General features: G+C 35.5%; 1 protein-coding gene across 7 annotated transcripts; it reads right to left on the reverse strand.

The window, feature by feature from the left end:
• Nucleotides 1-10,912: 10,912 nt before the first annotated feature.
• LOC139116714 (TBC1 domain family member 5-like) lies at nt 10,913-113,943 on the reverse strand. 7 transcript variants are annotated; one of them, XM_070679314.1, is made up of 18 exons: nt 113,776-113,943; nt 88,394-88,455; nt 68,033-68,264; nt 65,914-66,025; nt 65,301-65,409; nt 64,282-64,443; nt 27,565-27,735; nt 25,491-25,579; nt 22,531-22,551; nt 21,167-21,217; nt 20,430-20,684; nt 19,514-19,656; nt 18,430-18,536; nt 17,111-17,366; nt 16,428-16,612; nt 15,693-15,792; nt 14,921-15,000; nt 10,913-13,574 (listed from the first exon to the last, which is right to left on the reverse strand). In XM_070679314.1, exons 2-18 carry the CDS (start codon nt 88,400-88,402, stop codon nt 13,170-13,172), a joined length of 2,487 nt encoding a protein of 828 aa, XP_070535415.1. In that variant the 5' UTR covers nt 88,403-88,455; nt 113,776-113,943; the 3' UTR covers nt 10,913-13,169. The 7 variants fall into 7 exon arrangements, with proteins under 7 accessions (XP_070535415.1, XP_070535416.1, XP_070535417.1 ...); XM_070679315.1 differs by having other exon boundaries at nt 88,216-88,455; nt 113,776-113,941; XM_070679316.1 differs by lacking the exon at nt 113,776-113,943 and adding an exon at nt 113,467-113,729 and having other exon boundaries at nt 88,216-88,455.
• Between the last annotated feature and the right edge of the window lie 7,953 nt (nt 113,944-121,896).

Consider the following 121,896-nt stretch of genomic DNA (forward strand, 5'->3'; position numbering starts at 1 on the left):
ATTTATGTATTCAAATCGCTGGTATGCTCTCAATCGATTTTTTATGCTTAATTGTCTAAAAACCAGATTCTATACAGGTACAAAATGTCATTTTATCACTTAAAACCCTGGATCTGTCGAGATAAAAATAGTTCCGGGCCACTTTCAGTCAAATGATGACCATGTTTCCCAGTATGTTCTCAACGAGTCATCATTGAATCCTATGAAAAACATGGTGTTCCATATGTATGAGGCATAAATGGAACATATCAAAAATATATTTTCAGTGGAAAGGGAGATGGATGTATTTAACATACTCATCTTGTGAGTGACCTTTGAGAATTTCTGTGTGTTGGCAATCAATTTAGTAGGCACAATTCTGAGAATAGGAAGATCTGGTGCCATCGGTAACTCTAAAGAAGAAAACTTGACACAGGGGATTGAAAGTGGACTCAGTATGCATTGTGTATACGCAGATTTCAATTTCAACAAAATCCCTTACAAATTTTCGAATACGTACAATGGAGAAGAATAATATTTTACAGTCATATTAAGCAACATTGTGACTACGTCTGAGGTCGACTTATTAGTCCCCACAGACACCGTCGGGGGGAGGGGTTAATAGGTTTGGTTATGTCCATGTATGCGTGCGTCCGTTTCTGCGTACTCTGTAAGTCCGTTCACACCGATATCTAAGAGATGCTTTGAGTGATTTTATTCAAACTTGACATAAGGATTTCTCCTTATGTCATACATATAAACATAGATTTCTTTTGTGATACGATCCAATATAGCCGCTGTGCGGCCATTTTGTTACGATTATTTTCATGTACAGAGCCATAACTCAGGCACATCTCAACTGAATTTATTGTGAGTTAGTCACATTATATAGGGCTCAGCCCTTGGTGTCGCGCCAGGGGTTTAGATTAGAAATATTTGTATTGATTCATGATTAGAAATGGTAAAGGATAAAATTGAAGTAATTGTTACTTGCAATATATGTTTGAACGACAACTACATGTATGCCCAGTTTACCGTCTGATGAAAACTGTTCACGTACACGATGTCAGACCCTACAGGTATAGATTTTCTGTTCAATGTGTAAAACTATTGGACAAAGATTGGCAATTTTTAACATTATAACTACCTATTGTGTTTATCAAGGGATATATTGTGCCATCATCGTTGCAATAGTAACTGCACTGCCCTGCAACTTCGACTTGCAAGTTGAAAACTAGCGTTCCGTTGAAAACTAGAAATTTTTGCATCTAGTTATTGACATAGAGGGTGCTTTTCTAAAATTCAATCCCAGCATTCTTTGCGCATGCCTTCGTTCATATGCACGACAGTTTTCTCTTTCTTTTTTTCAATTCGTGATATTAACAATATTTTGTATCAGTGACAAGGTGGGTAAGAATACTTACTGCTTAATTACAGAGACATATTTGATTTCTGGAATGTTATAAATACCTGAATACCGAAGTAATAAAGTTAGAATAAAAACTAAAAATAGTAAGATTAAAACTGAAAAAAATAAGTCCAGCTAGGAGTACTGGTTCACCTCCCTGTTTCGTTTCGTTTCGTTTCGCTTCGTTTCATTCTCTGAATAGCATAAGCCTATACACAAAGCCGTGGAGATAGCTGTTTTCACATTATTTGTAAATCTTTAAATTTATTCTCATCTTTAGGTACCAAAACATGATATAAACTGTGAATTATTCATGTACGTTGTTAGTTGGATATATGATTGTGATCCTCAAAGATACTCATGTGTTTTCGTTATTTTTATGTGACATTTTTTTATCAATTCACCGGCATACCAAATAACCATTGAGCTATCCCTGTGATGCGGAAACAGATTACGACGACCCAAGCAGAGCCAAATCATTTCTTGTGCGTACCACATAAAACACAGTTACGTGTGGTTCGATACATAGCGGCTACCGCATGGTATGCATACCTATGCACGTTTATTTCTTTCACGATATGATTCAATATGGCCACGTGGCGGCCATTTGGTTTCAGTTTTTTCATGTTCCGAGCCGAACTCAGGCACGTCTCAACCGATTTTATTAAAAGCAGGTACAAGGATATTTAACTATGTAATAAATATGCATGTCAATTGTTTCACAATCCGATGCAATATGGCTTCTTGCTGGCCATTTTTTATGATTTTTTAATGTACAGAGCCATAACTCAGACATATTTCCATCAATATTATTCAAAGTTGGCACGAGGACATTGGCCGATATCATACATATGCACATTAATTTGTTTCACCACATATAGCAGTATCAGGTCGATTATTGAAATTTCGTAATTAGGCTGATATGTCAAGAAAGACTGCATCGAATTTCATGAAACTTTGTTGAGATGTTAAGCTCACATTGCTTTAACAGTGAATGAAGACGTTTATCAATGTCATGTTAATGAATTTATAATTGCATAGGGGCACACATAATTAATTTAGAATTGGCATATGTAATGAACTTTCCTAATTAGAGTGATATGTCCACAAATGCTGTATCAAATTTGATGAAACTTGGTGCAGATGTTGATTTCATAATGTTGTAAATTGTTATGTAGGTCATTTCCCCCACACTCATCATGACCTGAGTTCAATTAGTCAAGAACATTCTCAAGGTCACTACCCTTAATGACCTCACAACCTTGAATTCAATTAGTCATGTTTGGAATGTTCTGGAAATTTAATTAGTTGTATAAGAGAGATAATTTTAGAACAGTAATTAGCATGTCAATAAAAGTTCTAGATTGTTCTTATATGCCTTTATGTAAGCACATGGGTATAAAAGGGACGTGCACAGCTTCCAGTCAGACTTTTGGGATCGTGTCTCTTGTGTGTTACTAAACTCCAGCAGTAGTCATTCTCAAGACTTTTCAAGACCTTCACTGCCAACGCTGGATTTATACTGTGGACTTTGTGCAACTTCAAGCCTGCAAGCCAAAGGACTGTTCATTCTTTACTGACTGTTACAACTCTGAGACTGGAGCTTTGCCGTCCAAGCTGAGATAAGTAGTCTGTACACTTTAAAGCTTGTATTCTATCCCTAACTTAGCAATTAGTTTTATTTTCGTAATAAATTTTGTTTAAACGGAAACTGCTGAGTTCACCCTTTTGTTTGTTTTCTCTGCACGTAACAAAATACAATTCAATGAAACTAAGTAGTATCATATAAATTAATTGCTAATTTGCATTTACATGATGAATTTTTGTTTTTTAGGGTGAATGTCCAAAGTACTGCATCAAACTTTATGAAATATTGTGCCGTCGATAATCTGTTAGTGTTAATGATAGGTGATGCAAAAAAGTTCAGCAACATCCAGTCGATTAATTACGAATTGGCTCATTTAATGACCTTTTGTAATTAGGATGGCGGCCTACATTAGTTTATTGTATTCACCACCATGGAGCTCATTCTCGGCCATAAGGCCCCATCTTTTAATCACAGAGCTAATTAATGAAGATAACTCTATCCTCTCTGAGGATTTGCATTAAATTAAAGTACCCATTAAGTGGGGACAGTGTCAGCAACGATGACTTGTTTATGAGGATATATTGTCCTGAACCAAGTCTGTGAGGTTGTGAGCTGGACTCTGAGGGGAGATCTGATCTCAAAGCTATAAGACTCGTCTTAGAGCTTGTTTCAGTGCCCCTATGAAATCTGACGTAAGGGCTTTCAGAAACTCTCTAAAGAAATCTTTACCAAGCTACTCGTGTATGATTTATTGTAGGCTTACCTACGATAAGCAGACACTCCCCAAAATTAAACATGTTCTGTACAAGCTGGCAAGGGTAAAAAGGTCAGCAGATAATATATCCACTTGTGTACAGTTAAGTATAATTTTGCTTTGATTGGTCAATTCGCCTTCCCCATACAGTTACAACTTACACATGAACACTATGCAGTAAAATATTTTGTCTCAAATGTACTGAAGACGTTTCCTATATTGCCTACAGATATGTGTGAGTGACCTACCAGTTCAGAGAAGAAAATGTAGTGTAGGTACGCTCAAGTAGAGCCTAGACAAAGCTACTTTGCCAATGTTGAGATTCACTTTGAGTACAGTTTGGTTTGACTGTTGAAGGAGTGTCACAGCTACATGTGTGTCCCTATGCTTGATTCTTTGAAAATAAACAATGCCGTGAGGCAGAAAATTGGAGAGAAACCAGAATGGTGTGCACCTAACAAAATTCTGTAATGCATGAACTTTATCTCCAGAATATGTTTTCTGCTCATCCCCTTTGGCCAATGGCAACCTATCCATGTCATTTGATGACGACCAGTGGAAAAAATTAAGTGAGAGTGATTCAGCTTCATAAGTTACAAACTTTATTTGATAGAATTTCTACTTTTTTCTGCTAAGCTAAAATGTTGAGGTCCACTTATTAGTACAGCATGAAAAGGTGTAAAAGAGATCTCAGTTAACAGTGACAAAGCATAACTGTATGCCTGGTAGTGTCATTCCATTCAAGGTGCAAATATAGGTCAATCTTGAACACCAACGAACAGCAATAAGTAAGTGTATACCAAATGGGCGACTGTACACAAGAAGTTTGAACTGTGATTTATACCTAACCTTCAGAGGGTCAGTGAACCAGTTTGTCTTTGAAGAGTAAGTAATAATCAGAATGCTTCAAAGAGAATGTATTGAATATTGTAGACATGCAATGCATTTCAGTGGTAACAAATTACTTAATTAAGCATGTTACACAACAGAAGGGGATGGTGTACATACCATGTGATTCTAGGACATCTGAGGTTCCACAATTGTGTATTAGCACAATTTATACACAGTTGTATTACACTGATGATATCAAGTAGCACATGTAAGAGTTTAGTATTTTTAAATTGCTGACAGCAAGATCAACACAACCTGAACAATATACACCATTATTGAGAGGATCAATGACACAATGTTAAAAATAGTGTCAATGGCACTGGTCCTCCCATAGGAATGAAATGGCACATCCACTTGGCAAATTCGTTGCAGCACAGAAGTTCTAACTTGACATGTCATGATTGCTGTGATAAGACTTGCCAGGGTGTATAAAATGTGCACCTAGAGGTTATTGTCTATGGTGCAAGTGAGTAAGGGGAGAATCCCTTCACGAGGGATTCCTTACTAAAATTATTTGAAATAGTACCATAAATGTTAAACATTGCTAATTTTGGTAACGATTTACAGAAATTCACCAATTTTATTTACACAACATCTACACAAATTTACCATTTTGATATTACCTAACATGAAATTTCTGATGAAACATTTTGGCAAAATGTCCTCACTACGCCTCAAATTATAGTATTGATAACTTTGTCCTGGTTTCTGACTAAAATTATGCAAAGAACCCCTGGAACAAGAGCAGTATGCTGGGAGAAGTAGATTTCTAGTCTGATCTATTTTCATCTCATCTGTACATTTCTGTATTTATAGACAGAAATACAACCATTCAAAAATGTTGACATACCTTCCAATCAAATATCAAGGTGACACATGCATCAGTTGTTGTGCATTTATACCATACATACATACGTTCTATACAGATATGCAGAGTGACTGTACAGAAAGACATGCATGCTCTTGACATACACATAGACAGACACACTCTGCCACAGGCCTATCAAAATAACATTCAATACATGGGATGGTAGCTGAGAACCTATACAAAAAGACATCAAAGTCATCAGGAGAGAAGAAATTCAGATCCCTGTACCATGGTAGCAAAACAACCTTCCTGATGTTTTTCCCCATCTTTTGGCCAAAACTATGAACAATGTAAGTTACCTCAAGTTCCGAAATTCATGGCTTTCAGTGATTGTGTCTGAAAGGGTAAGGCAATTGACTACTTCTTATTAAATAATCAGATTACACTTTCAAACCGGCAAGACTTTCTCAAGTTATGTGATTGTATTATAATAGCAATTATAACATTTGTCTTCAAAATGTGACAATCTGTCATGTCGAACAGAAATACTGGACAGGCAAAATTTGTAAGGAACGATGGGGATGTTTTTGTAATGACCTGACATCAGTTCTTGATATTCTTTCTGTGTGATTAGATTTCTTACTCTGTCTGTCATGTGAGCGAGTTCAAAGGAATTTCAGTGTCAAAACACATCAGTTGAATTAATACTCGACAAGATAAGATCAGTGTGTTAGCATTCATTTTCACAAATTTAAACCTCCCTGCCTTACACCTAATATTACATTACTCCAGAAACTGTATTTATAGCATGCATTCTGTTTGAACTCAAAAACATTGACATTTTGAAAGCTTTGCAGAAAGTTTGGACCAAAAAATATTAACATTGGAGCAAATTGTTGACCATACATCACGTAACACTTAGAAAAGTCTAAATTTCATGAAGTTTAGAAACTTTCCATTTCCTTTTCAGAGGAAGTCTGCCATTTTTACTGGCTGAGCTATTTATTTCCTCACATATAATGGCAGCAGTTTTTTGCGGATTCAAAACACATATACAAACACATATAAATATTTTATTTTCCATATTTCCTGGAGCTGTACATAGCTTATCTTCTGTTTTTGCAAGTCATTGACATGGGAAAGAGTAGATCATATAAACTATCCCACTGCATGCACAAGAGGTTTTCTATTTCAAATTCTGATGAAGAGGTTTTCTATTCAAATTCTGATGAATATAATGGCAAATAATATTTTTGGTGAAAAAGATATATACAGAATATTTAAGGACTTTTTCTAACCAGATATTCTAATGCTAGGAGGAAGCACTTCAATTGGTGGACACTGCTTGAAGAAGAAGTCAAGAAAATTAATTAACAACATTTCATTTCCCAGCTGTAGTATATCCAGTAAAATCTCTGCTGCAAATAATACTGAAATCACAGCATGGAAATGGCAATTTTAAACTTTTTATTGCTGAAATAAAATGCATATCTCTTTTGAAAACCAATGAGGCAAAGAACACTTGCTTGGAATAATAATTCTAATTTTCAGTACACAGTCACTTTATGGCCTAATTTTGTATTGTTTTAGTCCCATAACAATGGTTTTAACAGTTTGTCTTATTGTACAATAGTAAGAAATCTTGTTTATAGCATCACTCTTATCAGGACGGCCTAAGAGCTCTCCAATGTTGAATTGATATCAGTTTATGAGGCCAGAGAACCTGTCAACCACATGCAAAGATGGCCATGAAGTTATTTAATTTACTTATCTGTAGAACAGTAATGAGAAGAACACTTCAAAATAAGATATTGCACACTGATAATGCTAGGGTTGACAGGTCTAGATTCATCGCAGTTGTTTTGGCAGAACAGCTATTATCAGATAGTCAAGACATGTCTATCCCAAGATCCTGCATCTAACTAATAAATATTACAGTCATGGTATTTGAGAAATCATCATTGAAATGAAATTCTGTCCAGATTGTTGTACTGCTTGATGAATCTAATCAACAACTTCATAATTGAGCTACTGTCAACATGCAGCATGTTTTCTTAACACTTTCCCTGCCAGACAGTATTACGACTATTACTTCCCCATCAGCCAAGTCAGTACAAATCAGTATTGAGCCCAAACGTGACATATTTTCACCCGCTTGGCTTGGTATGTTACCCGATCTTTAGTCAAAAAAATTAAGTTTACAGTATTTATGCTTTCAACTTCCTTCAAATGTACAGTATTATGTTAAAATACACCATATGGAATATGTTGTGTTTCATTAATTTTAACCATCTTGACCTGATTGTGAAATATGGACTTGGCAGGAAAAGGGTTAAAATGAATACATCTGTCACAGTTTTCCATGATAAACTAAACTCTCTACAGAAGGGCAATAAATGGTATAGATTCTGGGGAAACAAGGGCATTTTCAACCACCCATGACCTGTACAATATTTTCAGTTCAAATATACATATTTGTTGATATTTTGTATTCATCACCTTGAGAAGAGAACATTCTTGTCGGCAACAGCTGGAAAGAGACTACCAATAAATAGGTTTATAACTGAAACAAATTTGAATATTGTCTGATGTTTCAGATAATGAAAATGACTGCTAGGAGTTAATATTGCATATTGCAAAACTTCATACGTTGTCACAGCTTCAGTTTTGAGAGAGGGTTATATATTTTGGAAGGACACAAAAGAATAAACAATAAACTTATGAGTGTTTGTGTCAAAATTCCCATTCTGAGCTGTTAAAAAGATTCTTCATGTATGCTGTTCTCTTATGGTCATTTTATTGCTTAAAATGTACGTTGATTTGCCCAAATTTCAGCATGTTGAACCATAGCCACCATGCTTGACTACATTATTTAGGTCACCTCAAACATAACATTTTTCAAACTGTCAGAAACCTAATAAGTACCTTCTTTTACTTACACATAAAGCTTATTTCAATGATAAAGAAATTGTGACTTTCTTCAGAAGTGATGCACTACTCTAAGAAACACTCAACAAAAATTTGTGATACATTTAAATTCAACAATAATAAATTTTTGTCAAAAAATCCATTTGTCTGCAAATATAGGTCTGGTAAATTCTATTGTATCATTCGCCACAAACTGTAAGAATGTAAAGACTTCAGTGAAAGATGTAACTGTTTGTAAAGTTTACTATTGGACAACAGAAAGAATTCTGTTCCTGACAGATATGGTAAAGTCTGTTTGATGCTTGATGATGCCATCTCAGACAGTTTACAAAAAATTTGGAGTGAGATGTTTTGCAAAGACTGCATGGCCCTTCTCTGAAACCCTAAAAGATCCCATCACTCTCCCAATATGCTTTAATAAATGTTATGGAGCTTCCGCTTTTTGGTGCAGCTCTAATCCAAGTGAAAAAAATCAAATGTTTTACAATTTATGTCATCAATATCATCCGTACAAATGGCATATCTACTCCGACTGGATACTGTTACAAATAACAACTAGGAGGTAAGAAGCACTTTCTTCAAGAGAATATTACAATAAAAAATTGCACACGGTACTTTGAAAATTCCTTTACAAAAATTGCAAAAACACAGCTAGAGAATATATTTTGTCAGACTATTCTTGGACAGATTTTGTGAAACGACAATCTCATAAAGCAATAAGGGAGAACTTTTACACCTTTGTGAAAATTATAATATTTTCCCGGAAGAATTAATGTGGCAATGGCTTTTATTTGAGTCTCAAATATTTAGTGGTATGTAAGGGTAGCTCAAACCCCCAACTGGGGCCGCCAACTGGGACTCCCAGTTGGCTTAAAATGCACTCTGGGACCGGTCCCAGTTCACTTCTGGGACCGGTCCCAGAAGCGAACTGGGACCGGTCCCAGTTGGCCTCTAGGACTGGTCCCAGAAGCGAACTGGGACCGGTCCCAGAAGCGTACTAGCTCGACGTAACTGGGACCATTATGATTGCGGGGAAACACACTTGTATCAAATGAACTGTACCATGGAGGTAAGGTACCTCCATGCTGTAATGACGAAACCATGATATTAATGGGAAAGAAGTTCCCCATCCCACTATGTGCCTTTTGTAGCAATTGTATGCACTTGTTTTATTCATATTCTCTGTACTGTTGTGAAAATTATGTACATGTTTTTTGTGTGGGAAAGCTGTAACATCTCCCAGTTTCATTCAAGGACAGTCAGGTCTCATTTCAATTCTGGGACTCGTAGCTCCATAGAGCTATGGCAGACATACAGACTGAAATAGAAAACACTGAGACAGCATATACTACATATAGCTACTAGCTGTCAATGAAGTTTTGAAGCAGTGCATGTTGTTGACTTGTATATTCAAAACCCTTTGTCTTAAAATGTAATGGGACTATTATCACCTCATTGATGTCTATTTTTTCCTCGCATCACAATGAAATGATTCTGCTGTAACAGTACATGCATGCACTAATGGTTGCCCCTCTCCTATTTGTGTCTATCTGTTCAGAAATATAACTAGGTCCAAATTAAGATATCAGTCATATACTGCAAGTGAATTGCAATTCTATTAAAACACAACGGGTTTTCGTTCAATGTTTTGTTTGCTGTTTTTAATGTAATGAAAGCCTTGATGAGTTAATTGCTAGTCTTGCACAGTTATTTTCATCTCCTTTTTCATCTGATTCAGTACACAGTCTCTCTATCAACGTGATCCGTGCAGTAAGATTTCAACACACACCATAGCACAGGACTTACTAGTGCTAAGAATGAGTACATCGCAGTAAGACCAAAGTAATCAAATTCTTTGTTTAGCGCGCCCACTCAAATGTTTCGAAACATGAGCGGGAAGGCAGTACTAAAACACATACAAGAAAATCAAAACACACCTTATATTTTCTTGATTATTTCCATGTAACAACATAAGTGTCTATACAAAAATCATCAGAAACTTCCTTTCATCGTGATCATCTACAAGATGTGAAATTTTGTAAACAGGAAAGCTCAGTAAAATCCTATTCAAACCATTGGCAGTAGAAAAAACCCTAGTATGTGCACACAGACAAAACAAAGAATTAAATTACTTTGGCCTTTAATAGTTGGGATCTATTAAATGTCGCGTATACCTACAATTATGGCAGAGTAAAAAGATGAAAACATTAAAAGATTGTTAGTATGAAGTACCAGTAACTGGGTTTTTTCATAGTGGTCCCAGTTCACAAATTGGATGTGTCCCTGAAGTGTACTGGAACTGATCCTGGAGGCCAACTAGGACCGCGGCCGCGGTCCTAGAGTTAATTTTGAAGCCAACTGGGACTGGTCCTGGAAGCCAACTGGGACCGGTCCCAGAGGCCAACTGGGACCAGTCCCAGTTCGCTTCTGGGACCGGTCCCAGTTCGCTTCTGGGACCGGTCCCAGAAGTGAACTGGGACCGGTCCCAGAGTGCATTTTAAGCCAACTGGGAGTCCCAGTTGGCGGTCCCAGTTGGGGGTTTGAGCTACCCTCAAATATTTATGTATTCCATATTTACCACTGCAAAAAACCCCAAAGTACTTCATAGCTTTCTTCATGCTTTGATACATAGTTTTTCATTTCAAACATTGACTTCTTATCAATATAATTTTATGTTCATTATTATCTATGAGGGGGATTTCTATGAACTGAAGATGACACCATTTGTTACACACTTGATACAATATATGTGGCAAGCACAATAGCCAGTTTTGTAATCTGTGTTTGCAAGTCTAGTTTATTTGGACATTATTTATGTGAAAGTTGATTGCCTAAGCGAACATCTTTATAAAGTTTCAATTTTTAAAAACTTTTCAATGAGTAATTGATCGTGTACACATTTTCAGAGTCACTTTTGAATCATGATCCCCAATCCATAATGCACAAAATATAAATTTTCATTCATACTCAAACTTTACACAACCCAATATTGAAGGTTTTCAAAAAACTGTCAATTTATTTCTATTGACAATTTATTTTTCCATATTTTATAATATGTCCCCTTATTAAAATTTGAAATTCTTCAGTTTTCAACTTAAAGGAAAACAACCTAATCACTGGTGTCCAGAACTGTGTTCTTATTTCTTGTGTACCCATGTTCCCATGTAACAGAATAATCTCAAAGTTTAAAATCAGATCTTTGATTTTTCAAAATTAACTGATATTAATTGATACTCTTTTACAAGTATACACTGACTGAACCTGGCAAATGTAATTATTGACAAAACAATCCAACAGAGAATCCACCGTTTCAACAGATAACGAAGAATACGACTTGTCAAAACCTACAGAGTTGTTTGTAGAAGAATGCAGGCTTGTGGGGTCTCACAAGTCTATGTTTTGAACATTGCCAGAATTTAATTAACAGCATCTAAACAATCACTGGAGATAAATCCACAGAGCGATTGCATTGAAAACATTTACACTTTTCCATTTACAATCTACGCTCCATTGCAAAACACATTCCAATTTACATTTGATTAGAACATACACACATTTTTGTGACTAAATGCAAGGTGTTTTTTCTTTTCTTCATGGTTAACTGTGGAATTACTGTAGTCAGTACCATTGCAGGTTTCCCAATGTCACAAAAATTTAAATTATAAATATCCACGTAAAATCTAAACATGACAAGTGTACCTCCTATAAAAACATCCTGAATCAAATGCCATGTAGGTGACAAATATTAAATTCTTTAAAAAAAATGAAAATTTTGCTCTGCAAAATTATACATTTAGAACCTACACAGAGAAAAAATATAATTGTAAAGTTCATGAAGAAGTGACTCAAATGTGTTCTAACAATGGGAAGAAGTTAAAAGCTAAGACTTTGACCCATACAGGATAATATTTTAAGTTGAAATCATAAAATTAATTTAAAATCTAAGTAAGTTTAAAAACGATTATGCAAATAACCTTTAATTCATTAATAACAATAAGCAGCTATACAGAAGGAATGAAAACACTTTGTTACTGTTATGAACTGAAAAATTGAGGTAAAGTAGTATCTACATTAAATGCAGCCCATAGAGTGCAGTGACCGGAAAATGTAAATGGTACCACTTGTGCCATTTGTAATTACTAAATGTGTGAAACTATTTTCCTCCAATTAAGTAACAAAAGGTTGCTTGTATCACAACATTATCAATTAAATCATGGACAAAATACTGGAGAAAACTTGCATGCTACATACTCAAAATCTCACATGGAAAAACCTCATACTTGTTCGGCACAACTTTCAGTACTCTTGTGTTGTCCAGGTCAACAAAGCACAGTAACACATGACATTTTTGTCCACTTCCTGTCATTTTCATGAAGCAGTGCCTCCATAGCAACACATTCTGCCAAGCAACAATATCAAATCCATCACTTAATCAATAGTCACCTATTGACCTATCAATACATGATCACTAAGAACAATCCAATAAAATTTATCATTCAAAATATACTGTACATTTTAGCTAAACTGTAGCATCCTATCAATTGTTTCATAGTTTAGACTTTCATGCAAGTCCATCATCCTTCTCATTTACACAGTAACATTCTCTAGCAACAGTTCAAAGTACAAGATGAGAACACAAGATTATTCCTGTCACTTGGCTTCATATAACCATGAAATGAAAACATTTTATTTTCAAAAGACAATCACAAATACTGCCACTAAGAGAATTGGAATTGTTTGAATGACCATCCCAGATCATTCAAGAGTTGCATTGTTATGATCTCTGTGCAATCTAAATATCTGATTTCCAAATTCAGTCATCCTGGTTGCTCTCTGCTTCATTATTTCCACTGTAGTCACTATTCAACATTGAATATTCAGACTCATCATTTTCAGATGAAGTATTTGTCCTGTTTTCAGCCTCTGTTTCAGTTTTCCTCTTGTCTCCTTGGCAACCATCAATGGCATCACTTGACAGGCTCATTGTTTCACTCTCCGATTCACGATCAAGAAATATGAAATCTTGTGAGGTAGACCTGTCTATGACCATCTTGTCTTTGTCCTCTTCAGCCAGGGCAGTTTCTGATGACTGATCCGCATGATGAAATGTGTCCAATTCTTCATCTTTCCCATAGTGATCATCATTAATAACAATTTCTTCATCCGTTTCAAGTAAATTCCTTGAAAACCTTAGCTCTCCTTTGAGAATATCTTTGATCTATAACAAGAAAATTGATGTGGAAATCTATTAGGTCAAGCAATAACTGTTAGTGAACTCTAGAGTTCACAGCGATTCAAAATCCTTAATGGTATGATCTTAACACTTTCACCGCGGGAGGGTACATTCTGCACCAACGGCCAGACTGCGGGAGGCGCGTAAATGCGCCAAGAACGTACGCGTTTATATGCATTTGATATACGTTGGCATTTTCTGATCTACATCATGTTTGTTGACTATTTCCTCCAGCCAAGAGTAGCGTACGAGGTAGAGGTCAAACCTAAATGAGCATGCGCGCCTAATTTGTAAACAAATGCCGCCATACTCGGTCATTTCTCTGCCGTAATTTGTATCGTGTGATCAGTTGTTATTTTTCTGTCAGAAGGTATTTAAAAATGGCAACGCGGGCACAGTTTAACACCGACTAAGCCCTTGAGCATGTTTTTCTAGACAGTGATAGTGGAATTGTCACTGATCGTGAAACTGAACTCGACAGAGATAGCGGAAGTCAAATTTCAAATTACAACTCTAATACCTAACTTGAATATGTTCCCGAACCAGTTGAGCAAAGACAGAGATTGCAAGCAAGACAGGAAGGTAGGCCAGCTGAGCATGCTGAGAGAAAAGTGCGACAAAGGGTCGGTGACCGACGTCACAAATGTTAATGGGGTATCCTGTGGATGTTGTACGACATCAATCTATCAATGACAATTACACATCGGACTAGCTACCAGTATATAAGCTTATATATAATATATCTCTCTTTTGAATGTCAGATGATACCTGTTGTTCGAAGATGAACGTGTAATAAATATGCATATTAACCTCATTTATGTGGAATATGTTTTAGAGTATGTGTTCCCCCTACTTAATTTGAGTTAATAAAATGTAAGTAGTAATTTTTAAAGTGTTACGCTGAAAAAAATACATTTATATATTGAAATAACAAAAAATGCAACATTTTTTGAATTTTTTTGTAAAATCCAATATGGCCGCCATTATCACGTGACCTTCTAGATGTGTCACATGACCTTTTGTTCATTTTTATGATGCTCTGTCATATTGCAATACTCACTGAAAAAATTGTCCCGAACACTCGTATAATATACAAAATACAGCACATGCATGTAAATCAATATTTATAAGGCCATACATCCATAGAAAACTACCCACAGGAATGCACGTATAAAAATTAATTATGCAGTGAAAGTGTTAAACACACAAACATACTGCTGATCATTTCATTCTTTCTTGACTTCCCCTGCTCTTGCGATATCAATGATAGCGAAAAATTATGCCTTGCATGCAATTTATCAAGCAAAAATTCATTGATTGTTTCTTTATACCTGTTTGAGTCCAGCAATTCCCAGTAGTATTTCATCTTCATTTTCCAGTTTCTGTTGCATCAACTTCTCCTGGATGTGATCTGGATCAAATGCACAGGTAAAGGTACTTTAGGGAACTGACATTTTTGATTCCACATTTAATTTAATCAGAACAATGTTACTAAGCCAAGCCATAATCTACATCATAGTCATGTTCTATAGTGACAAACTCGATATAACAAACACAAACAACACAGGACATATAAACAACAAACAAGTACTAGTACATGTGGCTTTACACATGGCAGTGACAAACTCGATATAACAAACACAAACAACACAGGACATATAAACAACAAACAAGTACTAGTACATGTGGCTTTAAACATGGCATGAACTCAACAGTCAATTCTGGCATTACCTAATTTGTTAATTGACAGTACTGGTATGTTTGTTCGTTTTCTGCATTTAAAAGTTAAATACCTTTGCTTTGGCACATGTACTTTTTTTTTATTTTTGGAGTACAAAGACGTCCTTTCATAATTGTTCACCTACTGCACATACAGAAACACTCCATTATGTTACCAACCTGATTAACAATATCATAAACTACTACATGTATGTGCAGCAAGGTCTTGGCAAATTCTTTGCCTACAGGTTACCTTACTTCATCAGAGCAAGATTATTTCAAATTGCAGAGAATCACGTGAAAGAGCCTGATGTTTACCCTCTTTACATGAATTATGGAAAGTCTGTGGTGTTGAAGTGATGAAGTATGTTAAACCATACTCACTGATATGGCCACCCATTTTAGAAGCACAGTACTGACACATACTCTGAAGGTCGTTGAGTTGACCTTGTAAAACTGATATCTGTGTTTGAAGTTCTGTTTCCTGTAAGAAAATAAAGTCATTCAACTTTACATGGCATCTGCCTTAGTTGCAATTTCATCATTTAGAAGTAAATATAATGAATTAATGGTACACTTTACAGTATAGTAAGTAAATTCCACATATAGTCTACTGACTGTTGTCTGTATTTAATGTCGCATAATTGTTTCATACAACCAGAATTTATCGTAAACTACTTACATGCCAAACATAAGTGCCTAATGCACAACTGTAAAGTTTAGAAATTTACAGAGTGTTGTGTTGGGTAATAAGGTATGCATTATAAAACCCTATTTTTTATTTGCTTTGCAACACTAAATTGTCATTGGCATCGTATTAATAGCAGCTACAAACAAATTGACCACCTTTTCACATCATGTTATTGAAAGTTTTAGACATGTTTAAATAAATTTGAGTCAATACGTGATTATGCTCACAGGCAAACTTTTCACATAAAATGCAATGTACATCAAGTTAATATTCCTATGTCACTTGTGAAAAGGACTGCAAACACATGCAAACACAAACAACAAATTTATGATTCTTGTATTGGCAAAATACAGTCCCCTGTGACCCAAAAATTGAAAAAATGCTTCACTGTTTTTGATGATTATGATAGACTTAAATGCTAGCTTTACCTCTTTGGTCCTCTTACTTGAACTTCTAGGTCTACTAAATATGCTACTTTTCTTTGGTGTCTCACTCTGTACAGACTGATTAAATGTTTTACTGCCAGAGGGCGACATGTTGTCCATTTGAGTCATAGTTGTCCTCGCTGGTAATGTTTTAGACTTGGACGTCTTCTCATGAACACTTGTGTCACCTGGAGGAGTAAAAAATACAGGATTTATAATCTAAACTAGCGGAAAATCATGCATATCAATAGATTTATGTCCTGGGTCCTTTTTTTATAATTTATACCTTGACAGTAATTAGATCACATAGTTGCATTTCATAAATCTGATATGTTGTGAACCATTGCTTACCACATCTTATTTGAATAGCCTTAAAACCAACCTGAGAATATCAATAGTACAGAAGTATTACTCCTGAAAGCAGTATAAGCTAACAAAAATCTACAATAGACATTCATGAATTCACAGAACAAAAAGTTACAAAAACTTCAATACCTGTATATGGTCACAACTGAATCCTTTCCTTAAAATACTGATTGAATACCAAGGTAATTAATAAAGCCATCTAGGTGAATTACAGATAACTGTCACAATTAAAAATTGATGATAGCATTTACATCACTTTGTCAAGCATTGAAAGAATTCACAGCAGGTAAAACTACTTCAAGCAAGTACCCTACACTTACTTTCATCTGAAATAGATGGTGTACTGGTTGATTTCGGTACTTTGCTTTTCATTTCTGACTTGTTCTTGCCACCATATGTAATCTTTTTTGTAATATTACTGATTCCCTGTGATACCTTACTGGACTTGAATTTATGGACAGGTGACTGTAACTTTGCTAGCTGTTGGTATATCTCCTTGGGTTTCTCGTTAACTTTCACAGGTTCAACTGATGGGTAAGTATAATTGTAGACGGGTGGAGCTTGTTTTTTGTGGTCCTATTGAAAAAGAAATTTGCATGTGAACTATATGTGATGTTGAAACATGTCTATATCCTGTCCAGACTGTACCAGTGTTATGATATGCCTACAAGGTTATACGATTATTACACAAGCTTCATGTATAATACTGCTCAAAAGGTATTTATAGTGCCTATTCAATTTGTACATTGCAACAACAATCATTCAGTAACTTACAAAATCAGTATCGACTTGAATGTCATAACTGAACAGTTAAGTATATGGAAGTGCCCGTCTAGGAAACTTGTACCTACCTTTGGAAAAATATTTAATACCTGGGAAACCCCCTAAAAACATATACTGATTTTGGAAAAGATGACATGTTAGCAACAGAGAATGTGCCTTTAGTCATTGTTCTGCATATATCTTCAGTCTTTTGTTAAACCAGAAACATACATTTGTCTATCACTCATGATCTGTTTATGTTATATAGAAAGTTGGGGTCATTGATCAGTCTGAGACTACTGTACTGTAGTTCTTTGAAAACATTCTACTTCTCTCATGATAGTTACGTAACATTTGTTTTTAATGTAACACAAGTTGATCTAAAATATTTCTCCAACATCTCTGGTGGGAAACACAACATACCAGAGATACAAAGAAACAAAAGTATTTCATTTAAAAGATAGTGGAATCCTAATAACAAACTCACTTTGTCTTCATTTGCCTACTGAAATTGAATTGGCAACTGATAATGAATGGCCCTGAAAATTGTTGTTCCATTCTTACTACTTCAATAAATGAAAATTTTCACAATGAAATATCTAGGTAATCTCAACATACTCAGAGAAACTATGCTTATATCATTATCAGCACATCATACTACTTCAAATCACAGAAATTCATCCTAATAAAACTTACTGAAACATGAAGAAGAAAACTGTCAGATAGACATGGAATGGAGATAGATGGTACAAGTAGAAAGCTGTCATTTTCCAGAACACGTGCATTATATACATAAAATACATGAAGTTAATATTTCTCAAGTATTTGTGAAAAGGACTGCAAACATATGAAAAGACAAACAACAAATAGTACTGACCTTCGGCTTTCTGAGATAAAGTGCTTCATTGAGAAGATAATGTACATCAGTAACTGGTGGATATCGCATTAGTAATTTCATGCAGCCTGGATAATCGCCTAAAAGTACTGAACCAAATAACCGGAAACACATTTTAAGATTGTTCTAATCAAGCAATAAAGCACACCCAGCAATGGTATAGCATGAGATTTTGACCATTAACATATACAAAATGAACTGGTCAATACCGAGTGCTATACCCTCACTGGGTGTGATTTATTGCTATTATACCATAACAGTATATTGAAATTATGGCATGGAAAGTCAAAAAAGGATTTTTGCTCTGACAGAGAGCTTGCGTGTGTTGCAATTGTTCAATATTGTGAACGTAGCATGATTCTTTTCACATCTTGACCAATCAGATTACTGTGTTTGTATCATCAATATACCGGTAGTGGTACGATATAATTTAGCAATAATGCACAGCCAGCAACGGTATACCATAGGACTTTGACCAGTTCACGACACATATGCACAAGCAATAGCAAGTGCATATATGGAGTGAACAGGTCAAAATCGAGTGGTATACTGTCGCTAGGGGTGATTTATTGCTATTATATCATAACAGTATATTGAAATTCTGGCGTGGAACGTCAAGAATGGATTTTTGCCCAAGCTGAGAGCTTGCGTGTATGCCAGCCATGGTATATCGCCAATATACGGTACCACGGTTCTTTTCGCATCTCGATCAATCAGATCGCTGTATTTGTGACATCAATATACTGGACCAGGTATGATATAATATGTAATATGCAAATTGCTCATTTGTTATTAAACCTTTCTTTTGTGCCATATCAAGTACTGTTGGCTCAAGGATCTGTTAGGAAAACGTCTGGAAAATTGCCAAGCCATAGATGATTTGGCTTCTACTGCCCCTATCTCTATCAGTTAAAATGTGGCCATGGTGCTAAGCATTTAGTAAAAGTAACAAATAATTGACGGTTGACTGAAAAGAAAATTTGCTTGTAATACATGATCTTATTCCAATTAGGAAAACACCCAGAATATTATGGAGTCACTGGTAAGTCACTGTAAGATTACTTACATCGATCTCGAATGTAAATTAGCATGGCAACAAATATGTAATCCACCAGGTCAAAGGTTATACTATCGGCAAATATGGCATCCCACAGTACCAGGAGGTCTTGAAGTGGAAACTCACGTCCAAATAACAAACGCACCCATCGGCTAAACAATAGATACAAAGAGAGGTACTTACTGAGAAAGCAATATGGACCCTCAATGATTATGGAACAATTAATTGTTAAAAGATAAGATTATCATAATCATGATGAGCTTTATGTGAAAGTACGTTAGACTTTATTCAGTCATACTTCAGAGTAAAACTATAAGCTTTTAACTGCTTAACGCAATTTTTTTGAGAATTCAGTGTTCAGTATCAATTCATAGGGAAAAAGTTTAAGTTTTCAAATTCTCGGCTGAAGTAATGCCTGTAAGGGTCACCTTGAAAAGGAAACAAATTTTACACTAATCGCCATCAATATCATCTATTACAACTTTAAAGAATGGCAAACTTTATCAGTTATCAGCATGATAATAAGCGCAATAGTGTAAAAAGTTTCTGCATTTCAATTACATGTTGGGGTGAGCATTTCTCATCAGAATTTTTAAACATTTATTTATTCATTTACAAAGCCATTTAACAAAAAGGTACTTAAGTTGAATGCTTGCACTATTTTTGTCAAAGAGAAACACTTGGTCACAATCAGTAACAAAAGACTATTGTAATATTGTTGACTAGAGTTATGGAATTTGAAAATGGATTCACTTTCAATAGTATAATCTGGCAATTCAAGAGGGCCTTTGATATCTGTTTATGAGCTAGTTTGCAATTTCAGTGATATAAACACAAAACTTCATATCTCTATCTAGATATTTATTACAAGTGTTTGAAAACTGATTGTGGTCTACACATCAAAGATTACTTAGATTTTACTTACATTCCATAGATCTGAGGTGCTATTTCTAGTTGGCTTAAATGCAAATGAAGTTCATGGTCATATTTCTGAAGGACGCGTTCTTGAATCTTGGTCAACTTGTTCACAACTGGTGAAGTTGGGTTGAATTCAACAGGCGTAGCAAAGGGTGCCGTGTTCAAAATTTTGGATTTGCCATATCCTTGGTCAAAGAAACCCTCCGATTTCCCAAATCTGTAGAGCGGTTCCATGGTTTCCATCAATTGGGAAAACATTGCACTGAAAGTTGCAAAATAAAAGTAATTTCAAAATGTCAGCTTCCAAATACCAGTATAAACAGCTCTGGAAGGAAACATTCATTTTCTTTCCAAAAATAATAATCAGGGGCTCACACAGTCAAAGTCACTTAAAAATCTAAGTGCCTTCAAGTACTTATTAGAGCAATTTTGAAGGCCTTTTTGAGGTCCAAAGTATCATTTTCCAGGAAAAAATTCATACAAAATATAATTTTGCCTATCATTTTACATATCCATTTACCATATCATAACTGAATATCTCACAATTATCAAAAATTGTGGTTAGCTTATCAATTTCTAGGGCTTTTCAGGTGTGTACAAAACTTGGATAATGATAATAATTATGATGATTTAATTAATATAACATGTAAATCAAATAAAACAAGTACATATCACATAATTTTACATATCAACTCATCAACTTATAATTTGCATAAGCTACCACACTAAGTTCTATTTACTTACTATGCATCATGTTCAATGAAGTCTGGGTTCAAGAGTTCCTTGACAACATCCCTGAAAAACATTAACATGATTTTGAAGAATTACCCAATAGACAGACGATAAAAATAACAATGGACAGTGTGACATGTAAGTCTCCGAAGTGATGACAAATTATACGTTGGAATTTGAGAATGAAGAAAACAAGCCAGTAAGTAAAGTTGTGATACCATAACCATAGTAGCTGAATTTACAAAACAGCTGAAGTTACAAAAACAGATGGTGGGAAAAAGTTGTAAAGAGAATGCTAAAATGTTTCACTGCATTGCATTACATTTAAGACAAACATTAGTTTAGACCCTTAATTGACACGATGGCATTTCAATGTGATTCAATGATATTCTGATGCAATGGAATTACGTCACATTTTTATAGTTGTTTGGTCGAGTTATATCCTCGATTATTACAGAAAAGGTGTGAATCTCAATCAATTCTCTCTATCAACAACATTGTGACTGGTATACAGTAGAATGAACTTGTCTCTTTCATATGAATTGTTCTTTACACCAAAATTGTATTATTTTCAACTATCAACCCATTCAATGAGCAGCAATGCTTTTATGAGTGCATAAGATATTGTGTTATCTAACTTAATAAAAATCTGTCCATAGTAAAACACAATACACAGATGACCACAGGACTTTTTGAAGACTGTAGAGCAGATAGAATTATTTGAATTAAAATGGCAACGTAGAACAATGGCACTGTAAACTTGCAAACAAAAACTTTGCAAAAGTGAAGTGTGACATAATTCCATTGTTTATTTTCATGATGAATAAATTTAAGATTAGCCTGGGTAGGATGTTCATGACAACTTTGTTTCAAACTATGACTTGTGGTAGTTGTTGCTGAGAGGATAAACCAAATAAATGGTGTATTAACTGCAAATTCAATAATTTCGACAGCCCAGTGCAAGAGAGGCGTATTGCCTGTATAGGAGATACATCCCTCTTGCACAGGTCAATCAATTTGTAAATTTTGTCAATAGAAGGGTGAACAATGAGTTGCTGAACTTGCATCACTAAAGGAAAGAGGATGTGAGTTATTGAGTCCAAGCTTATTTGCAAAGGTGACTAGAAAATATCAAAATTGGCATAAAATTGTGACCCTCTTTCCAACTATACATATAAATATAGTGATTGCTTAGAAAATGACATAGAGGAATAGCTAGCATGAAAACAAAAAGTGATAGTTAATGCAACGATTCAAATTCTGTTAGTGTGTCAGTATTAGCAAATAAAACAACTATTATCCAAGCCTTTAAAAATATCCCAACACCGGAAAAATGAAATAAGATAAAAAATACACCGATAAGGAGCTACTCTAACCTCTTTTGTGGACCAATCACACTAGGAATACACATTGTACATTACCACATATGGGGAAACAGAACAAGACAAAATATGTTAAAATCTGCGAGGAGTTGAGCAAAAAAGTTTGAAAAATGGATAAACTGCACTGAATGTATTCTTAAAAAACACATTAGTCATGCAAAAGTTAATTTAAAGAAAGCATGGTGTAGCATGGCATATACAATATGCATAAGCATAATTCCAACAAATTGCAGCCAACATTTTCTGAATGCAATGTTAATTACTGTACATGTATATGCCTGGTAAATATATTATAAAGAACAAATTTCAAGAAATGCATGAAAACTATGATTCGATAAAACCATTCATCTAAATAAACATGCAATTATACCTTACTGGTTAACAACAGAGCTTTGTAAAGAGATAAATTTATGTCATGTCGCACGACATTATCCATGGTCTTTTTTTACTCAAGGCATAACATTCCCTAATCATTCCTTAGTTTAGATATATTTGTAAATTATTTGTTATAAAGTAGCACTAAAACATTCTGTTACACTGCCCAAAATTCAACTCATGATTTTACATTTGCAAAAATAAGTACTTCTTTGGGATGATGTTAAACATGACGAGGTAAATCATTTTCATGCAACGAAAAGAACCATTCATCTATACATCTAAAGTGTTGCAAAGAACAAAAGTGCCATAGTGTTGTGTTTTAGTCAGTAATTCAGACATCAATCTCTGCTGACATTACTATTTAATGACAAGCGACCTAGCGGCTGATATAGCTCCGCTGTGTTTATGTAGAGAATAACTATTTTTGACACATGTTGATGAAGAAGGTGAAAATCTTTGATAGTTCAATGCAGTGGCCAGAGAAAAGTGGCTAAAATAAGCTGCAAAAATACACATTGAAGATTTCATCATACTTTGAATATATCACATTGGATCATCCCTAAGATTAAGAACATGTCAACCAAAGCTATCTGATGAGTAGATTTGTGAGAATAAAATTTTCTGACCAAAAATGGCAACAATTGCCCCCAAAAATAAAAATTGCAGATTTCATCATAATTTTAAAAGATCAAATTTAGTTCATCTATAGAAACCTGTATACCAAATTTCAAAGCTGTTACACCAGTACTTTTTGAGAAACACATTTTTTGACCAAAAATGGGAAAAATTACCCCAAAAATTCAAAATTGCAGATTTCATTATTTCAATAAATATCATTTAGTTCATCTATAGAAACCTGTATACCAAATTTCAAAGCTATCAGATGAGTAGTACGGAAAGACACATTTTTTGACCAAAAATGGCAAAAATTGCCCCAAAATACAAAATTACAGATTTCATCAGAAATTCAATATATATTACTAAGCTCATCTGTAGAAAGCTGTATACCAAATTTCAACGCTATCAGACCAGTACTTTTTGACAAACACATTTTTTGACCAAAAAAGGCAAAAATTGCCCCAAAATTACAAAATTGCAGATTTCATCATAATTTCAATAAATATCATTGAGGTGATCTGTGGGAACCTGTATACCAACTTGCAAAGCTATCAGATGATTAGTTTTGGAAATACACATTTTTTTACCAAAAATGGAAAAATTGCCCCGAAAATACAAAATTGCAGATTTCATCATAATTTCAATAAATATCATTTAGTTCATCTGTAGGAACCTGTATACCAAATTTCAAAGCTATCAGATGAGTAGTTTTGGAAATACACATTTTTTGACCAAAAATGGCAAAAATTGCCCCAAAATACAAAATTACAGATTTCATCAGAAATTCAATATATATTACTTAGTTCATCTATTGAAACCTGTATACCAAATTTCAAAACTATCAGACCAGTACTTTTTGAGAAATACATTTTTGACCAAAATTGCAAAAATTGCCTTAAAATGCAAATTTACATACTTCTGCACAATTTGAACAAATCTGAAATAGATCATCGCTAGGGACATATGTACCAAATATCAAAGCTATCTGACCGGTAGTTTTAAAGAAGAAGATTTTTAAAAGATTTTTTTTACCAAAAATGACAAAAATTGCCTTAAAAATACAAATATGCAAATTTCACCACAATTTGAGCAAATCTGACTCAAGTCACCCTAAGTAAACTGCATATCAAATTTCAAAGCAATTGGACAAGCGGTTTAAGAGAAGAAGATTTTTTTACCAAAAACACCAAAAAATGCCCCAAAATACAAATATGCAAATTTCACCGCGATTTGAACAAACTTAAGTGAGGTCACCCCAAGTGAACTGCATATCAAATTTCAAAGCAATCGGACTTGCAGTTTCAGAGAAGAAGGCAATTGTTGACAGACGACGGACGACGGACGACGACGGACGACGACGACGGACGACGACGGAGAATCAGCCTATTTGATAAGCTCCGCGTCGCTGACAGCGGAGCTAAAAATTGGCACATGCTTGCGTTTCGTAAATATTGATGACATTAAATAATGATCCATAAAACATAAGCATAGATTACTTTGTATATTGCATAAAATTGACTGACTGCACTTGTAATGAGAGAATTTTAACACATTGAAATAAATATTTTGAAAAAAATCTAAAGTACCGATTTTGTCAAGTGAAGTGGTCAAAATTGAGTGGTTTATTGCTATTATGTCATAATATCAAATTGAAATTCTGACGTAAAACATCAAAAAGGGAATTTACTCAAGATGAGAGCTTGTGCCTATTCCAACCGCGCTATATGGCAAATACAGCTTGGTTATTTTCCAATCTCGACCAATCAGATAACTATATTTGTGCCATCAACATACTGGTATTATAAAATAAATGATAGTGAAGCTTTGGAAGCTAAAAACAGTATGAAATTGGTATGTGACCAGTTGATTTCAATACATGTTTTCAGAAATTAGATTACAAATCTCTGCTAAACTGAAATATACCAAAAAAGACACAAGCTGGTTTGTCTGTAACTTACAGTAAAGACTCTATCTCAGTGGCATGTAGGAATGCTTGATGATCACAGTGCAGGACAAAAATCAATGGAGCCAGTAACTCATGCATACCCTGTTATAGTAGAAACAGATAAGGACAAGTAAATAGCTGTTAGCCTTTGCACGCAGAAGCAGTATTTCAAAGGGCATCTCAGTTTCTAGGAAGTGAGAAACCAACAGTGTGCAGTGCGCACTATGTCTGTCAAGTATATGTGTTGTCAGCCGTGTATACAAGGATATCAATCGGTAGTTACCTAAGGATGTTTTCATGTACTATTTGGTATTGCAATGAGGGGTAGCAGTATGGGTATGGCAAGCAGCCAGGGAGGGACTGTGCTTTACCCACATAATACGGTAGCTGATCTGACATGGAGAACTGTGACAGTGGCTTGGCTTGCATCATTGTATCAAATAAATGCTGTATTATGCTACCAAAATAACACATTGTCAATGCTGTATATGATGTAAACTCTTGCAAATATTGTGCTTTAATATTCCATACAAAGGTTAAAACTATAAATTTTCATTAGTTTGGTTTTGGTATGCACACTGCACATTTACTCTTTCATACAGCCAGCAGATGTTTATTTGCCTAACTGCACAAACTTGTCTGTCTAACTGAGCCAGTACATGCATGCAAAGCAATTATTGTTTTGCCTAACTATGCTAGAAAGTGTATAACAATGGCTAACAGTATTATCTTAACACAGTGAAAGAAATGTATCACCACAAAATGAACAATTCCGATTCAACTACAACTTAAGGAAAATACATGCTAAACATCAAAGCAATCAATTGAGTCATTTTGCAAGGCAAATTAATAATATCAATTTGGACTAAAATCCTTAAAAAGCGACTTCAGCATGATTCATTGGAAAAAATGAAAAAAAGTTTTGGAGATATTTGTCCAAGTAACCATCACACAGAGTGTAAGAATTTTACAGAATAGTTTCTTGAGATGTCTCCATCTAAGGCATATGGAAAGCCATAATTGCATTCATCTTTCGGACCTTTGGTGCCCCGGACCAAAACAACATGCACATGTAGTTTACTTGGTCAAAATTCAATGTCATTAAAACATGGTCATGTTTTATTACCAAAGAAATCAACAAACACAGGCTTGTGAATAAATTGAAGCCATTACATATACGATGCCCATGAACCTATCTAAAAAAACAAAAGCAAGGATTGTTATCACATGCACAAGCCAAGTTTGTCGTCTCCGAACAAAAAATACGGGATTTATTCTCTGGTCGTTCTACGTCACGACAACCCGCGTCTATGTCATCAATTTTGGTGCGTCGGACCTTTTTTGTCGATCTTCGGTGTGCTCGTAAATATGTAAACAAACAACATGGCGGCCGATGTTTCTCCAACAATCAAAAGTCATGTGATGAAATCAATATTTTCACAGACTACGACATTACTAATCCGAACAATGTAAACACAAGAGTGTACCGCCTGTATGTTCCGAAGGAATTATGTGAATAATTTGCGGAAACAACGAACTCGAAGCTGGTCGCATATACCGTGGGTTCCGTACGCATTGCAAACAGGGTCAGGCGCGACCTTTACAGTGTTTTGCGCCGTCGAGATTCAGTCGATATTTGTTCCCGAAAAATAGCGTATCTTCGTCTGTGATAAATTTCTAGGACTATGCTATCTTTGAAATAGAGTATAACTTTGCGGAAGGTAGCCTACGTGTAGACCGAGAGCTGTCATTTGCTAACGCACACGACGGACGACTGGAAATGATTGACAACTTGTGCACGGCGTACTGATATTTATTCCTAAAGTAGTTCAAAAGTTTAAACGCGGAATCGTCATGGAAAACTTATTTTATTTTGCAAAAAATAACGAATTCTTGGCTTGTGCATGTGATAAGTATATTATTCCCTAATATTTTTCTTCGTTCAGCTCAGAAAATACTCGTGACGTAATGACCGTGTCACCACTCGTCTTCGACTCGTGGTGACACGGTCATTACATCACTCGTATTTTCCTTCGCTGAACGAAGAAAAATATTAGGGAATAATATCTAGGATTATATTGCCATACCTGTTTATATGAAATGTCTTCATTTATTCTTGCATAGCAAAACAAAATATTAACCATCATGGTTCTGATGTCTTCGGTTTGGAAGAACTCAATTTCTGGGAATGTTCTTCGAACATCTTGAGCAATGAGGGACCTCAGTTCATTGTCTTGAAAAAACCTATTCCAAGGGCTCTGTAGATGTGAAAAGAAACGAGAAGGTTGGTGATATTGAAAGAGTTTGAAGATATTTTCTTGAAACCTCTTCTTGTCATTACAAAGCCTTTGTCCTAAGATCACATAAATAATTGAATGTACATACAATATAGCACATTCAATGTCTAACAGAATCAAAGAAAGAATGATATTTACTGTAGAAGTGAACCAAATTAACGGTAAAATAAAGAACAAGAAGCTTGGGGATTATCCAAAGCCAGAAATTAACTTACAGAAAATTTAATCAAAAAGTAACCTACAATGTCCTAACCTGGAATGTATAACTGGACAAAATCTTGGTTTTCTGCTATGGTTTCTATACCTGACTTCTCTAAAACATGTTGTTTCTTTTCTAATCACAAATACAAATATAGCTGCAAGCAGCGATGACCGGGTTTCGACACAAGTAGCAGCATTAAGAGCAAAAGAAAAATTAGATTGTGCGCATAATTAATGAAGTACAGGATGCAGTGTCATTAGGTCTCCCATCATACCACATATGAAATCTGTAGCACTTGTGGTTATCAAGTTGTGGACATATAGGTATATTTAAGGTCAAAGGTCATCGAGGTCACATGACATTTTGTCAAAAAAATTGTATTGCTAAGTTATCCCTATATACCAAAAATCAGACCTCTAGCTCTATTGGCTGGCTCAGAATTAGATATGCGCATAATTAATAAGATACAGGATGTGGTGACATAAGGTCTCCCATCATACCAAATATGAAGGGTCTAGCACTTGCGGTTACTTAGTTATGCCCATATATGTATATATTTGGTCAAAGGTCATGAAGGTCACATGACATTTTGTCAAAAAAATTGTACTGCTAAGTTATCCCTATATACCAAAAATCAGACCTCTAGCTCTATTGGCTGGCTCAGAATTAGATATGCGCATAATTAATGAGGTACAGGATGTGATGTCATAAGGTCTCCCATCATACCAAATATGAAGGGTGTACCACTTGTGGTTACTGAGTTATGGACATATACGTATATTCAAGGTCAAAGGTCATCGAGGTCACATGACATTTTGTCAAAAAAATTGTAATGCTAAGTTATCCCTATATACCAAAAATCGACCTCTAGCTCTATTTGCTGGCTCAGAATTAGATATGCGCATAATTAATGAGGTCTGGTCACGTGACATATTTGCAATAGATTTCTATCCCATAGTAGTCCCTATGTACCAAAATTGGGATCTCTAGCCCTATTGGTTAGCCTAGAATTAGATATGCGCATAAATAATGAGGTCTGGTCACGTGACATATTTGCACTAGATTTCTATCTCATAGTAGTCCCTGTGTACCAAAATTTGGATCTGTAGCCCTATTGGTTAGCCTAGAATTAGATATGTGCATAATAATGAGGTCTGGTCACGTGACATATTTGCAATAGATTTCTATCCCATAGTAGTCCCTGTCTACCAAAATTCGGATCTCTAGCCCTATTGGTTAGCCTAGAATTAGATATGCGCATAATTAATGAGGTCAAGGTCACGTGACCTGACCCAAAATATTTCGGTGAACATTAACAGCCAATGATCGTCTATGTCGAAAAAGAACCAGACTCCTAGCTCTTTTGGCTAGCCTATAATGGGCATTTGTAAATCTATAGGGAGGTCAAAGGTCACTGAAAAATATGAAAAATAATACTTTAAAAATCTTCTTCTCAAAATCGGCAAGACCTGTGACCTTGATATTTGGCATGAAGGAGCAAGGCTATAAGGTCTAAAAAGTGACTGGAGCAGAATTTTGATTTATCACTTGTTATGCAAATGAGCTCAATTTTAAAGTTTATTTTCAAAATGGCCGAAAGGTCACGTGACCTTTGTTATGGTCATGTGACAAAAAAATTGCTTTTGCTGAGTTGTACCTGTGTACCAAATATAAAGTCTCTAGGTGCAACGGTGTTCGCGTGGTAGTTGCAGAAGCGCGACAGAAGAAGAAAAAGAAGAATAATAATAATAAATATAGCTGCAAGCAGCGATGACCGGGTTTCGACAAAAGTGGCAGCATTAGAGCAAAAGAAAAATTAGATTGTGAAATAATTAATGAAGTACAGGATGTGATGTCATAAGGTCTCCCATCATACCACATATGAAGTCTGTAGCACTTGTGGTTATCAAGTTGTGGACATATAGGTATATGTAAGGTCAAAGGTCATCGAGGTCACATGACATTTTGTCAAAAAAATTTCACTGCTAAGCTATCACTATATACCAAAAATCAGACATCTAGCTCTATTGGCTGGCTGAGCATTAGATATGCGCATAATTAATGAGGTACAGGATGTGGTGTCATAAGGTCTCCCATCATACCACATATGAAAGGTGTAGCAATTGGGGTTACATAGTTATGCCCATATACGTATATATGAGGTCAAAGGTCATCGAGGTCACATGATATTTTGTCAAAAAATTGTATTGCTAAGTTATCCCTATATACCAAAAATCAGACCTCTAGCTCTATTGGCTGGCTCAGAATTAGATATGCGCATAATTAATGAGGTACAGGATGTGATGTCATAAGGTCTCCCATCATACCAAATATGAAGGGTGTAGCACTTGGGGTTACTTAGTTATGAACATATATGTATATTTGAGGTCAAAGGTCATCGAGGTCACATGATATTTTGTCAAAAAATTGTATTGCTAAGTTATCCCTATATACCAAAAATCAAACCTCTAGCTCTATTGGCTGGCTCAGAATTAGATATGCGCATAATTAATGAGGTACAGGATGTGATGTCATAAGGTCTCCCATCATACCAAATATGAAGGGTGTAGCACTTGGGGTTACTTAGTTATGGCCATATATGTATATTTGAGGTCAAAGGTCATCGAGATCACGTGACATTTTGTCAAAAAATTGTATTGCTAAGTTATCCCTATATACCAAAAATCAGACCTCTTGCTTATTGGCTGGCTCAGAATTAGATATGCGCATAATTAATGAGGTACAGGATGTGATGTCATAAGGTCTCCCATCATACCAAATATGAAGGGTGTAGCACTTGTGGTTACTTAGTTATTGCCATATATGTATATTTGAGGTCAAAGGTCATCGGGGTCACATGACATTTTGTCAAAAAAATTGTATTGCTAAGTTATCCCTATATACCAAAAATCAGACCTCTAGCTCTATTGGCTGGCTCAGAATTAGATATGCGCATAATTAATGAGGTACAGGATGTGATGTCATAAGGTCTCCCATCATACCAAATATGAAGGGTGTAGCACTTGGGGTTACTTAGTTATGGCCATATATGTATATTTGAGGTCAAAGGTCATTGGGGTCACATGACATTTTGTCAAAAAAATTGTATTGCTAAGTTATCCCTATATACCAAAAATCAGACCTCCAGCTCTATTAGCTGGCTCAGAATTAGATATGCACATAATAAATGAGTTGGAGCAAGAGGCCAAGGTCAAAGGTCAAGGCAATCCCTAAAATTGTGGAGTGCAGTTTGGTCCCCTACTGGCCATGGTCCAATAGACAATGGCTGTCTTGGACTTAAACATAGGCCAGAATAAGCCATTTCCATAGCTTAGCTGTATAGGTATAGGGGAGGTCAAAGGTCATAGAAAAATCAGAAAAATAATATTTAAAAATCTTCTTCTCAAAATGGCAAGACCTGTGACCTTGACATTTGGCATGAAGGAGCAAGGCTATATGGTCTAAAAAGTGACTGGAGCCGAATTTTGATTTATCACTTGTTATGCAAATGAGCTCATTTTAAAGTTTATTATCAAAATGGCCGAAAGGTCACGTACCTTTTGTTATGGTCATGTGACCAAAAATTTACTTTCGCTTAGTTGTACCTGTGTACCAAATATGAAGTCTCTAGGTGCAACGGTGTTTGCGTGGTAGTTGCAAAAGCGCGACAGAAGAAGAAGAAGAAGAAGAAGAAGAATAATAATAATAAAAAACAGAACGATTACAAGAGGGTTTCGCACCCATGGTGTCGAAACCCTAAATATAGCTGCAAGCAGCAATGACCGGGTTTCGACACAAGTAGCAGCATTAAGAGCAAAAGAAAAATTAGATTGTCGCGTAATTAATGAAGTACAGGATGCAGTGTCATTAGGTCTCCCATCATACCACATATGAAGTCTGTAGCACTTGTGGTTATCAAGTTGTGGACATATAGGTATATTTAAGGTCAAAGGTCATCGAGGTCACATGACATTTTGTCAAAAAATTTTTATTGCTAAGCTATCCCTATATACTAAAAATCAGACCTCTAGCTCTATTGGCTGGCTCAGAATTAGATATGCGCATAATTAATTAGGTACAGGATGTTGTGTCATAAGGTCTCCCATCATACCAAATATGAAGGGTCTAGCACTTGGGTTTACTTAGTTATGCCCATATATGTATATATAAGGTCAAAGGTCATGAAGGTCACATGACATTTTGTCAAAAAAATTGTACTGCTAAGTTATCCCTATATACCAAAAATCAGACCTCTAGCTCTATTGGCTGGCTCAGAATTAGATATGCGCATAATTAATGAGGTACAGGATGTGATGTCATAAGGTCTCCCATCATACCAAATATGAAGGGTGTAGCACTTGGGGTTACTTAGTTATGGCCATATATGTATATTTGAGGTCAAAGGTCATCGGGGTCACATGACATTTTGTCAAAAAAATTGTATTGCTAAGTTATCCCTATATACCAAAAATCAGACCTCCAGCTCTATTAGCTGGCTCAGAATTAGATATGCGCATAATTAATGAGGTACAGGATGTGATGTCATAAGGTCTCCCATCATACCAAATATGAAGGGTGTAGCACTTGGGGTTACTTAGTTATGGCCATATATGTGTATTTGAGGTCAAAGGTCATTGGGGTCACATGACATTTTGTCAAAAAAATTGTATTGCTAAGTTATCCCTATATACCAAAAATCAGACCTCCAGCTCTATTGGCTGGCTCAGAATTAGATATGCACATAATAAATGAGTCGGAGCAAGAGGCAAGGTCAAAGGTCAAGGCAATCCCCAAAATTTTGGAGTGCAGTTTTGTCCCCTACTGGCCATGGTCCAATAGACAATGGCTGTCTTGGACTTAAACATAGGCCAGAATAAGCCATTCCCATAGCTTAGCTGTATAGGTATAGGGAGGTCAAAGGTCATAGAAAAATCAGAAAAATAATATTTAAAAATCTTCTTCTCAAAATTGGCAAGACCTGTGACCTTGACATTTGGCATGAAGGAGCAAGGCTATATGGTCTAAAAAGTGACTGGAGCCGAATTTTGATTTATCACTTGTTATGCAAATGAGCTCAATTTTAAAGTTTATTATCAAAATGGCCGAAAGGTCATGTGACCTTTTGTTATGGTCATGTGACCAAAAATTTACTTTCGCTTAGTTGTACCTGTGTACCAAATATGAAGTCTCTGGGTGCAACGGTGTTTGCGTGGTAGTTGCAAAAGCGCGACAGAAGAAGAAGAAGAAGAAGAAGAATAATAATAATAATAATAATAATAAAAAACAGAACGATTACAAGAGGGTTTCGCACCCATGGTGTCGAAACCCTAATAATAATAATAAAAAACAGAACGATTACAAGAGGGTTTCGCACCAATGGTGTCGAAACCCTAATTAATGAATTTGACTGTGAAAGTTTATATCAGCACATAGTACCTGAATTAACTGTGAAGGAAACAGAGAGGCAAAAAAATTGAACATGAAGACAACTTGAACAGCCTTTTGGAGAAAAAATGATCTCAAAATGGAATGTGACACTAACACAAAGGAAGGAAACAAAAGACAACTTAAAGAATCAAAAGGAGGTTACAGATTCTATGTGAAAGCTGTCATAAGAGTAAATTCCTTCAACGCCATTTGTAACGTGGCCTTAAGAAATAAATGTACCTCAAATGGTGCTTGGACATAATGACCGCCTAGTATTATCGGCATTTATCAACAACCCCACTCACTGTGAATTAGACAGACCACGAAGTCAATGTGCAACATATAGCTGAAAGACTATTTTTCACATTGCAATTTTAAGCCCATTTTTGTGAGAAAAGGGACATGTATATGTATATGGAGAAAAAAGCAGAAGACATATTTGTAAATGGTTTGTTGAGTGACAATCATGTATGCATCTCTTGAAAAATTTTGGGGTTATAAGGTATAACAGTAGTGTAAGAATAATGAGGTTAGAATAAGTGTAGTAAAGCTAAGTTGACAGTAATTAAGATTACAAAATTATACACTAAGCTAAGGAAATCTGAATGAAATAAATGTTGAAAGTAGTAATTGAAGCTAAGATAGGAATAAACTGAATTACTGCTAAAAGGTTGGTAGAAGGCCACCACAGGAATTGGTCCATACCATGGTGTTGGAAACGTAAAGCCAATCTTACCTGCCACCCTTATTACAAAAAGGTCCATAAATATTAGTCAATTTAAGGGGCAAGATGATCAAGTAGGGCAGCAAAGTCATGGTCATCTTTTTGTCTAATACCTTGTGTAAGTTCATGAACTTTACATAAATCTTGCTATAGATTTGTTGCTAATGGGCAATAACTGTGTTTCAGATCATTTGAGAGCAATCCATCCATGACAGGTTTTAATTGTAATATAGCTTCTATTTAAAGGAGAGAAACTTCTTATAATAAATAATTTTTTGTTCCCTGTAATTTCCTGTGAGAACACACAGACAGATGCTCAGGACAGATGCTGGTGCTTGCTTGATGACTAACCTAAAACTTGTAACTTCATTGTCTGAGAGTAAAGACTGTAACATGTGACGTCATGGATACTTAATCTCTGGAATGTGAATGTCAAAGTCTGTATATTGACTCAAGGATGTTTACTTGATTGAAGTGAGCAGATATGTGAGATAATGTTGGGACACAACATCAATAAAAATCTTCAGGAAGGCTTTTGTTGCCTCAGGCTGTTGTCATGGGACACAAAAAAAGTTCCTGTGTAGCATGGGTCAGTCCACTTTCAAAGCATCACCATTATCAATGAGAAATGAACTGAAGTCACAAACAAATCTTATTTCCATGCTAACAGACCATGTTTGAACGACACTACAAATCTCTGCCACTATATCATGTACATAGAACATTTGGTCTTGAAATCAATGTGCGTATTAATAGGTTGAGTAGTTAGTCATGCGACTAAGTCATATGACAAGGGCCTAGGGTTGTCTCAATGTGAGAATCTAAAATATGAAATGTGTTTTTTTTATCGCTTTTGTTGCCCAAAAGAGCGTGGAAATCTCTGATACTTCAAATCAGCCATCCTGCATATTTCTAACATTCATCAAAACCACATTTCTGTTCAACAACTCATAAAACAGTCCAAAATGCAAGATTGATGTACCTTCAAAAACTACATGATTGTACATGAATGAAAAACCCCTAAAAATCAATAAGTTAAATAGGGGGTTAGCAATGTCCCAAAACTATCTAACCACTACTCCGTTTAAGGTTCCAAGACAAGAAATTTGACCTTTTTAATCTAACAATTCTCTAACGGTTAATAAGCTCAGAACCCCTGTAAAGTATACATTTTCTGAAAGCCTAGATATACGGGAACATTTTGGTAACCACAGTGTCTCCATTGTTTACATAACTATCACGTGACACGGTAATTTGCATAACCTTTCAAAAAACGGTTTTCCCTATGTTTTGTCTCAATACTTCAAAATATCTGACTCAAACTTGCTGGAATGCAAGCTGTCACAACGCTCTTCCAAAGTGTGTCTCAGATTTTTTATATCTTGCTTAGTTTTTTTGGAGCACAATTTTAAAGAAATCAACTACGCTTAAATTCACTGCTCTGGAAGTTTTTCTGGCATAAAAACTGTTGTAGAAGATTTTAAAAATTCTGAGACACACTGTTGAAGACCCTTAGGACAGCTTGCACTCACACAATTTCAGCCACATATCTCAAAGCATTGAAACAAAGCATAGGGAAAACGAATTTTGAAAGGTTATGCAAATACCTGTCACGTGATAGTTATGTAAACAATGGTGACACTATGGTAACCAAACTGTTCCCCTATATCTAGGCTTTCCGAAAATATACAATTTACGGGGGTTCTGAGCTTCTTAAATACTAGAGAATTGTTGGTTTTAAAATGTCAATTTCTTGTCTTGGAACCTTAACTCCATTTTTAGGAATCAGAACCTTGAACACAATCTGAATATCTGCACCAAATATCAATGCAGTCTATTCAGTGGTTTTTGACTTTTTGTTATTTACGGAAAATTTTCACTGTCTGACGTCAATTGAACCCATCACAATAACATGATGACCTTCGGTCATTATGTTAAAAAACCCACAAGCAATCTAGCAGCCAATATAACTTTGCTGTGATGTGTCAGAGAAAGCAACAAACAGCTTATCTGATTAATTCAATAATTTAGTCCAATAGGTCCCTAATTGGCAAAAGTCATTCAGTGCAGTGATCGAAATAATCGGTGGCAATGGTGGCATTTGCCACCAAAAACTGTCAATCTGCCACCAAAATTTTTTTCTGGTGGTATTTTTCTGCCACTAAATTTTTGATTTGGGTCATCATGTCATCGATCCTACGGCTTGAATGAAGGAACACTGAAGGAACACGCATTGTCTGACGGCGGAAAAACTCATTAGCCAAAAAAAACCCCAAACTAATTGCGACATTTTGGCATGAATGAAAACACAGCGTGAATCCAAACTTGTGATTGGCTAATCTCCATATCGATGACAGCAGCTTTTGTACACTTGACATGTTGTTGCCCTCTGTGATAGCCGCATATGCAGTCATACGACACAAGATAAAAGCATGTTGTGACATTTTGAAAACAAAGCCAAACTGCAGCCTGCATGAATTAAATAACAATAAATACTTGCAATTCATTAGCCAGTACAGGGCTCAAAAATTCCTATCGCCCGACGCCCGTGGCTAGTGAATTTTGCGTTCGGGCAAGTAAAATCAATATGCTTCCCGTCCGACGGGCAAGTGCACCAGCGGTTGAATTAACTAAGCTCTGGACAATTCGAGCTTGAAAACGTATTTCATTAGGTCTGTACACGCCTATAATCATTGTAAGTCCTTCAACTCTCAAAAGTTTTTTTTCTGAAAACCCTTGAAAATCCGCCCAACATCGCAAAATAATCGTTCTTGCTGTTGTAAAACACAAAAAGTCGTAAAAATAGATTTTTGCGACATGTTCTCTCCGACGACACGGAGTGAACTCACTGTTTTGTATGTGTGCCGTAAAGTGGTATGCTCTTGACAGTGGTTGCCATTCTCTTTGTGCAAGTGTATGAGTCGTATGACAGTCGATCGGCTTCACGCGATAGTGTAATTGCACCATGTGCTTGGTAAATGGATGTAAACTTATTCGAAGCCATGGATCTCGGCAATGCCTACTGTTCAACGTAAATCAACACCCAGATGAAAAAGTACAAGTTTACATCATAGTCGAAACAGGCTCAGTTGACCAAGGAGGCCACATATTACAGCTACGTACGTATTGCGTGAGATGCAGACAGTTTCAAATTACGTGACCTTGGTTGTTAGGGATCGGCTCTCACTTACAGAAAACAAATCTGCACTGAAGAGTATAACGAAAACGAAACTTGAATCTGCTCTCTTGACGAATACATTTATCAAAATAAAACTTTGAAAGACGGCTGTGCTCAGTGAGTAAACATGTAAACAGGTAAAAGGGTTGCAGATGTACACATGGTAACATGTGCATATGCATTGGCAGATAAACACTAGCAGAGCAGTTGTTTGTGATCTCAGCTTGATAATAAAGAGCAGCATCCAGCCATGCACATTGTAAATCACACAATCTTATTACTCTTATGCAAAGATTTTAACTTGGATTAGGTTGTGGAAAAATTCCAAATTCAAAGATGTTTTCTAGATGGCCAAATCTACAGAAAAAAACTAAAGTATTCTCACATTTCTTCTGCGACATTTCAGATTTGGTAATAGTCCTTCATTTTAACAAGAATGTAGTTCATGTTTGAATCTGTTTTTTCCCTCTTTGAATTCACTTCATATGGCCAAACTCTTGCTCTCTGTTACAAATTACTAGTACAGTTATTAGAAATTTAGGGCAAGTAATTTTTCCTCTCGGGCAAGTAAAAATGAAATTCACGTGTCCCACGGTTAGTAAGTTTGAAAAAATATTTTCGAGGCCTGCAGTACAGGTTGATTTTTTGTGATGTTACTCACCATATTTTCAAGAATTTATGGATTAGATAGAGTATGTGGCAATGAGAACATGTTTTATTATACCGATCACATGATGTGTTAAACTGCCACCAGATTTTTCATAATTGCCACCTGATTTTATATCCGGTGGCAAACTTTTGCCACGAGAAATAAGAAAGTATTTCTATCCCTGCATTGTGTAAATTAGCAATTGGCTAAAATAAAAATGCTTAATGGTTTTCATTAAATATTTTTATCACTTGTCTCTAATGTTTATACATAGCAAGTTTCATAAACTTTTCCAGATATACACCCCTAATTTGGAAAGTTCATTAAACATGCAATTTAATAATTTGCCAATGGCTTAATGACTTTACATTATCTCTTATGGTATCTTCAATGTGTATAGCAAGTTTTGTCAAGTTTCGTCAAATCAATCAAGATATATATCCCTAATGAGGAAATTTTGTTAAATATGAAAATTAGCAACTACCTGATGTAAAATGACTTTCACTACTGTAACAGTTATATCATAGTTCTTCATTATACACAGCAAGTTTAATCAATTTTGGTTTCGCTAATCCAGATATACCTCCTCAATTAGGAAAGCTAGTCATGCCAGCAGCTTACTGACTAAGCATGCGCAGATTCATAATATACCATTCGAGTGACTGGAAGTGCATCTGACTTAATTCATGGACACAGCCATGTTTTTTTGGGTGCAAGTAAACAACAAATACGAAACGTGCAAAGTATTATTTTATAACATGCCATTAATAAAATGTATCTCTTTTATTAGCCAGTAAGTATTATTATCCACCTTGTCACTGATACAAAATATCGTTACTATCACGCCTAAAAATAGAAAAAGAGAGAAAACTGCCGTGCATGTGAACGAGGACATACACAAAGAATGCTGGGATTGAATTTTAAAAAGCGCCCTCTGTGTCAATATCTAGATGCAAAATTGCCAGTTTTTTAGACGGAATGCTAGTTTTCAGCTTGCAAGTGGAAGTTAGGCAGTGCAGTTACTATTGCAACGATAATGATGGCACAATATGTCCCTTGTTAAACACAATAGGTAGTTATCATGGTAAAATTGCCAATTTGTGTCCAACATTTTTACACATTACAGAAAATCTATACCTGCAGGGTCTGACATCGTGTATGTGAACTGTTTTCATCAGAGGGTAAACTGGGCAGAGTTGTTGTACAAACGTATATAGCTGTCGTACAAACGTATATAGCTAGTAACAATTAATTCTAATTTATCCTTTAATATTACTAATCGTGAATCAATACAAATAACATTTCTAATCTAAACTCCTGACGCGACACCAAGGGCTGAGCCCTATATAATATTATGCAGATTAGTAATTAGCTGATGCAGAAATGCCAAACAAGTTTTATTTCTGTTGAATCACAGTATCTCCAATTCACACAGCAAGTTGGTTAAGCCAATCCAGATAAATGTCCAAAATTAGAAAAGTTCATTAATATTCAAATGAGCACTGCCATCGCAATAGAACTTTCTACATGGTCTAGAAATTTGTCATATGGTTCCTGGATAAAATTCTGTGTAAAGATTCATAAGATGTGACACTTATTTGAGAAAAAATGATTTCTGAACGAACAATTACGCAATTTGGAATAAATTATGCAAGCAATACCCACAAAAACTAATCTATTCTTGCAAATCAAAAACAAAAAAATTATGTGACAGATTTGATTCCAGTCACACCTTCCTTGATATATCATAGCCCATTGACAGGCACACACACAGAAAGACACACAGACATCAGTTTGATCTTTCATTTTTTAGAAATAACTTTTATACTGGGTAGCATTTCTAGAAATGACTGCACATCAATAGAAGACCTCTGACATTCAGAGAGTTAATTTTTATTGATATTAAAACACCATCAGAATGAAAAAATACAGCCAAACAATATAATCTATCTACTGGTAATATGTTACAGGACAAAAAGTACTCTATACAGAGTGAGTGTAAAGAAAATTAAAAATACAATGGCGCTTGATCCCTTTCTGGTGGCAACACTATACAGAACCAAAGTACATATTGCTTGATTTATCAACGACAATACTTGAAAAATACTCTACATGGAGTAAAGTCACCAATTTCATCATTTTTCCCTCAAGATGAACTATTTCATCACAAGACGAACTATACGTAAATTAAAAGTCAAGCAAATTATGGGTGATAACTATGTCCCAACAAAAACTCATCGCACCACACACAGAGATAACAGCTTGAGAAAGCAATCCTTAGCTTGTTACCATACTGGGTATGGTTAGAAGTTATGTTAAAATCTATTCCGTCTGTAAAAGTGATTATGCTGGTTTGTGTTTTGAAAGGCACTCAGCAGCTTTAAATGTTCTCACCAATATCACTGACAGCATAAGTAACAGTAGTACAAAATGACACTAACAATGTATGAAAACAGATCCTTTGAAGTGAAAATTCAATGTGCATCTAAATATTTCAAGAACAAGTTAAAATACCATGTCTATACTAAAACATACAAACTAACAGTCACATGCAAGAGCATAGTTTGTCATCTCTTGACAAATAATACAGGACTTATCCCCTGGTCATTCTGTATCATGACAACATCCATCTATGTCATCAACATTGGTTTGTCTGAATTTATCCATTTAATTCTGAATGTGTTAATCACCCCAACAATTAGGACATGGCGGCGGCATTTCTGAAATCAAAATTTGCCTGACATGAACATTTCATAAGTGTCAGTAATGTTATGATTAGAGAAAGACAATAGGTACATTTCACAAATTTGAGTCCTTTGCGTCTGTTTTGTCACTATATTTGTATTCATGTGTGCAGGCCCGACTACATAATAGACACACAGTCAGAGTACTTTCATGCTATACATGTAAAGTTTTCACTACTACAATCGGGGTTCAAGTGCTGTGTCGACTAATAGCTTTCAAATGTTACTGATGTTACAGGAAAACACTCAAAACTTCTCCATAATATAGGACTATATCAATGTAAATAAAACTGGTTATTTGCTGATTTGCAATGAAGCTCCTGGCAGACCAAACATCTGGTGATTATGGCCAAAGATCGACTCTTAATTATGCACCATATCCATCCATAAAATAATATTCCTTGAAACAATAACATTACATATGGCTATCTGTGATAATTAGATAAGTGCAATTATCCTTGAACAAGCAGCACAAACTCTTAAACTCTCCCCATTTCTTATATGAGTCATGAAGAAAGTTCTAATCAAAAGATTGTAGCAACATTGTGCTCTTTGTCTCTTGTGATCTGAAATAAAAATCCTTTGAGGTGCACTCTAAAAATATTGATTAAGACACACTTTCCTCTCTCCTGAAAATTCACTTATCTTTCACACTGTCCTTCTGAATACTACACTGTATCAACAGAGTGCAGCTTTCTTGCCTCTAGTAAAGGCCTACTGTCATTGTCACAATTGTCATCAACAATATTGTTACGTCTTGGTTTATTCATTATGATTAATTGATTTAATACTGTTGCCAATTCATTTTTAAGTTGCAATCTTTCAGCAGTATTCAAAGTGTTGGCACCCCAGATCATCCTGTAGACAACAGTTGGCAACAAGCCAAGAAGTGTGGTCAATCCAGCAATTACTACAGGTTTGATGTCAAATGTCATAATGACAGTAAACACAAAAATAAGAATGACAGACATTATGAATAATTTCAATATGGCTGATGTGATTTGCTTTCGGATGGGACAAAGTACTTGACAGACATTACTGAAAAGTGTATGCGTTATGCAGTCCTGCCAGATCATCTCTTTGATAAATGGCACTTTACGATATAATAGCACGTTATGTTGATGTGAAGTTTTCCTATCACCATATTGTTTTTTTCTGCAGTCAGACTTGTATATTACATTGGTTTCTGATTTGCTGTCATGCTCCAACTCTACAAAAATCTGTTCCTTTAGCTGTTTATAATACATATTAAAATCATTATAGACACTCACTATGTAGATCATAATAACGCTAATGACTGAAAGGTACTGACTAACAAAGTTAGCATGGAGTATTATTACAGCTAGAATGCATGCAACACCTTCAGTTAAAACCACACAGATTTAAAAATAGGATGAACCAAATGCAGACTGCGTAAGGTAATGCAGCAACCAATTTTCTGTTTGTTCTATTGCGAAAAAAGCTTTTCATTTTTTAAATATTGTTTTACAGTTTCGAAAATGAGTGACTCTGCATTTGGAGAGCATCATGATGATAATTATTTGTATGTTGCCCCCTAGGCTCACAACACTGTCAAAAGTATGGGAATCCTTCCAGAAACAATCTCTCTTTAGGATGAATTTTTCATAAACTTTGTGAGTAAAACACAACTGATGATCATCTAAGTTTGAGTGATCACTTTCACAGTAGTATGTGTAATTGAGCAAGTCATTTTCACTTTCAGTGTTGTCATCTTGATTACAGCGTCTATCACCTGATTGGTTCATATCATCTAATTCGGTACCATTTTCATTTTGAGCTTGACTGTTTACTGTATCACCAAACTGAGAACACATGCAACAAGTTCTAGTATGGTTAGAATTATGTTGAGGCAACATTGGACAAGAGTGAGGATGAAATATGCAGTTTTTGATCGATAGCTTCTGTCTCTGAAAAAAAATAAAGATTACCGACAAAAACATGTAACATCCAAGGATGCCACCAATAATGTTTGGATTTCCAGGCATAAGTTCAAAATCAATATACCTTACCTCCATACTATTATGAAAGTAATTCCAGGCCTTTTGTTCTGGGCTATTCATCATCTTCTCATTTTGATACCGATATGTAAAAATGTACATCCACACACCCAAAGGAACAATTAGCCAATAAAATAAAAGTAGCATTATCTTTGAAGTGAAACAATACAAAATGCTATTTGATTCCTTAGGTTTGATAATGCTCCTCCAATATTTGAAGAGATTCTTCAATGTGACAGGTGATTGGCTTCTTCCTAGCATAAATCATGATCTATGCAAATCTCCTCACTACCATCTTTCTGATATGAAAATGTGTGTGCTGTCACTAACTGGGTTGGAAGCAATGACCAACTCAAAAATGGCAATAACGCACAACCAAAAACTACAACAAATGTGCTAAGAGTACGTTCCATATAATGCAACCAAGCTGGTTGCTCAATTTTTTCACAGTTTTCAGTTACATTGTGTATGTCTTCCAAATCAATTACATTATCAATACAACAACAGTTTGGTATAAAGTTAGATTTCTGAACAGTTTTGTAGCAAAGACAGAGTTCTCCTTTGTGCTTTGAATCATCTGTCACAAGTTTCATCAGGAACTGTACAGCAACTTCTCTTTTACAGTCTGTAGAGAGATGAGCTATTTCTGTGACATTTGTGTTCTTGGTGAATTCAATGTGCATTGTCTCAGTCATCATGTACAGCAGTCCAAAAGAGTAGTAGTCTGTTGAAGGTGGTAGCATTGATAGTATCTTACCATACTGACCGTATGCCAATTGCCAAGTCCTGAAACCATATACCGGTACATGTAAAGCTGGTGATCCATCATTTTCACTGACGTACAACAGGGGATTGATACTATTGTAGTCTGGCATATCTAGTACAAATGTTACCATTTTTTTGTTGATGTAAACAGCAAACTCCTCTGACAATTTCGTCATTGGCTTTTGTGTAAAAAGATGAATTGTTGCGTTGTAGTCTTGACATGTTGCATTAAACACATCCGTTTGTTGAGGTGCTGTAGTCAGGAGGGGCATCACAGTTGTATGAGTATCTTTGTACCATGTTCCATCAGCTGTGATAATTGTAGATGGTGTGCTTGACTCAGTTGAACCGCCAGTTTGTAAAGTTGAAATATTTGAAGCTCCAGTTGGTAAACTTGAAACCGTTGGACCAGCAGCTGTCTGATGAGTTAGCAAACAGCTTCGAACAAGAATCACCAACACCACATTGTGAAATGCCATCCCGGTCTTCGGTGTTGAGGAATACAAGAGTTTGTATACTTGCAGCAACATTGAAATGATGTCTTAACTGCAGTGAGCACAACGCGGACGAAAGTAGCACTTTTTGAAGCAGTGTGGTAGCACTTATAAGTTGATTAAATCTGTCAAGTAATTTATTTATTGGAGTGCGAAGTTGTTTTGCAATATACACCTATCAAACAATAGGTCGTTTTGTTATACATTATGATTATAGCTCCTCCCAGCATATTATAGAATACCACTCCACCAAATCAACAAACCAATAAAAGATCACTCAGACTAAGCCAGATTAAGCAACTTCTTTGTTTGCATTGGCATGGATATGTTTTGGAGTTTTCAGAAAAAACATGATTGTGTATCATTAATGATATTCTATATCAATCCCACACAAATATAACCACATAACTCCTGTTCTATTGATACTGTCACCAGTGAAAGATCATACACATTTCAAAATTTTATTGACCACTTTTAAGATTGTCAGAGGAGATGCACCTCTTTATCTGACTGATTTAATTGACTAGATGCTCCAAAAAGAGTTCTGAAATCTTCTGAAATATTGTGTGTAACTTCTCCTTGTGGTTATTTTAATAAGACTTACGGTCAGAGAGCTAAATCAGTATGTGATCCTTGGCCCTGGAACACAATGCCTTTAGAAAATTGCTGTGCCAGATGTGTGACATCTTTTTAAAGAAGTTTGAAGACCAATCTTTTCACCAAATTTTTACTCATAATTGTTGTTCTTTAGTTTTTAGCAATCTTTTTGTATCTCTTAAATAGCTATGTGTCACACACTAAGGTAATTGTAGAGAATTTATTATCATTATTATTATAGGACTGTTAGTTAATGGTGCTGTTGTAATTATGTTGCACACAGGCTATAAAACAACAAAGGCAGATTTATGGCAGGTACGTTAAAGTTCATACAATGAAGTGATATTTTCAGTATATTGCAAAAATGGTATAAGCAGATTCCGAGAAACAAATATTTTGACCAAAATAAACAATAAATTTTGGCTAGTTTTGCCATGATTTGTACAAAACTGAAAAGGAACATCCCTTCCTACCAACCAACCTAAGTTTCAAAGTGATCGGACAAGCAGTTGCAGAGAAGACCATTTTTTTAGTCAAAATTTTAAAACATAGGGCCAAAGTCCCTGAAGCTACTATAGACATGGATACAAAATTAAGTATTTCCTGACTGTATGAATTATCTCACTAAGGTAATCCTAGGGACCTGTTAGCCAAATATTAAAGCTGTCTGACCAGCGTTTTGAAAAACCAGGCGACCCAACAGTCGACAGAGCTCTGCTGTGTTATGTAGAGAATAACTTTTTGTGACACATGTATTGATGAAGAAGGTGGATATCTTTGATAGCTCATTTCAGGTTGGCCTGACCAAAAATGGCAAAATTAGCTGCAAAAATACAAAATTGAAGATTTCATCATAATTTCAATATATTAACATTAAGATAAAGCCTAGGAACCTGTATACCAAATATCAAAGCTATCAGATGAGTAACTTTTGAGAAACAATATTTTGACCAAAAACTGCAAAAAATTGACCCAAAAATACAAAAATTGAAGATTCCATCAAATTTCACTATATCACACTAGGGAAAACCCCTAGAACCTGTACACCAAATATCAAAGGCATCAGACAAGGAGCTTTTGAGACAAACATTTTTCGACCAAAATGGCAAAATCACAAAATTGCACATTTCATCATATACTCAATATATCATATTTAGTTTATCTGTAGGAACCTGTATACCAAATATCAAAGCTGTCAGACGAAGCGCTTTTGATGAAATAAATTTTTGACCAAAAATGACAAAAAAATTCCTTAAAAATACAGATTTGCATATTTCATCACAATTTGAACAAATCCAAGTGGGTTATCCCTAGGGACCTGTATATCAAATATCAAAGCTGTCTGACCAGCGGTTATGAAGAAGATTTTTTACCAAAAACACCTTTTTTTGGCACTAATTTGCATATTTTCAATAATATCAAAAATTCAAAAAAATAGTTTCTCAACATCATATTTTGCATCCAGACAACAAATATCAAATCAGTAAGTACTGCGGTTCTCAAGATATTTGAGTGGACGGACGCCTCACAAACGGACATACATACATACATACATACTGACAACGGATGCCGGACGGACACCCATCCCAATAGCTTCTACAGACTACCGTATAATCTATAGTAGCTAAAAATAACCAAAAAAATCATGAAAAACAGACAATTCCAGTTATCAGCTTACAAATGACCACAGAACAGGCATTGACCACATAAATTACCTCTGTTCATCATTTTGATGTATGAGACATTTTGAAATTGGATTGCAATTGCTGAATTTTCACTAAAATTGCAACAACTATCAGTGACTTCAATCTGGACCAAGACTGGTAGCTGTCACAAAACTTCTTTGAGGTACTTCACATACATTGCACATAAATTGTACACTCATGCTCCCAATATCAGAGTGAATGTGTCAGATCAAACATACATTTAAGAGGTGTTGGTCATACCAGAGCAAGATACCGTATGCCAATGATGATTGATTGTGACTATGTGCAAGTCTGTGGAGAAACAGATCTCCACCTATACAGAAAGTGAGAACTGAAAGGTGTGAGTGTTTTGAAATATGTGCTGAAATAGAATTGTGAATGTTTAAGACTGAACTGTCATAAGTCTTCCCCATTAATTAAATACATGTCTATTGGCATGTCATAGGCTATATAGTCTGAGAGAATTGTTAAACAGCAATTGATCTACACGTATGGTATGTTAAGATGAAACCACACCATCTTCATCCTTTTTTCACAGATGTAACGTTTCAAGTGTTAAAATCTGCAAAATGTCTTGTGTGTACATGAGACTGAACTTAAAGAGTTACCACAAGTAACATGGAAGACATAAAGTCTGGAGCTAGCGTAGTCATTATGGGTTGTTTCAGCTGAATCAGCATCATTGAGGGTTGGTGCCACTGACTTTAATAAAGACCTGTACAGAGCTAGTAAAGTCACCATAAGTGGCTGTTCTAGTATTTTCTGGTCAACAACAGATGGACAACATCAGACTACTGTTAAGTTGTTTGTTGAAGTTGACTGAGTAGAGGAAACTTCAAAATCTTGATAAGTACATAGAAATTGATGTGAAAATCATACAAAATGTATGCTTGTTTTGAATGTTGGCATTATCCGTTTTTTCTTTTATGATGATAACATACAATTATGGCCTTTAATAAAAGACACGGCTATGCAAGCTAAACAAGGTTGAATACACATTAAAACTTCTTATGGAAATGCTTGGCTACAATAACCTCTGGATTACACTTGTGAAATGTTCACCCGCAATATTTGTGAAATGTAATTGTCTGGTATAACCAGGTGGTTAATTTAACAATATGTTAGCTTGCACCTTAATTTACGTCATACCGCATTCACCTAGTACCAATATTATCTTACAAACATTAAGTGCGATGGTGCCAATCACTGTGAGTAGAATTCATTTAGCTCTTAAACCTTTCAGGTCTAAATTCTAATATATAGATATAGCGCTCAGTTACCAGAAAGTCTATGAGCCTAAAAGACTTTATCCTTTACACTTGCTTAAAATAGGCACAAACCGCTACACAACTATTTTTAATCTGTATATAAGTCAAGAAAATCTCAGAATCAACACATCAAATGGGTGTAAAAGGTTTTCATAAGGCTTCAACAAGCACAACCAAAAACACTTTACAAACAAATGAAAGAAGCAAAATAACAGCTGTAAAGCTTTGCAACTTGATTGCTTTACCTACAAATGGTATTACCGTACTCGTCCAAGTATAAGTATAAGGTACATGCACACTTGATCTACACAATATACAATGTCATATAAATAGCAATGTCTGGCCACTTTTATACTTTATATATTGTGATATATGGAAATCAAACATATTTATTTGAGAGATATCACTACATTATACAAAACAAATTTTGAATAACCAAGATCAGACAAGTAGTTCTCAAGATATTGACTTAAAACTATAAATTTTCCCACATCTTACTGCAAAACTTCTGAACTTCATTCAAGATTTAGATAATTTTTGAGTATCAATATTATTGCTGCAATTTTTGTGTCAAGATCGATTTTTCACTTAAAAGAATAATAGCGTCAATGGCACTGTACTCCCATTTGATGTATCTTGTACCGGTAAATAAATATTTTCAAGATAGCTGTGCAAATGGGGTAGTAATAGAATGAGTGCTGAAAATGTGAATGAGTAATTGTCGACGCATGCAAATTGGAGGCCTCTCGGAGAACTACTTGCAGGTAAGCTTTGATTGTATCCTTAGCCAAAAACATAGTCCTTAGCAATTTGTACAGTTGATCAAGTTTGACATATACCCCCGGTATATCAATAATTCATCAAATAAGTTCCGTAAACAGTTGAATCCAACCAAAGGTTAGTTTTCTGTTGCCACCCTTGGGCCTGTTGCGTATGTATGGGGGACAACTTTGCAGTGGGGCTTGGTTGGTTACGGGGACCTGATCTCTTGTATTCTTCTTTTCTTGACTTGATAGACTATAGTATTTTCTGCAGAAATTTAAGGTTAGTCATGTGTGTTGATGATGCCCCTTTCCTAAAATGGCCCCCTTGGGACAGGAGTAGGGGCCCACAGTGGCCCCCTGTTTTGACATCCTAGATTGAACACTGCATATTCAGTGATAAAATCTGCCATGCCAAAATTAAAGATCTCCTTTTATAGTATTGTATTGCATAGAATTAATGTCGACAATATTTAGTCTCTCAAAGGCATCAGTCACAGACAGAAGTCTATGGTTGCACAATCATATTTACTTTTCCAAATTTTTATCACTATTTTGATACAGATGATCCTTAAGAACTTAACAAGTGACCTAACAGCCGATATAGCTCCTCTATGTTATAGAGAATAACTATTTTTGACACATGTGTTGATGAAGAAGGTGGAAATCTTTGACTGCTTCTTTCATTGGCCAGAAAAAGTGACAAAAACAGCTGCAACAAAACACAATTGACGATTTCCTCAGTGTAGTGTGTTATAACTGGGCAGTTTCTGTTAATTTATTTTGACTGCCCACATGCAGAGTTAAAGCCGATCTTGTGTCATCTGACTCCGTTAATGTTGTCGACTTTGCCAGCTAGCTACAGCTGAAACTAATTAGTGTAAGCAGTTTTATTGCAGTTCACTGCAGTAGCTTTGCTGTCTAATACTGAAAACGGTTGTAATATATGCAATGATGTTTACATTTTGCCCATATATCAGATACATGGAGAGATTCCAACACACAACCATTAACTCTGAAACACTACAAAACTTGCTTACAATAGACATCAAATCAGGTCCAATAATCAGTGTCTGTCAGCAATATACAAACTAATTTAAATATCACAACTATCCACAACCTCATAGACAAAAACATTTAAGAAATCATTTTAGATGATGATGAAAAGACATGGAGAGACAACACAACCAAAAATCCACCTTAGCTCACTACCAAAAATTTATAAAGAATTAAAATGTGAATCATATTTGAAAACTATGAATGATTTTAAAGGTGCCAAATTAAGTTCAAAGCAAGGTCATGTACTCTGGGTTAAATATGAAACGAGACGATGGGAAAATGGAGAGGATGATTATACCTGTCCATGTTGTGGTAAAGAAGATGAGACATTAGATCACTTCTTGTTTAAATGTCAACACTTCTCAACTGAAAGAAATAAATTAATGGCTAAGACAGAAGAAATTCTCTTGAATGACAAAGAAATGAATTGATATAAAGATTTCATTGAAAGAAAAGGGTTGATTTGTTTGTATTTAGGTGATTCAACTGAAAACTACAACCCTGAATTAAGCTGCAAAATTGATATTATTTTTAAACAATTCTTAGTCGAAGCTATAGACAAGAGAAGGAATTTTTTGAACTAGCTGTTAGCATTCTAGTTTTTATTATTATTGTTGCTGTGTTTTTTGTTTTGTTTTGTTTTGTTTTTCTGCTTCTTCTCTCTGTACTTGAAATTTATTTTTCATCAGTGTTTTGCAGCTCCTAATGTTTTATTTAGTGAGCCCCTGATCTAAAAGGGATGCAGCAAATAAATAAATAAATAAATAATCATTATCATTCAAGGTAACTATGAAAATTACCAGGTCCAAGGAATATATCGAAAATGACAAAGGCAATGGGGTCATCTTGAACCACGAAATAGTGGTGGTACCAGGTGTCCGGAATGGGTAAGCGTACCCTGCCAGCCAGCTGCACCCGTCAAGATTGACCCAAAGCGACAAATCCATTGTTATTTGGTGAATTCACCAAATTACTTTTGTGAGTCAAAATTTGGTATGCTGTCACTCATCATTCGAGAAACAGACAGGTCATATTTTGATACAACATCTCCGTATCTACCGTAGAACTTCTTAAATGATTTCACTAATCTACTTTCTGAGAATCCTTGCCTCACTAACTTTTGAGCTAATAGGCTGTGTCTAACTCGAAAGTCTTCATATGAATTGCATGCTCTACTGTATCTAAGGAGTTGTGAAATGTACACACCATAAGCTGGAGATGATGGTATATTGCTCGACAAAAAGGGAAAGTTTGTGATTTAAAAATTGAAATCGTCTCTTTTGTCATACAGCTTAGTATATAGTGTATTTTGTCTAATTTCAAACAATACGTCTAGGTATGATGCCGAGTCCACACTTTCAGTTGTTTCTTTTATTTCTAAATCATCTGGGTAGATGTGGTGTAGATAATTGGATATACCAGGATTGTTTAAACTTATGAGATCATCAATATATCTGTGGGTGTTGTTAAATCGCTTGGCAATCCTTTTACACCCAGATTTCTGAAGTGATTGCATGAACTCTGCTTCATACGAATACAAAAATAAGTCTGCAAGAAGTGGGGCGCAGTTTGTGCCCATGGGAATGCCTATGGTTTGCCTGAATGTCATGCCAGCAAACTTGATAAATATGTTGTCAATTAGGAAATATAGCATTTGAATCACTTCATCATCACCGTATTTGAGTTTGGCATCGCTTGTGTTGGTGAAATAGCCCAGGTTGCCCTTAATGGCAATGTATTCATACCTATGACTACCATTCTTGTAAAAGAAGGCTTTCTTTACGAGAGATGATAGCCAGTCTTTAAGTTTGTTATGTGGGATGGTTGTGTACAATGTTGAAAAATCAAATGTGTGGATTGAATTGTACATGTTTTTGTTATTTTGTAAAATATGTAACAATTCTTTGGAGTTCTTTAATATCCACATTTGATTGACCCCACTAGTTTCATAAACTTTGTCACAATACCGTACCAAACCAGATTAATGGTTGATAAAATGATGGTTAAAAGTTGTGACAAGCGTTTTGTTGTACACTTACTGGAACCAGCTATGAAACGTTGTTTATAGGGATTCTTATGGATCTTAGGAATCCAATATAGATTAGGTAATACCTTGTCATCTTGCGCTAACTTGATGCCAAATTCACTCAAAACTGTTGAACGGTTCTGCAATATTTCCTCTTCAGATAAGGTTGAAAGAGAGTATGTTGTGCTACTCTCATCATCTGAGTTAATCTGAAGTTCGTTCTTTAAACATTAATTGTAATATTGCTTGCAGACAAAGATGATGTTGTTTGATGCTTTGTCTGCAGGCACAACAACATATTTATCATGTAAAGCATCTAGACATTCCCGTACAGAAGGGTCATCAAAGGCAGATGTAGTGTTTATGACAGTATGTGAAGAACGAAGACGTGAAATGCGAGATTTTACCTTATCACTGACTGTGCGAAGCCAGGATGATGACATTGAGATCAACTTAAGAATTTTAACTGCGGTGAACTTGACTATTCCTTTCAATCCTGAACCTAATATTGACCTAATTTGACATCTTCAACTGGGCTACACTGCACTGTTAATTGTGTGCACAGAGACATCAGGGGTGGACCATTTGATATCGTGAGTGGGGGGGGGTCAGAAAGATTGATGAGGCAGTATTTTCTTTTCCCGATTTATTGTACATTATTTGTTATCCACTCTCCCATCTATTCTTTTATCAAGCCTTCTCTGGTTGTTTTTATTGACTTTTTATTGTTTTTATTGCTGAGAATCTCTTTTTTTCCGAAAATCTTCAAGACGCCCCATGATATCAAATGGTCCGCCCCTTGGTATTGATCGCGTTTACGGTAAACAGATACAATGGCCAGATGGCAAGAGTGCAAAATAGGCAAATTATTTACAACCTTGATACTTTTCAGCCTCAGTGAAACCAGAGTGAGTATACTTATCCCTGGGAACATACATACCACATTTAAAAGTAATCTGACGAGCGATTTCATAAAAATGACGAAAATTGGGGAAAATTGCCCCCAAACTACAAATATGAAAATTTCATGACATTAGAAAACACCAAACTGAGGTTACCTCTAGGTACATGCATACCAAGTTTTAAAGCAATCAGAATAGTAAAAATAGCGTCAATGACACTGTAGCTCCCATCCTGGACTATTTAGTGTTTGTTCTCTGGTCAGATATTTGAACATGTGTGAAAGGGATAAAGTGCATGAAGTGAAAATACTTAAATGTAATGTACTGGAGACAGTGAAATATGTTTAATGTATTTATTCAAATATGAAATGGAAAAAATACAGAATTAGATATATCGAATACTGTGATACAACCATTAACTCAACAAGTCATTTACAATGACATAGTCCCCACTTGTAATAGGAGTATTAGTCTTGATGGGGCAGGGAAATGTGGTCATTAAGAAGTATCACTGGAATGTATATGTTGAGATCTATGGGCACATAGGTCTATGTCGTTGTTCCCAATTTGAAACACATGAGGCATGTCTAAGTTATGGTTCTATTAAATCGGGAAAAAAGATCAGACCTCTAGCTGTATTGGCCAGCCAAGAAATACATATGCGCATTATAAATGAGGTACAAGATGTGACATCTTAAGGTCTAATATCCTATCAAAATTGGAGGGTATAGAACTTGTGGTTACTGAGATATGCATATATATGTATAATCAAGGTCAAAGGTCATCGAGGTCACATGACATTTTGAAAAAAAAATTATATTGCTAATTAATCCCTATATGCCAAAAATCAGATCTCTAGCTCTATTCGCTTGCCAAGAATTAGATGTGTACATAATTAATGAGGTAAAGCGTACTAAATTTTTATTTTTCGTGGCCTTATACATGGGAGTCTATGGAGATCTGCCTTATACATGGGAGTCTATGGACGTGTAAACTAAAAATATGCAAATTTCACCACGATTTGCCCAAATTTGGGAAAGGTCACTCCTATGCACTTCCATACCAAGTTTCAAATCAATCGGACTTGTGGTTTCAGAGAAGAAGATTTTTTGACCAAAAATGGGAGAAAATTACAAATAAATTCATGAAAAATAGCAAGTCCAAGATACTGACCCAAGATGTGCACAATCATTTCATGTCAGCCCAAAGTACTTACATGCTAATTTTTCATGTAATCTGCTCAGTGGTTATTGAGTTTTTTCAATTTTGACTGTTTTTACATTTTTTCACTTAATTTGCATATTTTTGGCAATGACAACTTCAATTGAAGAAAATCTCATCTACAGCCCATCATCCATGTACACACCAAATATCAGATGAAATGTACAGCGGTTTTGGAGTTTTTGATGTTGACGGACAGACATACAGACATACAGACATACAGACATACAGACATTTCCCTAGCCTATAAGAATAGCTTCCATTGCCATATATACATATGGCTATGGAGCTAAATATACCGTAGAGAAATGATTCTTTGACAAAAAATTGAAAAAAACATTGCCTAAAAAACACAAATACTAAAAATTTCATCACAAATTTAAAGAATACGACAGAAAACAACTTTAGGATCACAATTATCAAGTTTCAAAGCAGTCCGATGAGAACTTCAACAGAAAATGGAATTTTGGCCAAAATGGGAAAAATTGTCCCTAAAACACAAATATGAAAATGTAACAATTTGAACAATCTGACAGAGGCCATCCCCAAGATTATGCATAAGTTTAAAGGCAATTGGACAAGCACTTTCAGGAAAGAAAATTTTTTCATCTAAAACAGGAAATATTGCCCCCAAAATACAACTGTCAATATTTCACAACAATTTGAAAACTTTAACTGCAGTCAGCATAACGTGCATACAAAGTTCAACCAAATCTGGCCATTGGTTCAGGAGTTTTTAGTACTTTGCAGGATTTCCCCTTTTTTTAGCTCATTTGCACATTTTTTGACACTGACATGTTAATTTGAAAAAAAAATCACATCTCCAACCCTTGGCGCATCTGTACACCAAATACTAAGATTGAAGGTGCTGTGACTTTGGAGTTTTTGATGTTGAGAAGTTCTGGCTTTCGTCTGATGGACATATGTGCAAAAGACTAAAACTAGAGAAATGTCCAATAACACTGGAATGCTTGCTAAGGGCAATCATCTATTACTAAATCACAAAAGTTTTGAAAGGATTTTTCCCAAACGTCATGCATGATGTCACCTTCAAAATAATACTACTTCAATAACAGATCACCAAGTTTCAAATGAATTAACTTTATTAATATCAAAACACCATAATGAAGACAATGAATGACAAAAACAATAAACTGAATATCTAAGTGAAAAGACAAGAACTCTGTATAAAGTGAGTATAAAGCAAGTGCTTGCTTACTTCATATTGATGTATAAACTTTCAAATGATACAAATGAAACATAAACATTGCTAAAGGACAAACCACAATATGCTAAATTCTGCATGGATTACCATACTTGAAGAAAACTGTTCATTGAGCAAAACTTGACATTTTCAACTTTTTTTAGATGAACTACCTCATCAGTCATCAAACCATAACAATGTGTATAAAGATGGTCACTGTACATATAAAGATCTCTACACAAAACACAAAGATAGCAGCTTGTTGCCTATATTTTTGCTGAATGTTAAGAATCATGTTAACATTTGTTCTGTCTGCTGATTTTTGTAAGTTTGCACATTTTCAGCAGCTTTTAAGATGCTAACCAATATCACTGACATCAAGAGTAGCATTAGTCCAAAATTGACAAAAACAATTGAACTGAGACTATATATCCTTTTAATAACCTTTCAGGTGAAAATTTAAAAGAGATCAAAAACCATTGTGGAAAGATTAAAATAAAATATCTCCTAAAAAGTACAACTAAATATAGATGAGTATAAAACTACCTGTTAAATTTGGTGATTCATGACTAAGCTTCATCAACATGAATGATTATGCCAAATTATATCACAAAAGATGGCACATAAACATCAATCTGATAGGTAGAGACTGAAAATAACAGTGCTATATTTGTTATACAATAATTTGAAACATATGTGATGTCTCAGGTCGAGAAAATACCTTTTATAATTTTTTAAGCCAGAATTTGAATATGCTGTTGTGATAGAATACAAAAGAAACATTCCATTTTAATCACTTGCTACAGCTTGTGCTACAGGTACCGGTATACTGGTATATTGTCAACGGGTTAAAATTTTGTGGTGCACCCATCATTGGCTGTTGGTTATTACTTAATTTTGTCAACAATAAATGATAGAAATCAAAATGTATATCTCAACAGCATTAATTTTAAGTCTCAGCACATTTTTAATTCACTATACACTTAACAGCATGAAAATATAAACTGGTAAATCTATTGTTACTTCTTTCAGTGGACCTAAAGTTTACCAACAGGTATGAACCATATTTCACCAACATTGTCTACATACCCAACTGCATACTCAGATAACTTCAGCAGACGTCAAAATCACTTTTTGGAATCCCACCTAATTCCTTCATTATACCCGTCATCATATTATCTTGAATGTCATATCCATTATTTTTAATTTCACCACCATTATCTTCTTTGATATGTCTATTTTCACTGATTGCTTAGTTTAAATTGTTTCTTTTTTATTCTAAGTTTTCTTCTTACACCAGCATTTGCTTTTACCACCTTTCCCTGCCTTGACATTTTTATTAGCGCATATTAATTTGTCTAACACTTTTCCTACTTCCTTGCTTTCAGCCTCTGACAGCTTTTCAACACTACATATCGTCCTGTACACAACAGCTGGCAACAAGCCAAGAAGTGTAGTCAATCCAGCAATTACTACAGGTTCAATAGTTCAATATCAAATGTCATAATGACATAAAACAAAAACACCAGAATGACAGACATTATAAAGAATTTGAAAATGGCTAATGTGAGTCTCTTTTGGACCGGATATATTACATCACAGACTTTACTGAAAACTGTGTGTGTTATGCAGTCTTGCCACTTCAGCTCCGTGACAAATGGTACGTTATGATAAAATAACACTTCAGACTGATATGCCAAAGTGTTTACACCATGTTTACATTTTGTTTCAACTTCAAGATGGTCAGATTTGCAGTCAGATATCTGAACAGAATCTTTTTTAAGGCAGTCAGATTTGTATTCAACAAGTATTTTTTTTAGTTTACTATGATCCTCCAACTCTGCAAAAGTCACCTCCTTTAATTGTTTATAATACTTTGTAAAATTGTTGAAGACACTCAGTATGTAGCCCATAATAACAAAAATCAGAGAAAGATATGGACTTACAGTGTCAACATTCAGTATTATTCCAGCTAGAATGCATGCAACAACTTCAGTTATTATACACAGGTTAAAATATAGGATGATCCAGATGCAGACTGCACAAGGAAATGTAACCCCCCATCTTAGATGCAATGTTTGGTAGTTCGGAAAATGTATGCGTTTACATTTGAAGAGCATCATGATGATGTACACTGATATATTCCACCCTATCCCGACAGAATTGTCAACAATATGGACACCTTTGGGAAAACAATGGCTCCTTAGAATAAACTTTTCATAAACTTGACGAATGAAACAGATAGAATAATCATCTAAATTTGGCTGCTTATTCAACGGTTCATCTTGGTCACTTTCAGTTTTGTCTCCATCATCTTCTGAATGGCTTCCATCACTGGATTGTCCTCTATTCCTATCATTGTCATTTTCTGTAAGCCGCCTATCAAACTTTTGTTGCCTATCACTAGAATTGTCTTCTGATGAATGGCCTGTATGACCTGACTGGTTCTGACTTGTAGATTGAATTTTTAATTTAGTGCGCAGGCTACATTTAAAGGAACTGTCATGTAATTTGCTTTTTTCCATCTTTCCGTCTTTATCAGAATTTGAATGGGGATGTAATATGCAAGATTCAATAGAATTTCTTTCTCATACAAAAAAGAAATGACAAACATATATAACATCCAAGAATGCTATAAATAATCTTTGGATTTTCAGGCATGAGTTCAAAATTGATGTATCTTGCCACTGTACCATTATGAAGAATTTCCAGGCTCTCTGTTCTGGACTGTTTATCATGCTGTTGTGGTGATACCAGTGTGTCAAAAAATATATCCAAACACCCAAAGGAAGAACAAGCCAATGATACAAAAGTAGACTTACATGTAAGTCTAACGGAAACATTTTGAAAAAAGTATGTGACTTCTTGGGTATGATTACACCCCTCCAATATTTGAAGAGATTCTTCAATGTGATAGGTGATTGGTTTCTTCCTAATAAAGAATCATGATCCATGCAGAATACCGGTACCTCACTTTCACATTCCGAAATTGAAAAAGTATGCATTATCTTTGACTTGATTGGAAGCAATGACCAACTTAAGAAGGGCATAATGCACAAGCCAAAACAACGACAAATATGCTGAGGGTACGTTCAGTATACTGCAATGGGGCAGGTTGTGATAAGGTCTGACAGTGTTCAGTTATGTTTTGTATGTTGTCCAACTCATCATCAGATTTAATACAACAACAGTTTTGTATAAACAAAGATTTTTCAACAGTTTTGTAGCAAAGGCAGTTTTCTTTTTTGTGTTTTGAACCATCTGTCACAAGTTTCATCAGGAACTGTACAGCAACTTCTTTTTTACAGTCTGTAGAGAGATGAGCTATTTCTGTAACATTTGTATCTTTGGTGAATTTGATTTCCATTTCCTCGGTCTTCACGAACAGCAGTCCAAAAGAGTAGTAATATGTAGAAGGAGGCAGCACTGACAGTGTCTTACCATATTGATCATATGACCATTGCCAAGATCTAAGCCATATATTCCAGTGTCAGAGTTGACTTGCAGCATGGGATCTATACCATTGTAGTCTGGCATATCTAGAATGAATGTCACCAGTTTTTTACCATCCTCCCCCATATAACCAATGAACTCCGCTGCTAATTCTGTCCAAGGCTTTTGCATCGCAAGGTAAATTGTCGAATTGTAATCATGACAAGTTGCATTGAAATAATGCACTTGTTGAGGTGCTGTACCAGTAGTCAGGAGGGGTGTCACAGTTGTATTAGTGCCATTGTACCATGTTCCATTAGCTCTGGTAATTGTAGTTGGTGTGCTGGACTCACTTGAACCACCAGAGTGTAAAGTTGAAGTACCGGTATTTGAAGCTCCAGTTGGTAAACTTGAAGCCACTGGACTACCAGCTGCTTGATAACCTAACAAACAGCTTCCAACATGAAAGACCAACAACACATAGTGTAATGCCATCTCTTTCTTCAATGTTGATGAATCCAAGAGTTTGGATGCTTGCAGAAACACTGAAATGATGTGCTTACTCTGCAGTCATCAGGATAAAAGTGGCACTCTTGGAAGCAGTGTGGTTGAGCCAATAAGTTGGATAAATGTGTCAAGTAATTTATTTATTGGAATAGGAAGTTGTCTTGCAATATTTAAAGATTGGCTGTTTTGTTACAAAGCTCCTCCCAGAATATGATAGGATTATCATACCAGTGAACCAACAAAGCAATAAAACTATCACTCAGACTTTGCTCACACCAAATTGCGTAAACACTGCAGAATTGGTTACCCTAGCTTCATTGCCAATTTTTAGCAAGACAAAGTAAAGGCAAATAGCTGAAAGATACCTATTGGTGAACAATACATAATCAGACTAGGCCTGACTGAGTAAATCCTTTGATTGCATTGGCATGGATAGGGTTTGGAGTTTGTCAGGAAAAAAATCCATTATTGATATTCTTTAGCCAAAAACCAAGCAGTGACTTTTACATTGTGACAAAATAATTGCTTACCGCAGTCATATACCACTGACCATGCAGTGAAGTTAAATTATATGAACAGTTATAGGAATGAGCAAGATATGTGAGAAAATTGTAAAATTAGCAACTGATTGTGTATACAATTTTGTGTGTTTTTTACTGCTTTTCTGCTTACTTTTCGGAATTTTCAGTTGACACAAAACAAAGAATTTACTTTGGCCATTTTTTAAAAATAAGGGATGTTATGAGACTGTCTTTGAAGAAACTCTGAAAGAGTGTGTTTAGTTATGTCTACAAAAGCTCTTCAAGGCACGTCTCTAGATGTCAATTTTTTAATCCCCATTTCAGTGTTTGTCCTTCAATTCAAGGCTGGTTGATATAGAGTCTTTTCTGACATATAAATACTGATGTTTACTAATCTAGGTGATGTTTGCTGTATGTAAAGTCAGTACAGATACAGAAAATCAAATATCAATGAGAATATTCCCCTGCAAAAAGACTCTAAACTTTACTCATCAAGACAGAAAAAGCTTTTGAAATTCTGACTGGTGTACCTTTCACACCAAAAGTTTATCAGCCAAAGCTACTTGAAAGAGTTCTGAGGACCAATTCACCAGCTTTCAACATAAAGAAAGCTATATATCAAAAAGAACTGTCATCCCTAAAATTTCAGAACAAACTGTGTATGAATAGTTTCCTTTTCTTTAGATAAACAATTAGTTCTATTGTATACATTTTTAAATGTTAAATATCAAAGTATGCATACAGTTGCTCTTCTCAGTATTGAGGCATTATCTGAACATCCTACTATGCAACTGAAATTAAAGGACTTATGCGACTCCCTAAAAAGCTACATATCAAATTTGAAAGCCATCAGAGAACAAGTCATTGACAATGACATAGTCCCCACTTGTAATAGGGGAGTATTAGTCTTGATGGGGCAGGGAAATGTGGTCATTAAGAAGTATCACTGGAGTGTATATGTTGAGATCTATGGGCACATAGGTCTATGTCGTTGTTCCCAATTTGAAACACATGAGGCATGTCTAAGTTATGGTTCTAAATCGGGAAAAATGATCAGACCTCTAGCTGTATTGGCCAGCCAAGAAATACATATGCGCATAATAATGAGGTACAAGATGTGACATCTTAAGGTCTAATATCCTATCAAAATTGGAGGGTATAGAACTTGTGGTTACTGAGTTATGCAATATATATGTATAACCTAGGTCAAAGGTCATAAGGTCACGTGACATTTTGAAAAAATTGTATTGCTAATTAATCCCTATATGCCAAAAATCAGACCTCTAGCTCTATTCGCTTGCCCAGAATTAGATGTGTGCATAATTAATGAGGTAAAGCGTGTGTTGTCATAAGGTCGCCCACCCTACTAAATATAAAGGACATAGCTCATTGGCAGCTCTGTGTTACTTATTTATTGACATAAACGTATATTTTAGGTAAAGGTCATCGAGGTCACATGACATTTGGTCAAAAAATTCTATCCTATAGTTATCCCTATATACCAAAAAACAGACATCCAGCTCTATGGGCTTGCTCAGAATTAGATGTACGCATAATTAATGAGGTACAGTATGAAGCATCATAAGGTCTCCCATCATACTTAATATGAAGGGTGTACCACTTGTGGTTACTGAGCTATGGACAATTATGTACATTTGAGGTCAAAGGTCACCGAGGATATGTGACATTTTGTCAAAAAAATTGTATTGCTAAGTTATCCCTATATACCAAAAATCAGACCTCTAGCTCTATTGACTCGCTCAAAATTAGATATGTGCATAATTGTGAGGTACAATATGTGGCGTCATAAGCTGTCCCATCATACCAAGGGTGTACCACTTGTGGTTACTGAGTTATGGACAAATATGTATATTTGAGGTCAAAGGTCACTGAGGTCATGTGACATTTTGTCAAAAAATTGTATTGCTAAGTTATCCCTATATACCAAAAATCAGACCTCTAGCTCTATTGGCTCGCTCAAAATTAGATATGCACATAATTAATGAGGTACAATATGTGGCGTCATAAGCTGTCCCATCATACCATATATGAAGGGTGTAGCACTTGTGGTTACTGAGTTATGGACAAATATGTATATTTGAGGTCAAAGGTCACTGAGGTCACGTGACATTTTGGAAAAAAAAAATAGTATTGCTAAGTTATCCCTATATACCAAAAATCAGACCTCGAGCTCTATTAACTCGCTCAAAATTAGATATGTGCATAATTAATGAGGTACAATATGTGGCGTCATAAGCTGTCCCATCATACCATATATGAAGGGTGTAGCACTTGTGGTTACTGAGTTATGGACAAATATATATATTTGAGGTCAAAGGTCACTGAGGTCACGTGACATTTTGAAAAAAAAATAGTATTGCTAAGTTATCCCTATATACCAAAAATCAGACCTCGAGCTCTATTGGCTCGCTCAAAATTAGATATGCACATAATTAATGAGGTACAATATGTGGCGTCATAAGCTGTCCCATCATACCATATATGAAGGGTGTAGCACTTGTGGTTACTGAGTTATGGACAAATATATATATTTGAGGTCAAAGGTCACCAAGGTCACATGTCATTTTGTCAAAATATCTGAGATATCTGCGTGAACGGATGGACTCACAGATGGACTCACGGACGGACATGACCCAATCTATAAGCCCCCTGGACTTCATCAGTTGGGACTAAAAACTGTGTCACTGCATCCTTTTTGCAATATGAATACGATGAGAAACTAAATTTTTATTTTTCTTGGCCTTATACATGGGAGTCTATGGACTGCCTTATACATGGGAGTCTATGGACTGCCTTATACATGGGAGTCTATGGAGACTGCCTTATACATGGTAGTCTATGGAGGTGAAAACTAAAAAGTCCTCTAACACGGCCAAAATTGATCGCATTGTGAAACAAATCGACATCCATCTGTATGGGGTAGGGAACTATCCTTGTGCAAAGTTTGAAAGAAATTGACCATGGGCTGTCTGAGATATCTGCGTGAACAGACGGATGGACGCACGCACGCACGCACGGACACACACACGCACGCTCGCATGCACGCACGCACGGACATGACGGTGTCCGTGGGGACTAAAAAATACCGCAATTATACGGTGTCGCTCAAATTTGATCAGAATTGGTATATACCAGTATGGGTTACCAATGATCAACAATAAATGTTGTTTCTATCTGTTCAGTGGAGGAAAATTCTACGTTGATGTTATGGCAATGATTTCTGCACAGTACAACCAGAAAAACAACAAGAAATATTTAAACAAGAAAAACAAGAATGACAAAAGTAATTAAGGTCTAACTTTAGGTACTGGAGGTCAACTTTAGCAACATGCATAGCAGAAACAAGCCCCTCTTAGTTTAGTATAAACGGTCTTCCCCCATCTACTGTCTATGGTTGCAGCTGGTCTGTTAATATGTAACAGTTCATAAACAATGACAGGAAATGAGTCAAGATCAGTGGAGTTTGCCTGTTTCTCACTGGCATGCCTCCTGCACATTTGCAGGATTTCACTTTTTCTTACCTCATTTGCACATTTTTGACACTGACAAGTTCATTTTAACAAATTCACATCTCAACCCCTGCATCTACCTGTACACCAAATACTGAGATGGTAGCTTTGGCAGTATGGGAGCCTTTGTGTATGACGGACATACATCCGCACATACCCACAAATATACAGACATACAGACATGCAAATCAGATGCAAATGAAGTGATTCAGCTAAACGATAACCTCACATTGGTACACCAAATGTGAACTAAAAATTGATCAAAATTGAGAAAACTTTTCCAAAAAATATGCATGTGCAAATTCTTTGATCTTTTGAACAAATCCAAGTCTGGTCACCCTAAACTTTTCTTACGAGCAATTTCAGAAAGAATTGCTAGGTTGACAGAGCATGATGAGCGATACATAAACAGACAATTACACCATGTGATAAGCTTGGTTTTGCTGACAGTGGAGCAAAAACTTATGATCAATTATATCTCAATGGCCATCATGGATGCCATACAAAAAGATTGATTTTTTCATGGCTATTACTCCAAATAAGGTACCGGGGTAGCTCTGTACATATGTGCAACACAGGCCCTTTTGTGCAACATGTACTAGGTAGAAACGAAGCAGAATTCAGAAAGTTTGATATGTCAACAAATTTTTATATTAGTACCAATAATACCATTACTGAAGGTTAACCCGAACTCTTGTTTGTGTGGCTATTTCATTACAACATGCAATGCATTCCTTCCAGACAATTGTGATCCAACTATGCAGTAAGCGCAAGCAGCATTCACTGACATGCAGATCCTTGGTCCACTTAAAATTTTGACATATTGTACAAGGACATTGCATTCTTAAAGTGCTAAAATGCAGTGCCCTCCACATTTCCTGCTGCCTTCATTATAAAATATAAATCAAACTCAATTGCCATACTGTTCATAGACCATTTATGAAGTATGAAAAGTTAAACATTGGCAGAAACAGAGGCACAAAGTGAACAATTTATACAATATCATGTATCAAAAAGAAAATGATATTGGACCCAATAATTGAATGAAAACATTCAGAAACAAACAAAATGCAAGGTCAGTTGTAAAATACCGTATATGGTCCTAGCAATTGCAGATACCGGTATATTAAAAATATTCATTTTTCTCTTGAGGCTGAGAATCTTGTAATTCCTTTCATGGGTACTCATAGCATTGCTAGAATAAGTGAACAGGAGCTTACATGTAAGGCCTATGAGCAAAGTCAAAGACTGAGCCTTTCCAATATTACCATGAAGACTCAGCCTTGCCTATCAGCTCCAGGATAAATGGCTTATCCTGGCACTGCTATATCGTAGCTAGCACCCTGGGTCAAAGCACATCAGCCATGAGATGCTCAATTTAAGCTGAAAGGACAACATTGCCTGTTTGACAACACTAGAAATCAACTCTATTGATATCTGCTAATGACATTCCACTTACAGTTGTTTGCGAACAGGATCTGACGTTGAAGGAGTTACACCTTCAAAAGTAAGAAAATGCAACTAGAACACTCATACAAACATCAACATGACAACTTGATTGTGACACATTACCTCTTCATCAAGGGACAGTGGATGATAGACAACCTCCTCTTCACTTTTCTGCACTCTGGGATTGGTCACATGAATTTGCTTGATGTCATCATACTTCTGTCTACTTTCTTGTACCTTATTCACCCACTGACTCTGGTCGTCAGGAAGACATTCTAGATAAAGCTGTGGATTTCAGAAAGCGTAAATACCTTAGGCTTTGGTAGTATTATATAAATGTGTACAAACAAATCTTATCATTTGTGATCAAGTACTTGTGCAAGTGGGGGTTTTTTGTACCATGGTCCATTTGAATTTTACTTTTTACCAATTTAAAGTATTTCAAGTGTATATAAGGATGTAGTGATCTGATCACATCAATCATCAATGCACATTTGGACTTCCATACAGGTATCGTCACTTCTTAACACTGCACACGTAAAACTCAGTTTTTTGAGATAAGACTAAACTGTTACCACAAGAGTTTGGTCCAACAAATCATGAATATTAAAGAAAAGTGGCTTTTGTCAGCTAATGTAATTAAAATTGCTCTCTAGAAGAAATTTCACACTGCATACTTTAATTGTAAAAACACCTTTGAATCAAAAATATGCATTTGACATGGAATGACAAGTATTCTAGATGCATATTATGATATAAATTAAGGTCTTTCCAAGTTTTTGTTTTCTAATGAATTTGACCAAATTTGGAACTGTCTTTCCTGTTCAATCTTATCAGGAATATGCCAGTAAACGCCAGGAATATGATAAGAAAATGAAAATTGGTTCAATTTGTTGTATAAAGCTTTTGCCAAGGATGAATTGAAAGAATTCAATGGAATTACATATTTGGAATATCCAGACAAGTTGATTTTCCAAGGCATTTATTTTTTCCTCATTGGAATGATATTTAGTTATTATGAAAGTTAAAAATGACTGGGATGGGGTATTGATATTTGGACTCTAGATCTGTATGATTCTATGCAATATGAAAAAAGTAAGCAATCAAAGACAAACGACAACAGTTAAAGGAGCAATACTTACTCTCCAACAAACACTCCTAAATCTGCTGCTTCGAAGATTTCCTTTGAATCCTTGTGAGCGAATAATTGACATGTAATTGCTTGACCCAAATAAATTCTGCCATTCTTGACTGAAAAGAGTAGAATTTTTATGCAAACTGATCAGTGATGTAGAGATGAATGCCAGGTCCTATACTCTATACTTTGAGCAAAAATTTCACCACCATTCAAACAGATCTGAGCAAGAACCTACAAACCAAATTTTGTCAGTAATGTGACCCTAATGATTTCTAAAAAAGACTAGTTTTTGGTCAAATACTTCTTTTAAAAAACAGACATACACTACATAATGATAGGGACAAATCTGAATTATGTTGCCCTCTTGAAACCTATGAACAACAGTTAAAATCTATCAGACCAGTAGTTTCAGTAAAACTGTTTCACAAAAAAATATGGGGGCCATACTTTATCATTTGCTATTGATGTAGCAGATAACAGCATTTCACCAACTATGTGATGAGAGCCTTGCTATTACCAGCATGTCTTAACAACCCCAATGTGAGTCACCAAAAGTTCAGAACGTTTTTAAGAACTCACATTGATCTTTTGCTGTTGAACTAAAATACATAACTTACCAATAGGAAGTAAATGTACTGTTGATGGTTTCTTCGTAGTTCTCAGAGTCAGGTTTTGTGTCAGTTGCATCAGTGTTGAGTGCATCATCAGTGAGTTGTGAAGGTCCGCTCACTATCAAACAAAGAAATAGTCAATAAATTATCCTCTGAATGTAGTTGTTTGCAGTGAAATGAGACCTTGCAGCATTCCAATAGGATACATTGTACATGGTTACCTGGCATCCACATTGGATTGTACCATTAAACAAATTGACATGCATATATGCATACCGGTACGTATGTTAAGTTTATGTAATTCTTTCTAACTTGATTCATCTCTGACCAATCAAAGTCGCGATAGATCCAAAATCTCTGAGTAATCAACCACAGCCTCTTAACGGGTAGGGCTAAGCTGTTGCCGTAAAGAGGTGCGTAGTTTACGACAATGGTTCAACGAAGCTCTAGTAATAAGTTTGAAGAATTAGAGCCGCCGTCTCTGTCTCCATCACCTCAAATCTTTCTGCTTCACAAACAATCCCACACGTACACATTGTTTTTCACTGAACTTCAAAAGTATATGGACTATTTTACAAGCATAATACTTGGCAGTTCAACCTATCGAATGGATCAAGGAAAAAAAGTATATTCAGTATATTTTAAATTCTGAACATAAATATCAACAAGAGACTTTGCGGCCGATATAGCACTGCTGTGTTATGTAGTGAATAATTACTTTTAACATGTGTTGATGAAGAAGGTGGAAATCTATGATAGCTCATTTCATGTGGCCAGACAAAAAATGACAAAATAGCTGCAAAATTACACAATTGAAGATTTCATCATAATTTGAATATATTCTCATCCCTGAGAACATGTCAACCAAAGCTGTCAGGCGTGCAGTTTTTTGAGAATCCATTCTTTGACCAAAAATGGCGAAAATTGTCCCCCCAAAAAACAAAATTGCATCGTAATTTCAATATATCATCTTAAAATAACCCCCTTTGAACCTGTGTATCAAATATCAAAGCGGTTTTAGAGAAGAATTTTTTTGACCAAAACGGTAAAAATTCCCCGAAAATACAAAATTGAAGATTTCGTCATAATTTCAATGTAGCACATTTTCACCCCAGAGGTCTTATATCCGCAATCAAATACAGCAAAAAACAGGATGGTTGGACAGTCTCATATACATTACGTTTACTTTTTGTAGGTGGCACACAAGTTTTGTTGATAACATTGTAGATAAAAAGAACCGACTCATTTGAATGTCTGGATAGAATACACAAGGGAATTGCTAAATTAGTAAAGCTACTGCAGTGAACTGCAATAAAACTGCTTACACTAATTAGTTTCAGCTGTAGCCAGCTGGCAGATTGGCGTGTAGTGTGTTATAACTGGGCAGTTTCTGTTTCACCCGTGGCTACTTTAGTGTTGACCAAGGTTACTTGATACAGACAAAAAAATTCTGCTCGTCCAAAGGCAAAACTAGCTCTGTCTGGGGTTGTATATAGAAGTTTACGATTGGCACCCTGTGTTCAAGATTAAGATACAATGTAACATTTTACGGTGCACTGGTCCATGTACAAATCTTGTTTATTTCAACTTCTCCAGACAAACTGTCTGCATGGGACATACAATGTTGTCGACTTTGCAAGCTAGGTACAGCTGAAACTAATTAGTGTGAGCAGTTTTATTGCAGTTCACTGCAGTAGCTTAGTAATTTAGCAATTCCCTTGTGTGCTCTATCCAGTCACACAAATGAGTCGGTTCTTTTTATCTACAATGTTATCTACAAAACTTGTGTGACACATACAAAAAGTAAACGTAATGTATATGAGACTGTCCAACCATCCTGTTTTTTGCTGTACCTTTGCTTGCCGTTAAAACTCCAAACACCAACTTGCATCTGTCAATTCTGCTTCTTTTGATAAGGAATCAAGAATACACATTCTTGATGTTACAAAATCTTACTATTTTAGGAAACCATAGAAATACTTTCTTCTACTTTTCTCTCTCCTCTCTCTCTCTCTCTCTCTCTCTCTCTCTCTCTCTCTCTCACCATAGTTTCCACTAGTTGAGACTTAGTCCTGCTAGATCTATACCACAATTATATTTTCGTTTTGAACAAAATCTGGCTCACCTTCATTGTTACTTTCACCATTGTTTGTGACTGTCTCATTGTTATTCTTATTCCCATTTTTCTGCCCAAACTTGTCCAGTTCACTGAGAATTGCCTCCTTAGTCAGGGAATTTCCAGAACCACTGTGGACAACACTGTTCTTCTGAGACATGATAATTGCCGGTGTGAATCTTTGACTAAAAGCAGTATCAAAATCTGTATCATCTACGCATCCTTGCAAACAGGAAAAAATCTGAAGAAATAAAACACATTTAAGTTTAATTTCAAAAGTTTTCATCAGAACATCATGAAATAGTGTTGAAGTTGAAAACATACTTTTTATTTATTTGCACACATTCAGATGTGCAATTATCTAGTACCGTAAATGAACATGCAATGGATCATTCTAACTTGCGTACATCTGTTTTTACCAATACTTCAAAAGCTCTGATGAAGAGAGGCTATAAACAAAAGGCCCAAATCAAAATTTAAACAGATATTCAGCTATACAAGTGACAATAATAACTTTATCATATACATAGATTCATGTGCCTGTGTAAAGCTATGGGAGAATAGACGTCCTCACGTGAATTTTTTTACGTATCACGCCTCGGCCCAGAGCCCACATTTGGATGAATACATCAAATCCAGGACCTATACTTTTGGATTTAGAAAATTTACTGTAAATAACATTGCGTGAGATTCAACAGCTGTAGTATAGCACACCGAGTCCAAATATGGGCAATGCATGTCACTATAGCAATTGGACAAGCAGATTCTACATAAATTTATTTGCAAATGTCCTAAAATAATCAGCAAGAGAGGCTTGACATAAAGAAAAGGTGGGAGAGTGGGAAAAAATAATGTACAAAGGATCAGGTAAAATCATAATTCTACCTCGCCAATCTTCTAGATTCCCCCCCTCCCCCATCAAATATTCCACCCCTTGGTATTGGCCATGTATACATAAAGAGCTACAATAGCCAGATGGCAGGAAATGTTAAAATATGTGAACTATTTACAACCTTGGAACTTTTTAATTAATGCTATCAGTGCTACCATTTGAGTGTAAACAGTAATAGAATTAGTTACAGATAGTGAAATGCCTTCCACAGTAGGGATGATTATGACATCTGGAATTATCCTGGATCCAAATTTCTTATCATTTCTTATCAATTTCTTATCTCAAGCCATGATATCAGGGAAACATTAATTAGGTAGAGTGTGAAGCTCCTTCTGAATGAATCACATGGGGACATGAGTGACATAATTTTCCTCAGCTGGAGCCCTTTTCCAGTAAATAGAGCATTTTTTATTGCTTTAACAAAATTACGGATGTTGCGGCTAGATGGAGTGTGGCAAAGGCAAAAAGAACTGCAAGGCCAAAACACTCTGTTTAGAGTCTAGGCTAGGAATCTGAGTGTCAAGGCAAATGTGTCGTCAAGTTTAGACCTGTACATACTGCATTGCTTCAACGACAAATTGTCGCCAAAACCCAGACTGTTGGCAAGTAGCAAATACACTATGAGTGTACACCTTGACAATGATATTCACATCACTGCTGCAATACCGGTATTTTCACTACTCCCTGATTGTCCATCATTTTAGAAACATTTGTAACACACCATTTCATAATTTTGGAAAATCAGCACAATTAGAATTTACAACTGCAAAACCCTGATTGTCCATCATTTTAGAAACATTTGTAACACACCATTTCATAATTTTGGAAAATCAGCACAATTAGAATTTACAACTGCAAAACTAATGCATCAGTACAGATTTGTTTTTTTTTAATGTATAGGCGACTAGTGAAATACAACTTTTCAAGACATGACTCACTTCTCTGACACTGAAGTTCAACATCAACATCAGGTTTAGAAAGTTTCATAACTCAGTGAAAAGCTTATATTTTTTCAGAGGAGATTCCCACTTAATAAGAGTGTGGAGTCCTCAAATGAACAACTAATACATTGCTACTGTGACAGAACACTATTTTCTCCTAGCACAGACTCTGACACAAAAGTTGTTGACATCAACATTGTGTTGCCTCAATACGTTAAATTTCTTTGAAAAGCAAACAATATTTCTGTTATGATGACAGAGGATAGTCCCTCTTATGAGTATCAAGGGTGCAGTTGTCGTTAAATTTAATACCACCTCTCAATCAAAACTTTTACTGCTTCACAAATAACCGGATACACACCTGGGTCTGCTGACATTATGGAGGCAAATACCATATATCTGTCATTACAATGATACCAGATAGCAAGCTGTTTACATTTCTATATCACGAACAAAGGAGCTTTCAAGTGGTTTCTAAAGATACTACAGGTACATTCAATGATTCTTAGAAAACAACTTTTTAGCTGTAGGCGGTGTCAAACTTGAAAACAAGATCTTAAATATTTGCTCAATATATATTCAAGGAAAGATTGAAAAGTTTTTCTTGGTTATCAAGATGTCTTATAATCCCAATTTTCAGATTAGAGAAGTGAACAATATCAAATATACTCAGATACCAAATTCAAATGGCTTCCATTTTTGTAAACACTTTGGTAAAATAATTAAATACATTTACATTTGTCACCAGTAAAAGATATGGACAGTAAAAACTTCCAACAAATATTCGGCCCTTGTGAAACATGAAATTGTAGCAAAACAAATTCTGCTCCATGAAGTAGGGTACGATAATGTCAATATTCAATTTTTTTTTAGTTTTAATACCAGCCTGCAAGCTGAAACATTGTTTCAGGGTGTTGGTTGTCATGGTGCCAGCTGCAGACATGACATCTAAGCCTTTGCAAATACTTCTTACAACTTCTAGAAAAGGTCTTTATTATATGGTGAATGAATCCATTTGAAATCTCTTGGTCTGCTCAACCAGAACATATGCTAGAATGTGTAACAAGAATGGAATTTGGACTCTCCATCAGATTTTTACATAAATTCTTTTCTGATCTGCCACTTGGGGGGATTCATTTCATTTATAAAGCTCTAAGAAAAATTTTCATGTTTTTTTTTTCTAAATTGGAAATTTAATTTGTCCCTGTAGCGATAACACACTGATGGCAGGCATTTTGAATTTCAAATATTGTTGAATTTTAGGAATTACCGGTATCTTTCCCTTTTGTACATTGCTGTCATATTCACACTGACTGTGAACTACTGGTGGACTTTCAGATAAACACAACTACATGTATGCCTGCATTTCATTTTTTGCACTTACATGAGCAGAATTATAATGTAAATAAATGGTAATTATCTCCTTAGCCATTAAGAGAATGACCAAGCCATTGGGAGAGAACAAATTGGTGTTTCTTCAAATTACTGCAAATGACTGTTGTAACAGAACTTTTCCTGGCATGACAGTGTCTTCTCTGAAACAAGTTATACCATATATATCAACACCATGTTAACCTTTTTTCTGAAATCTGTGACTTTCAAAAGCTAAAAATTTGTTTGTCTCAGAAGATGACAGAGGAGATTCCTAGTTTTGAGTGTCAAAGAGTTTAGTGTCTTCACATTTAAATACAACTTTCATTATGATAACATGAAATTAGAAATTGTTCAGAGTTACAAACACCGGTACTTGGGTATAGACTTCAAATGTAATGGGAAGATTAATGGCAAAAGAGACTCTATACAAGAAGGCACTGAAAGCTTTCTTTACATCAGAAAAATTCCTAGTTCATCAAAGAATATGAATAATTGAGCATTGATTAATATTTTTGACCATGCTATTAGACCAATACTAACTTATGGATCTGTGAAATCTGGGGAGCTGAAAATATACAGATAGGACTCCTATAGAAAAATTGATGAATCTCAATTAAGCTGTGTAAGATGCTTCTCCCAGTAATCCATCAGAAAGAAACCTAGCAGTGCAAGATAAGATGGGCAGGCACCAAATTTTAACTTTTATTAAGAAGATGATGGTTAATATTGGTATAGAACACGCACTAAAAAGAAAACAGCTTGATCCTTGATGTAATGGTATATTGTATGGCCTGGGCAATGGTAATGCAAGAAGTCAATGGATTATTTTTGGCAAAATGATAAAGGGTGAAAAAATTAACAGATAAGATAATTAATGACTACATTTTAAAATGGAAACAACAGGTATGTGCAGAAAAGGTATCATAATAGACTACACATAGATATTAAATTTAAAAGAGATTTTAAAATGAAGGTGAAGACATAATCTGCACTAAGTGTGATACAAACACAGATGAGGATGAGTTTCACTATATCATGTGCAATCAAGACAAAATTTGTTAATTCCATAGTAGTTCGATATGAAAATTTTAGTTTGAATGAAGATATCAATTTTGCTACTGCCTCAATACAGCCCTGATATTATGAAACCAAATTTTTGTCACTACAAGTTCTACCAGCCATTGAGCTGTCTACAGACTACAGCATGAACTGAGGTACTTTGAAGTCGGTTCTAGAGATATTCCATTCAACAACTCTTAGAAAGACAACTTCTTGTCCTTTGGCAATATGAACCAAGAAAACATCACGTCTTCACATTTTGCACAGATCTACTCACAGAAAGATTAAAATGTCTTCTTTCATAATCAAGGACAACAACAATGTCTAAAATTGTTGATTACCTTAAAGTTATGGATATTACAATCACAAGATATAGTCATCATTTCATGTTGTCAACTCTGTGGGGCAATTAAATTTTGTATTATCACATTAACGGTATCTCATTGGTCTGAATACTTCTCTGGCTAAGTCTGATCAGGCAGTTTTTAAAGGAATCACACAAAGCTACAAAGCTCTGACAACAAGTTCCCATGATTCCTATGGATATTATACAAGTTGGCACCAGGACAGGTGTGGAGGGACAAGCTGACCTTGTCCTCATTATGCCCCATGCCCCAGATCACAAAATGGTCTCTGACGTGACCTGTCAACGTGACCTGCAACACAGACTCCTAGAAAAAACTTCTATTTTATATCGATAGCAATCTCTACGCCCACATAACCTGAATTGAAAGGCAAATTATCTTTGAGTATGTGATTACAAGCTTGTTGTTGTCACATGGCAAATACAGTTCAGACAACACCGCTGGCATCAATTTTGGGCAAGGGAACACTAGGGGATGCAAAGCATTAGCCATGACAAGGCACCCATTTATCCACAGTCATGATTTAAAATCAAGTTTAATTGTGCTTTTTTTGTCCTCAGCTACATACCGATAGTTCTACTCTATTATTTTATTCAAGACAAAGACTAGAACAGCTCCATGTTAGCACTTGTTGCAATGGAGACTTTGTCACTTACTTTTGAAAAGTTTTAACAACTCATATTAAGGTAGCTTTCCACCTTTGCGACGACCTATTTTCAAACGTGAATTTTGCCATCAAGATATGTACTTTTACCCAAGTATTATATATCACCTGAAAGCTATTTTTATGAATTTTTTTGTTTTATCGAGAAAATTAGTGTGCGATGAATTTTTTTGAAGATCTTAGTGAAAGTGTAAAGAAAATGGTGGTCTCACGTAAAAAAGTTTAAGTCTGAGCGGATAGGGGCTATTGTTTAGGTGTTAACGGGCAATTGGTCTTCAGAATACTGGCTACAAAACCGTGTCTCAGATTTTTGAAAAAGGCCTTAGTTTTTTCACATCGTTGAGTCAAAGTTTATCCACCGATTAGTCTTACAATGCCGCCTCATTAAGCAGCAATAACTCGACTTTAAAAATCTTCATAAAAAAACTGAGACACGGTTTTGGAGACAACCTACTCGACAAACGTCTGTGAAAATCTGGTGAACTTCCGTTCACGCGTTCTCGAGTTAAACTCTTTTGAACGTGCTGCAATGTGACAAAATGCCGAACTGAGAAAAAGGCGATTTAGTAAATTGGTTCGGGTTTTTCCTTTTGAATGGCAATAAACAATGTACTCAACCGACAAAACACTAAAAACCAGATAGTGAAATCAAAGTGTTCAACTTCAACAGTATATTCACTCATTGAAATCAGTGTCAACGGTCGAAATGAGGCTAAAATGGGTGAATTTTGGGAGCGTTGTACTCTTTTTAGAGCGCAATCTACACAGTAGCTGATGAGTAAATACACTTGGGGAGTGCCAGGGAAGGGATTATGCATAATCTGTTGACTGATTAGTTGTAAGGTTTAAATGAATATTAACTGTTCGAGCTAACTGTCGGAACTGCTACGGCATCTCGATGCCGTCTACACAAGCGCTTGGACTAATTACCTCCATGACAAGCGTACACTATAGTGTAAGTTTATGGCAGCATTCGATTCGACCTCGGAAACGACTCACGGCTGCGGAATGAAAGCGAGCCCGATGAGTGATATAGAGAAAACAATATTGGCTGACAACAAAAATATCTGCGTTTGTATGTGGATGTACATTTGCGGTGTCTGTGATCATGGAGATAAAAAGAACAGCTCCATGCTGTGATCCATTACGGTTAGAGTAACCGAGGATTCTAGTAAGCAGCCATTTTTTAGATCTTCACGCGCCTTGAAAACCGATTAACACTAATCAAACTACGAGAATTTCTGAGACAATAGTTCGTCCTCACTCTGTACAGCATTTCTGTGGGTGAAGACCGTTTCTGGAGTCATTTATGCTACTTAAGATGAGCCATAGCCTGTCGGCGGCATAAAAGTCAAAGGAGAGAAGTTGAGAAAACATGAACATAGAGAAAAGTACGTCATTTCATCAAGCGCAAGTTGCATGCCATAGACCGCTCGTCAAGCGTCATACGTCACAGATAGATAACTCTCTGCTGTCGTTCGTATCCAACATGTATTAGGCGAGCGGCGAATCCACAAAAAGGGCCTTATTTTAGGAGTTTAATGTACCCACCTTACATACGGCCACATCATACGTCATTTGAAAGCTTATTATCTCTACTTTAAGAAAATTGACAATGTGGAGCTGCCAAGTAGGGCCATAACCTCCTAATTTGCATAATTAACAAGGGTGCCCAATTTGCATAAATGCGATATAATATTTGAAATTTATTGTTACCTTCTCTAACGATACGTTTAAACTATCGAGTGATATATCAAATGAAAGATCTTTCCATTTAAAATACAAAATGGATATTCAAAGAGATATTTAAATTGATTATACTGAAATATTTTCATGTTTATATGGAAAACAATATTTCCCCTTTTGAATAACAATATTTTAAAATTTTAACACATACAGCAACAACACACAGCCACAACATACGTCATTTGAAAGCTTATTATCTTTACTTCACGTAAATTGACAATTTTGAGCTACCAAATCGGGCAATAACCCCCTAATTTGCATAATAAACACGCATACCCATTTGCATAAATGCGATATAGTATTATAAATTTATAGTTAACTTTTCTAAACATACGTTTAAACTATCGAGTGATATATCAAATGAAAGGTAGTTACATGTAGAATACAAAATGAATATTCAAAGAGATATTGAAATGTATTTCACTGAAATATTTTCATATTTGTATGGAAAAATATTTTCCTCTTTAGAATAACAATATTTTAAAAATGTTAACACATAGAGTCCTATCATACAGCCACATCATACGTCATTTGAAAGCTTATTATATCTACTTGAAGAAAATTGACAATGTGGAGCTATCAAGGAAGGCCGTACCCCTTTATGTCCATAAATTACATTGGTAAGCAATTTGCAGAAATGAGATATGAAATTAGAAAATTCATTGTTAACTATTCTAAACACACTTTTACACTATCGAGTGATATATGGTCTGTGGTAATGGTATTTGCATGTAAAACACAAGATTGATATCAAAAGTGATATTTAAATTAATTTACGGAAATATTTTCATATTTCTGTCGATATAAATATTTCCTCTTTTCAATAATGGTATTTAAAAAAATTAATTTAAGTATCAATGCAACAAAAAGATCCACACGAAAGACACTATTATAGTTGTTGAAATGTAGCTTTGTAGCTGAAACAATGTGTCAGAGTAAGCTGCAGTCAAAGTAATGGCATGATTCATGATCCAAATCATTCATGTCATTTCCAGTAAATCTAGTAATTGTAGGAATTCATCATCCTCTTCTTCACCAGCATTGTCATGAGTAAAAGGGTTGCCACAGTTATCGCTGCCTTGGCAGGAACAAAGGTCTGTGCAGGGAAGATTAATTCGACAGCAGACACAATTGGTGACATGTAATAAGAAAAACAGCTCCGCAAATTGTTCATATCTTAGTTGTTTGAATTTTGTGTACGGTACATGTGTATATTGTAAGTGTATATTATGTTATGTTTGGCCGTTTTATGTATAGTGTTGATTTACCATGGCGAGACGTAACCCTAATCTACGTGTTCTGCCCTATGGGGTAGCAAGACTAATGTGACACTGCGATCCTTTGATGCTACCTTTCGAGAACAGAGTTGTCTTCATCAGTCCTTCATTTTTTTTGGTGAAACATGTGCACTGATTGAATGATTGTAGGTGTTACCAATCGAGTTGTTCCACTGAAAGTTCAGTTTGTTCAAGTACGGAAGCTAGGATGTCTACTGTTCGTTCAGGCTGTATTTGTGTACGCTCATTTGAATCGGAGATCTGACTGTTGTAGGTTTTGTGAAGTTTGGCATCATCGTAACGCTTATATTTCCGTTTCTTATGTATGTGATTAGGCTACGCTCAAAAATAACGGTGAGAGGCAGAGGAATTCGGATTGGATTCGAAAATTTTGGGAGATTGTAGAGGGGTACTTGGAGATTTTGATCAGCATATAGGGGACCTGAAAATGTTTTGGTTCCCTTTTACTATTTACGATTCCAAGGTTTTGAAATTAATTTAATGAAAATTTAATAACATTTAAATGTCATCCGATTGTCCAAAGTTAGTAATAATTTAACAAGATTTAGAATCGTTTGGTCGCATTTCATTACTTGTATCTCAAAATATCTTGTATTCTCTATTGCCTTGTTGTTGCATGATTGTTCTAATGTATCGTAATGTTTCGCGTTTAAGAAGGCCCTTGAATGTTGCCGTTTGGTTTCGTGAACCGCAATGTATCTGTTGGTTTTGTGTGTGTTTTGCAGTCGAGAATGTCCTCTTTGTTCCACCGATGACCTTTATAGATAATGAGGTCTAACGATATGATTTCTTGAGAGGAGCTTTCGAAAATTTGAAAGTATGATGCATTTTTTCATGTTTGATATGAATTAATTAAGCTTGTGTTGAGTTCCAATGAGAATCATACATCGTTTCTGAATCTCAGTCAGAGCGATATTTGTTCAGTGTGTTGCTGAATTATTCTCATTTTGTCTTGTGAAATGTAATGTCGGGAATTTCTGGTAAAACTGGAGATCTCGTACCGCACCCAAATACATGACGGTAAAATTCACTGTTGACTTGAAAGTGTTGTTTTTCAAGATTATTTTCAGCATAGCTATCATGTATTTTGTTGTTGGTTGTTTGATTATGCAATCATTTGATGATTTTTCCTGATTTAATGCTCTGTCGACTGATTCCATTGGTTCATTGTGCGTTGTATTAGTGTACATTGAAACAATGTCTAGTGTTACCAATGTCGCATTGGCCGGAACTTTTATTGTCTCAATTTTCCGTGTAAATCAGTCGTATCTTTGATGTATGTTGTTTATTTCTTCACGATTTATTTGAGAAAATAGTCAATGAATTTTGATCTGTGAAAGGTTGGACTGCATCATCCACTTATAATTGGGCGGCCCACGAACTTTCCTCGTGGGCGTCATTTTGTTCACTTGTATTTTTAGCATAAGGTACCAACTTGTAAGTGGTGCTAGTGTTTTACTCTTAACTAGAATAATCGCCATGGCTAATTAACACGATATATAAAACAGCCAAACATAATATACACTGACAATATACACAATATCATACACAAAATGCAAACAACGAAGATATGAACGGTGTGTTGAGTTGCTTTTCCTTCATTATATGACAATAAATACGATAAATGAAATATGGTGCCTTCCGTCTACATATTCCACATAACTGAACTGAAAATACAGATGTAACACAGATGTAGTAACCAATGATGTCTCCATCAAACAAGATTTCTAGAGAAATTGAAACAAAAATGACATCAATAATACAAAAGGGTCATGATTCAACACACAGCTATTTATAACAAGATTGAAACTAATTTTGGATAATTGGATGGTGAAGTAATGTCGGTTTAATTTGCAAATTTAAGCTCATCTGCTTTTCTTTTTACTTGTAATGTTTTTAAGAGTAACTTGTTATATTTCAACACTCAACTATGGAGCACAAAACACGCTTTAGAAAATTTGCAAAATATGAAGACCCAATTATCCCAAATTAGTTCCAATTGGTTTTATGTATTCTTGTTGTTCAGCTATATGGGAATTAGACAGGAAAATGTTCCAGTTTTCGTATCCTTAATAAACAAAAAATCAATTGCAAAACAAATTCAGATATTTATCCCCAAAACTTTAGCATTATTCGCTATTAGTACACAATATTTTGAATATTATAAACTAGTCAAAACGTTTACGATTTAATTGAAAATATTCAATAAGAATATTTTGAATACACGTTTGGAGTTCATGATTCTATTCTACATGCAAATACCTATCATTTGATATATCAATTGATAGTTAAAAACTAAGTTTAGAGTACTTTACAATTGATTTTTGTAATTTTATATTGTATTCATGAAAATTAGGTACCCGTTTGCATTATGCAAATTAAATCATTACAGCCCTATTTGTCATCTGCATATCGTCTTTCTCCATGAGGCAGAGATAATAGGCTTTCAAATAACGTTTGATGTGGTTGTGTGATGCTGTTCTATGTGTTAAAATTATTAAAATATCGTTATTAAAAAGGGGAAAGTATATTGTTCTACATTAGTACGAAAAAAATTTAGTAAAATCATTTTAATATCTCTTTGGATATCCATTTTGTATTCTCCGTGCAAATACCTTTCATTTGATATATCACTCGATAGTTTAAAGTATGTTTATAGTAGTTAATAAATTTCTAATTTTATATCGCATTTATGCAAATAGGGTACCCATGTAAATTATGCAAATTAAGGACCACGTCCGTACTTGACAGCTCCACATTGTCAATTTTCTTGAAGTAGAGATAGTAAGCTTTTAAATAACGTATGATGATGCTGTAAGATTTGGCTTTTTGTATTAAATTTTTTTAAATATTGTTATTGAAAAGGGGAAATATTTTGCCAATATATTTATGACAATATTTCAGTAAAATGAATATAAATATATTTTTGGATGTCTTTTAGTATTCTACATGCAAATACCTTTCATTTGATATATCACTCGATAGTTTAAAAGTATTTTTCGAGTAGTGAATAATAAATATCTAATATTAATCGCATTTATGCAAATTGGGTACCCGTGGGACTTATGCAAATTAGGGGCTACGGCCGTACTTGACAACTAAATGTTGTCTATTTTCTTCAAGTAGAGATAGTAAGCTTTCAAATGATGTATAATGTGGCTGTATGATGTGGCTGTATGTGTTCAAATTTTTAAGATATTGTTATTCAAAAGGGTTAAATATTTTTTTCAGTATTAATATGAAAATATTCCAGTAAAACCATTTTAAATATCTTTTTGGATATCAATTTTGTATTCTACATGCAAATACCTTTCATTTGATATATCACTCAATAGTTTAAAAGTATGTTTAGAGTAGTTAACAATGAATTTCCTAATTTTATATCACATTTATGCAAATTGGGTACCCATGTGAATTATGCAAATTAGGGGGTTATGGCCCTACTTGGCAGCTCCACATCGTCAATTTTCTTGAAGTAGAGATAATAAGCTTTCAAATGATGTATGATGTGGCCGTATGTAAGGTGGGTACATTAAGTGTGAAAAATGGGTGTGTCTGCCGCTCGCCTAATATGACTACCATCGATTCCAGGCGAATTTGATATCAGACCCGTCTTCATTACATGTAAATTTCAGGATTAGGATGGTGTTTTGCACTGTATTCAAGTAGTTAGCCCGTAAGCGTCTCATTCAATGGTTTACCGACCAACGATGACATGTTGATGAAAACTCAGGGCGATTACGTTATTACGTTGTGACGGTCAAATTCATATTGAAATTTGTCTTCGGTCCTGCAGCATTTGGGTACTGCCATGATAACTGATAACAATGTTGCCGTGTCCATTCCCATAAAATCATTTGATTCACATTCGTCCGGTGTACGATGAACATTTATTAGTCGACGTATTACCTTGTCAAGGTCGGTAACGAAATGGGACAAGGAAAAACGGGACCGCGGGATTGAAACGACTTCGACATTTCAGTTCACTGCCGTTGTGCCAAAACGTCTGCAAACCAAAGCAGCTATTGTTTTGTGGCGCGTGATTTCTGCATTGCTACGTATTTTGCCTTGGGAAAATTTCCTGTCGATGTCTTGAAGCCCATGCAATTTGTTTCCACCTTGTATTTTCTAATCCCAAGTAGTTCAAGAGCCGCGGTTTCTGATATTTCATTTTTATTCACAAATTGTTCAACTCACTCATTATTCTCATCGAACGGACAATGTCGGGTTTCTAGACCTTTTGGCGCAAAGTCGTTTCGGCCGCACAATTTCCGACGCCAAGACGTTTAGGCAACGCGACCAAAGACGTTTCGGCACTACCTGGTTGGGGGAACTCGTGCCAAATGTTACAAATCAAAACACTGAGAAGTATAGTGTCAGCATTCACATGCTTTAAAGTTTGTGAGAACATGGTGAAAAACCGTGAGGAAAGAGTTTCATATCATTTTCGATAGCAATAGCCGCCGACACTGTCAAAGTTTGAAAAGCGGCGCCTAAACGGCACTGTAAAAGTCATACTGGTCAGAAAGCAAAGGTCACTCTTATGAATATGACTGGTCTGTCAGTTACTTATAAGTTTGAAGGGAAAAAATAAATCGTAACGGGGGTGTCGAAATGTCTTGGGGCCAAAAGAAGCCGAAACTTCGGCCGAAAGAGGCCGAATGTTGCTTGAATCACGGTCCCTCCACAGAGGGACCGTGCTTGAATGTTGAAGATGTGAAGGGTGTCTGTTGCGGTATTCAAGTGTTCCCGCTGTCACTGAGGCCGCCAGTGGAACGTACCATTTATGTATACGGGACAGCCTCTTCAAAGATGTTTAACATTACGAAACTTATCCCACACTCCTGGTGCTTTTACAAAAGCACAAAAATGTCCCAGATAAAACATTAAGTGTGTGGGCCATTTTTGTAATCTGAAATTGTACCGTCAACAATGTCATAAGTCTGACCTTGTCCGATTGTGTCGATAAATTATGATCTTTTGGGAGCGGCCACCCCTATGAGAAAAACGGTAAGACCCACCTTTCGCCAGGTACACTCTATGGTCTTGACCCACGCAGTGAACGGTAGGTGTTAATGGGATTTTCACAGCGGATGTTGTCTAAGTGCATGTGAATACTGTGACGCTGCTTGCCTAGCGTAATCCCTTGTCAATCAAGACTTAACGGTAGTCTCAAATGCCAAAATGTACACCTGTGCCTCTCGTACATTTTTATTCCAAAATTTCACCCAAAAACAGGAACTTCACGACCAAGATATTCTACACACAAGGAAGATCAATATTATAGGAATACTTTTCAGGGATAAAAGAAAAATCGTGATTTTATCTCAAAATACCAAAACAAAGGCAGAAAGCTACCTTAAGTGCTGCCGATTCATAGAAGTTCTGCAGTCATTTAGATTCTTGATTTTCAAAGTGGTACTTTTATAATTTAGGAAATTTCAATATTATGTGTCTTTCCTTCTGTCGTGTTCGTTTTCAATGTCAAGGCACATGTGTCCTCAAATTTACACCTGTATAGTGTATCAATACTTTATTGCTTTGCCTATAGGTTGCCACCAAAAACCAAACTGTTAGTGTAAAGCCAATACTGTATGTGAATATGTAAATGTTAGTCAGGTGAACTGCACAGATTAGCTATTGCACCAGTATAGGTTTTTGGTGACATGACTCACTTCTCAGACACTGAAGTTTAACAACATCAGTTTTAGAAAGTTTCTAATACTGTAACTTTTCTCTGAAGATGATAGAAAAAATTCCCACTCAAGAATCAAAGTTTTGAAGAATGTAATTTCCTACAATGAACTACCGATACATTACGACTGCGACAGAACAAGATTTTCTGTGAGTGCCTTCTGTGACACCAAATCTGCACATCAATACTGTGTTAGTTTACCGGAGTTGTTGAGTTTCTTTCGAAATCTGACAATTTTTCTGTAAAGATGACAAACGAGAACCCCAGTTTTGAGATTCAAGGGGTAAGGTGTCCTCAAATTACCACCTCTCCATCAAAACTTTTATTGCTTCACAAATAACCGGATACACCCCCATGTCTGTACACATTATCAAAGCAAATACCGTATATCTGTCATTACAATGATATCAGCTAGCAAGCTGTTTACAATTCTATATCACAAACAGAGGAGCTTTCAAGTGGTTTCTTAAAGATACCACCGGCACACTCAATGATGCTGGAAAAAACAACTTTTTGACTGTAGGCATGTCCTACCCTAGAAAAAGGAGCTAGCTATGCCAAAGGAAGCTTTGGAATGTTTTCTTTTGCATTCAAGAATAAAAATATATTGTTACTTCTGCTTGATATTGGAAAGTTTTATTTATACTACCAGCTAGAATGCTGTTTACATTTCTATAAGATGAACCTAGGAGCTTTTAAAAAGTTTCTAAAGATATTACATTCAAATAATTCTCAGAAAACTTTTTGGCTGTAGGCAAAGTGAACCTAGAAAAACAAGATCCTAAAGGGACAGTCCTTAGAACCTGGTTTTCACATCAGTTTTGTTGACATTAAGCATTAGTCCTCGGTTTTCCAGTGAAATTTTTATCAAATTAGTCACTTTGCTTTCAGATAAAGCTGACAAAACTTTGCTCAGATTTACTGAAGGAAAGTTGAAAATCTTTTCCTCTGTAATCAAGAATAACAAGATTGCTTATAACCCTAGTTTTCACATCAGAAAAGCAAATAATTTCAAATTTACTGTAACAAAATCCAAATGGCTGCCATTCCTTTGTTAAGTGTTTGGCAGAATATTAAATTTTCATTTGTCACCAGTACAAGACACAAGACAGTAACTTACAAGAAACCAATTTAACATAAATGTAAAGCTCTTGTGAAACATGAAATTTTAGCACAATCAGTTTTGATCCATGAAAGAAAGGTGTGATTCCGTCAATATTAGAAATTCCTTATATCATTAGCAAACTAATGGTAGCCATTTTGAATTTCAAATATTGATAAATTTCAGGTCCTTTGTTTCTTTACCAAACTTGACCCCTGATTTTTATTCTTGATTTGGTGAATGCATGTTCAAAAGTTTCATTCAGGAAAGTTTGAGTAAAAGTTTCTGTCTTACAGTTTAAAGGAGAATGCTACAGTATCTCAATCTGTTTATACTGCAACTTTGTTTGATATGGCCAGCTGTACCATTTCCCTTTTACGATGCTGTAGCATTTACACTAACTACTGGTGGACTTTCAGATAAACAACATGTTGACTGCATTTTTAAGTTATTTTCTCACATCAGATTATCAGAATTAGAATTCACATCAATGGTATTTACTTTCTTTGCCATTGAGAGGATAACCATCCAGCTATTAGTAGAGAACAAGTTTGTCAAATTACTGCAAATGACTGTTGTAGAACTTTTCCTGGCATGACTGTCTTCTCTGAAAGAAAAGTTCTATACCAACACCATGTTAACCTTTTTTCTGAAATCTGTGACTTTCAAAAGCGAACAATTTTGTTTGTCACAGAATGTGACAGAGGACATTCCTAGTTCTGAGTGTCAAAGTGTTTAGTGGTCTTATCACATAATACCCCTATGTCTAAACTTTTATTGCTCCTCCAATAAGTTCCCGCCAAAAATCTGGACTGCTGGCAAGGAGCCAAGACTGCACAGATACAGCCCTGATATTGTGAAACCAAATTTCTGTCATCACATTGCTACCAGCCAGCAAAGTTCTTTACAGTCTACAGCCTGATTGGTGAACCAAGGTAATTTAAAGTAGGTTTGTGAAATATTCCATTCAACAACTCTTAGGAAGAAAATTTGTTGTCCTTTGGAAATTGAACCAAGGAAAAAAAGACAGGTCTTCAAACTTTGCTCACTCATGGACTTCAAAACCCCAATAGCTGCAAAATGTATGCATTATTTTCATGATTTTATTTTCAAACCAAAGTTGGTTCATGCAAATGTGCTAACTGAAGGGGGTATACCATAGATGTACCGGTGGGGGGGGGGATAACACCGTTTGCTGAATAATAGACCGTGCCTACGCATTTTAACTGGTTAAATTATAAACAGGTGCTGCACTCATAAAATGGCATCCCCGCAGAAAAGTACAAAAAAATGCAGTATTTCCTGCACATACACATCGTGATCATAAAAGAAAAAAGCATGATGACATTTACTTGAATGCATAACACAAGATTGCCAAAATTTTGTTGTTATCTTTATTTTCTCTGTCGCATACCGGTAGTTTTTGAAAATTGCGGGAAATCTCAAATGATATTAAAATGTTTGAATTTATATGCCACTTTCAGCACTTATGACAGTGTTATATACTTTTTTCTGTCGTTAATGGGTCTTATTCAAAGAAAGCTCTGGGAAAATAGGTGAGATATTTTTAGATCGGTTAAACACACATTCACAGCTAAGGGCTTTAAAATATCTTCTTTCATAATCAAGGATGACAATGTATGCCCACTGTGCAAATGTTTTGAAAAGAATAAGAAAGTTACCTAAAAGTTATGGATATTAAAATTCACAAGGTGGCCATTTATTTTGTCAACCCTTAGGGGAGATTAAATTTGTAATAATGACAAGGGCTAATTTATGAAAACTTATTATGATTTCCTCATCAAGATTAATGTGAATCAATATACCCCCGGTACGGTACAAGCTATGAATGAATGTCTGGCCATACACTTTACTAATGAGCAACTTTTTCCCCTTCAATTGACTACTATTGATGTTACCATTGATAATAATTAATGTTCCTGCAGCAAAGTCAATGAGCTATGGCCAGTAGATGGTAAAAATGCACGTTTCACATTGTTGAAGCTATCGTGCTATGGGGAGTTGTATGCCATTGTACATTATAGAACCCAAACGTGTAAGGCAAACGTGCATGACTAAACACTGTAAAAGTCTGCACGTTAGACATTTTAGACATGTTAGGTCCGTACACGTTGGGTTTGCACCATACACGATAGGTTTGCATGATTGGCATGATAGAAATTGGAGTCATGTGGAGAACCTAAAATGACGTACACGTTAGACATTTTAGACACGTTAGGTCCGTACACGTTAGGTTTGCACGATACACGATAGGTTTGCACGATTGGCATGATAGAAATTGGAGTCATGTGGAGAACCTAAAATGACGTACACGTTAGACATTTTAGACACGTTAGGTCCGTACACGTTAGGTTTGCACGATACACGATAGGTTTGCACGATTGGCATGATAGATTTTGACTCATGATGAAAACCTAAAATGACATGCACGTTAGACATTTTAGACACGTTAGGTCCGTACACGTTAGGTCTGCACGATACAAGATAGGTTTGCACGATTGGCATGATAGAGTTAGACCTTACCGTGTTTGTAGGCCATCAAGTGAATCTTGAGACATATCGTATAACGTGCCGACCTTAGATTTACGGAGCTAACGTGTCTAAAATGTCTAACGTATATGTCATTTTAGGTTGTCCACGAGTCAAAGTCTATCATGCCAATCGTGCAAACTTATCGTGTATCGTACATATACCTAACGAGTACGTATCTAACGTGTCTAAAATGTCTAACGTGTATGTCATTTTAGGGTCTCCAGATAAGTTGAATGGTACAGTCATGATATACACGTTAGACATTTTAGACACGTTAGGTCCGTACACGTTAGGTTTGCACCATACACGATAGGTTTGCACGATTGGCATGATAGATTTTGACTCATGATGAAAACCTAAAATGACATGCACGTTAGACATTTTAGACACGTTAGGTCAGTACACGTTAGGTTTGCACGATACACGATAGGTTTGCACGATTGGCATGATAGATTTTGACTCATGATGAAAACCTAACATGACATAGGCCTACACGTTAGACATTTTAGACACGTTAGGTCCCTACACGTTAGGTTTGCACGATACACAATAGGTTTGCACGATTGGCATGATAGATTTTGACTTACGATGAAAACCTAAAATGACATACACGTTAGACATTTTAGACACGTTAGGTCCGTACAGGTTAGGTCTGCACGATACAAGATAGGTTTGCACGATTGGCATGATAGAGTTAGAGACATATCGTATAACGTGCCGACCTAAGATTTACGGAGCTAACGTGTCTAAAATGTCTAACGTGTATGTCATTTTAGGTTGTCCACGAGTCAAAGTCTATCATGCCAATCGTGCAAACTTACAGTGTATCGTACATATACCTAACGAGTACGTATCTAACGTGTCTAAAATGTCTAACGTGTATGTAATTTTAGGGTCTCCAGTCATGATATACACGTTAGACATTTTAGACACGTTAGGTCCGTACACGTTAGGTTTGCACCATACACGATAGGTTTGCACGATTGGCATGATAGATTTTGACTCATGATGAAAACCTAAAATGACATGCACGTTAGACATTTTAGACACGTTAGGTCCGTACACGTTAGGCGTGCACGATACACGATAGGTTTGCACGATTGGCTTTTTTGGTCACGTTAGTTCCGACCTAACATGTCAAACATGCACTACTAAAATGTAAAAATGTCTAAAATGAAAAAATCCCGACTTCTGGCCATGGATGCAAAGTCAATGTGTTGAAGGTAAACTGCAAAAGTTTACATAAACTGGGAAGGATTATTTACCTCATTGGTCTGAATGATATGTTTTCTAAATCTATTAGTCAGGCAGTTTTTAAAGGAATCACACAAAGCTACAAAGCTCTGACAACAAGTTCCCATGATTCCTATGGATATTATACAAGTTTGCAATGGGACAGGTGTGGAGGGACAAACTGACCTTGTCCTCATTATGCAAAGTGCCCCATATCACAAAATGGTCTCTGACCTCTTCACACAGACTCCTAGAAAAATACTTCAATTTATTGCTGGCAAATCCTAAACCCACCCAACCTGAATTGAAAAGCAAACAACCTTTGAATACATGATCACAGGCTTGTTGCTGTCACATGGCTAATACAAAGTGTGGCTATCTCCAAGAATACGACACCACTGACATCAATTTTATTCAGTGGAACACCACAGGATGCAAAGTATTAGCCATGACCAGTCAGATATTTATTTAAAGTTAATCAAGATTTAAATTCAAGTTCAATGGTGATGTTTGCCGTCCTCAGCTACCTGGTTCCATTTTGTTATGTTGCTCAAGACAATGACTAAAAGAGGTCCTTGATGGCACATGTTGAGATGTAGACATGGTCACTTACAGTAAAAAAGTTTTACAATTAACACGGAGTTCTGCTGATTCATTGAAGTTCTGTAATCATTTAGATTGTTGATTTTTTTGACGGGTACTTTTATCATTTGGGAACTTTGTGTGTGTGTGTCTTTCATTCTGTCTTGTTTGTTTTGTTTGTTTTGTTCATTGGCTCCTTGCCAACAGACTTTTAGCTGGTAGAACTACAAATAAACTGAAACTGAAATTGACATCTGGGTCTTTGTAAATGTTGAGCTGGTACAGCGTACCTTATATTGTTGAAAAAGGACAGCTTATATATTCAGAGAGATACATGACTTTACATACCACTCCACTGATTTGTAACATTTCACCACACTTTCCATGATGGGACACGAAATTTTCTTAATTTTTTCCTCAAACTGTAACCCTTTCTTCAAACTGCATGTATGCCTGTATGTCTCATCATTCTCTGGAAAACACCAGGGTTTATCTAATTTTGCATTTCCAAAAGGTACAGTGGCATCCTATTCAAGTGCCTTTCCAGCTAAATTATTAATCCCCTAAAATACTAATATTTTCGAAAACAAATATTTTTCAAGCATTACTGACACAAATGCCAGAGTTTTGATAGATAGAACAAAAACTGAAGTGAAAATCACGATGCAAAAAATAAAACAAGTTTCACCTGTCATGCATCAGAAAGTAGTTCACCTTCACCAGAAGTACAGGTATCAAGGAAAGAAGATCAGGAATTCACTGGGAGAGTCGGCACAAAGATAGGGGTGAAACTCTCCTCCAGGATCCAAGCACGAGCAGTAGTTGCAATCCAGGCAGATGTAATTGTCAGACTATAAGTAACCTACGGTGTTCATCTTCAAAAGTTTTCGATAGGAAGTTGCATCATAACGTGTGACATACTTGGCATCTGCAAAAAGTAACAGGGAAAACAGTTTCTGTTAAAACACCAAGTCATCTTTTTTTTTCGGTGCATTTTGAATCTATGTTTTTGCTAAGTTTTAGCAGCATTGGGAACATTTTTGTTGTCTCCTAATAGGATTGCATTGATATTTTAAGGGGAACCCAGGAAACATAACAGGGGAACCCTTGAAAAATTTACCCAGATATCACCCTCAACAAAGACACTTTATAAAGAACCCAATTTTCAATTAATAGTACATTTAAACAGTAAAACAAAACCACAGTTAGCAATTCACAATGGAATTGATAAACAATGATGAAAGCATTCCGTTATATTTATTGTATTTCCTCCATATGGCTAATGCCATATGAAAAGTGAAGCTTATTCACAGAACAAGGCATTGACGCCGAACACATTGTCAGTCACATAGCGCCCTCTAGAGTGGCATCATATAAACTGTTTTGTTTTTGTACATCGTGTTTGTACACTTCCAACAGATATGGCAAGTTTTGATGACAGATTTATGGCATATTATCACACTATGTCAATAGACCTGTACTATCTTCAAACCAAACTAACAAACAGCTTGATGTGACAAGGAACCTAAAATGCTTATGTTAACAAACTGTGTTACAAGTCACTCTACAAAACCCATCACTACCTGTGTTTACAACAATCCAGTGTTTTTTGAAATAGTCCATCACCAAGCTTCACCTAATGGCATACAAATTTCACCTCTACAAAGTACATGGTAATCATATGTTTCTTATTTGGCAGGATATTTAAACAATAAACCACACAGTGATAGGTATACCCCAAGATATTGACAGTTCATGACATCCATATACAAGAGCGATAGCGAGTGCAATATGGAGCTAGTGCTTTTCAAAACGAGAGGTAGACCCTATCTTGAGGTGGTTTATTGCTGTTACATAATATTAACACTATTGATATTCTAGCATGAAATGCTATTATACTTTTCAAAGCTAGACTCAAATTATTTTACATGTCCCAACACATTTTGTGGGATTTTTTAAACACCAATATCATCAATATTTTTTTCCATCAACAAAGTAACTAGGTTGTAATAAGTATATATACAAAACTGGTGGTCAACTTGATCACTTGGCATTTTCATTAACAGTTCTGGCAAAACTAGAAAGTCTGTATATGAAATATGGTTTACTTTTACACAGAAGACAAACACCAGCATCATACAAATGTAGAAAAATTAACAGATAGCTTGACGACTCCTTTTCTGTATTGATGAATGGACATGCTGGGTTATGCAATCACACAACATTAATTATAATTATCAAATTCAACTTTGACATTTAAGAAATGGTTCTCATATCAACTATTTACTCCTTTGTTCTTCTTTGAGAGTTTTGCAAAGTTAATCTATATGTTTTGAGACAACACTGATAAAACAACCAGTACCTTTAACACTTCACATACACACACTCCTTCATCACCACCTTTGCTCTCATGTCTGACTCATCTACTTGCGTTAAATTCCTTACACTCTAGGTGTCCAAATACACACATTATAATTGAAAATGTACACAGCAGGACCCTAGTTGACCTTTCACCTTCTGACAAGACCCAAAATGACCTTTCACCTGTCTGAATGAACATGTCAACAGCATGACCTAAGCTGACTTTTTAAAAGAGGCCCTTGAGCATAGTAGTGTGACTAATTCTATATTTTTCACTTGTAATACACATTCCTAAACAAAACTGATTGCTTTCTGAGAGTAGTCTTTGCTTGAACAACTTACAGCTAAAATTGAAAATTTGGGGAAAAAGCATCATTATCTACTGATCAACCAGCTTTTATAACCTTAAATATTTCAATTTTAGTGAAAGTATATTATATAATTTCTTTTCATTTTTTTCAGTCCATATTATGAAGAGAATACACGTTCAAAATATCCAAGCATGGTGATGAAAAGTGGCTGAGCTTCACTAATTTAAATATCATATTAAATAGCGTAACACTTATTTTCTTTTCATACAAGGAAATTTGATCCTACCAAATACCTGATTATGATTTATCTCCATCATTTGCTCGTCTGGGCTTAAATGAGTTCTTGTTTACAGCAACAGTATTGTAATTTAAAAACATCATGTATATGTCTTCTTTAAACTAGCTGTGAATTAACATGAACTATGAAAAAACCAAAGGGTGATACGGTCATTGTCAAGTGTCAAGTTTAAGCACACACTACTCACAGCTAGGTGAACACTTTGACAGAGAAAATTTTCCATTACATACAATAAATTTTTGCCTGATACAAGAATTTATTACTTTATTTATTCTCTCAGTAAGTAGCAGTTAATAAACATTTGTCAACCACTCTTTTATCTACAAATCATTTCAATTTTTTGGCATAAAAATTTTCCACAGGAAAAAACTACATTCTATTACAATACAGAAATGGCAGCTGTTCAGGTTGTCATGACAAGGTTAGAGGTCATGACTTTGTGATTAGTCATACAGGGAGCAACCCAGTAAACTTTTGCAACTGAGGAGACTTCATTGATAAAGAAAGATTTTTATATTTTTTCTTCAGTTTATCAATTGGACTTTTCAGCACAGATTTATGTGCATTAGTGAATGCTTTATTATTACATCCAATCAACAGTTACCAAAGAATATACTTTTATGAACATTTACATATTTTCTCCTCCGTAAAATACATCTAAAGCCATCAACACATGAAGTAAGCATGGTGGTGTACCACTGAGAACCTGCCATAAACAAAAGCATTAAGCGGATGAAAAAACAAGACTCTGTTCCAAAATAGAGTTTATTTCTAAAACTTCGACGTTTCGATTCCACACAGGGAATCTTCATCAGGAATCTAAAAAACAACAAAATTACAGTAAATATGGGACTAGTAAAAACGAAAGAGAGCAACACTGGCGTAAAAACATTTATAAACTATTCGAAAAACTGAGTTGTTGGTTTATAAAAGGAACTATAGCTAAAACTCAATCTATACAGACGAGAAGAAAAAAGTTTTGAACTTACAATCAGAAGACGAGTGAACACATTATATTCACCACTAGAGGGCGACATTTACAATAATCCACTAGGACATCAAGCTGGCATAATTTGACAATGTCCTGTGATATCTTTTTACTTCACCAACTTCATTTCAATGCCCTGTCACTTTCTAAATGGAGTCTTCAATTGCACGGTAAAAGTTGACTCTAAACCTTTTAATAAGATACTCAGGATATTTTCACCCAGAAGCAAATGATGTGAAATAAACCAGTATCAACACATGTATTATGCAGAAATTGTTTGAGGCTTAGCAACATTCAGTTGATATCGACATGTATGTCATCATTTTGCTGATCCAGCTGTAATATTTATTTATTTCTGTTTATGGGTATTTGCATCATGAAAAATGTTTATTTATCTTATTCATTGATTATAGGATTTTAATACACGGACATCTTGTTCCGCCCTTCCTCCAGAATATATTTTTTGGACTAAGGATGGAAAAATATTAGTGAATAGGCAAAAAATTAGTTGTGGCCCATCGTCACGTCTGTACAACTTGGTTTTGTTAATAGCGTGATATAGTCTCACAAACTAGAGCAAGGTCTCTGCCTGAATAAGCACTTTTGGAAGTTCTATGTGGTCAGGGAATAAATAAGTTCACACCAGGTATATCCCCTTTGAGGCTCAGAAAATTTGTGATGGGAATTTAGCCAAGCAGAACAGCTGTCAACTTTTCCATTGTGCAATAAACAATGAACTCATTAATACTGGTAGGTTTGTATCTCTACACAGTAATTAAGGTAAGGTAGGATTGACCTCAGGGACAGTAATTCACACTCAACTTTGACAACACTAATTTTGATCTACCATTTGTAATTGTGGGTTTACAGAGTAAATAAAGTTCCTACTGGTTGATTTTGTGAAATCAAAGATTTGACTTTTACCTATATGAGTTTACACATGACTGGCAGCCATTTTGAATTTGAAGCACTGGTAAATATTGCACAAATTTGTTTCTCTAGTACCAAATTTTCCATGGTGACCCCTGATATTATTTTTTATTTCAAAAGGGAATGATTTTAAGTTTTCTCATGGAAAGTTTCCGCAAAAGTTAAAGTCTTTCTATTTTGAGATGCATATTCCCTCAATATTGTAGACTTTGTTCAAGCATAGATGACAGTCTACTTTCTACAATATTGCAATAAAAAGTTTTCTTTGACATTTAAACATAATATCAAAGGCCTGCATTTCAAGCTATGGTGTGACAGACTTTCATCTTTGAAATGACATTTTCCTCAGTCCATGAATGACACACTGTGACCGCAGTTTGACCTCACATCCCATTTAATCAATATTCATAGTTCACATTCAATGCCCATGCATCACTTTTCTTGATAAATCTTGTCAATTAGATTAAATTTCCACTGGTGTAGCTTTCACTGTCAAAATCAAAAACACACACTACATGAATCGAACAACTGTAAAGCCATGGAAAAGCATTGATGGCATCAGTGTATGTATGTGTTTGATGATGGTAATCTGAACAACATATCAGTTTAACACTGAACACCTTCACAAGGACACTCGTATGAAGGACATCATCTTTGACTTCAGACATTCCTCTGAACACAAAGCAAGATGTAAGCATCTTTAGCATAGCAGACAGGAATGCAATAGGGCTGTTGGCAAATGACATCATTGTTTTCTCATTAATATGCAAAAATAAATATTTGTCTGCAAATTTAGATTACATTATATTAAAAATTACGCATTCGAGAATGATGCCAATACAACTTAATTGGCAACTGCAGATGTTGCAATGAATACTGGGATAAGACATTTACAGCTCAGACTACAAGCTCCAACAGCCATGCACTGAGCACTGACAAAATCTATCTGCATTGCAAGCAGCAGTGTCTGATGTCATTGGCGTGCAGCCATATTTAGTAACAAACCTGTAACCATGAACAGCACTATTAACACATGGAAAGGACATGGTAGGTCACTGTGTACACATTCTTACAATTCTTACAGTCTAATCCAAAAGTTATTTCAGAATACGCCCATTTTGTATAATTTTTTGAATTTTTCACATTTTAAATAAAGTCTTCTGTTTCCAATGATGTTGAAACCATTTAAAATCCTGCTCATGACAAATGCTGGCAGTTTTTCAACATTCACTTAACGCACATGATACCTATAACAAATGTACAGTACATTAATGTTCACTCAGGACATGTTCAGCGTGTTGTACAAAACCATTTTTCAAAGTTCAGTTTTTCAGGTTAAGAAAAAAAATTATTTAAAACATCTCTGAACAAATTGCTTGAGAAGTTTTTTTAAACTCACGGTTGTTTAATTTTCAGCTTTTGAGTTTAACAAAGGGACTGTTTATAACAATGTCAAATGAAGAATTTTAGAACTGTGCAATATAATTACTATTACAATTTGAGGTGAACAAGGATGGTCAAAGTTGTCATGAGAATCTGTACAGACATTACTGCAGAGTCAGCATATTTACTCAATGATGACTTGCTAGTTTGCAAATGAGATTATTGAGAGTCTCTACCAGTCTGACACAGTGTTTTTGCTAAGGTTTGGGAATATTGGAAAAATGATTTAGGAACACAGGTAACATTGCTGCTGTCCCCTAATCTGATTGCATTGATATACCAAGGGGAACCCCGGTAAAATGACTGAGGAACCCCGGTAGCATTTACCTGCTTACTGCCCTCAGCAAAAACACTGTGACATCACCCTTTTACCACCAAGGTTTGAACTATTCCCATTGTTTCCTACGGTGAAGTTGGACCTCTACACAGACATATGGGGGTGAAAGGATATATATGATGATGGGATGAAATAAGACACACATCAAATTTTGTGCAGTTCTCCCTATATATCAACTACACTGCCAGCTACCCTCATGCTTAAACAGAAAATACCAAAATATCGCTGATCATTATGTTTATACTGGAACATTTATCATTGAAATCAAGCACCTAAGATGGTTGCCGATATTACTGGAACTGCTTGACACAAGTCAGCATAGGGTCAAAACAATATTTAATATGGAGAAACATTGAATCTTCGAGAGGAAGACCAACTCCACTGTCCACCAGCGATATTAACATACCAGTAGTGTCCATTTTAGTGCTTAAAATTCATTAAACTAAATTCATTAATTTTAAACAAAGTTTTGCATCGACACATCTGCCCCAAAAATTCAAGAACTCTAAGCTGAATCTGCAAAAAAAATTGGGCGATGGATCCAAAATGTTATTAACTTTACCTAATTTGTTATTTTAGTGTAGATTGAAACATGATTTTGTATGTGGGCAAAGCTTGTCGAAAGGTCATTGCACAATCAATCATACTGGAGTATTATCTTTTCACATTAACCTACATCCTGTTCAGTCTAGAAAATAATCATCACAGTTTACGTCTTGTCTGAAGCAATTATTTTCCAGCCTAACACACTAATGTAGTCAGGTATACGTTAATCTGAAGTCTTGCATGAAACCATCAAGTACATTTTGTTGAAAATCATGATTTTGCAAATGCAACACGAAAAGTATGAAGTCAAACTAAAAATATCAAAAAATTTAATCACACATGAGAAATTTTAGAACTACACAACACAACCACTGTAACAATAGGGCCGTTCACAGTTTACGTCACTGTTCTCTTATTAATATGCAAAAATAAATATTTGTCCGCATTTTCAGATAACGCTTTTGAAAATTACGCATGCAAGAACGACGAAAATACATCTCAGTGGGCGACTGCTAGTGTAACAATGAATACTATAAAACATATTAACGACTCTGAGTATTAACTGCAAAAACGGCCACGTATGCAACATTGATAAATTTGTCCGCATTTCAAGCTGCGTGTGCGATGTCGCGCGCGTACAGCTATATTTAGTAACAAACCTGTAACCGTGAACAGCGCTATTTACAGTGACACATGATGGGTGAAGTTGCCATGACAAAAACGTACATATATTATTGCTGAGTCAGCATATTTACTTCAACAATAACCCTTGTTAACTTGTCTATCAAGAAAATTAATCCTGTGAATGCCTTTCTGACATTTAAGTCTAAACTTAAAGGAAGAACTGCACTATAAAGTTGTATAGAACCCATACGACCAATGTAAAGATCGTATCCAAGGAAAATGGTTATAACATAGATGTCATAATGTATATCATAAAATTTAAATGTTGCAGCTATATTGACGTGACGCATCTAGATATCAAGCATAAAGTATACCATTTGTAAACAAGAAAGTTGCACAAAAGCAGTTCTGACAACTCTCCATATCCCTTCCTTTAATTTTATTGAAATGAAACAATAGAATTCTTTTCCTCCAAATCACCAGAAAATATCATTTCTACACTTTCATACACAAGTAAAGCGTGCACTTGTATTGCACAATTGTTAACATCTACCAACACACACATACTACTTTGTATCACTCAAATCAGATTCTATGCATTCTATCATTAAAACACTAGCAATCCATGAAGGTCTAATATCGGCCAAAGATGTTACAGAAAATTTGTTATTTTCCATTAATTTTTGTTCCGTTTTTTTTTATTTTCATTTTCCCTATAGAGTCTGGTACTGTACCTTCTCACCTCAGTAGCAAGTGGCACACGGAGAGGAAGATTTCTGATTTGCAAGGTGGTCAGACGTCACTGACTTTAAGTCAGTAACATCTGTAACTGGCACCTTCAACTCAACTGACTGAAAGTATCCAATGATATTCAAATCACAACATGCATTGAGATTAAGCAGAAAACTCACCAGCCATGGACAAAGCTATCCAACATATTACTTTCCAAAAATCGAAACAGCAGCTATTGATCTGGCATCAAAGTGTCGCACTGGAGATCCTATTGGTAAATTTTTCAGAGTAACATGTTGCAGAGATGTTAAGAACTCTGCCGTGAGGCAAATTTCAACATTCAGATTACCCTGGTCAGAACAGAAGAGGAATTCCAGAAATTCTGTCACTGAATTGGTCAAATTGCATTGCCTGTATGTCATTATTACATGTCATACAGTTTTATCCCATGATATACTGCAGCTCTCAAAGTACACGTTACCATGGTTTCTGAATATTAGTGCTGGTAAAATTCACAAACCTGCAGTGCCACTTTATCCAATTTATTTCCTCAAATTGTGAACAGATACGTTTGCTGTACACTAATTTCGAGGTTTGCCGGAGAGCATGCATCCACTTGTCAAATTAAAATTAGCTAATTTTGTTGTACGTTGTAAAAACAAACCTTAAATTTTCATTAGACCTCAACTGTGTCCATGATACTGAATTCATAGAGCTGACAAATTTTTAAACGCAAGTAAAATTCCTAACTGCACTGCGTCAATATTCAGTTCATTTCCTTTGCTGTATTACAATCTTTGTCTTATTTTGGTTATAACTAATTCTGTTTCTCTGGCTGTTAAAAACACAACAAGAAAACCAAAACAAACTAATCATCCCAACAAAGTTCTTGTAATCAAAAATACTATGAGTGTACAGGACTATTGATGGGAGAAAAAAATTGCGACAGAAATATTGATGTCCCCATACTTCCTAAACATCTGATGATATCTATGCAATCACAAGGTGTACTGGTAGATTTATTGCTCCATGTCACTCTCCATTATCCTCCATCATGGTAAGTGCCTTGCAGCGATGAATCTCTCAGTCTAATCATAGCGTTGCATTGCCGATGAGTTTGCAACTCTGATAGCCTCTTTAGAGTCTAGCCACAAGGCACAGCATAGACGCTATCAAGCTGCTTTGTTAGATACTACGGCAGAGCACAGACAGCTGGCCAACATCTCCGTATCTAGATACTTTCATTAACTGGGAATGAAACATGGTTTAAGACTGGCCTCTGAACTCTCAAGGGACTCTTTGCCTGACTGCTCATCTTGCAGATGACTCTATTTTCAACAATTAACCCCGGATGGATCAGTTGCACTGTAACAGGTCAATAATTAATGCATAATAACATACAACATTGATGACAGAGGCAATATTTGCAGAAAAGTTTGCAAAAATATTGTCAGATATTACTGACATTAGCCAAACTCAAAAATCATACAGACAGACAACAGATTTTTATGACCATTATGCAAATATACTATCATTTTTTACCCTAAAATTTGAAAAAGAGTTACTTCAATAAAAAAACTTAATAAATTCAGGTTTAGAAATTTTAAGACATTAAGACATGACAGATGCAAATTTAGCAATTCTATAAAATCTGTAATGCTGTGAAAAGGTAATTAATGACTTGATAATCAGTTATTTTAATGTGACAATGTTATAAACACTCAGCTGTTGCTTTAATCCCAGTTTAATTTTTATTGGCTCCCTACGGCCTTAATCAGGATCAAATTTCAAATGAAGGCTACTCTACGAGTAAAATATATGTTTCAGGGCATGAAGGTCACAGAATTATTTTGAAAGGAAATTTCATCAAATTTTTTGTGTCAACCTCTGTTTACAACCATTCCATTAGAAAAGATCGTTCATACCAATTGCATAGAGACATTTGCCTATTGAATTCATTCTTAAAAAAAACATATTATTGACTGTAATATCACTATTGACAACTAACATACAGAAATATATCTGAACAGATACAAGTGGCTAAGAATCACATGTTATTTTCACAATATTCATAATTTACATAAATTATTACAGATTAAAATCAGTCTAACCTTCCTGTTTTTACACCTTAAAGCCCCAGTATTTGTAACTTTTAACCTTTTTTTATGTTCGAAATTACATATTATTCTCTTACATCCATCGTGAAATGTTGTTCAGTAAAGAAATAAGCCAAATTTGTGCTCCTGTAGTGACATACAAACGCTAAATATTGCCCGATCGAGTTGGATTGCCGCGCGGGTTTGTTGACAATTTGTAGGCTGTGCACGTGATCGAGAACGCCGATACTGATGACATCATCAAGCCTGCAACACTCCTGGGGCCTTGCCATGCCACGCCACTGCCCGGGTAATCGCCCATGGTCGCCGGCTGAATGACCTGCGAATGGTTTTATTTTGTTCTTCTCCGTTCAACGTACTCTATGTAGTACGTACTGCTACTGTGTTTCAGAGGATATACGGATTATTCAAACTGCAGTCGGCAGTGCACCGATGCGCACCCTGCAGTTGGTCACTTAGAACTCCGGGTACCGATGTAAAATCAAGACGACACTATATACACTTGGCTCACTTCTGTAGGCAAATAGCTATCAAAATTGAGTAACTTGAAGTAATAAATTTCAGCTGATTGTCGCTTTAGCGGCAAGATGATTGCGAAATCGAAGCAACATAGTTTGGCAATGTATGGTAGGCTGTCGAATGCAGTGAACGCGATGGCCTTTGGCAGCAAGTAAGGGAACCGTCAGTATTTACGACCTGGGGGTCATTCAAAAATTGAAAGTTATAAGGGGGTGCTCAAAATGTTTTTTCTTTGTCTTACTCTGTCCTCAATGACATAATGATTAGTTGATTATATATATTTTACTCTGATACATATTAAATAAAAAGAAAATAAATACTCTCACAGTACAAATAAATATCAACTAGATGAAGCAAGGCAAAAACTACAAGTAGGTGCTACTACTATCAATACTTATTATGAAAGAGAAGATAGTGACGATGAGAATGATATCGTTGTTCATGTACGCAATGGCACGAGCGACATTAAAGATGAGGATAAACAGTGGTGATGATGATGTCACACAGTAGTTTTCTGCAGTCGTTACCAGGGTTGGAAGGAGAGGCTGGGTCATGGAGAAATGTTCTCGACAGATATCACTATAAGTGCACTGGATCTAGGACAAAACTGAACTGTTGTGAATTCATCCTTTATATTATCATAGAAATGTATATTTTATTTGACTTGAGTTCAACAACCATTTGGACATTTAACCATACCATAATGACATGCTACCCATCCAAATTTAACAATACTATATGGTCAGAGACTGCTTATTAGGTGAGCTTTTATATCTGCATATTATTACATGGGCTCAGGTAAGCCAAACTTTCTGTTAGAGAGGGGGTTACTCAAAGTCATCATGTTTGGCTGGGTTGGCTGACTCAAAATTTCGGAGTTTCTAATGTAATTCCTACGACCCCCAGATCGTAAATAATGACGACTCCCTAAACAGCTGTGAACGCCTGAGTCAGAACGATCGGGACCAGTATACGCACTGCTGTATCTCAGCGAAAATTTAGAAAAAAACAATGGCGCTACTGCTAAGAAATTTACAGACTCTTGGCTCTTGATGCATCAGTTACTGAGCTTTTATACTGGTAAAAAGGCATTCTGAATACAGCGGTAAATTTCCTCCCGAACGACAAAGGATAACACGCGGGCATTCTGCAATGGACGCTGTCAACTTTACCTTGCTGCAGGCCCCACACAAATCTCGGCCCGGCCCCGCTGCACTTGTGCAGTCCACTACCTCCATGTAGTACAGCCTTACAGGTCTAGTAGCTGGCCAAACACACAAAAAACAACGTCGCAGTGTAAAATCCGTAGGTCAGAACATCATAAATTTTCAGAACCAGTGATGTTTAAAAGTTTTGTATTGATCACTTCATTTAGGTTTATGTGAATGACTTTCTCATCGAGCTGCGTCTCTAATTGTCCCGGGCATTGTCCATACTAGCCCTGCGTACGATGCTGTGTGTTCCGCTACAGCTATTCGCCCCGTGAGCGGGGCGAATAGCTGTAGCGGAACACACAGCATCGTACGCAGGGCTATGTCCATACAAATTTGGGGCCTGCCTTAGCTCCCTCCGATCGTCTGTAGACTACAGCCAAACTCACAGTCCTGAGCAAATTGTACAGTTGTGAAAGTCAGATATTTATCATGAATTTTATACAAAAAATATATAAACAACAGAATCATACCAAGAGGTTAGTTTGCTGTCGGGCCGGGTGCGCAGGGGACGACTTTGCAGTGAGGCCGGGCTCTCTCTTGTGTTTGAACTTCCATCGCATCGCAGCTAGCCGATACTTGTTGTACTACTCATGGAGGTAGTATCTCTACTACCTCCATGTACTACTGTAGTCCTTGTGAGGATTATATACCCGTTACGTTCGATATTATTTTGAAATACTTTTAAATTTAATAAGTAAGACTTTTGTACTGCATTCAAGATATAATTTTTCCTTTCTGAGCGTTTTCAATCACGCCGTACGGCAACGATATGCGAAGTTGATAGGCTGTGTTTCCTGCAGCGTAGCCGGCCTGGCCGTACACAAAACTTCGTTTGAGCAGACGGAGCAGAATCAGTCCCGTCACAGTGGATAGAGGGACTGTGGTCCCGTCATTTATTTTCAACGAAATTTTCATTATACTCCATAATGGAAGAAACGACTAGTTCAATGATTACAATGGTGAAGTGCTGAATTTTTATTCATATATGTTTTTCTCTCTCAATTCATTCAGCAAACTTGATCTCCGTACCCATCGGTCACAACGTGCAGTGCCTTGCATGAAGCTTACAATCGACTGCCTCCGTCGTTAGTTTAGCTGTTCAAGACGTTTGTTTTCACGGCTCATTATAGTCGGAACAATCTGTAAACACTTACATATTTATATCTTTCCGGTATTTCACCCAACTTTCGCGCGTTTTTAGCTGAGTCTCCAGTTTCGATGGACCAGACCTTTTCGAAGAGCGTATGGTTTCTACGGACGCCACAGTAAAACTTGCGTAGATGTGGTTGAGCATGCGCGGTGGTGTGATTACGTTTCGTTTCGTGTGTCAACAAAGCTGACTTCTGGTCCGGACAAGAAGTCATTTTTCACTCCTTTTACTGTTAATCGTGAGGCGGGCTGGGCATGCAAACCATGCGATTCAGTATTAATTATGGTCTACTTTCACATACTGAGGATGTCATTTTAATCAAAAATATGAAAAAAATTGTTAAAAGTTACAAATACTGGGGCTTTAAAGGGACAAAGTCGGCCATTTTTCATGAATTTTGTTTGATGCAAGAAACTACTTATATTGTTTGACTTGTTGAAAGATACTGAATAATTGGGTGAGCATGCATATAATTGACCCTGGTTTAAACAAATTAAATGAAACCATAGCGAAAATGAATTAATAGCCATGACCATTTATAATTCATTTTCACTGCGGTTCCATGTATTGTGTCTAAAACCTGGGATCGAATATATGCTGCATGGTCACCCATTCATTATCTTTCAACATGTCAAACAATATAAGTAGTATCTCGTATCAAACAAAATTCATGAGAAATGGCCGACTTTGTCCCTTTCATAAATTATTCATCAATATTGGTGTATAACTTACGTGACAAAACCAATTATTTACTTCAAAATAACATGCAGTCAAAACTCAAACTTTCTGTACAAAAAGTTTAAACCATTCACTTTCATAATCAAAAGTAAAAATCAGGGGTCACCATGCAAATTTTGGTATCAGAGAAACAAATTCCAAAACATGTACCTTATTTAAAAAAATGGCCGCCATCCCTGTGTTAACTTTGTACAGAAAAATAAAATTTCCAGTTTTCACAAAAACTTTACTCCATAAGCTTCAAAATGAGGCCCTCACAGGTGTTTGACCAAATAGGTTAGTAATAGTCTGAGCGTCTGAATATCTGTGCCTGAGGCACATCTACCTTAAATACATGAAGCTTTAAGAGAGGGGAGATATTTGATACAAAATTTGAAGAATAATACTATTTATCTGTCATTCTACTGTCGATGCTTGCTGTACCTAAACAAATAAAAGAACACAACACAATCAGTAATATATACTGCACTTAGTTACAAATGTAGCTCAATGAACAGTTCACGTAGTTGTAATTATTTCAATGTTTGGAAAAAATGCAAACTATTTTCCTTGACAAGGAAAATAGTACAATGTACTTTGATATTAATGATGGTTTTTTTCTCAAAATAAGTAAAAGATGGCCATACAGAACAAATGTACAGTAATCTTGATTATGTAATCAAAACTACTAAATGCACTGAAAATTACGCAGTAAATGAAAAACTTATTTTCTATAATGAGAAATTATCACAGTGACTTTGTCAATAAAGCATTAATTTTGTTGCATTCAATGTCTTGGTTGCTTTACTGGTACACAGCATGGAAGCTTGTCAGTTCATTTGAGGTCAAAGGTTAAGGACTGCAATATTTGCACAGTACTCTATCTACAAGAGCAATTTTTCAAAGAATTCAGAACAATTATCGTGATAGCATGTTGTTATGGAAACCAATACAACGGATACGTAGAATGGGATTTTCCATTGAACATCTTAGGTCTCATAAAATATTAAGAAAGTCACTTACGGCAATCATTTTTTGATTTATGAAGCAAATATTGCTTTTGAGAAAATGATTCACAGGATTGTATCACAGCAGTTTAAAACAGAAAATCACTCCTAAGGCAGGTAATATGAGCATGGTCATTTTACAGCCAAGAAGAACAGAAATTTGCAGAAATCACTTTCCATGTCATTTATCACAGAATCAACGTTGTGAAATCACACCCTGAAGTGTGAAGCCATACCTGTCATTTATGTCGATGTCGCTCAGCCACTGTAAAAACTGTAAAAACCACAGACAAGTTATAACATCCTTGAACACAAACCTACAGTACCGAATCAGTGGGAATAAACTGCCAAGTGACGTCAATGCCGACAGAGAAATACACAATATCGGCACACAAATACTGCTTCCGTGTTATTGATCAATTAGATCATATTATCCGTTGTTGTCACTCACCAGGTAGCTAGCTTTTCAAGTGCTTTTCAAACAACCTCATTACAACATCAATATACCGGTATCAATAGCCTATACCCACTCAAATGCTGCCTTTGTGTTAAGATACTGCTTCACGATTAACAGTGCTGCTTTAAACACAATCTATCATAAAATTCATAAATCATCAGCCAGTGTAAACGTAAGACATGTTCCTATAGCCGCCAACATATTAATTAAGATTACCAACATTCCATGCATATCAAGAATTAATTATCAATTATTTTTTACATGGATAATAATACTTTCCATTTTTATAAGAAAGTAGCCTTTTAAACATTTCAATTAACATATAATCTTATTTTAACCTGATTAATTCTTTCATACTGAGTTCTTCACAGTACAGCGGTTAAAATGTTATCACATTTTTTCAAATGATTGGAGTCTATCTTAAAGTTGATGCAGAAATCCATATTGTCGTATGGCTTTCCATCCAGTTCATTCGCTTTTCATTTGGTGCACACAGATACAAACGAGTAAGCCAAGAGAACGCTATTAAATTTGATCATCAAAACTTGTGTCAAAAAATATATCGCATTATATAAATAAAAATATTGAAAGATTAGGGCGAAAATATTTTATTCCAGCATTAACTATAAGTGGTTTATCATATTTTCACTGTTTTGATAAAACCACTTCTGAGAGGCACAATTAGCTTGTATTTGGTTTTAATCAGGACAGCACTCAATTTTTTATCACCCGGAACGTCGGAACACTGGATGAATCTTTTAAACGGATACAGTTGTCGGAACTGAGCTCAAAGGTCATACGGGACCCATACGACCAATGTAAACACTGAATCCAAGGTACGATGGTGATTGATGAAAGTTAAAACATGTCTGTCATAATCTACATCATAGAATTTAAATGTTGCAGCTATGATGATGAGGTGAATCTAGATATCGTGCACGAAATATATTGTTTGTTAAAACAAGAAACTCGTACAGGCAGAGTTATGTCAATGGTTTCCCTTTAAAATTATGTTGCAACTGTCTTAGAAGAGCGATGCTTTACACGATGAACATTAAGTGAACACTAGGCATGGGTCAAAAGGTCACAAACAAGTGAGGCCATCTTTTTGCGTGCATTTTATGACATCACAATTGCAATTCACATCTATTTCTGGCACCACCGGTAAATTCAATCAAGACTGTCTGGAGAGCAGCTTTGACAAAAAGTCAGTCTGGATTAGGCAAAATGAGTTCACTCTCCAACATTTCTGCAGTAGACAGCACTGCATTAAAAGCACAATCCAAAAATAATTACACCGTAACCTTCAAAGTTCGTGAAATTACAGAGAGGTTGCAAGTGTCGGAAAATTCCTTCAATTGTGATTAAAATAAACCAAGGGAATAAAATCATCACATGCAAATAATTTACTGAACTAGCGTAATCTTAAATTCTGATTCCCATGATAATTCAGGAAGGGAAATGGTATGAACTGAATAAAGTAATCCCTGAAATGTCTAAAAAACATCACAACTCAATGTGGACGCAAGTTGAGTTGTAAATTCAGCTTGTTATATTACAGCTTACAGAATTGACTGCTGAGTTACACTTTGGTAAAATACCATAAGATTGGTTATCCCTGGTAGCATCCATTCTGTAATATTACATCAGCATTGCATCTCATCGAGTCCATTGAAAGGTTAGCTGTTTCAGATAAGATATAAATTCTACAACCTCATTATATTATAACCCTTGGAGGAATAAACTGTTTCCTGATATTAACCTTATCTATGTTTTGTTTTTCCCCTTAAGAACTATCTGTAATGATGATTTTTGCACTGGAAAAAGTATAAGTGTAATGACAGCATCTCTGGCCATCATACAATATCTATACAATTTATTACTTCCTAATTAAAATTACTGATAAACCAGGTAATATGTAAAATTAAAAATAAATGAATGCCAAATGCACACAGATGTTTTACCTAAAACTTTATTCTTGACTTACAACAATTTCTCCCTTTGCAATGAGAAAGGACATACACAAAAAACTAACTGATAAACTTTTCTTCCAGTTTCTATAGTAACCTGAACTAGTAATAATACAGATCTTATTTGTCAGAAACCAGAGTAGTGACATTTCTGGTACATACCATACCTCAGTAACTACAACACGTCACTGGAGGAGCTGTCTCAATGAGTTTATTGAGATTCAAACCTAACTTGAGACAGAACGTCATACAGATAATACAAAATGAGTTTACAGTGACTGATGGAATAAATCCTTATGATGGAAGGAAGTCAATCGTTTCTGTATGGCATTTGATGCAAATCTGTTGTTGCTCAGACTGTTTCAGCTAAATTAGAGAAAAATGAAGATTTATCACTCAGATGCGATATCGGAGCATAAGTTGAAACCATAAATGCATTACATTATATGAGCAATATGAATTTTTTGGGTCAATGTATAAATATCAGTAATCAGTCCTTTTTCTTCGTCACAAGTTGATTTGATGTGAGTTCTCCTAATTTTATGGTATGAGTTCAACAATTTTATAGTCACATTGCTTCTAAATTTAATTTAGACATATTACTATGGCTTAAAAAACACATTGATCTCACAGAAAAAAGTTCAAGTAATATTGAAGAAATTGTTTCCATGGAGACGAATGAGCTTCTACATATCAAGTTATGAAAGCCTGTGTAAATATCATTTCTGATATTTTATGTCTCACGTGTTTGAATATAAATCAACTTCAGTCTTTTAATATTTGCTGTAAAAACAACCATGTACTGCTATATAAGCTGTATGGATAAATACCTTACAGCATATTTAGCATCATACTAGAAGAAATTATCACCATGGTAACCTTGCAGAATGGTCTAAAATTTCACACTTTCACACATCTATCACAAGGAACAACGTGTAAGCTATCCCCACTGCCCTTTTGATTTTGCATGTGTTCAATGTTTGTAGTTTTGCAAAGTCTTTAGCACGAATGGTATAATGGAAACTATTATTAAGTGTTCCTGTCATTTTACTAACATGCTCCACTCCCAAAACCCCAAACACCCACATTCTCCCAAGGCATGTTGATGGATGTTACAGCAATCATTTACCCCATTGGATCTTCGTTCACTGCGACTATCGTACCGACTAAATAATGCTTTGTTTTTGAACAAGATCAGTACAATATACTTTGTATCTTTTGCATAGTGTGTTTTTGGAGGCAGTGACTCAATTCCTTCATAAATAAACTTAATGTTCTACAGGTATGTACCGATACTTGCCATACAATATGTATCAAAACTTCTACTAATATCTGTTATGCAAAACAGTAGAACAGACTGTGAAATGGATAAGAACGAGCAGAGTTTATGAAATTGATTTCATTAAAATTTTAAAAATATCTTGTTTTCATCTCGATCAAGGAAAACATTGCATCATTCGTTATAGTGACTCTTTTGGAGGTCTTACACTTTCTACTGAGAAATATTTCCATTAAAAAAAGTGGTGAATACATAACAGAAATCTTTCTTTGGGTTGGTTTAAAGAATTCACAATTGAAGAAAATTACATAGAAATGCAGACCATGCGAATGCAATAAATATTAACCTTGTTGACGTGAGTAAAATGGATATATCTACCTCCTATGGTGTGAGTAAGTTACCAGCAACATTAACCCTCAATCTAAATCTACTTCAATTCCACATTCTTGATACTTCTCCCATTTACTTGTTTAAGTTTAAATGGGCAGGTCATTTATTAGCTTTATCTAGTAAAACCAAATTGGCCAACATGATGAAAAATTCACAGGAAAACAATGGGCTAACACCATGTAAATACTCAATGTCAACAACACATAATGCAAGAACCAGGGATTAAGAACTGCCCTTTAGCCCAAATCCAACACTTGTCCAACACTTGTTCAAGACCTTGTCATCAAACGGTTCGAGCTTGAAAGTTGTCAGACTCACTGATGAAGATGCTTTAATGCAAACTATGAGTTTGACTGGGTTCAAAGGTCAACCGTCACCAGGGAAAATGTAGCATTTGCAACACAACAGGGGTATCATGGTTTCAGTGATGTAGCAATGGTATCCAAGATACACGGTGAATGTGTGCGGAGGGCAAACAAATGAATAAATTACAGGAAAACTACCAGCTAAATACAGCCCTGCAGGTTCCACTATGACAGAACACTGGAGTTCAATTTGGTTTTAATCTCACAAATAATATTCACTTCTCATTATGTTGTGGTTGAAGGCTAACATGCTTTTTTCAAAAATCATCCATTACCTGTAATTTTCAATGTTCTGAGAGAAGTTACTGGTTTTGATTTCCTGTAGAATGATGAAATACCAAGTATTCAGCTTGTAAACAAGGATTGTCAGTGAATGGTAGGCTTTCTGTTGAATTCAATGTGTGACTAAAATTGTTCTGAGAGGAGTTACTGGTTTTGATTTCCTGTAGAATGATAAAATACCAAGTATTCAGCTTGTAAACAAGGACTGTCAGTGAATGGTAGGCTGTCTGTTGAATTAATATGTGACTAAAATAATTTCTCACCTTGATATTATATTTGTTTCTATGTTTACAGACTGTAAGAAAAAATAGAAATACTAGGTAATTTTTATATTCATCAAGTATGTAAGTAGACAACACTGCAATCTATGAATTTAGCCATTGTGGTACTCACATGAATAAACTGTTCTGAACCAGTGCAATATTACTATGCTTAATTACGTTTGATGGCAAACATACTTTGACTACAGAAATAAAGGTTGGTGCTTAGAGCTACATGTATGTTCATTTATTTCAAAACATCACGCCTAGGGTTTCTCAGCTGCCTAATGTAAAGTTATACATGGATAGTTAATGAGGACAAACAATCATTTCGTGCCATTTGGGAAACACTCACAAATTAACTATTCAATGTGATCTGTCATCACTCCCAGATTAATCTCTCCTGGGAGGGATTTTCAGTTCACGATTGTCAATGAGACTCAGCAAGCCAGATGAGACTTGACAGAACTGTGTTACTGATAAGATCTATTAATTGTCACTTCTTTCATTTTTCATAACATTCAAATTAAAGAAAGGTTTCAAGCTACACTAACTGTATTGAATTTTCATCATTTTTTTATCCTTTTTGTAGACTGTAGTTCCTAGTTCTATTCCTTAAAATCATGTCAAGAAACCTACAGTGTTTGACATGTCAACACAGCCTGTGTGTAATGTCTGATTTTATCTTTGACAACTGACTTCTGAAACAGACAAGAAATCATTTGTCAGCAATACCACTGCATAGTTTACAAACTGAACTGTGTTGGATCTAGGCTAACACTGTGCCTTCAAGAAAGTATGCTTGTTTTTAAGAAAATAAATAACAGAAATATCAAAAACCAAAGCTATCGTAAAATTAAATGCAGTATCATGCAAACATTGGTAGTCTGCTATGGGTAATACCGTACAAGTTTAATGGCATTAACAAACACAGCTTCTTTCTAATTGGTGAAGTATGTACATGAATGACCTACGATAAAAATTGGTAGACAAGAAAAATTAACAAAAGCAAAGGTCATCTCTATCTAAAGCCAACAAGTAGATTAAGATATATAGCTCCTAAAAAATGAAACAACATTTATTGATAAAATATAATGGTTCCTTCAACAGTTGATTAAAAGCTGATGAAAACACAATCAATATTGCAGTTTGTGTAGTCATGGTTTACTGCCAAGAACTCTAAGCTTGTAAAATGCATTTGACCACAACATTTTGTACTATTATAATACAAATATTTAATATTCAATGGTGTTATCTATAATAAGATTCACATAACCATTTTACAACATTTACTTATCTCGACACTAGTGATCTAATTATAGATCTACTGGTACTACAAACATTGCATACCGTATGTGTAATGAATAACTGAGTTACAGGCACTGAGTGTACTTCCATTTAAAATTTTGCAAATTTCACTTCAATTTTTTTGCTCGCTGAAAACATGGCATTATTGGAAAATTGCACAATGCAATTGCTTGCAGGAGTACTTAAAAAATTAATGCAGTTGAGTATTTGCCTGTTGCCATCTGTTGTGACCCTGATGGCCCATCTGTCACCTAAACAGGAAATTTAAATGATATGCGATACATTACCGGTATTACAGCTATTTTTAATATTTTTAAAAAATGACAAATCCTGTCATAGTACACATTTAATTTTGAGTTCAATGTTACTTCATGATAGTATCATGTACTGATCCGTAAACATTGATTTATTTGCGTGATGATTTGTATTCAAGATTCCACTCATACTTGTCAACTGTCAAGGTTGTTGTCTCTAACTTGTTTCTCCTAAATGCTGAAAATGGTAATGGACGGTGAAGACCAAAAATAGAGCATGTTTTGTCATCCACACAGCTGATGCCATGTCCATGAGGAAGTTTGACATAGATAAGTATTTAATCATCTTAAATTTGGATAATGGCCTACATTTGTATGAAACTTTGATGTCAGAGTGTATATCTACCAGTTCAATGAACTTAACAATAATAATGCTGAATTTGCATAATTTTATAAGATTGACAGAGTATGAACCTGGCATGTATAAATAGACAAATTCATTCATTATCATGTCAGCAGTAAAAGATTATAAGTAAGAAATACTTGGTATGATAGGAGGATATTAAAGATCAGTAGTTTCTCTCTCTTCCGTCCCCCCCCCCCCCCCCCATTAGAATAAACCTTTTCCCATGAAACCCTGATACTCAACTCAATAGACTTATATAGAAGCATGATTCTGCTATTTAAGTAAATAATTTTGTTTGCGGATAGCAAGATGTCATATCACCATTCATCAAAAATTTGTCACATCACTGCATGTGCACTATGATTGCATTTGACACAAAAGTTTGTTCCTCAATACTTACTCCATGGGGAAGAGATCAAGTGGATAATTTTTATGATTAATTATCAAAATGATAGCTATTTCACTACTTTTCACCAATTAAAGTACATCAGAAGACAGTGATGATAAAATACACAGCTAAGTATTGTGAACAAAGACACACTATTTCATTTGTTATGATATGATATAAAAAAGACATCATCGGTGTTACAGCCCAATGTTTGGTCACAATTGATGCCTTACAAGTGTTGTGTTAAACAGTATGGCAGGACAGACTGATATCATAGACCAGATATGAACTGTAAATGCTCACGTGTTTCATTATATATTGCAGTTATGTGTAAATTTGAACCTTTGCCACATGTTTGCAACTTCATTGAAAGTATTATGATCAACATAATAAACAATATTCACCACAGATTAACTCTATAGGTCATTAAGTATTCAAATATGTAATTAGCTGAAATAGAAATAATTAATTTCTTTGACTGCTGTCATTGTATCACCACTTTATATAGCAAGTGTATTGCCTTTGGTCAAGTCCTTCAAACTATATATTCCAAACTTTGAAAGCTCATTAGATGTGCAAACTATAAATTAGCTGACATGAAAACTTAAGTGCGAAATGATTTCCAATATTGGTATAACCTGGTATAATCATCAATGTACATAGCATGTTATGCCAACTTTGATCAAATAAATCCAAGTATATATCCCTAATTAGGAAAGTTAATTAAATACACACATTAGGAATTGGCTGAAGCAAATGCTTAATGCCTTCCAATAATGTTAGCCTACATAATAGTATCTTTAATGTACATAGCAAGTTTCATCAATTTTGGTCATGTAACTTCAAATATGTATCATTAATTTCAAAAATTCATTAAATATGCAAATAAGGAGCTGGATGAAGTAAAAATGCTTAATGACTTTCAATAATGTCATATGGAAGCATCTTTAATGTACATAGCAAGTTTTGTCAATTTTGATCGAGTAAATTCAGATATATACTCCTAATTAGGAAATTTCATTAAACATGCAAATTAGTAATTATCTTTCACGTCATCCCTTAATATCTTTCAAAGCTGATATATCTTGGTATGATCAACATTTGTAGCAAATCTCATCAAATTGTGTGCAGTTGTTGTCAATATATATGTTTTTTTCTAAAATCATTAATTATGCAAATGAGCAAAAAATAAGCAAGCCACACCCACCAAAAACTAATCAGTTCTTGCCATTTGCAAACTGAATCTATGTACCAGATTTGATTCTGATCTGATGAGCCGTTTTTGAGATATTGAGTACACAGACAGACAGACAGACAGACAGACAGACAGACAGACATCGCTGCGACATATGCTCACGTGTGTCGACACGTGATCAAAAAATGAAGTGATACAAAAAATCACACATTATTTGTTACAACTGACTTGCTTTTTAAAATATTGCCCTGTTTTCCGCCATGATTTTTGATCAAAACACAATAAAATCTGAGAGGAACTATATGGCAACCAAAGTATTGCGGCATTTCCAGCTTCTTGACAGACAGTTTAACCTCTGTTCAGACATAATCTAAAAATCTAGCAAAATATTTATATAACGATAGCAATTTCAAAGGAGAAAAAAAACAGAAACACCCCATAATCTTCTTAGCACCTTAGATAATCCTGATCCCGGGAACTTTTCGAACCAGGCTTTAAATGCACAGACCTTCCACAATATGATGTAGGGAAGTCCCCCACTGCATGAAGGAGGGACTATAACTAACTTACTAAGAAAAGGAAATGTCTACATCATTTTGATGTAATTTTGGTATTATAAAATTTTAACACTGGATATTTACCTGCCAGACACAGAACCCTAAAACCCTAGCCTCAACCAGTAGTCGGGAATTTCCAGCCAGTTGGTTAAAATCTCCCAGAGACAGCTGTCCCAGAGCCTCATTTTCAAATTATTAGTTGGAGCTAGATGATAGCCATAAACTGGGGAGGCACTGGTGATGAAAGTGTGAAATTATCTCTGATGTACTGTTCATAGTAAACTTAATGAGCACTCCCAATTATGGTTTAATTACACTCCTTATCCATGAAGTGTTAATACCAAGATGGGGCAGAGAGAAGCTGCAAACTCCAGGTGATTGCAATATGCAACCCTGCTTGGCAACCAGCTTTCACACCATGCTAGACTTATGATGAAATCAAACCAATGTACATTAAAAAAAGGCAAACAAGTTTCGCATGAATCCCATTTATAGCCATCATCTTGTTGATATAAAACTCAGCAACACAGTCGTAGCATCAATAATCACCCTGAAATCTTATTATCCATGGCAACCACAAGTTCCCCATTCTGATTTTCTCTTCACTGATAACATCCGCTCTTCTCTTTTTTGGCTTTCATTATTCTGTACTATTCATGATTTCAATTTTAAAATCACCAGTGGTACAAGGATATTAAACCACTCATGCTTGATTCAAGTCTACCACATAAAAAAAATAGTGCATACATGTTAAATAAGCTCTGTGTGTCATAGAGCGTTACATAAATGTAACATACTCCAGCTGAATCTCATACTGGAACTATGGAATGACTGACTGAAACAATACCTTACACCTTTTAGAAATAATCATCACCAGGGTTGGGTAATAAAATTGACTGGTAATGCAAAGTTTATTTTTAAAATTAAAATGTAAGTTACATATACCTATTGTATCAATCATGCCATTTGAAAGTCAACATTATAAAAATTCAAAATCAGACAAGCAAATAAATTCCTTGTAAGAAGTTTTAGCACGCTGACTTCTAAAAGGTATTGCATGTCATCAATTTATGAGGGTTTTTTGGTTTTTTGGGGGGGTTGGGTTGCGAATAATGCAATTAAAGGAATCGGAGTAAAACAACAAAGAAATACATGTGAAACTGAAAGAACAGACGCCTGGTATTCACAAAACACCCCCTCATTAATGCCATTTGCGATGATCAACGAAATTCCCATCTTGTAATGACAACAGAGACCGGTAACATATGCCATCGACAATACATCAAACATTTAAATCTAAAATTCTGACACATATTGACACAACAAACGAGCTGTAACGCTCACAATAATCTTGGAGCTAAGTCCTTTTTTAGCCCCATGCAATAATCGAACCGCTTTCATACCACGGTAGCACAATTAAACCGGTAACACTGACAGCTGGCATGCAGTACAGGTATGTTACCAGGACCATTGTATAGCCTACGACAACAATGAACATTAAACGATAATAATGCTTGATTAAGATTGACCTTACCAACAAACAACTGAATTCTCCAAGCGCAGACAATCAGACAGTACACAAGGCAGATACAAACAAGATCGGCGCGTAACGGCACTGATCGTATATAAACGGCAGCGGTAGTGTTTCGCCGGTCAATGGTGTACCGTTACATCTGCTCTCATCGTGAACCGTGAACGGTAGGAAGTAAAACATCGGAAGGTGTTCTAAACACAGCGCACGCTTTTCATAGATTCATACACTTACAAGGTAGTTGATTTTGATAGTTCGCGGCCACTACAGACAAATCATTGACTTTATGGAGAAAGAACATCGTTGACTTACCCAGACAGCAGTGTGAGGGACACTCCTCTTTCGGAAAAGCAATATGGCTGATGTTCACGTGACAAAGTCACCTGATTAAACTTTTAAGGGCATGTCAATCTCACATTTAGTTTTTTTGTTTCCATTTCCCGAAAATGTAGCCAGTTCCGTTTTCGCCAACTTTGGGTGATTAAGCGTAGTTTACTCATTAAACGGAACTTTTGCACCTTAAGAATCAACCGTTGTGTCATTAGAATGGCATTTTCCTGACCCTAAAGTCTTTTGTCTACCGGAAGAACTTGTTTGTTTTGGAACTCTTGAGATCGATATCGGAAAATAAGAAGGTCGCGCGTCGCATACCTGATTGTCGTCATTACCGATCCACGTCTACATTTAACAAAGTAATTTGAAACTTTAATGTATCGTAATCGATCGATCAAACAGTACCAAGCCGAAGAATTTTGAAAGAGGAGCTGGTGTTCACCAGTGCAACCAAATGTAAAAATATGTTTTTTGAAAGCGTTTCTTGGACTACAGGAGAAGAGGGCCCGGGAAGAGGGCACGTTAATTGGCAGGTTGTTCTGGTTTTTCTAATAGCTCAGGCGTGGATTTAGATCGCTTTCCTTTCTCTGACATGTTAACAGGTAGAGCCAAGATATCTAGAACCAGAGAGAAAATGGACAGTACGTATCGACAATTACTGGGAAAGCTGTAGGCCTATAGGCGTTGATTTCTTGTGTATGACGCGTAGTCTGCAAATGGTCAAATGTACTGATAAAGTGGGGATAATATTGAAAAAATACAGTGAAATACTGTTACGAAATTAAACTCAATAGAACAATAGTATAGATCGTTCTAGACTAATTTTGGATCGGAAAGAAATAATGAAGGATAAAGTTGGAGAACATCGATTTTTTTTATTTACATAGGCTGGAGATTGGATTGGGCTGGGGGGAACCGACATCACCACTTTTGCGATTTTGTCATCAATTATCACAACTAATGTCGTAAAAGATTAGAATCTTTTTATATTCGACTGTCAATTCTCCATCGAGTTAAAGATTACCAATTGCAAAATATCGATATAAAAGATAGAGACTCTATGTTGAACGCTATCATCGATTGCTGTCTCACTCTTGGAATGTTTTAGAGAACACCAAGTGTAGGATGCAGATATTTAGCACTTACATTTTTATGACAAATTGAAGTGTTTAGCAAAGAGTAGATGGTACTGTTGTTATTTTTTTTCCATCTTTTTCACACAATTTCTTTTTCCTGTATTTTTCATATTTATACAATCTGTGTCTGTACTAATTAAAATTATTTTAGAGTAGCAAGTGATAATTTCATACGTGGGTCTGGTTTCCTCGGTTAATTCTTTGCTTTTAAGGACAATTACTAAGTTTTGATTATTTTATTCACTTATTATTTTTGTATGCTTCATAAGCATGTTTCCTCCGTTTATGATATACGAATCTTGCCATAGTGCGTAGGCTAAATATCTCTCGTTAGGCTGGTAAATTCTACCTGTCTGCCAAGGGCTACATGAAGATGTTGACGTATGTCGTAGGCCCAAATGGACCAAATTTTAGTTGTGATAGGAGAACAGGACACGATTGTACTAGCGAGCCAAATTATATTGACATTTAGATAGACTGAGTGACAAAACGTTCATCCTAAATAACCTGGAGAGACTATGCCCTGAGTGAGCCACCTTCGCTCGCCAAGGTCTCTTGTCCGGGTAGCTTGATGCTCTCCGTAGTTAGTGGGAAGTAATGGACCCGGGCGAGCGGACGATGTGAGTGAGCGTGGTAAAAACATGGAATTAGCTGAGGACAAAATGTCAGTCCTTTATTTGTGGACGTAAAGAAGGATTCAACATTTCTTTCACAGTTTTCTCTCTCACCTTTGTCTAATAACGTTGAGCTGGAAATTGATGCAGAAAAAAACTGGGTATGTATTAAGAACTGAAAATGAAAGGAAAAAAAATGCGCGAGAAAAATGATCACAATCATACCCATCCATAATCCAATAACACAAGTTTAGAATTCGTAATACATTGCCGATTGTTATAAACATGGACGCAAAACAGCACAGAACAGACAGAAAAGTACTAAACACACACAAAAGTCCGATTCGTGAAAGAAAGGTATATGGACCACCAACTAAGGACCAATGTCATTGATACCATCAGCGATCATTTGTCGAAGACAGATATCATATCGGTACTTATCTACCAGCTTGTGATACCTGCCAAAAAGCGCTTGGATATTGAAACAAGTCTTTTTCATGTGTAACCTTGATTAAAAAGTTTGCACGAGAGATGGCTATGTCTCTCTGCAAAATCACAATAAGAACTACATGCTCTTGCATATCGGATAAGCTGGTGAGAGTGGAATATTACTGATGAGGTGTGGGAAATTGATGATACTAAAGTTGAAATAATCTCTCTTGTCATACAGCCTAGTAGAAAGGTGACCATTAGAGTCAAATTCAAGGAAATATCCAAATATGAAGCAGAATAGGCCGTTTGTGTAGTTTCTTTAATCTCCAATTCTGGAGGATAAATCATAGCGAGATAGTCACTGAATTTGGAGTTATTCATTGAAATAACATCGTCTATGTATCTAAATGTTAAGTTGAAAGTTCTAGCTACAGATCTAGAGCCTTTTTTCTGTTTAATTATATATGTTCTGAATAAATTCTGCATGGTATAAATGCAGAAATAAGTCAGCAAGCAAGGGAGCACAGTTAGTACCCATAGGAATTCCTAAACACAGTTGGAAAATGTGTCCTCCAAATTCAACAAATATGTTGTCGATGAGGAAATGATGCATATACTGATAATGTCTTCCTCGATATAAAAATCTTAGAATTGGTAATATTCTTAACAAAATATGTAGCATTATACACTAATACTACATATCTGTAATGAACCCTTTTTGTTGAAAAATGCTTGGTTGATGATGTTTCCCAAGCGTTATTTCAGTTATCATGTAGTATTGTGGTATACATTGTGGAAAAATTTTGATAGATCTTGATGTCAAATTATCCAAGAATCCCTTGGAATTTTGTAATATCCACATTTGATTTATACCACTTTGAGAATAGACGACATCACAGTATGTCTGAAGTCCCCGTTTAATGGTACAAAGACTCAAAACAGAAGTCAGTATCTTCTGTAACTCTGCTGTTTAAAATTGTTAAGACCCTGCGATAAATCTAGCTGTGGGTCCATAGCTGCGTGATGTTTTCGAATGGGATTCCCGTCCGAAAACACCACAGCTGTCGACCCACAGCTACGATAAATCCAGCTTTGTATGGTGTTTGTGGAGTTTTGTATCCAGTATAAGCTACTTGGTACGTCCTTGGTAGTAATATTAAAATTATCCATGAATGACTCATGGTTTGTCAAAATTTAATATCTTTTAATGTGGGGGATTTTTACTGCATAATTTTATAGCTTGCCATCTTTTTCCTGTCAGGCTATCTGTGGCTGGACCTTTTTTCATTGGCATGCTTGATATCTTTATCCCTTGAAATTTTCTGACAGTTTATTGGAAGAAAACAAGTTAATTTTTTCAAGTCAAAGAACTTCACAGGAAGTATATTCATAGACATACGTTGGTCATCCACCCCGCAACCCCCACCCCCACCCCACCAAAAAGTGAACTTTCTACGTTCATAGTTTTCAAAGATTCGAAGTTGTTTGTTAGCTTGAGCTTTATTTTCCGAGCAAAATAAATTCAGTCTTACCAGTAGCGGTGCATCTTGCTCCGATCCACGGTCCCTCCACAAAATGTGTGTCTGATCTAAGTAGATTGTGACGATGTTGACAAGAATAACTGAAGATTCTTCACGTTCTAATTCCTCAGTCAGTCAGTTGAATACATGCAGACACGGACATTTTGTCTCCACATCTGTACAAAGTCAATGTTGTACGCCTACATAATTGATAGGAGTATAAACTGAAGGAAACTTCGCAAGAAACAGAAACCATGGTTCTGGTTCTAGCTGTGTTTTAAAAACGCTTGGTTTCAATCCTCGTTAATTCTTGTACTTCTCAAAAGTTTGAGGAACTGATACCCCTGTAGTTCCTCGAATCTCGGTCAGAAATAATCTTAAAACTCTGCACGATGAAGCATTTATTCAGAAGATAACCAAGCCAGTTTGGTAGACGAAAAACAAATTTGTTTAGTTTTACCCCTTCCATCATAAAACAAATTATCTTTTGAAAATTGGGATCGAGCTCCTACCGAAAGCTTTCTTTGCTGAGGATAGAATTTTTCTTAGTAAAATTTGTCTGCACCTTGCAAAATTTGAGCTGTTTGATATATTGTAATTTCAAATGTTAACAATCTCTCCCGATTTTGAGATTTCTCAATTTTTCCATGAGAAGATATCAAGATCAGAATAAATCGAAAAACGGGAATACACACCAAGTCTTTTTTGAAATGTGATGTGAACGATTACTTGCTTATTTGAGTGGAACAACAGTTTCCATATGTTTACTTGAAGTCAATGGACTCATGGTGGCATCTTATCTCGGAAATACATGTACCTCAGTGACTTATAAATTGAAATTCGTATAAAGACCACGCGGAGAACAAATTTCACCGCAGTTTGGAAGACTCTGAAAACAAAGGGTAGCAATGTTTAACCACTGAGGGCAGTAGACTAGATCAAGATTGTAACCTGTCTGAGACATCAATGTATATTGACACACTTCATGACAGTGGGGCACAATGCTATTTCATTTGGTGATTCAGATGATAGTGATGTAAACATTTTCACCTTTGCTATTCCTGACTGTTTCTCCTCAGCTGTAGTGGGAATCATGTTTCACATGGTGTGATTTCAATCAGATTGCCCCGGAGACGCAATCTATGGAACTAAACTACTCAAAAGTTGGGTTGTTTTGGGAGGGGCAACACAACACAACACAACATAAATATAGGAATTTGTTAGCATGACCGCAAAGGAATAATTGTTGACACTATTTAACTTATATACCATTGTCATTTTTTCACACAGCGACTTTATGCAAGTATTCCAAGTTTTCTTGATATCACAAAAATAAGTCCAAGCAGAGTGATTTGTCCATAATAAACTTGATTAGAATGTGCCATTATGACAGATAGTTGGACTATCAAATATTTATAATACTTCTCTGGGACTCTGATTTGAAGTGCTTGGAGTAAAAATCAAGTGTTCATCATCTCACATTCCCCACGATTAAAATTTAATTTTCTCCAACGAGTCAGAACAGGGATTTAAGCAATTTGTTTTTCTGATCCCAAAATTTGTAGGGTGACCCCTGATTTTTGTTCTTGATTGGGTAAGAGTATCATGGTTAACTGTTTCATTGAGGAAAGTTTGAGCAAAAGTTTAAGTCTTTTACTTTTTGAAGTGTATACTATCTTCATTGTGATTTATGTTGAAATTGACCAAGTTCCACTCCTTGGGACAAGATTGCCTTACAAATTATTTTGTTTGTGAACTAGACAAAATGGATTTTCCTCTTCCGATTTACTTTCCTTAAAACAAATAAAAATTGCTACAATGTGAGGGACAACTGCTATCTTCATCCTTTAGCCTAAATGTTCAATTTTTTGTTAAAATGCCCTATATGGGACATGTTATGCTTCACTAGTTTTAAACCAACTTGACCTGATGGTGAAATATGAACTTGTCAGGATAAGGGTTGATGTTTGATGCAGAAACACTAGTTTGTAATTTCTGGAACAAAATACTCGCATGTCAGGAAGCCATTTTCTAATCTCTACACTGCCCTCAACAGAGTTTAGCTATACTAGGCTGAGCTATTCTCAGGCAAACCTGGTTACACTACTGAACATGACTTGTCAGGGCATGTCTGAGAAACGGTTTCTGGCTGGACAGACACAAAGACAAAGCCCAATCAGTAAGTCCGTGTTCTGGACTTCGTCTGTCCGAGACTAAAAACTGGCAACAGAGCAAACAAGTACACCAAGATTTGTGATTACATATTGCATCATCAAAACAACACCGAAATGCATTAAAGGGATGAAATTTAACCATAGGAATAATATGTAGCATTTTTTCCGACATAGGCATACACAATTGACTGATATGCTAATTTAGTGTTGAGCCAATGAGATCATCAGGTTTTAGACTGATAAACTCACCCTCATTTGCTTTTTTCTTGGAAAATACAGAAAGGCAACAAAATAGATAGAAATCTGCATTTCATCTCAATGGCATGCATCTAGTATGTGCCGACACAGTGATGCGACATTGTAAAACAAATGCTGGGCTGTGACAGAGTTAAGGTGTGATCTGCACATTTGTGTGTGTAAAATTTAGATCTTGAACTTTTTTGTGACACTTACAAAAAGCCTTACTACAGAAAACAAATGTTTTTTTATCTGAAGGTGAAATAAAACCACTCAGAGCACTTTTGTTATGAAACAAACTGTATAATTTTATTGCATAAAATGTCTGGTGCATGAAATACGAAAAGCTTGAAATGTATGTGTGCTATATTCTGCCTTTTATTGCTGTTTTTATCCATAATAACAATACTGACTAGCAACAAAAAATAAATTATGGAGGGTCTAAAAAGCAATAAATATATGAGTGGAAATAAAATAATATACATATACTTTTAAATAAATACTATTGTGCAAAGTAATACTGTTTGGATTTGGTGTGTCAAGTACAAAGCAGGCAAGAAATGGAAATTTCAACTTTGACCTCTAACAGATATTAAAATCAAGGAATGATGTCTAGAGCAAAGGTCACTTTGCTTACTGTAATCTGAGTTATTTCCATGATTTGTAAGTTATTTTGCATTCCACAGTCATTGATTTAATTCTACTCAAAAAAAAGCTAAATATTCAACATGCTCACTGAAATAATATATCTACAGATTACTTGCTGTAGGCTATAGTAACAATATCCAGTTTATTTCCCAATTATCCCCACCCGCTAAGTACAATGGAACAGTCTAGCCATGGGCCAGACAGGTCCATTTTACAAAGAGAAGAGGGGTGAATAGGGTTCACATTCATGATTGGTTGTACTTGTACTCTCAAACTCTAAAAGCTAAGAAATGAAAGCTTGGCTGAAATTTGGAAAACTGGCCAGTCTTTATAAATGTCAAAGTGATAAACTTTGAATTGGTGGATTTCTTTTATTTGAAGTCACACTTTGAACTGATTTACTGTTTTGCTTGAAGTCATTCTTTCAAGACTGGACCTTGCACACTCAGTCTGTTTATGCCTCCGCCCCCTATAAAACACAAGGTGGATTTGACCAACTTCATTCAAACACAGAGAGGACTTCCACATAAAGGAGCGATTCTCTTGGTTGTACAAGCGGAATTCAACATCTGAGCTTCATCAATATATTGTTAATCTCTTCACATGATTAGGAGTACATTGAAACCTTGGTTGATCACCATGGAGCCATATGTACTTTCAACACACAAAAACCTCACATAATATCATAAATTGAACAAAATGTTGAAGAAAAACTTCAACTACATTGGCAGGAACACTATTACCCTGGAAATAAATCTGTGGCAAGATTGACCAACATAAAATACTAACAAAAATTTGCAACTTAGAACATTAGAATAACTATTTATAGAACATGAATACAATTATTATCACTTTTGAAGTGCAATTCTGATTCGCTTGATGTAATTAGTTTCTAGAAAGATGTTCTGATTGGCTCTTCAACTGCAGAGTTGTTCAAATAAGCAAATCAAGAAAAGGCTTACAAAAAATAGCACATGGAGTTGGTGGAGACTTTTTATCGGCATGAGCAAATCAAGGAAAGGCTTAGTATTAAACTTTGAAAATTTTCATCTGTGAAATGCAAGGCTAGTCTCTGGAAAGGTTTCATGGCAGTGAACGGTGCAACAGTTGTCTTAAAATGACTCAATGGCAGTTTTGTTTTAAAATTATCATGGCAAGTGTGAGCTGCTTGTTATCATCTTACTGACCAAAAAATATATGAAATAATATATGAATAAAATATAATAATAATACTGTTCTATATAATGGACAATGAAAGCCCAAAAGTTTTGTATAACTTGTAAGTCTGTTGTTTATATATATAATATATATATTTTTTGGATTTTGTTGACTTTCATTG

This window comes from Ptychodera flava, chromosome 18 (genome assembly GCF_041260155.1).
Source record: "Ptychodera flava strain L36383 chromosome 18, AS_Pfla_20210202, whole genome shotgun sequence".
NCBI lineage: Eukaryota > Metazoa > Hemichordata > Enteropneusta > Ptychoderidae > Ptychodera > Ptychodera flava.

Bases quoted from the DNA above. Each gene is read 5' to 3' on its own strand.
- LOC139116714 (XM_070679312.1), bottom strand. The intron at 21,218-22,530 runs GTTAGAGTAGCT...AATGTTTTTCAG, and splicing joins GTGATTGGTCCACAAAAGAG to GGATGTTGTCAAGGAACTCT. The intron at 16,613-17,110 runs GTAAGTGTAGGG...TTACTCCTCCAG, and splicing joins ACCATCTATTTCAGATGAAA to GTGACACAAGTGTTCATGAG.